A 116,732-nucleotide genomic window follows, 5' to 3' on the forward strand; every position below is an offset into this window, starting at 1 on the left:
GGTCATAATAATTCTATTTTCATTTGCAACAACACTCTATCGAGACTCACCTAGGTTTACCAGATTTTTTAAAAAGGAGATCTAGAAAGAAATAATATTTTACTTAAGTATTTGATAAGTAATGATAACCAGAAAGACCCTCAAACATTTATCTCCCTATATTTACACTTGATTGCAAAGTGCAAGTGCTCAGCTCCTTAGAGAGCAGTTAGCAGCCACAGCGCCCAATCCTATCCAATTTTCCAGTGCCCATGCAGCCACAATGCAACCCTAAGGTAAGGAAACAAATGTTCCCCTACCTTGAGAAGGAATCCGTGACTGCTCTCCCCTTTAATGAGGCAGAGCCTGCCCCATTGGCACAGCTGCACTATCACTGGAAAGTTGGATAGGTTTGGGCCCACAGTATCTGATTTTTGAACAGCTTCAGGCTTGAGGTGATTAGTTATCTGATCTTTCCATAATCCATTCAAAAATCAGGTTGTGACCCACAGTTTGGGAACCACTGGTTTAGGGTTTTTTAATAAGGACAACACGTGTCTTAAGAACATAAGAGCCCTGCTGGATCAGGCCAAAGGCCCATCTAGTCCAGCTTCCTGTATCTCACAGTAGCCCATCAAAAGCTTCAGGGAACACACTAGACAAGAGACATAACCTGTGTCCTGGTGCCCTCCCTTGCACCTGGTGATCAGAGGCAGCCCAGCTCTACCTTGCACATACCTACCATAACTTGTAACCCGTGATGAACTTTTCCTCCAGAAATTTGTCCAATCCCCTCTTAAAGGCACCCAGGCAAGATGCCGCCACTACCTGCTGTGGCAAGGAGTTCCACAGACTAATCACACGCTGGGTAAAGAAATATTTTCTTTGGTTGTCTTGTGTGTTCCCTGAAGCACTTGGTGGGCCACTGTGAGATACGGGAAGCTGGACTGGATGGGCCTTCTGCCTGATCCAGCGGGGCTCTTAACCTTATTGGAAACTGGTGCTTCTCCGGCATGAAATGCTGTCTGTTCCGCCCTCTCCAGAGTGCGAAGCCTCCCAGACTCCATCTGGTCCCAGTGATCCTCTCTCGGAACACGCACGCCTCGGGAATTCCCCGATGGACTCTGGGGCTGGCTGCCATGTGGAGTCCCCCGCAGCCTTCCCTGGGCAGGAGGAGCCCTCCAGGCCTGGCCTCCTCCCTCCCCCCCTGCCCAGGTGCCTGCGGGGCTGGGGCCAGGCTTCAGCCCCTTCCCTCCGAGCCTGGGGCCAGCCCTGTGACTCGACCTCCCCGGCAGAGCCCCAGCCCGGGGCTGCGAGCGAGGGGAGCCCCGGCACTTGACCAGCGAGGACGGCCTCTTCCTGAGAGCCCCGCGCAGCCAGGCACAGGAAGTCCCCGCGCCAGAGGCGCAGGCTGCGGGCCGGGGCAGTCCGCTCTCCTCCTCCTCCTGCCGCCCCCGCCGGGCCGGGCATGCCTGGGGCCAGGGCTGCCCTCTGGCGCTCCGCAGCTGCCGGAGCTTTCCCCGGGGGATGTCCAGCGAGAAACTTTCTTCGCCAGCAGCGCGCCTGAGCCGAGCAGCCCCCTCGCCGCCCGGGGAGGATGGAAGCAGCCGGGTGAGCCCCCGCAAGTGCCCTCGCCTCCGCTGGCTGCCTGGCTGGTGGGGCGATCAGCTGGGCAGCCGCAGGGAGTCCCCTTGGCAGCCTCTCCTGCCTTGAGCGCTACTCAGTGCCTCTGAAAAGCAACAGGGGCTTGACGGGGGGTATGGAGAGGGAGGGGAGGCTCTCTCATGGTGTGGGGCTGCCTGGCAGAAGGAGCTGCTTCCCAGCTACCCTTGTGTGTCTGGAGCCAAAGCCAAGCCTTCCCATGCTACCGCAGGGCAGGCGGGCTTTGATCTTTGCCAGCTGTGCCGCATGGACGGCAAAGAAGGGGCTGCCTCCTTCTGCTTCTCCGCCTTCCACTCCAAGTGTTGGGAGAGTTAGGGCAGACCAAAGAAAATGCGTCTTGACCCAGAGTGTCATTCGTCTGTGGAACTCCCTGCCACAGGATGTGGGGTGGCGTCGGGCCTGGATGCCTTTCCAAGGGGATTGGACAGATTTCCAGAGGAAAGGTCCAGCACATGATGGGTATGTGCAACCTCCTGGTTTTAGGAGTAGGCTACTCCAGAACACCAGGTGCAAGGGAGTGGCACCAGGATGCTGGTCTCTTGTTGTTGTGTTGTATGCTCCCTGAGGCATCTGGTGGGCCACTGTGAGATACAGGAAGCTGATGGGCTTTTGGCCTGATCCAACAGGGCTCCTCTTATGTTCTTATGACATTTTGTTTCTGCTCCTTGAGTGCATTTAGTGGCATGCACACATTAAGAACATGTGCGTTTGTGGCAAGCATCAGTTTGATCACAGGTATCTCCCCCCCCCCCCCATCATTTTCGCTCCATACCAGAAAAGCATCACCTGTTGATTTCTGCACAGGAGGCTGGCAAGTCAGCATTTGTCAAACAAAAATATTGGCAACCCTAAAGATGACTGGATACAGCATGAAGCTGGAGCATTCAGGCAGAGCCTGACAGCGTGTGTTGGTTGTTATGGTCAGGATGCAGGCAGATGTAATGTTTGAAGAGTGGTCGATTTGGAAGCTAATGGACATTTCTGTCTTCTGGGATGAGATGTGGAAAAACCAGTTCTGCAAGTTTTGGAGTGGTTTCATATGAATGGGGAAAAGATAACTGTTATGGTGCCTATGGGCTAGCGCTAGTGTCATCACCAACCCACATGCAATTCTGCAGGGCTGTTTTGCAACTCTATAAATATTTGTGAGGTTTGTATGTACGGTGAATGATCAACAGATATATGTGCCTCTGTAAGTAAGGACAAAAAAGCAGGCAGCCTATTGGATGCATCATATACATCATATAATATAGACAGGGCTGGCCCATCAGTGAGGCCAACTGAAGAGGTCACCTCAGGCAGCAGGCTGGTGACAGTTGCCCATCTCTCTCTTGTCTCTACTGCTTGTTCACCTGCTCCCACTGCCTGTATTGGAAAAGAAAGAGAGGAACAAAGAGGAAGGTGCAATGGGGAGGTTAGGGGAGTAGTAAGCTAGAACTCTGGAGAGTGGGAGGAACACCACTGCATGCAGGAGGCAGCATTTCAGGTATCTGGAAGCCTTGGGACAGCCCTACATATAGGCAAAGAATCTGTTGTTGCTGTTCTCAAAATCTTATGCCTCTTTTCACCTCCTCTGAGTAGCTTGGCTTCCACCAAATTTTGGTTGCCAGCTAAAATTGCCTCTGTTTCTATCGGCTGATCCAGCAGGCTTTCAGAGAATGCTGTGTTGCCCTATTGGCACATAAGCTGCCTGGCCTGTGCAGTACCTGGCTAGTTTTCTGTGCGTATCAAAGGAAAGACCTTTAACGGGAGCACTTCCCACATAGAGCAACACTGCCAAGCCAGCAGCACAGGAAGCCACTGTCTACTACATATGTCTGACAATAGGAGGGATCCAGAGACTTCAGTATTCTGTATAACTCACCCGTTTCTAAGAAGCCACACAATCCGGTCCTCAAGCTTCTGGAGAAAGTTTTGAGACATGAGCTGGTTGTATAGACAGGGTTGGAAAGGAGCCGTAGCTCATAGCATGCAGAAGATGTCAGGGTTAACCCCCAGAATTTCCAGCAAAAAGGATCAGGAAGCTGGTGCTGGGACCAGTACCAGAAAGTGAACCTTTCACTGAGATCCTGAGAGATGTTGCCAGCCAGAAGAGGCAGCACTGGCTTAGGAAGACCAATGGTTAGTATCGGGCAGCTTTATATGTTTATATCAGTACCAAACCCTCAAGGTCTCCCAACATAGTTTCAAGCAGTACCTACAACAATTGCACTCATGAGCCATGGTACTGCTGTTTGTTGACAATATTTTTTTCAAAGCCCTGGACAGCAGCTAACTTTAAAAGCCATTTCTGCTCAATGTTGCATATACGCAACAGGGACCAAATGTGTATACCTGTGGGCTGGGCAAAAATGAGTTAACAAAAAACCAGAGGTGGAAGAGATTATTGGAGAAAGGTGAGGGCCAAGCTGATGATGGGCAGCCAGTGATCTTCTTCCAAGAGATCCCTCAGACTGGATCCTGATGGCAGGTTTTCTCACTGCATGGAGATGCATTAGCAAGCATTGCAATCTGGGGTCTATATAATGGGTGGCTGCAAAAAGGTAATTCAATACACAGTCAGGCAACTCAGAAACCACAGTGTGGGCTCACACAACTGGCAAGGGAATGTGAAAGGAAAGAGAAAACTGCAATTCAGTGTGTTATAACTAAAAGACCCAAATCGTAAGCAGCCTTTTCAAAATCTTTTATACGTACATTTGTAAGTTGATTGTGTGATTAGTCTTGGCCATAATATGACTCCAGTGAGATTCATGTGGAACTTGAAAATACTTAAACAAATTGCTTGGGTATTATTATCATTTACGTTCCACCTGCATCCAAAGAGCTTAGGGTGATATACATGCTTGAATCATCTCTCCCATAGATTACTAATCTGACCACTGCACCACCATGGCCCTGACCAGCAAAATGCTTGGTTTCTTGTTTGCAGAGCTAGGTGGGAAGGAACTGCTCATGCAAAGGAAGGGCTTTGTGATGATATCAAATGTCGGTCCAGATTTAGGCCTATCAAAACCCCTGCCATGAAATGGAAACATCTTTTTAGAAGGAAGCAAACACAATTGGAGGAAGATGACATCACAATTGAAAACTTTAAATCAATCAAGTGGAAAAACAGTGTGTCAGCCACAAGGATCTCTTATCTGATTTACACACTCTGAGACATCCAGATAAAGCAGGGAAGCTCAGGGGAGAAAAACATGGATTGACTGGGAAGGAAGGGAAATGCAGGCAAGCTGGAGATAACAATATAACTAATCCACCTAGGGCACTTCTAGATGGACTCCTTCTGGCACCGGCTAGGTACTGTTTTTCCACCCCGGTTTCTGTTGTGGTCTGTTGTATCTGGACATGCTTCTGTAAAAAAAAGAAAAAAGAAGAACAGTTGCACTAACAGTCACATCAGGGATGACATGCCTGGGGCCTTAAGAAAATCCCCTTACCATGGTGCATCAGGTGGTTTTTGCAAAAGTGTGAGACTTCTGTTATTATTTAAAGCACTACATGAACAAATTCATGCAGTCCTTTAAAGCTGGAAGTTCCAGTGTGGGAAAACAGTGTGACAGGACAGGGTAAGGAAGAGGATAGTCCACTTTCTGCTATGTGAGCAGGAAGCAGATCAGTGTGGCTCACGTCTGCGGCAGGCTGGAGGCAGGTGGCACATCCAGATGTGGGGTGAAAGACACTCCAAATCTGCCGCCTCTTGTCCCCACACCATCTGACACATCACATCATGTCATGGTTGGGCCAGCCATGAGTTACATGTATGGTCAGGGCAGTGCTACATAAGAACAGCCCCGCTGAATCAGGCCATAGGCCCATCTCGTCCAGCTTCCTGTATCTCACGGTGGCCCACCAAATGCCCCAGGGAGCACACAAGATAACAAGAGACCTGCATCCTGGTGCCCTCCCTTGCATTGGTATTCTGGCATAGCCCATTTCTAAAATCAGGAGGTTGCATATACGCATCATGTCTTGTAACCCGTAATGGATTTTTCCTCCAGAAATTTGTCCAATCCCCTTTTAAAGGTGACTAGGCCAGATGCCATCACCACATCCTGTGGCAAGGAGTTCCACAGACCAACCACATGCTGAGTAAAGAAATATTTTCTTTTGTCTGTCCTAACTCTCCCAACACTCAATTTTAGTGGCTGTCCCCTGGTTCTGGTGTTATGTAAGCGTGTAAAGAGCATCTCCCTATCCACTGTATCCTTCCTGTGCATAATTTTGTATGTCTCAATCATGTCCCCCCTCAGGCGTCTCTTTTCTAGGCTGAAGAGGCCCAAACAACGTAGCCTTTCCTCATAAGGAAGGTGCCCCAGCCCAGTAATCATCTTAGTCGCTCTCTTTTGCACCTTTTCCATTTTCACTATGTCCTTTTTGAGATGTGGTGACCAGAACCAGACACAGTACTCCAGGTGTGGCCTTACCATCAATTTGTACAGTGGCATTATAACATTAGCCGTTTTGTTCTCAATACCTTTTCTCATGATCCCAAGCATAGAATTGGCCTTCTTCACTGGCACCGCACATTGGGTCGACGCTTTCATCGACCTGTCCACCACCACCCCAAGATCTTTCTCCTGATCTGTCACAGACAGCTCAGAACCCATCAGCCTATATGTGAAGTTTTGATTTTTTGCCCTAATGCGCATGACTTTACACTTACTTATATTGAAATGCATCTGCCATTTTGCTGCCCATTCTGCCAGTTTGGAGAGATCCTTCTCGAGCTCCTCACAATCACTTCTGGTCTTCACCACTCGGAAAAGTTTCGTGTCGCCTGCAAACTTGACTTGCTATAGCAGTGTCCTCAAAAAAGTTGAACTGCATTTGGTGGGCCACTGAGATACAGGAAGCTGGACTAGATGGGCATTTTGCCTGATCCAGCGGGGCTCTTCTTATGTTCTTATGAACTTTCTCTGCTAATAAATGTGATAATTAAATACAATGGATGGATGACAACATTGTGTGAACTCCACATGAAGTATGGTTGATCAAAGAGTGATAATCCCAGGCTAAGGATGTAGTCCTTACCTGGAAATAAGTCCCATTTAACCCCTCTGGCAGTTCAAACCACAAAGGGTTAGAACCTTTAGTGAGCTACTTCTGAGTCAGGGGGAGGGGGGAAGAGGATTACAAGAAAGAGGGAACTAAAATGGCACCAAAGTTACTAGGTCAGAGTGACCTTTTTCTGCAAGGGATCATTATAACAACAGTGATATCTTCTGCAGTCCTGCTCAAGATTAGGTTACCCGTTTGTCTTCACAGAGTATTAAACAGCCTAACTACAAGCCTGATTGCACCCTCAGCGTAAAGTCCGCAGTGTCGTGCCAAAGATACAGCTACAACCTCACCTTTCCCTTGCACATAGGCATGCAGGACAGCCACACAAAACTACTGGAGACAGAGAACTGCTTTTTGAGAGAGCGGCATGATAGTTGCATCCTTGCTGGTGACGGTACACGCTCATTTCACGGTGTCTCCACAGGGTTTTTGTGGTTTTGGTAGGGTTTCAAAATTTGCAAGTTTCATCAGCAGTGATAGTGAGATGAGTATATGTTGGCAACCTTCAGTCTCGAAATTCTATGGTATCATGCTCTGAATGGTGGTTCTGGAACAGCGTCTAGTGTGGCTGAAAAGGCCATTTCGGGAGTAACAATCCCTTCCATGCTGGGAGCAAGTGCAGTCTGTCCCTGGTCTGTCTCCCTGGCTCTGGGCCTTCCTTCTTTGCCTCTTTGCTTCAGTCTGTTGGCCAAGTGTCTCTTCAAACTGGGAAAGGCCATGCTGCACAGCCTGCCTCCAAGCGGACCGCTCAGAGGCCAGGGTTTCCCACCTGTTGAGGTCCACTCCTAAGGCCTTCAGATCCCTCTTGCAGATGTCCTTGTATCGCAGCTGTGGTCTACCTGTAGGGCGCTTTCCTTGCACGAGTTCTCCATAGAGGAGATCCTTTGGGATCTGGCCATCATCCATTCTCACGACATGACCGAGCCAACGCAGGCGTCTCTGTTTCAGCAGTGCATACATGCTAGGGATTCCAGCACGTTCCAGGACTGAGGGATGAGTATATACTTTGAGGGAAATGAACTATTTCCTGTCTCCAAGCCTTAAAGAAAGCTGAGAATGGTGTGACAGAGCCACTGTTGTTCATGGTGTACATGCCTAGGGTGCTTCAGGCTGGCCAATGGTCAAAGGTTTACGTCCATCAGAGGGCTAATCTGCTAGGCCAATCCCTGAACTGTCAAAGTTGATGCCAGTGGTCCATGAGCCATCAGGGAGGGGACAGGAGACACCATGGGGGGCCTAGTGCAGGGCTTGAATACTAAGGTCCCCAACAACACAGTGCCTGCACTGTACATGCCCTGACTGTTGTCTCTGTCACTTAATTTCAGGAACACTTAATTTCAGGGAGGGAATGGGGGAAGATATGCTGGAACTCAAGCATAAGAATTTAAGAAGAGCCCCACTGGATCAGGCCAAAGGCCCATCTAGTCCAGCTTCCTGTATCTCAGAGTGGCCCACCAAATACCCCAGGGAGCACACAAGACAACAGGCACAACCTGCATCCTGGTGCCCTCCCCTGCATCTGGCAATGATTTGTAATGCAATGATTTGTAACCTGTAATGAACTTTTCCTCCAGAAATTTGTCCAATCCCCTCTTAAAGGCATCCAGGCAAGATGCCATAACTACTCCTTGTGGCAAAGTGTTCCACAAAATAATTACCACCACTCTCTGATCTGGAAACTCATCTTCCTGGTCACCAATTGTTTCTGTCTACACAGCAATGAGGGAAATGCACTCTGCACATGCTCAAGATCACTTTCAGCAGTTTTAACTGCTGAAAACAGTTCAAGAGATTAGCTCCAGCACTGAAGTCAAATGATGAGCACCCAGTGAGCCTTGGTACAAAGCCTTTCTGGCTCTGCAAAATATGTTCACTAGAGGTGAAAAGGGAACAGATAAACAGAACATGTACATCAGGCGGTAACTCTAGCTCTGTCATTTAAATTGCTTATTACATTTTCATTCTGCCCTTTCTTGTAGTTGAGGAGCTGAGGGTAGGATTCAAATCAACTCTGGCCAAGTTTGGATGACACTTGATTCCCTGAACCAGCCCCACATGATAAAGACTGGCTCATACTGCCTGCTTGCTGAATCTCTCCTCTCCCCCCTCCCTGATTAGCTTTTCTAATCATGTGAGAGGCACCTTGAAAGCTCCCTAGAGATAGCCCCCTTCAAACGCTGCTGAACTCTTTGAGCCAGATGCTAGAAAAGGAGGCATTTTTCAGTGTAAGTGAAAAAGGAAATGAATTTGAAAAAACAATTTTAGTTCAGTCTTATCCAAAACCAGCCTTATTTGCTGAAGCTGGAGGTCATGGATCTCACCTTTGCCATAGGGAAGGATTTCATTAATTCAGATGCTGTGTGTAGGGTATGCAGAAGGTTCACCATTATTCTTGTTCTAGTCACAGAGCAAGTTATGATTTGTTCTTTACCTTGCTGTTTTGCAGCTTGGTGGAAAGAAGCCACATGTTAGCAAATCAACAGTTCTGATCTCAGTCTGGCGTTTTTCAAACCTGCTATAAATTGTGGGGATATTAAAGTTGACTGAGACACTGCAAACGTCAGGAATTCCACCAAGTATGTTTGCCTAATGTAAGTCACGCCTGTCTGAAAAATGTGCAGTACAGTGAAAAATGTATAGAAAAATGTTCTCGAACCTATGCATAAGGCTTGTCTGCTCTAAGCTGAGCAGTGGGACTTGGAAACCAGTCATAAAGACAACAGGGTACTTGAGTATGGTAGAGTACCTTCCCTTTCCAACAAGTTACTACAGCCAATCCATAAATATTTCTGGGGGATGGATTCAAGGAGGATTGTAGCACCAACATTTATGCCAGGGATGTCAAACTCATTTCATACAGAGGGCCACATAGCATTCATGATGCCTGCTAAGGGCCGGAAGTGATGTCATTAGGCAAGAAGTGATGTCATTAAACAGGTCATAACCAAAAATAAACACTTTTTTCTCACTTAGGAACTCATTAGCTGCAAATAACAAAAGAGAAAAATACAAATCTTGATCATATTTCAAGATATGGGAGAGCTCAATTTTCATGTGGGCTGCCCTTTCAACAGTAACACCTTACCACTACTCAGCAGCTGAAAGCCTGAGGGCCGTATAAAAAGCTTCCAAGGGCCGTATCCGGCCCCCGGGCCTTATGTTTAACACCCCTGATTTATGCTTTTACCAACTAACAGCTGCCCTCCCACCCCATTCCATTTACAGTTATCAGCCTGGAAGTCACATTTTTCAATAATAAGGAAAGATTCAGAGTGATTAGGGACATAAAAGACAATTGTTTAAGAGAAGAGCTGTAATTGTTTATGAGAAGTGCATACAAATTCTCAGTGATGAGTAAGGACTGCAGATCCTTACTGAACTCTCATAAGGGCAGATACAAAGTGGACACTGGTATTTAGTTTTGTAAAAGGATGTCTTTTGAGTTACCCAGAATTTACTTAGTTTTCAGGGTAGTTCAAATGTATCTGTCCACCATTTGATAAAGAATCAGGGAGATGGGGGTAGTGGATGGGCAGACTGGGCCCGGGAGGAGGGTGGGTTCAGAGGCAGCACCTACTGAACCCAAAGCCCCTTCCCAGGCCTGATCCACCTGCATAAGTCAATGTAGACTTGCACCAGTGATATCACTGGCCCAAGTTGACCCATAGCAGCTGCCAGGACTTATCCCAGGGCAAAGGAATAAATGTCCCCTTATGCCAAGGAGACCTCCAGCAACCAAAACTGCCCCTTGTGGGATGCTGCAGAGGCCTCACCAGCACCGCTACATCACTGCATATGGTTTTAGGTAGGTTTGGGCTGTAAATGTGCACTTTGTTATATAAATGCAGGTACACTTTTAAATAGAAATGTAAAGGCAATGATGAATTGGCCTTGAGAGTTGCATTTGGCAGAAGTGAAAAGCAAATGTGGCTCACAGACTCATACACTCTGAAAAATCCATTTGCTTGGATCAGTAGCTATGCCACTGAAAAAAAATGAACTGTGTGTTCATTTTTAGCAAAGAATTCTAGCCACAAATCTGTTTTGAAGTTTTAATATTTACATTTGTTTCTCACACTTCCTCCAAGGTAGTTGCTTGCCTTCCGATTTTATCCTTACCACAATGGTAGACTGTGAGATGGTAACTGAACCAAAGTCACCCAGGGAATTTCATGACGGGAGCTGTGATTTGAAATAAGGTCTTCCTAGTGCTAGTATCACTTTAACCCCTATACTTCACAAGTTTTTGAACATTCACAGGGACACCTTGCTGTCACCACTGGGCAAATTCACCATTTTCACTGATGGTACAAGAATGACATCTGAGCCCTGGTACTAAGAACAGGTCGTCCTCACAGAAAGCCAGTCTGCAAAAGTTACAGATGATAGTTTTGAGTACCTGACATGATATGCCCCTAATGCAGTGGTTCCCACACATTTAGCACCGGGACCCACTTTTTAGAATGAAAATCTGTCAGGACCCACCGGGAGTGATGTCATGACGGGAAGTGACATCATCAAGCAGGAAAATTTTTAACTATCCTAGGCTGCAATCCTACCCACACTTACCCAAGAATAAGTCCCATTGACTGTCATTGTTAAAAGAATATACATAGTAGCTTGTTAAAAGTACAGGTCTGTAACATTTCCCCAAATGCAGTCACATGCCATGGGAGCATCGAGTCTAATATATTTTTAAAAAATATTGAAATGAATGGGGACCCACCTGAAATTGGCTCGCAACCCACCTAGTGGGTCCCGACCAAGAGTTTGAAAAACACTGCCCTAATGAAACCAAGGGACCTAGTTGTAATTTCCCATAAGCCTTGAAGCAGCCAAATGTTTGTGCACATGCCTGCATCATGTGCTGAATTAGAACCAGCTGCCAATGCAATCTGAAAGTAACTCAGCAAAACACAGTGGACTTGCTCCGCTCTAGGCAAGCTCAGGACCTGGTGCATCATATGTAAGATTTTTCAAAGCAAACATACTTGGCTATTTTTTTTTTCCGCTGTGAAATAAAAATGTGGCTTTCTTGTGCCTAACAACAGAGAAAGGGAAGCCACTGTGGTGAAACAGAGCGCATGCCTGAGTTCTGCCTGTGTAGCAACAAACTTCCTCCACTTGCAGCCACAGCTGCAAGTATGTTTCCTTTGTCCATCTTTTGTAAAACCTATAAACTCTTTGTGTTAAGAGATGTGATGAATATATTTCATCAGATTCAAAGTTGCAGCAAAGTTCAGCCTCTGAATCAGTGACCATGTTTTAAGAATGTTACAGATGATCAGTTGGAGCCTTCATTGACCATGGAGTAAACACTAATTTCTTCTGTTCCATTGTCACAGTCACAAAGTTTGTCCAGGTTTTTCTAAGCTCTAAAAGGTCTTTTGAACAAAAGCTTTTTTAAGCTCTACAGAAACCTGCACAATGTGTGAATTTTGTTATCAGAATCAGTACAACCTACTTTGCGGAGGGGGGGATGTTTAAGAGAGGGGTGGAGGCATCTGCTACTTAACAACGGTTCGCTTAATGACAGATTGCAGATATGATGGTGGTCAAAGCACAATAAAGATGCTCTTAATGAGGCAATCATACCTCCCATAACCTGCATCAGAGTGTCTGTTTACACAACAGAGAGGCTTTTAATGCAAAGAAGAGGCAATCTATCTCCAGTATTCTGTGCAGCCAGCTAATGTCTGACAGGGAGTGTCTGTTTACACAAAAAAGGCAATAGATTGGACTGAGTGTTCACTTAATGACCTAACTGCATAACAACGGGAATCAGGGAACATATGCCCATTGTTAAGTGGTGCACACCTGCACTGTTGTAATTTCCTAAAGGAAGAAGTGGAATGCCATTGGACTCCACGTAGGAATTTGCCCATGACCTCCTTTGGTGCGAGATCCTGGAGAAGAGAGACTAAGGCTGTATAGCAGCCCACTTCTCTGTACTGTACTTTACCCTCTCATAGACAGGAGCCAGGCAAGGAGCCTATAAAATCCATTCTCAGCTTCAGCCCCCACCCCCCATTTCTTCTCCTTGCCAGGAGAAGAGACTTGTTTGTTCTTTCACCTTTGCTGTGGAAGATTCTTCCTCAGGAAGTTCACAAGGTAAGCTCCTGCTTAGCTCATTTCTAGGAAACAAAGCAAACCTCCTCTAACTCTCTCAGGTGTTTTTGGTGTGATCTTCTTAATTAGTTTTTCTATTAAGCAGACTTCCAGAATGTGTAGGAGTTTGATAACTGTATCATTTTTAATGATGTATTTGATTGTTATAAATCAGCTGGAGGGCCTTTGGGTGGCAGGGTGGGAAGAAAATAAGGCTGCAATCCTAACCACACTTTCCCGAGAGTAAGCCCCATTGAACAAAATAGGACTTACTTCTGAGTAGACCTGGTTAGGATTGTGCCCTAAGACAACTAAACATGCAATGCTATACATGTCTACTCAGAAGTAAGTCTCATTGAGTTCAGTGGGACTTAACACTCCCAGGTAAGTGTGTGTAGGATTGGAGCCTAAGTGTTGTCCATCAGTGACAGCCAAAGGAGATGAGATGGAGGCTTTGATGTCTAGCTTGAGGGGTGAAGAGGCAATGCCATCCTGCCAGTTGCTCTTATTTCACAGGTTTTGCAATGTGAATGTAAAACCCACATGGACCAGAATTCTAATTTGCATTACAAATAAGCATCCTGCATTCCCTTTCACATAAACAACAATCAAATCTCAGCTGTAAAAGGGGGAGAGAGGCTATAAGGGAGTGGTATGATTTGGACAATACATACCCATCCAACTGGCTTTATGCAGGAAAAGATGCACACTCACAATGCACACACATCATGGTCCCTTCTTGTGCTATAAACTTAACCGCTCCTCTATGCGCACTGATAAACCTAGCAGGTTTCAACAATTGCCATTCCCCCCCACCCCCCCATGTGATTACAGAAAAATGCCCCAGATTCTCCTGGGTGCAAGGGGAGAGAACAGGATGTGCAATGTTTTTTATCACAGTGAGTCAGTTGGATAGGTAGGTATCATCCAAAGTGGCTCACTGAACACTTCATGCATGAATACTGAAAATGCTTATAGGCCCTGTTCAGACATCCGTCCAAACCATGGTTTAATTCGAGTCATGCGTGAATCATGAATCCTAGGCTTGGGTAAAGAGGATGTTTTCGATTTCAGTTCTTTAGATTAGAAGAAGCTGGGATTTGCTGCGATGCTCAAATCCAGCACATCTGAATACGTTTCTGAATGAATAAGATAATGTTTCATTTCCCTAGTTTATTCTAATAGTGGCTTATTGGTTTGTGGAGTGAGGAAGAGCATGTGTGTTGTGTGCAAAAGGTCCTAGAGTCCATCTCTTTTCCCCAAGTAGAGTTGGAAAAGACTAGTGGCTGGAACCTTGGGGAATCGGTGTAAACACAACTGTCAATACTGCTTTTCAGCAAAGCTCTCAGAAGTGGTTTGCATAGGAAAAGAAATGAAAAGCTACTGCTCTATTCAAAAAAGTCTCCCAATCTAAAAACAACATGAAAGACACCAGCAAACAGCCACTGGAAAAAGATATTACGCAGGGGTTAATAGGGACAGCCAGTCGTCTTTAAATATAAGAGAAACACAATTTAAAAAGTGCCTCTTTGTCCAATTAGCAGGAGATCACTAGATGATCTTACTCAGTAGAGGGTAGTTTCTTATGTTCATTTGCTCTAAAAAAAGCCTTTCCTGTATTGAGTTAAAAAGGAAGAAGGTTTCTGTCGCTTTGGTTAGAAATGCTAAAATATTCTGCAGTATACAATTTACTTGTCCAATTATCCCTTAACAGTATTTCAGAATGAACAGCCTTAAATTTTCTTTGAAAACCCTTGCAGACTGACACCACATAGAGTTGTCAGGGTTATACCCTATATTGCACTATTTGGTGTGCATTTTTTCCTCAAAAATAGCAGCTATGTAACCCCCCCCCCCATCTGAATCAGGGGTATGGTAGATAGACAGTAGCTTTAAAGCCCCCTAGCCCCTCCATTGTCCTGAGCTGCTAGGGATATAATCCAGCTGCTACATTTAAAAAGAAAAGTCAATTTTTTCAGCATTAATAACAAGCTTCGTATGCCCTTAGGAGGTGTTCATGAGCATGCATTGGCAGGGATAGCAACAGGAGTCAGCCAGGTGGGGCACTGGTGGGGTGCCATCAGGGGGCCCACCTGACTAGGTGACTCCTGATCCATCAGTATTGGTGGCCAGTGATTGTGCTAAATGTGCCATTACACCAGGGGTGCTCACACTTTTTTGGCTCGAGAGCTACTTTGAAACCCAGCAAGGCCCGGATATCTACCATAGTTTTTTTTACAATGTTCACGCCATCATAACATATAACATTTATGCGTACAATGTATGTTGGTGTACCTTGCATAACCGCATGAGCCAATATTGCACAACACAACATAATTAACTATAAACATTTTTTGTAATTACTTGAGTTTACTTTGATGACTTGCACTGAAGTGAATCAGCCAAGGCTGCATAGTCCAGACAGTAGCTGCTGACAGCCAGCCTCAAGCACACTTCATCAGTCATGGTGGAACGGTACTTGCACTTAATGATCTTCATGTAGGAAAAGGCTGACTCACATAAATAAGTGCAGCCCTTCCTGCCTCAGGTGCTCTTATATCCCTGAGGGCCCTATTGCCTTCAAGCGGCTGCAGATGTGCAGCACACTATGCTGGATGCCCAGGCCTTACCCTTAAAGGGGCCACTGCTGACACCACATCTACCTCCTCACCAGATCTTCCTTGATTCCAATACAAGTGGGGGGGGGGGAGCAGATCTCTATACAGACCAGTGCAAAAACAGGGGAAAGGTGTGGGGGAGGGAAGATCTCTGTATAGACATCACAGCAAGACCAGTGCAAAACCCCTTGCACACAGAACCAACAGATGGAAGTTGGGGGGGCAGATCTCCATACATACCAGTGCAAAAACAGGGGAAAGGTGTGGGGGGAGGGAAGATCTCTGTATAGACATCACAGCAAGACCAGTGCAAAACCCCTTGCACACAGAACCAACAGATGGAAGTTGGGGGGGGGGGCAGATCTCCATACATACCAGTGCAAAAACAGGGAAAAGGTAAGTCAACCCCAGTAGAGTCAACGGGGCTCACTCCCAGGGATGCGTGGACAGGAGAGGCCTGCCAGCGGCTCCTCTCCCAGGGAGGAGCCTGCCAGGGGCTCACTCCCTGGGCTCACTCCCTGGGCTCACAAGCCTGCCAGGGGCTCACTCCCAGGGATGCGTGAATGGGTGAGAAGCCTGCGATTGACTCATTTTGCCTCGCGATCGACTGGTAGATCGCGATCGACGTATTGAGCACCCCTGCAGTACACGGGGGCACCATTTGCTCCATCCATACTCAGAAGTTGAGCTTTTAGAGACTCAGGGAAAGGGTCTCAAACCTGGAGCCTATCAGCTCCATAAGCTCATACAAACTACATTTTGAATGCACATCCTCACAATCTCTGCAAAAGGTGAAATAGGGACAAAACAGGGATGATGGTTTAGCAAGGGAAGGTAGCAGAAAATCAGGACTGTTCCTGGTAAATAGGGATAGCTGGGGTGTATGCTGTAGGAATTCAGGGAGCTAGAATGAGTGCCCTAGAAGCAGGACCCTATACTGGTTCAGTTATTTTTCAAGTCGTAGACTGCCTTGGGTTCAGTATGTGGTGTGATGTTGTCTTCAGTATCACACCACACCCATTTGGCTAATTCCAAGCCTGAGAGCTGGCCAAGCCTTACACTCCACCGGTTGGCAATAAACCTAAACTATTTCCCATCTGTTAAGTCAATGCAATCCAATGAGCAGTTTCTGTTTTCCTTGACTGCAAGGGACACATTCTTGAGAGCTGACTACAATGGTCCTTGCTAAAGGAAAACAGAAACTGCTCACCACGTTACATTTACTGTACTTGCAAATGGGAATTTGTTTTTGTTTGGGCTGCTTTTAAAATTTTGCCTAGAAACTGCTCACGGAAAGAAAATATGAAAGTGTTCCACAGAACAGCAGAGTAGAAATTCTTCAAATGAGTAAGTGTGGGAAACTAGAAAGTCAGACCGTTAACAATTGGAGCTCAGTTCTGGTTCAGGTTCATTAATATTTTTTAATTATCTAGTTTAGACTCTTAACTTTTAAAAGTGGCTGAGTGGCCAGTTCAGACACTTTGAGTCTGTTTAGATTCATTTCAAGCAGAATCATATCAAACTTTTTTGCCCACAGTGTCATGCCACAGAACAAATACAATAACTGTTTAACTTGAGGAAAAAGTTTTTTTTGAACTGCTTATTTCTGAATTTTTAAAACAAAATGCCTCAAACTTAATCAAAAATAGGAACATAAAATACCATACTACTGGGAGCTGAGCACCTGATGACTGCAGGTCTGGTTCCGGTTCAGTTTCAAGGCAGCCAAGAGATTTCGGTTTGGGCTCAGGCCCTTTTAACTGAAGGGAAAAAAGCCTAACTGAATTCATTTTTGGTTTGGGTTTAATTCAGTTCCCTGGATAAAACAATATGTGGTGACTGCAGTTTACAAAACCTTGCAAGTGAACTGCAGTTTGCTCCAGTCACTTTTTCAGTGGGACACGTAACTTGCTTTGTGCATGAATCATTTCTCCCCCAACATTTCCCCTTTGCACCAGACCATTAATGATGATGAGGGGAGCCCCAAGTCCTTCATGGTCCCCTGCTTTACTAATTGTCTTATGCTATCTGCACATACTTAATCTATTACTGTTTAATAAAGTGCTGACCACTCCTTGTCATGAAGCATAATATCCCGGCATCCTTCCAAAGGGATAGAGACAATGAGTAATATTTACACAGCACTTTTGAAATCATTAGAATTCCATTTTCAGGTATTCTGTGATGACTGGGAAACACTGCCAAAGACAGAGAGTGCTATCAAAAGAGAAAGAGAGAGACTGAGAGAGAGCACCCACACATGCAGGCACACCACATTCTAAAATGCAGTTGGTAATGGCTTCAAAGGCAGGATGTGCTATCCACACATTCCTGGGAGTAAGCCCCATTGAACACACTTCTTACGCCTCCTGAAAACACACGCAGAGAATTGTGCTGTTAGTCTCATTTACAGAATAAAAGCAGCTGTATATTTAAATAGCACTAAAACAGTCATTTAAGACAGCAAAAAATAATTTCTGAAAGACTGGGAGAATAAAAAGGACTTCATTTGGCACCTAAAGGACAATAAGGTACGTTTCAGGTTAGCCTCCCTGGGGAGATTACTTGACCAGTTGGGCACAAGCACCATGAAGGCCCTCTCTTCAGCTGCCACCCACTTTTTCTTCCTCAAAGGCAGGGGTGTCCAGAGAAAGGACTCAGTGTGGGAGAAGGCACTTCTTCAGGTACCCAAGGCACAATTTGGGGTTTTGAGGTCATCACCAGCGTTTTGAACTGTGGTTGGAAATGGACCAGTAGACAGTGCTGCTGTTTAAGCACTGGTTAAAAATGTGTCATGCGCAGACAGAAGCGCTGACAAAATATGTTTTTTGACAGATGGTCCCAGTAAGCAGCCTAGCATCTATATTCTGAACTATCTGCAATTTCTGAGCAGTCTTCAAAGACAGCTGCACATACCAGTTGTCGATTCTAGAGGCCAATAGAACATGGATAACTGTGACCAGGTCAGGACACACAAGGGCTGCAGTTGCATTGTGTCAAAAGAGGAGAGTTAGGATAATATTGTCACTGTTCTGCCAAAAACTATCCTGTCCCAAAGCTGCTTTTCACTTTTGCATTCACAAGTTTGCATGCAGTAGTTTGGCCTTGGCCTTCCAGCCAGCTCCAGTCCCTTTGGGTTCTGTAAAAATTTCGTATCTTGCAGCCAGCAGTTACAGTATGTACATCTGCAGATGTTTATCATTTACTCTTAGAATTTGGGTTTCTTTGATGGATTGTGTCATACAGGCTGATTTGTTGCAGAATGGTTGAAAGATGTTTCTGCTTGGTAGCCTGGGTCCAAGCACATCATTTTTTAATTCCTTCCACTTGTGTGAAACTTCTGCATATTACCTGTTTGCAGATGAAGTGGGAGCTCTGTGGCAGCTCTGTAACCTGCTCTGTGCCCTTGGTGGTATGTCTGGAAGTAGAACGTGCTTGGGGTGAGGGGGGCTTCGTGAACTGATTCTGGAACAGGAGCTGTTGCTTCACCTGGTTTAATGTTACACCAGACACATAGCAAGAGGACATGCAAGTCATTCAAACTTTCTGTTCTTCTCCAGGCAGGTAAGATGCTAAATTATAAGAGTGAGAGACAGAAAGTACTCATAACCCTGCTAATCCATTCTGATACATTTTAGCACAATCCAACCTAAATCCCAGTGTGGTAGTGCAACAGCAACAGCATGGCTTCTACTACATCCTGCAAGAGATTTTGGCTGCTGGAGGTCTCTTCAGGGTAAGGGGACATTTGTTCCCTTGCCCTGGGGTAAATCCCAGCTGCAATGGGTCAACACAGACCTGTACCAGCAATATTACTGGCATCATAAGTCCACATGGATCTGTACAGGCAGATCAGGGCCAGGAAGGGGGGTCGGGATTCAACATGCACTGCCGCTGAACCCATCTCCCTTTCATGCCTGACCCACCCTCCTCCCTGCTCCATCACCTCCTGGTTCTGCCCACCCTTCCCCCATTCCACTCTAAAGTGGTGAGTCAATCCTCTTGCACAGGGCTGGTCAAATCCCGGCCCAAGGAACGTATCTGGGTTTTGGCTGAATCCTTCCCTCCCGTGACTAGCACTCACAGTTCCAGAGCACTGCAGTTCTTGATCCCAGATCAGGACGATGCGGTACTCTGGCCAGTCGTATCTTTGAGGAAGTCCACGCACAATTGCACAATAGACTCAGCTGGCCAGACAATTGCATCGTCCTGATCTGGGAACAAGAAGAACTGCAGTACTGCAGTGCTGGTTGCGCCAGGGAATGCATTCCCAGTGCGCAGTAGTTGTGACTTTGAGCTGTTTTTGCCGCTGTTTTTGCACAGCACATCGTACTAATTTCTAGGTCTGCAGCAGAGAAAATGCAGTTGCTTCAAATGCATTCTTCAAAATGTCTGGACCCCTCCATTTTCAAGAATTACTATTATTATTATTATTATTATTACTATTATTGTTGTTGTTGTTGTTGTTGTTGTTGACTATTTATATACCACTTTTTAACAAAAGTAGTTCACAAAGTGGTTTATGTAGCAAAATAAATCAATAAATGTTCCCTGTCCCCAAAAGGTTCACAATCTAAAAAAAAATCACTGCAAAAGAGATACCAGGAGTAGCCACTGGAAAAGATGCCACTCTGGGGTGGGAATGAACAGTTACTCTCCCCTTCTAATATAAGAGAACATCACTTTAATAGTTGTCTCTTTGCCCAGTTAGCAAATAATTCTTTGCACTAACAAATGACACAAAACACTTCAACTCCCTGCCTGCTTGTTTAGATGCCATGTGTTTATTGCAGAAATGTTTGTGATTACTAGCATTTTCCACTTAATTCTAGAAGGGCTGTAGTTTTGGCTCCAGAAGATGTTATCTCTTGCTTAGATCAAACAGTCTTCACACGAGGCCATCAGAGATCTCATGCTGATACATGTGGGTTTTTTTGGCACAAACACGCCTGTCCTAGATTATGTCTGTCTGGGACTCATGAGTCTGAAGGTTAATCCGTCATTCTCGTTCTTAAGAGTCACCAGTGACAGCTGTTGCCCTTTGCCATCTCAGACGGGCACAGAGTGGCAATCTCTGCAGAGCCACAGATTTTGACCTGGCCTTAAATGGATGCCTGATAAATCTTGCCTCAGGGTATTTTTTTCTCCGTGGGATGCTGACATCATAATGACATTTGTATACCTGTGGTTCAAATCAAGGTACATATTCAAATACAGCACCCATGAAACAAATGCAAATATCAGAGACAATAATAGCAATAATTGGAACAGAAAGAAAATGAAAGTGTAGTTTCTTAAAAAAAAATCCTTTTATGTCAGTCCCTGCATAGAGAGTAGTTTTTGATTTGCATGGTCATGCCATTTCCCCCTTTCAGTAGCTCAGGGGGCCTTTCTGCATACTTTTTGATCATTTTGTGTCCTAGGAATATATTATGTAACAAGAACAGAAAAATAAATAGGATGAGATGATCAACTTCTAGTTTGATTTAAGGGATTCCAGCTGTGCCACACAGCTGTTGTACGGGGGGCTGCTGACAGGTTTGACTAAGAGTAGAGGGGATGGGTGGGAGGAGTCAAAGCTGCTTTATCTTCTTCTGCAGCAAGAGGTTGAAAGGTACCTGTTTGAATGGCAAGGTGACAACCTTAGCCACACTTGCGTAGTTAAGGATGGCAGGAGGTCTGGTCTAGAGGGTAGAGCCTCCGTTAGCCCGAAGATAACATCAGAAGGTCGCCAGTTCGAGGACACCGGCAGCTCCCTGAATGGCTGAGAATGGTGAGACCTTGAAGCAGCTGAGAAGCCGAGCTGAGTGATTCCACCTGCTCTTGGTGTGAGCAAGAAGTGTCTTGGCTGCCCTCCATGTGAGAGATGGAGCTGCTTGTCAGCCTGCGTGGGAGAACTGGAGGCCAGAAGTGAGACCAAACCAGGAAGATCCATTCTGAAATGTTGTTGGTTCTTGAAAGAGAGAATCCCCTTGAGGGATTTAGAAACACTTGCCTATGTAAACCGCCTTGAATAAAGTCAGAGGAGTAATCCAATGACCAGAAAGGCGGTATATAAATACCTAGTTGTTGTTGTTGTTATTATTATTAAGCTGGACTGGTCCACAGCTTGTGCAGACCTATTTCAAGGCCAGCCAGTTACACAGTCACCTGAGAACTGGATACAAGGTCATTTTACAAGGATAGCATCATGAGGTTCAGATATGAGGTACCTCTCATAGGTTTCTGTGATGTTCATTTAGTGATGACAGCTGGATGGACCCCCCTTGAGTCAATGCAACCATCTCCAAGCATATGGGCTACTTGTACCATTGGCAATCTGCTTGTGAATGAAAAAAGCTCTCCTTCAGTGAGCATCATGTCCAGGGGAAAAGGGCTTATCCTTGCTGGTTCACAGCACACAGCAGTCCTTTGGACCCAGCAAGGCTATAAAGATTGCAAATCACTGTGTAATTTGACTGCTTATTCCAAGGGAACTATATTATGGCAGTGATGCGACTAATTGATTTGATACCCACAAGACCCTGAAGGCAAATTATCATACAATTTTTTTTCTTGTTTCCAATTGAGCTATCCTGTAATTCATGTCCAATGAAATACAGTTGTAATTTTTTGTAATTACCATGCAATTAATTAAGTCATATCTCCAGTTAACTCTGCTAAACTCAGACTGCACTGCAAAATGCCTCACAAGTTCTGGGAATCAGAAAGTGACTCTTTGGTTGGAAAGGGAGCAGCTCTAAGCATCCTGTAGCCAAGTCCTTGTGGTGATAGTGGCTTGCTGGGTGCTAATGGTTACTCTGAACTGTAGTGGTTGACCAGCCATATTTGGTGACCATTTTGTTTTTGAGGCACATCTTTCTGTAGATCAGATTTTTAACTGATAGATGATGTGTTGTTTTCAGGTGACACACAGACAGACAGACTCCTGCTTGGCTCACAGAGCAACTGAAGTCTGGATTGGTTTGATTCTTACTGAGCAGCTCATTGGATTATTGACAATTTTTTGTGCTCTTTTTCTCATCACTTTGCAAATACAAAGTGGACTACAAAACTTTTCAAAGATGAAATCTGAAGATTCAAATTAGGAGGCGCTAGGAGTATATCTTAGGGGAGCAACCCCATACATACAGCAACCTTCCTACTGTCCGCTGAATGTACAACCTTGACTCTAAGACTGCTTCATCTGTTATTAAGCACACACACCCAGGTTCTTCTTATTTGATCAGGGGTGAGAAATTCAGCCTGCTGCCTGGCTGGAGCTGTCAGCCTGGGGTGCTATTCAAGACACAGCATAGATATAAATCATTAGGTGCCCATAGAGTACAATAGCAGTGACCTGTTTCTCCCTGTAAATCCTGCATGTTGGCAGAGCTGAGGAGACTCAAAAGCTGTCCCATTTTTCTCCTCTCCTTTCTCTCTGGAGCTACCTGTGGTGTTTGCTGTGGAGTCACTGTCAGATTAAATAGCTGATTGAGCTTTTTCACAGGCTGGCCTCTGGATGTCCTGCCTGCTGGGAGCAATTGAAAGATTAAACGTTGCTTCCACTGGCTCCATCAAACAATATGACTCAGGACTTGCACATTTCAGGATGGGGAAATATCCACTGGGAGCACCAATTACACTTTAAATTGCCTTCCAGTTTGCAGCATCTATGAGCTTCATTCTCTTCTTACATCTGTCCAGAGGGTTATGTTCTAACAAACTTTTATAGGTAGCCTTGTTGTTGTTGTTGTTTTTCAACATTACCCGGCTTTCCACGCAAGACCTGCCAAAGTAGCTCATGTAAATGAACATGAAACAATTCACAATTAAAACACTAAAAACAAAAACAAAGGGGCAGCCCGATCCGAACTAAATACCCATGCAGAAATATAGTTCCACCTACATAGGCTACACTGCCTATTCCCACTGGGATATTTCAGCTGCAGGAGTCCCCTTGGTAAGGGGACATTTGTCCCCTTGCCCTGGGTATGTCCCAGCAGCCACAGTGGGTCAATCTGGACCTGCGCTAGTGATATTACTGGTGGATTAGACCCAGGAAGCATATGTGCACGCCAGACCTGCCCCTCCTAGACCCAGTCGGACAGTCTCTGCCCCCATCACCGCCCTTCAGTGTCTAGACTTTTCAGGGCAATGTACAAGTTAAACAAATGAAGCACAGTAAAAGACCAAAGCATAAAAATTGCAAAAATCACAGAGACAGCCATACAATCAGGGCAACAGATAAGAATCAGCAGAACAGATAAAGCACAGATTGAAATCAGCCACACGACATACTGGAGAGCCAGGACAAGTTTAAAAACAGTTAGTTGGCAACCTTCAGTCTCGAAAGACTATGGTATCACGCTCTGAATGGTGGTTCTGGAACAGCATCTAGTGTGGCTGAAAAGGCCGATTCGGGAGTGACAATCCCTTCCACACTGGGAGCAAGTGCAGTCTGTCCCTGGTCTGTCTCCCTGGCTATGGGCCTTCCTTCTTTGCCTCAGTCTGTTGGCCAAGTGTCTCTTCAAACTGGAAGAGGCCATGCTGCACAGCCTGCCTCCAAGCTGGCTGCTCAGAGGCCAGGGTTTCCCACCTGTTGAGGTCCACTCCTAAGGCCTTCAGATCCCTCTTGCAGATGTTCTTGTATCGCAGCTGTGGTCTACCTGTAGGGCGCTTTCCCTGCACGAGTTCACCATAGAGGAGATCCTTTGGGATCTGGCCATCGTCCATTCTCACGACATGACCGAGCCAACGCAGGTGTCTCTGTTTCAGCAGTGCATACATGCTAGGGATTCCAGCTCGTTCCAGGACTGTGTTGTTTGGAACTTTGTCCTGCCAGGTGATGCCGAGAATGCTGAGGAGTTTAAAAACAACAACAACAAAAATTCACTTGCAGCTAAAGGCATCAGCCTTTGGTGCCTTACTGCCCTGGGGAGGAACTGTGCTGGCTAATCCTCTCCTCTCTGTGTCTTGTGCTAATTTCAGATTGAATCTAGGACATTTACACATCTGCATGTAAGTTTCAATTGCTTTCTGCCATTTTGTCAGTAATTACAGAAGCAGGGACAACAATGTCTGATTTAAATCAAGGCAGTTTCCAGTAAGGTTTAAATCACTAAGAAGAAACACTAATTTAAATCCACTTTTCCCTTTATTATCTCACTACTTCCTAAATAAAAGTGCATCCCAATTGGTTGTTATAACCATTAAAACCAGTGTAATGGTGCCTCTTTCTGACAGCCAAGCTTGCATTTCTTTCTTGCACTATTGATTCTTACCACGGTTCCCACTGGAAAGCCAGGCTTGAGGGTGGATTCCATCAACAGCCCAATCCTAAGCTATGCTGGTGCAGGCAGGCTGCATGACCTGAGCTGCATCCAAAGCAGTTTAGGAGGCAACTGGAGGTCAACTTGGGGCAAAGGGATATTTTTCTCCTTACCCCAAGTAAAGCCCCAGCCAACCCAATGGGGCTTCTCAGATCTAAGTCAGCTATGCAGCCGATAAAAATCTGGGAAGCCCATGTAGGGTTGCCAGGGATGCGGGTTAGGATACAGTGTGCACTGCCACCTGGGTCTAATTCGCCTTCTGTTTTGCCCTTCCCACCCAAAAACATCCCTCCGCACCTCAGTTCCAACCGCCTGTCACCCTCCCCCAGCCTCCATGTTGCCCAGCACACACTTACGTCAGGGATCAGATCCAGCACAGACCTCTGTGCCAGCCCAGCGTGCTCCTAGGTAGGTACAAACATGCCTTATGGCATGTTTGCAACACTTGCAACCAGTGCAGGGATGGCTGCGCCCAATTATAGTACCATTTGGACTGTGCTGTTAGCAAATATAAGCATGTTCTTTCCCTTTCAGCCATTTCTTGCTTTACAAAAAGCATTTTGTTGTTTTCAGCAGTGTCTTGGAGATCACCTAAGAGTGCACTGCAGACCACTGATGGTCCCAGATCCCAGGTTAAGAATAACTGCGGAGAAACATTAAATACACATTACATTCAATCACATGTATTATTAGAGTCTCCGTGCCCATTTTTAAAAAGCTATCACTACAATACGTAAAAGAACATCGTTTTCACCACATTTTTATAAGCAGCTGGGAGTGGAATTTTGAATGGGGAAGCGTTAGGTGCTAAATCCTGTCTCTGCTGTCCATTTCCCTGTTCTAAAGTGCCCTCCCCCATACACACACAGCAGATCCCCCAGGAGTTTAAGACATGCTTGTGCCTGCATTTTGAACCCTTGAGAGGTAAAAGCAACTTAGATTATAATTTGGAACAGGGAAATGGCAGCTGGGGAAAGAGTTCTCCACCTGCATCCCCACTGCTTCTCTGCCCCAATCCCCCCCTCTTGACCCCCCCCCGAGGAATCAGGGTTGAAATATCTTCGTTTGCAGTTCTCTATTGCTAGCCCCACTGCGAGCTGTTCCTATTGTGATAACATGCAGGGGTGGGATTTAAAATGTCACTCTTCACAAACGCCATTCCACCTGCTCCTTGCATCTGTGAATAAATCTAACTTTAGATAGAAAACAATTTGAGTGTTTATTTTTAAAGTGCTAATGATCTTCTTGCGGAGCCTCTGCGGGGAGCTCAATAACACATTTGTTTGGTTCTGTTCTGGCCTGTCATAACCTGCCCTCCATGATATATGTCGAAACTACAGTTAGAGAGGAAGGTGGATGCATTTTTTCAGGAGTCTGCATTGTTCACTGGGATGGGTTTTCATTGCCGGGAGCTATATGTTTCAGACAATAGATCTGCAGTATCACAAAATGAAAATTGAGTCCATGACAGCCTGAAGTATGCTGGGGAAGCTAGGGGGAGCTAGATGCGTTCTTCAACAAAAAGTCTATCGTTCCCAAGGATGAGTCACAGCCCAACTCATCCTCCTGGGTGTAGCTGTTCCCATCATCTTCCATCACTGCCATGTAGGGGGAGTGATGGCAGTGGTAGTCTATTACACAGCAGACGCTGACCTAATGCACTGGTGAGTCATAGTACTGTGAACGTATCTACACAGTGGTTCCCAAATGTTTTAACACCGGGAACCATTTTTTAAACCCACACTGTATCAGGACCTACCTAGCTTTCCAAGACTTTAAAAAAAAAAAAATCACTTTACCAGCTGCTCAAGCCTCTGTTTTATCCTTTTTGCTGTAGTGAGGGCCTGCCTTGTTCACATTCATCAGACCAGGACCATTCTGGTGGCCTTGTGTTCCCTTTCACCTGGCCATCTATAAAAGCTGAGGCACAGCCACCTCCTTGGGAGTAAATATACACATGTGCTCAGTTTCACTTTCCATAGGACTCAGGAATACCTCAAGCTCTCAGGAATACCTCCCTTCCAAGCTGACAAGAAAAATGTATTATTTTTCTTGTCAGCTTGGAAGGGAGGTATTCTTGAGAGCTTTTCTGAGCCTGCGTTCATCGGATTGGGACCATTCTGGTGGTGTTGTATTTCTCACATCCTGCTCTTCGAAGCAGTCTGAGGCATGCTCACCTACTTGTGAATAAGCATGCACAGGCAGCTCCATTTTGGTTGCTGTAGAACTCAATACATTTTCCTTGTCAGCTATCAACTTGTCAGTTTCACGACCTGCCGAACATTGGTCCGGATCCACTGGTGGGTCACGACCCACAGTTTGAGGAGTGCTGCATCTACATTAGAAGAGTGTTATAATTACCTCCTATAGCACTGTTTCACACAGCGCTCAGTTTTCCAGGAACATATTCACAACATTATAGGAGGTACTATGGTATCTAGGTGCACATGTATATATTGTTTTCAAAGTGTGACTGCAGTGCTCTCAAATCCCAGCATTAATTTAGGTTATAAGGACAGGAGGCAGTAGTCCATGTTGTGTAGAATTGGGCAATGGAAGCACCTCTCCTGAGCCCATAAATCTCTTTGTCTGAACTCGGATTTCATGCACTCCCCAGTGTGCATAGCCTCTTATTGAAAACTGGTTCCCAAATGAAGTCCTGCTTTCCCCTCAAGGCTCCCTTGCATTAATTCAGACCTTCATTTTGCTGCTCAAATCACTTTCCCAAACTGGCCTTCCATGCAAAAATTATTGCTTTGTATTTTGACTGCCTTGAAAGCTTGTATGGATTGGAGGCATATCTATGTATTAAAATAAAAAAGAGGGTGTAGTGATTATGCATGCTTATGGAATGGTTATGGAGTCTTGCTTGCTTCCCACGTCATTGCTACAAGAGGGTATTGAAGACCCCTTTTCATAACTTCTCCTTCCCTTCCTCTTGTTCGCTCACATGGCTTCTACTTCACTCAACTCTCAAGCAGGAAAGGTGGCACATTAATTGAGAGAGACAGCAAAGGAGCATTTCAATAAGGAACTTGTTCTTGGTTTGACCTTTTGTTCACAGTTTGTTACAACTTCCTCTGTAGCCAAGGTAGGAGGGGGAATTACAGCCATTACTAGTGAATTGATGACTAAACCATGATTACTCATTCAGATTCCACACAGGTATGGGTAAGGCAGTGGGGTTATGAAGCAGAATTATTAAGAGTTTCTCTTAACCTAAGGGAAGAGAGGGCAGGGGAGTCTGTGATGTGCTGTATTTAAGGAAACAGTGCATAGTTGATTCATTCTGCCAGCTACAAACTTGTACCAACTGATTTGTATCTATTGAAATGCCCAATAGGTAATAGGGCCTCTTCAGCCTAGAAAAGAGACACCTGAGGGGGACATGATTCAGACATACAAAATTATGCATGGAAAGGAAAAAGTGGATAGAGAGATGCTCTATCTTAACACCAGAACCAGGGGACATCCACTAAAATTGAGTGTTGGGAGGGTTAGGACAGACAAAAGAAAGTATTTCTTTACTCAGCATGTGGTCGGTCTGTGGAACTCCTTGCCACAGGATGTGGTGACGGCATCTGGCCTGGACGCCTTTAAAAGGGGATTGGACAAGTTCTGGAGGAAAAATCCATAATGGGCTATAAGCCATGATGTGTATGTGCAACCTCCTGATTTTAGAAATGGGCTATGTCAGATGCAAGGGAGGGCACCAGGATGCAGGTCTCTTGTTATCAGGTGTGCTCCCTGGGGCATTTGGTGGGACTGCTGTGAGATACAGGAAGCTGGACTAGATGGGCCTATTGCCTGATCCAGTGGGGCTGTTCTTATGTTCTTATGTAAGATCAGGTACAGGATGGAAGCTAGAACTGGGAGCTTCCTTTATGCTACTCTGTACATTCAAGTTCATGACTGAGGGGTCTGAGATAGGCAGATCTGAAATTAATACCAACCACAGAACCCTTCTATTTGGTTCACATTCCTTTGCTCAGTGTAAGCTTTTGGCAGCTGCCTCATAGCAGTTCACTTGTTCTTCTAGGCCTTCCTCAGATAATGGTGACGTTGAACAAGATAAGACCCAGCTGGGCCAGCCTGCAATTCTGAGGAATTGCTTTTCCCGTCCAGGCATGAGTGTCCTCGAGAAGCTCATCAAAACATGCCCGGCTTGGCTTCAGCTGTGCATCAGTCAGGAAAGGGCTGCTGAAGTGCTCTGCAAGGAACCAGCAGGGGTAAGTCTACACCTTTAGGTAACACTCCATTTTCTCCTCCTCAAGGGACACTATTTCTAGGGTGGATTCTTTTTTCTTGAGTCTGGCTGTGATACTGAGTCAAATGCTTCATCTGCCTGATGCATAGACTGCTTCATCTGCCTGATGCATAGAGTGCTAGGAGAGTTTTGTTTTCTTCCTAGTGTTACTGAGTGTGCTGTTAAATGCATGTTAGCATGTGCACACAGGGGAAAACTATCTCATGTGTTGGAATCCGGCGTAGGGGCGAATGGCACAGCGAAATGGTTCGCTGGGGAATGAAGAGCAAGGCAAGAACTCAAGGCAAGAGCAAGGCAAGGTCTGTGGAACTCCTTGCCACAGGATGTGATGCTGGCGTCTAGCCTAGACGCCTTTAAAAGGGGATTGGACAAGTTTCTGGAGGAAAAATCCATTATGGGGTACAAGCCATGATGTGTATGCGCAACCTCCCGATTTTAGAAATGGGTTATGTCAGAATGCCAGATGCAAGGGAGGGCACCAGGATGAGGTCTCTTGTTATCTGGTGTGCTCCCTGGGGCATTTGGTGGGGCCGCTGTGAGATACAGGAAGCTGGACTAGATGGGCCTATGGCCTGATCCAGTGGGGCTGTTCTTATGTTCTTAAGTTCTTAAGAACGAAGGGCGAAACAAAGGAACTTTTATTGTGGGGCTAGTTTAACAATAATAGGGAACAGGAATCAAAATTAAAAGCATTAGACGAAAATAAACTCTCACTCAAAGAAAGAAAATGATAGAAGCAGTAAGCATGTCATGAATTTGATGGCACACATGAAAAACACGGAAAGATAGAAGGGAGATTATGAGCTGATGACAGGGACCAAACTTATTGCTCTTTCTCTGCTGGGTGGGACAGACACATTGTAAGAATTGTGGGGGAAATGTGCCGAGACAGGACAACTCTTCTGTTTTAAAGGGGTGTTTAAAAGGCTGAAAGAGGGCTCTGAAGCAAGTCCAGGAGCTAGGCAGTTGCCTTAGCTGGCCTGAGGAGGGGAAGCAAGACAAAGCAGGACCATCCAGCCTGCGCACAGCAGCTTCGGTTGCACTCAAGGGGAGAAGCACAGAGAAAGGTTGGAAGGAAGAATGAAATAGAGGGTTATTGATCCAACGGCCAGCTTGGTGGGATGTTCCTTGGATCTTGGCTGGAATTGAGGTGGCTTAACACAGCATCAGCAAGTCAACAAACGAGAAAATCACAGCAAGGCAGCAAAGGAGGAATGACGGAAAGACACATGGAATCATCCAACCCACTTTTTAATATCTTTTTTCCCCATAGGATTCTATGGGATATTGTGCCATATTGGGGATTTTTATTTCCCATGAAGAATCTTTGTTTCATTGCAGATGAATGAACAAAACTTTTTGGACGACTTAAAAAAATGACTATCAGGATCCACCTACCTTTACGAGAAAAAAAATAGTTTCACTTTACCAGCTACTCAAGCCCCTGTTTTTATCCTTTTTACTATGGTGGGGGGGGGGGGGGCGGCGGCGCTGATTTCTGGAGCATTTGTTGAGTGCCACATTCATCAGATAAGGACCATTCTGGCGGCCTTGCATTCTCCTTTGTGTAGCCTTCAATGCTGAGCATAAATGTGCATGTGCTGCTCCGTTTCAGTTTCCATAGGGCGCAATACATTTGGCTATCAGCTTGTCAGTTTCGCAACCCACCAAAAATTGAACCGTGACCCCACTGGTGAGTCCCAACCTCCAGTTTGGGAACCACTGGTCTATAGAATTCTCAACTTCTACTTCCTGGCTCTTGTTTTGATGATGTCACTCTGCTGTCCAAATTTCTCAAGCTTTAGTCTTTGCACCCATTCAGCTGTAGTCACTGAGACCACAAGGGGCAGAGCTTTGACGTGTCATGAAATACAATAAAAGGAGAACTGAATAGTAGTATAGTACAAGTGGCTATATATTGGATGGTGTTGAGCACTTTGGCTATATATCATATTTATTTATTTACAGTATTTTTACCCTGCCCTTCTCTCCAAGGGGACCCAAGGTGGCATGTTGGATAAAAATGTACTCTTTGTTTAAAAAAAAATGAAATAAATCCCCTTTCTCTTGGTTTTTGTATAGCTTAGTCTAGGGTCCGCATTGACAGGGATGTGCAAATCCACTGTGGCTACACTTGAGCTGAGTCCCAAGTCCTTGCGCCCTTTGGCTCGACTCGTGCATAAGTCTTAATGGGTGGCCATGGGGACTGTTTCAGAACATTTCCAGAATTCTGTTTGACTCTGTTTGTCTAGCCTTTTCTATACACTTATCAGGCATGGTCCCACAGAAAAAACGGCGCTCCTGGCATGGTGCGAGTGTCAGAAACACTCCCCTCAAGTCTTTGACCAACCCATCTGTAAAGCTGTACTTTTCTCTGAGTGAGGGCAACAGTGCAGAATGCGCCGATCGGTTCCTGATGAATCCTAGCTATGCATAAACTCACCCTATTGTATCACGAGTCTGAATTCTGCCCTCAGAAGGGACACTGAGCATGGATGGACCTGCAGGGAGGGGAGGGGATGAACAGCAGGAGAGGACAGAAGCAAGTGGGGGAAGGGTTGTGTGGCAGCAGCTGGGAGGCTTATGTTACAAGTACAACCCAAACCTTTGCAGCTCTACTTAGAAGTAGAGGAACAGCTTCCTGATTTCCCCACCTCCTTTTCCCCCCTCCCTAAGGGAAAAAATCCTAAGGCAAGAACCCCCTTGGGTTCCTCCTTCCACCTTCCCTCAACAAGAGAAAAAGAAAAGACCACCCATCCTTCATCCTATGATCATTGGTTCCTTCAGAGATGGACAAGAGATTCTGCTCTTGCCTCCCTCCTCACCCCACCTCCTACTTGATGCAAAACATTAACTCTTCCCTACCTCCTGCCTGGCACTTTCTTGCTGCAGCTTGCTTGTCTGAATTACGGTCCCATGAGGTGTTTCACATGCCGAAAAAAATAAGCAAGCACACCCAGACACAGACAGACTCGAGTGCACACATGGGGACTCATTTCTGAGTCAGTGGCCTCAGACTCGTGTCAGTACCCAAGTCCGTGACCCGCCTGACTGTATATGAGTCAGTGAAATATACATGTTTTTGCAACTTGGACTCAAGTCATATGCTCATTGGTGGCCGTTGATGGCTACTGGTCAATCCAAGCTGCTGGAATTTTTGTCATACCCTACCTGCCTAGGGGTAGAGAGGAAGGAGTCTGTGATTTTTTGTAGGCTTCTTGAACTTAGAGAACGGGGAAAGTGGTATGAGCACTGGAGCTAGTTGGAAAAGATTGCTTTATAGTAACAAAAGCAACATCTGGGACACTGGGTTGCTTTGAGTGCAGTCAGTGTCAGCATCAGGCTACTCAGACCAGGCTGGGGCTAAGCCTTGCATTGGGACCCCATGACACCCCCAGTGGTGCATTTGACACTATTGCTGAACCTGTGGTGGAGGCTGAACCTGGTAGTATGCCAACTCTAGCGACTCGCCCTGAACATTTTAACAAGCATAAAGGCAAAACTGTGGACAAAATAGGGATGGTATCTTGCAGATTTAGGTCCCCAAAGGAGGAGGATGTCCCTGGAGTGATGACTCAGAAGATATCTTCTTTTAAACAGAACTGCCTTATGGTGAAATCTGGCCAATTAATTTGTACATCTCTGTTCCCATAACTGTGCTCAGGAAGAAGACCTCCAACCCCAACTTTGTTTCCTTTCCCATTCTATGTGTCATGCTAAAATCATGCCCACTCTCATTCATCCCCTCTTTTCTATTCTTAGTTCAATTGGCAAATCGTTCTCCTTGCCACAAAAGGAGAATCAATTCCTTAAAGTTTTGACACAGTGATTTATCAAGGACAGGGCTGGCAAAGAAGGAGCAGTTGGCGTGCAAATGGAATAGGGTTGCTGGTGTTAGAAGTACCCCCAAACCTAAGGCATAGGAGGTGAAACTTGATGATGTCACAAGGTGGGGCTTGGTGGTGTCACATTATTCCATACTGTTGAATGACCAAAAGCTAATATAGTGCCAGGATGAAGTCTGCACCAAACAAATGGGGAAAAGAGGGTGTAGAGATTATTTTAGAATAGGAATTTTCCTAGCAATTCCAGTAGTAAAATATCAATATTTTCTACCTTGGACTGAGTGAAACACTTTTAAAAGCTGTGTTTTAAAATAATTGTGGTACAGTCAAGGACAGGGTGATCCGAAAGTCCCATTACTTCCATGCCAAATGCATGCAAACTGTTATCAAACTTTTTAGCACCAGGCCCTACTTAATATGACAGTCTCTGTCAGGACAGAGCTTTATGAGATTTTTTTTTTAAGTTTTACTTTATCAGCTGCTCAAGCCTCTGTGTTTATCCTTTTTACTATGGTGGGAGGAGACCACCTTCAGGAGCATTTGTTGAGCTCCAGGTTCATCGGATCAGCACCATTCTGGTGACCTTACATTCGCCTTTGATGTGAAGCACATCACCTACATGCAAGTAAACATGCACATATGACAGTTTTCCTTTCTATAGACCTCGGTATGCTTTCCTTCTCACTAATCAGCTTGTTGATTTCGTGATCCACTGGTGGGTTCCAACTCACAGTTTGGGAACCATTATATTACTGTATTAATCTCATATGAACAGAGAAGACAAAAATCTAGTGACAATTCATTCCAGTCAGTACACTTTGTAATTGGAAAAAATAATTAGCAATGATTAGTAATTATTTCTGTAATTCATGGAGGGATAACTTTTGGATCACCCTATAGAATAGACCTGCCTATACACTGTATAGGGCCTATACACTAAAATTCCTGCAGCCACATCCACTGGCAGTCCTGGCCCCTGTGCCACCCTGAGCCATGATCACAGAATGCTTCCCCCATGGGGCCCTCTGAGGTCTCTGGAAAGCCTAAAACCCCACTTCTGGTTTTCATCTGAAAGCACGCGGCCTCACCAGCCCTCTCAAGGCCTGTGTACAGGGGCTGAGAAAGGCAGCAGGGGGGAGGGGAAGGAAGGGGGCACTGCCTTGGCAGGTGTGGTGCCCTGGGCCATTTGCCCCCCTTGTACCCCCCCAGGTACGCCAGTGACCACATCTCTCCACCATCTCTACCTCCTGTCCTTCTAGGCAGAGATTGAAGAAGTTAAAGTGGCATATCAACAGCATACACTAAATTTTGAATGGAAGGAAGGGGGGAAGAAGCAAAGATGGCCCTCCAAACCCTCCACCTCAAGTCAAAAGCCTGAAATCTGGTAACCATAAAACGTAGGTACCTTGAAAGCCAGGCAGGTTTCTCTCACAAGCTTTCTTTTCTTCCCCTAGAGAAAGAGTAGAATTCTGTCCAATGTGTAGCGGCAGTCTACCCTATATTTTTCATTTCATTTCTTTTTAACATCAGCAACTAGAAAAATCAGTCTTGTTTCACCAAAAAGAATTTATCAGCAGTTGTACTTGTAGGGAGAATATGGTCTTGTTGCAATGGTATTTTTGGTGAAAGTGTTGTTGTATGATGTTGACCCAGTTCAGATATTATGAAGAATGAATCGGTTACATGTGACCTTTTATAATTCTGATACTATGTCCTGCACCCTCTTTTCTTTCTTTAGATATTCATGGTTAGGAAAGATGAGAACCTGAAAAACCTCTTTCTCTCAGTTCACTTCCCAGCTCAGGCGGAGGCTTCTGAAGTATTGGAGTACAAAATTAAAGAAGAAAAATCATGTAAGTTTAGCTCCAGTTTTGAAACTTATTTTTGGTTGTTTTTCTACTCCCAGTATGGATGTATCTGTGTCTATCAATCAGAATTTTTGTTTCCCTGTCCATTGTGACCTTAAAATGGAGCTGTTCCCTTAGTATCTACTTTGCCATAATTTAGACTGGTATTTGTCAGAAGCATGGCCTTTTCAGCATTGGATCTTGCTCTTGGATTGCCCTCATTCCCAAAGCCTGCATAGCCAGTTCCTTACTGGCTATTTTTTGAAAGCAAGCAAAGACTTAGGTTCCAATCCTATCCAACTTCCGAGTGCTGATACAGCCACAGTGCAGCCCTGAGGTAAGAGAACAAATGTTGCCTTACCTTGAGGAGACCTCCAGTGGTTGCCTCACCCCCACTGCAGGGCACAGCATATGCCCCATTGGTTCATCTGCATCAGTGCTGGAAAGTTGGATAGGACTGAGTTCTTAGATGCCTTCAAAAATGAATTTTAGACAGATTCATGGCAGATAGGTCCATGTGATTAGCCCAATAGCAAAATGGAACCTGGTCTGTTACCTTTATGCCTAGCATGTAGGATTTCTAAGTTTACATCCAGTGAGCCACTGATGGAAACCAGATGTTTCAACTCTTGCAAGAGCTTTAGGGGATCAACTCTAGGTCAACTCTTGCAAGAGCTTTGGATCAGTTCCAATTATTTAATTCTGCTGGGCATGGTTGGGTGTCTATTGTCCTTCAGCAACAATGGGTTTATCCAGATGGGGGAACCTACTTCCATTGCAGTGGTGCTGTAGTGGGCTAGGGCTGCAGTAGCACTAGCTAACTGTAGGGTATGGCCATCCCCACGATTTCAAAGGGGTTGATCTAGCCTTTAGCCTCAAGACAATTGCTGTGGTTGGGGAACTGCATTAATTATAGAAGTCATGGCTCCAGGATAGCAGTGAGTGAGTTCATGGTGTCTGAAGGGTAAAAATATAGGGAAATATCGAGATGGGGTTATGCTGATTCACCATTGCTTGAGGGCTATTGATGTTGCATGTGATTGTATTATTCATCAGGTGCCCATGAGAGTAATAGGACCACCCTCCACTCACTTGAGGAAGTACTGTTTGTTGGGGTGAGAACTGCATTTCACAGCTGGTTAACAGTGTTTCCTTTACAGTGAGAAGGAAACATTTGCTGGAATGACCTCATTTGTCTGGTTCAGCCAGTGCCCCACAGTCTTTCCTCTGAACACAGAGAAGTGTGTGGCAAATGGCAGGAATATAATGACAGTCCATGCTATGTAGTGGGACAGCCCTGGTCACAAAGCCACCATCAAGCCCACCCTTAACATTTCTGAGGGGGCCTTCTCATCCCAGACCAAACAAACAGAACCAGCATTGGTAATCCCATTCCTCACAGCTTAACTGGGCAGCTAGATTCTTCCTGAATCCAGAAATATGCATTCTTTAAGTAGGTGGGATTGTTTAAAAAAAAACACCTGAAGGCAAGTGGTGTCATTTTAGATGTAAGCTCTAAAACTTACATGGTTCAGTGACCATGTAAACATGTGATTCAGTGCAAGATCCATCTTGTCTAGTATGCTTTTTCCAGTTGCAGCCAGCCAGAAGCCTCGGTATTCAAATTTAGGAGATTTTAATTGTCAATTTATTAACAAAATCATTATTCAAATCCAGCGAGAACAAATAATAGATACTAATTCTCTGTGTCTTTTATATTATGCATTAGAATTGAATTTTGCTTTTGTACTTTTGTTCTTAAATCAGATTGTACTTTTCATGTTGTTGGAGATTTTTTTTGGGGGGGGGGGAATAATTAAAATAACAATAATAATTCCTATTCAGCATCTTCCATCACCAAGGGTCCTTCAAGTGTCTCATAGTCTTACGAAACAATTCAAACAATCATTTTGGAATATACATAAATCCATCACAGCAACAGCATATAGCAGGAAAAACCAGAAGCAGCAAGATTTAGGCTAGCCCAGTGAGAGCCCAATTCTGAGCACTTTCGCTCTGGTGATACAAGTGCACTGCCAGCACTGGATATTGCAAATATAGTGTAAGGCACATCTGCAACACCCTGTGCCGAATCAGTGCCAGCACCAGTACAACTATTTTCGGTAGCATAAGGCCCTTTACAGCTGTCACAACACACTGTTCAGTGTGGTCTGTCCTCTGCTGCAAGTGGCATGCTGCTGGGTCCATACAACAGCAGCCAGAGGACCCCTACTGGCGCTGGTAAGGCTGGTAAGGGGTGGAACAGAGGTGAGAGGCATATGGAGGGGTGGAACGGGGTGGGGATAAGGAGCAACGGGGTGGAGATGGGAATGGGGAGGAAGATGAATGGAAGCTGGGAAGGGGGCAGTTATTGCAGTGGCATTGCTGATGTCCTATCCCCTTCCCAGCCTCAGGGCACAATCCTGCACTTAACTTGGACCAGCACAAGTCCCTTGCGCCAGCCCAGGAGGGTCACAAATGTGCCATAAAGCATGTTTTTGCCTCCTCAGGGGGAAGTCAGGCCAGCGCTCACAGAAGCACCGGCCTGCAGCGGCCGACACAAGCCTCTGCACCGGCTTCCTCCCCACGGGTTGTGTTGGCCCCACTAGGCCAACGCAAGGAGGAAAAGTATGGGCCCCCACTGGGCCAACTGGGCCCCACTGGGCCGACGCAAGGAGGAAAAGTATGCAGGGGCAGGAGAGAGGTGTTCCTGACCAGGGGGAGGGCGGGAGGTGGGCGGCCCTGAGGGCGGGTGAGCGGGAGGTGGGGCTGGGATCTGGCACTTATGCCAGATTCCAACCCCCATTTCAGGGGAGAACAGAGTGGCTTCAAGCTGCTCCGCTCTCCTTGGACTTGTGCACCTCAAGAGGTGGCACAAGTCCGAGGAGACCCATAGGGACCAGTGGCCCTTATCCAGAGGTAAGGGGAAATGTTTCCCCTTGCCTCTGGCTGAGCCACTTTTGGCCCCTATCCTTTACTGGATACAGCACAAGCCTCTTGGCTTGCCTGTTCCAGCGCAGGATAGGATTGCGCCCACAATCCCCTGTTCTGGTTCATGCGGACTTGCACAGGTGAAATTGCTGGCATGGGCTTACTCCAGGAGGCCTCCAAAGACTGAAAACCCCCTGCGGGATGCAGCACACACCTCATTGCCACATGGTGACTTGCGTAGGATTGGGCTTTAAGGATAGCCCAATGAAGAGTTAATAAAGGAGGCTAGAATTCATGTACTAGATCAGCTAGGCTAACTTGCTGATTTGGGGAGGGGAGTCATTTCCCCACTCCATTTTTGAAGTGGAATGTTTGCCCCCCTTTAATTACACTTATGGCAATTTTCTGGGGTGATTTTTGTTATATACACATTGCTGCATGCCAGAGTTCGCGCTTCCTGCTGGCAAGGTGGTTAAGTGAATTCAAATGATAATGTCTAACACAGAGTGGCACAGAATGCAATTCTGTACAATATCCTGTGCTCTGCGCAGCCTGGCACACAAAGGCCCTCTTGCAGATGAAATTTCATCTACAGAGTATTTTCAGAAATTGCATTCACAAGGGAAATGAATTGTGCCAAAAACAGGTCAAACCTCTTAAATGCATATATACTCTTCTCAGTAGTTAACAATCCAAACTTCATCCTTCCCCCCCCCCCCCAAAAAATAAAAATAAAATCAGGATTACATTTTATTCTGCTGCACCCTGGAGTGCTTGATCTCATTTTCTGATAACCGACATTGTAAGCAGTCACATTTACATCACTGCTGCTTTTTGAAAGGTTAAAAAAAACGTGCATACATTTCTTTGAATATTGGGTGTTGCAGGCGGCTTGAACCTGGTACGGTGTAAGCACCCTGGAATATTCATGGGCTTTGTGGCATATCATGATTCAGAGTGTTAAATTAGCTTGAACAATTGAGGAGTTATGAAACTAACAGTACTCTCATCAATGCATTATTCATATGAAAGCTAATGAGGGAGTCAAAGAGGTTTGCTATGCAGAAGTTGAGGGGAAAAAGCTTTATTTTTGCTGCTGATCAGAGACTTTTTCTACATTGGTTCAGAAATTCTTGATAATTTTATGTTAGTCTTGACTACCTTTGGAAGCCTACAGGTATTGCTGCACTTTAAAATATTTTGTTCCTTAACGGTTTAACGAAACATTGCACAAACTGCCTGCAACTGGGTGCTAGTGAGAGACTTGCCCCTTGAGATGAGTTATTACATTTGTGGTCTGTCTTTCCTCACAGTGTAGCAAAAGTAATACTTAGCATGTGCACACCACTGTGAGTGTGCAAAGCACGTCATGTGTGTTGACTTGGTGGTGTCATTCTTACAACAAACCTGCAAGGTAGGTATTATCTCCATACTGCAGCTGAGTCCGAGAGGGAGTGGCTTGCATTGAGACCACTTTGTGAGTTCATGAGATTCACAACAGACAGCTCAATCCTATCTTGCGCTGGAAGAGGCAGGCCAGGAGCCCTGAGCTATATCCAGCGCAAGACAGGGCCCAAAGTGGCTCAGCCGGAGGTAAGGGGAAACTCTTCCCCTTACTCCTGGGTAATCTACTGCAGCCCCAGTAGGTCTCCTTGGACTTGCACCACCTCAGGAGGTGACATGTCTGAGGAGAGACATGCTGCTTGGGAACGGAGGCCAGGATCCTACATAAGAGTCGGGTCTCAGCGCCGCCTCCTGCTCCCCGCCCACCCGCCCCCGGGACCGCCCTCTACCCATCCTCCCCCTGCCCTGGAACACCTCCCTCCTGTCTCCTCCTCATCCCTTCCCCGCCCACCCCAGACCCTTGTGTCCACTGAACTCAGCCGATGCAAGTCTCCCTGCCTGAGTCGGCGTGGAGGCTGGATTCAGCCTCCGTGGACCGGCACACATCCCTGCACTGGCCCAGCCGACTCCAGAGGAGGTGCAAAAGTGCTTTGTGGCAGGTTTGTGGCAGGTTTGTGAGCCAAAGAACAGTTGTTGCAGCCAGGCCCCCTCTAAGCCTCACTGTTGAGCTGTTCCCTTGGAGGCAGCCAGGTGGACTGGCCATGGCTGGAGACAGGTCTGGGAGGAAAGGAGACAAATAGCAGTGGTCAGCAGAAGATGATGTCTTCAGCAGCTTCTAGGCAGTAAGAGAGAGTAATGTCCGTTGCAGCTCTTGCCCTACTGCTCCATGACTTTTGCTGACCCTTCGCTTCCCCTGTTGTGGGATAAAACTAAGGTGCCCATTGCTAGCACAGACAAGGAGGCCAAGTGGATGAGGGGCTGTGGAGGCAGAAAAGTAAGGCAGAAAACAGAGGAGCAGTCATCGCTGGCACAGCCTCGGAGGTGGAACTATATCAGACCTTTCCCTGGAGGCACACGGTCTTTAAGTGAGTGCGATTCATCTAAGGCCGTGATTTTCAACCTTTTTCATTTGATGGCATATTTGACAAGGCACTAAAATTGTCAAGGCACACCATTGGTTTTTTGACAATTGACAAGGCACACCACATCACAGGTGGGGGGCTCACATCCCCCAAATGGCCCTGTTAATAAATGACCCCCCCAAATCCCGTGGCATACCTAAGGATCACTTGTGGTGCACCAGTATTCCATGGCACACTGGTTGCAAATTGCTGATCCAAGGCATTGGCGTAATTAGAGCAGAATTAATGCTTGATTATTATAATGTCAGGTTGTTAGGATATGAATAGGCTGAAGTAGTATAGCACAGCTGCAGAATCAAAGCTTGCTGATAAGGTGTAAAAGGATCAGGACATTAGGAATGGCCCGGAACACAAAGTCCGGGCCACACAGCAAAGAGTAACCATATTCCCTGCAGGAACAGAGTGAAGTGCGGAGGACTTTGTACAGCTGGGGTCAAAATCAGTTATTCTAGTCAGAACTGGGATCTAGGGGTGTTCAATGGCTGATATACAGAGCAGAAGTACAGCACAGAGTAGAGGATCAGAACACATAACTAGAATATAATACCTGGAAAATTAGACGGTTAGCCCTGTTTCGAAAGAGGCAGATCATGAAGGGAATAGCTGTCTCTTCCTTGTCTGTCGCCTGCTGTTGTTAATCAGAGTGCACTGCCTTGGATCATGGAAGCTGCATTTAACTATCATTTAGCCAACAGAATTTGATGGACTTTTCTACTAGAGTGGGACCTTGGTATCCACAAGGGATCTGTTCCCCAAGCTCCCATTGATACTGATTTCTGTGGATAATGAAATCCGCAGAGAGGGCCCCAAGGACCTCCCAGACGCAACCAGAAGTACTTTCAGTCGCATTTGGGAGGTCCTTGAGGCCCTTTAGACATGGGGTCAGCACATACATTGAGTCAAATCCATGGGTTCCGAACCAGAGAATGAGAAGGGGCCACTATAGTTTATCTAAGCCTCTTTTAAAAGTCATCTAAGCCAATGGTCCTCACCGCATCTTGTGGCAATAAAGTTTATAAGTGTAATTATGCTGTGAAAAAAACTGTGAAGAAAATGACTAGCTAAAAAGGTTAGAATATCTGTAGCGTATCCTGGACCAGGATGGCACTGGGGATGGACTACCTAAGGACACCAATCTGAACACAGCAGGTTGAATGAAGTTGTCTTATAAGTTCCGTTCTTGCCGTTCTGTGATTACAAACACAGACTGAGAAATGCATAGAAATATCATCTCCTGCCACTGATGGCAAAGAGTTAAGCACCATGCAGAAGTGGTACAAAGGCAAGAAAGGCTTTCCAAGGTTGTTCCTACTTCGTGTACAGGGCAGGGCACCAGGAACATGCCAAGTAATCTTCAGAGTTGTGGAGATGTGGCATTCCAGTCTTGGTGGCTCATTTTATTTTTAGCTCATACACTGTGCCAGAGATCGCTTTGTCAGTTCTCCTTATTTAGTAAGTTTGACCGCAGCACACCGAGCAAGCTGAGGGTCGTACTTCTGGCTCCCTTCCTTATTTAGGGTAAGTTGACCACTTAACTGTCTCTACTAGAGGAGAGTGCCAGGGCAACTGAATAGTTTTGTGTTTTGAAGGTTAAGTAATTTCTCCCAGAGTAGGTTTACTATAGCAAGATCATTGTTTTCACAATATTCTGCATGGGGATTAACTTGCAAGACAAACCGTGGAAGACAAAAGGTTTAGTTGTTGTTCTTTAAGTGCATGTCAGTTGACCTTAGTTTTCTCTGACAAAAATCAAGGTTGAGGTTAGAACTATTCATCAGTTTAAACATGGAGAGTTAAACAAGGAGTGTCAAGTGAAATTATGAATTGGGAGTAGTTTTTACAACTTCAGAATATTTCAACAGAGTCATGTGTGGTCTGTTTTGCTGTATGTTTACTGGATGGACTGGGCATACCTGGGCTTAAATCACCTCCAATCATCCTCCTTCACAGAGTTTCCTAGGTCAGTGGTTCTCACATATTTAGCACCAGGACCCACTTTTTAGAATGAGAATTTCTCAGGACCCACTAGAAGTGATGTCATGACCGGAAGTGACATCATCAAGCAGGAAAATTCTTAACAATTCTAGTCTGCAATCCTTCCCACACTTACCCAGGAGTAAGTCCCATTGACTATCATTGTTAAAAGATTATACATAATAGCTTGTTAAAAGTACAGGTCTGTGAATTTCCCCAAATACAGTCACATTCCATGGTAGCATCAAGTCTAATATATTAAAAATAGATTTAGAGACCTTTATTGGCATTAATATTAAAAATAAAATATTGAAATGAATGGGGACCCACCTGAATTTTTTTTGTGACCCACCTAGTGGGTCCCAACCCACAGTTTGAGAAACACTTCCTAGGTAAGTGTTTGAGTTTGGGCACATCCTAACCCACTTTCCAGCACCAACATAAGGGCAACGCAGCTCTGAGATATGGGAACAAACATTCCCTTACTCTGAGAAAGCCTCCATGAGTGCCACCCAGCTGCAGGATGCAGTACACGTTCTATTGGCACCACGATGCCAGTGTTGGAAAGTTGGTTAGGATTTGGGCCTTTGTCACCATTTCTTACTCTAACAGCCCAGTCCTATTCCCACCCCCTTTTCCACTGGTGTAATGCGCATTCTGTTGGTGGAAGTGAGAGGATGCCAACAGAACTGGCATCCGGAAGCCGGGAAATATAATGACTGGTGGCTGTGTGCATGGACCAGGAGAGAGGTCTCTGTCTGCCAGTGCTGGTGAGTTAGTGGTGGGGGGAGTGCTGGCAGAACAGGGCAGGGAGGGGGCGGGACAGGGGAGTTTCTGGGCAGGTGAGGGGCGGGGAGGGTTGTGTTGAGGGTAGAAAAGAGCAGTCATCAGTGGCAGAAGCTCCACCAATATCCTGTCCCCCTTCCTATTCTTAATCCTCCTCCGTAGGTCCACTTGGACTTGTGCCAGAACAATGGCTGGTGCAGATCTGAGGAGACCCATTGGACAGTGGGCATAAGAGAAGAAATATTCCCTTACCTCTAGAACGGCTCAGGGACTGGCCTCCCATGGGATGTAGAGCACGCTCTGTTGGGACGGCTGCATCAACACAAGGCACTTAGGTTGGACTGAGCTGTAACTGACCTCACAGGGTTGTTGCACATGTGGGAGAAACCCCCTTTACTAAGGGAAATGGTGCCCCACTCCACAGGGTCTGCCTCAACATGGTTAATATAAGTTTAAAAGTAATAAAAGAGTCATCAAATCAATATGAAGCAAGCAGCACCAGGCGGAACTTACAGAAAGATAAAATGTTGTATAACCCTCCCCTCATAAGATCTTATAGGTCTCTTGTTATCTGGTGTGCTCCCTGGGGCATTTGGTGGGCCGCTGTGAGATACAGGAAGCTGGACTAGATGGGCCTATGGCCTGATCCAGTGGGGCTGTTCTTATGTTCTTAAACTACAATTCCCAGGAGGCCTTGCAGGTCTTCTTGTTATCTGGTGTGCTCCCTGGGGCATTTGGTGGGCCGCTGTGAGATACAGGAAGCTGGACTAGATGGGCCTATGGCCTGATCCAGTGGGGCTGTTCTTATGTTCTTAAGTTCTCATATCAAATAGAAAGACTGTTATTTATGGGCCAATGAAAAGGTGGCACTTCAGCTGGCACTAAAAAATATCAGGGGTGGTGCCAGGTGAGCGTCACTCCCTGTGCCAGGGTGCCATGACTGAGAAAAGCCTTGTCCCAGATCACCATCCATTTCACCTCCAAAGGTGAGGGGACCCACAACAGGGCCTTTCAGGCAGCTATTCGTAGCTGGCATGTGCCTTGAAGTGTTTGGATCTCAAGCCATTTAGGCTTTAAATATTAACACCAGCACCTTGAATTGGGCTCAGAAATGTTTCAGTAACATGAACTCTTCAGAGATCTAGAAAACAAGCGTAAACCTGTGAATTTTTTTCCCTGGAGAGTGGAAAAGAGAAGCAATGCCAGAGGATGAGGTTTTTCTTCCTTTACCCCCCCTCCCCATCTCCAACCCCCCCTCCCCCGACTCACACATTTAAATTCCACAGGAAGGATGTGACTCTGGGGACAGTCCCTGCAACCACAGAGGGCTAAGGGGGCTATGGCCCACAGAGCTCTGTGGGGCTTATGTGCAATTCACACCCCACCCAAATTCATTTCACGCCCCACCCCAGGGTGAAAATCCTATGGGGCAGGAATTAAGCTCAGATCAGAGCATGCAGTGGTGGTGGGGGGAAGCATTTCTCTGCCAGTTTTTCCCCTATTAGTACGTAATACAGACTTGGGGGGAGCATTTTGTTTCCTGAGGTAGTTTATTTACTGTGTTGTTTAGGAAATGCAGGGTATTTCCACTTCTGGAGAAGAATTTAGTTTCTGATATAAGATAAGGTAGGGATTTTCCAAACAGTCCTGACAAATGTCAGAGTTGATGACAGCCTTGGACCTAGAGCTTTGAAACAGGACTTGAAGCACCTACTGAGGTAGCTGGCAAGCACAAAGGGTTTCCATCCCTTCCTCTAAAGGCTGAACTTCCTGAAAAAATTCTGTCTCTAGCTACTAGACAGTTTCCTCTTTTCTGTTCTCTTTTCTGTGGAACAAAACACCTTCCCCCCCCCCCCCAATGTGGGTAGGTGCATTGCAGAACTCACATCATGTTAATCAGAAAATGCATGGAAAAAAAAACAGTACCAGTCACCGTTGGTTAGAACCAAGAAAAAAGTCACCAACTAGTGAGTTCATCAGAACTCTTCCTCAGGCTGGACATTAAGCAAAAGCAGAAGTAAAAAAAATGACAAATGACTGAGATAATGAAAGACTTCAAGGTTGTGGTTCATACCAGTCTTAAGGTGAAGCAAAGGTGAAGCTGCTCGGCGGGGTAAAAATAAAATTATTATTATTTTTTATTTTATTTCACAGACCTCAGGTCAAAATACATTCACATTAAACATGACATTGGGGATGATGTGATTAACTTTTCTATGGTAAATAGCACCTGCAAGGTACATGATTGGGAACAGGATATGTGGGGAGGAGGGCTTTGACTGCGCTGGAGCCCCTGTCTGGATTTGGGCATGCAAAGCTGCCTTGGGCAAATAGCATCTGTGGGGGCAGTTGATCCAGATTGGGATGATGACAGGGGCAAAAGGTTAAAGCCTCCCACCATGCCATCATCCCAATTTGGAATGGGATGTTGGTTCCAACCGGAGCTGTTGGTTAGAAAAGAAAAGTTTAAATGCGTTGTTCTCAACAGTGCAGCAGTTCCCAAAGTGGTGGGTTGTGACCCACTGGGGTACCGGAAACGGACCATTCCCCCTCAAGGGAAGTGGCCCAGGAATGGGTACCCCAACTGTGCCATAGCAATTGCGGCGCTGTAGGGACCCAGGGACATTTTAATGTACTCCTGTACTCATTTTAACATGAGTTAAACATGAATTTAACATGGGGGAGGCTCCTGAAGCCTCTGTGAGGGTCCTGAAGGCTCACAGCCCCCTCTGCGAGCCTCCATGTGGCTGCACTAAGCACCGATAGCTGATTTGCGTTCACTTCCAGTTTGTGATTGTGTAAACCAGAGGGAGCTCTGATCAGCAATCAGAGCTCAGGGCAGCCACACAGAGGCTCTCAGAGGGGACGGAGACCCTTCAGGACCCTCATGGAGGCTTCAGGAGCCCCCCCCCAGGTACGTTAAAATGTCCCTGAGTCCCCCACAGTGCCTTGATCACTGTGGCACTGTCAGCACCCCCCTACTCCTGTCTCTGCACTACTTAACAGGTTCCCAACCGTGAACCGTTCACAGCACACCAATGTGCCATGGCACACTGGTTGAAAATCACTGGGCTAGAGCATCAGCTCCACATTTCTACTCTATTCCTCAGCTTTCTGTTCCAATCCATGGAATTGGGAGAAGCAGTGGAACTGAGAAGACAGAAAGAGGTGGGCACTGCCTGCCTGTCTACTGCCTGAGGCAATCAAAGCCCAATCCTGACTGCCCAGTGTGCGGGGCTGCAGTGGCGCCGAAAATGGCTGCCTCTGCATCCAGTGTGCTCCAGGCAGCCGCCAGCAGCTCCTCAGGAGAAGGCGACTTTTGTCCCCTTCCCCCGGGTAAAGCAAGTAGCCCTGCAGTGGGGCTGCTCAATTTTTCGGCGAACCAAAGGTCAGTATAGAATCAAGAGCCTCTGTGTCAGGTGGTGAGTCCAACAAAGAGGCTCTGGATCCAGTGGAGCAAAGCTCCACCAGTCCCGCCTCCATCTCGCCCCACTCCCTCCCCCGGAATGCCTCCTCCCCGCTCTCTCCCCACCCGCCCTCCCCCCTCCCTGGAACTCCTCCCCCACGCCTCCACCTATCTCTCTGCTGCTCAGCGGTCCGCTAGCACTGGTGGCTAGCACTGGTGGAGCACTAGTGCTAGAGCCTGCCAACGTGCTTTATGGCATGTTTACGACAGTGCACGCTGGCGGTGAGCCAGCATGCCAAGCTCAAGATTGGCTCTCAGTCGGTTTCATGGATGGGCCAGCCCTGCTATTGGTATTCAATTTCACGGCTGCCCCTGAATTCTAGCATCTGTTTCAACCGAAAAAGGTCTTCTTCCTCCAGTTCTGGGATCCCCATCATGAATAGTTTAATTAAATGGTATTTCTAAACCTTGTAAATAAGAATCCCTCTGCTGCAATAGGAGTTTTGAGCTGTAAAAGGCAGAATTCTTTGTTCAAGAATCCATCATAATTGAGTCCAAGAGGCCTTCACAGAATAGAAAGCCTGTGGCTTTCCTCACCAAAACCACACAGAGATCAGTATAGGAAGGTAAACAGGAAGAGATCCGGAACTACTGTACTCATTTTCTACAATTAGTTCACTTGGCTTCAGAGAGGACAAATTGCTTCTATAGTAAGAAACACTGAGAGATGCTGCTGTGAGGTGTAATATGTAGTCACAAAAATCACTGAGTGGAATGTTTATATTCCATACGTTCATAATCAGATGCGAAAACTCTTGGGACTGACCCCAGATATGTGTGTGTTTGTGTGTAATGTGAGCCACCTCTCTAAATGTGGTCCTAAGTGGCTTTAGAAGTGCATGCAGAGGGGGCATTCATTCCAACCACCACCACCTCCACCCCAGTATTTAAGAAAATTGATCTAGACTCACTGGGAAGTGAAGGAAGAGGCCAGAAAGTGTACATTCCATGTTTGTTAGTTTGTTTCACGTGGCTGTCCATATCCAAGGGAGCCATGTTTCTACCCTTGCTCTGCTATGCTCAAAAATGTATTCCTTGGATGTGTATGTTTGTCTGAGTGGGATGTGGGGACTTGAACTTTGCGTGCAGAATTTCATAAGTTCTTTACTTTTGCCTCTTTGCTGCTGATGCCATTGTAACTGTTAGGAGTTGGAGGTGCTGTGGTATCCTTGTGTCATGTTGTGTGTATAATGTCCCTGGGGCATCTTCCCATAGTTGGAGGTGGTGTCTGTTGCTGTGTTGTTCATTCCTAGTGGCTGGCATGGGGGGGATCTCTTCTGAGCACTGGCCACTCATTGGCCCTGCATCTCTCCCCCCCCCCCCCCCCACACACACTCAGTTCACCCTGGTGGCACTTCTCTGGCTGCCAGTTGTGGGACTGCTTGAATGCTGTGATTGGCTCCTTGGGCATCACACCAATGTCACAGCAATGATGCGCTATGATCAGGATGCTGCTCTGTGGATAACAGGCTGTGTTGGGTGCTGAGGATGTTACTGGGAAGGTGCTGCATCAGCATTGCTTTGCCAGTACAGGCTTGGAATTTGGCTGTTCTTGTGTCAGCATCAGTGAGCCATTGGTGGGGTGCTGAGACAGGCTTAGGATATGATAAGCATTGCATCAGCACAGCATCCAAATATGATAGGGCCACTATAGTCCCACTTACCTGCTGAATGTTCAGTTTTATTTATGTTAACTCAGAACCTCCCACTTTAGTACAGACATGAAATAGGATTACAATCCATTTTCAGTGTGTTTGTGGATTTATGCTGGTGGAAAGATGTGATGTGATAAAGATTGAACAAGTGAGTGGCAAGAGAATTGGTTAGGGAAAGCTGCAAACTGGGAATTAAATTGAGGGCCCAATCCTATCCAACATGCCATCTCCAGTAGAGCCACAATGCAGCCCTGTGGTAAGGGAGCACATGTTCCCATACCTTAAGAAGGCTCCAGAGACTGCCCCTTCACCACAAGATGCAGGGCACACCCCACTGGCACAACTGCACCAGCACTGGAAAATTGGATAGGATTGGGCCCTAAGAGCCCAATCCTATGTGTGTCTACTCAGAAGCCCTATAATAGTAAATGGAGCATACTCCTACATTAATGTGGATAGGATTGCAGCCTAAGGAAAACATGATTCTACTGAATTATTATGGCTGCAAAAAAAATTACAAAAAATATCTGGTATTACAAAAAAAAATTGTTGGCTTCTAAAATAGAATCCACAAGCATATGTAAATGCTTTTAATCCAGACCAGAAAAGCAGAATTCAATCTAGGCATGAACTGTGACCCAGGGTTATGTATTCATTTACAGGGCTATTAAACTGAGTCTTTTTTAAAATTAACAGTATCTTGCTAAATTCACTGCTTGGTACTTACAAAGGTTTATAAAAGTGAGATTGAAATTGTGCCGTAGGAAAGGAATTTAACACTACTTTGGAGTGCTTCCTATTTAAAACCTGAAACATTTGTGGAAGTATATTTTTGGCTGCGTCAGCTTGCCTGATGGCTTTCACATGCGTTTGGGGGAACATTCTGTTGCTTACCAGACTATTATATTTTTAATTAAGATTTAATGTAGAACCTAGGTTTAAGATTCTCCACACCAAAGTCAGTAGTGGGTTCTAGTGTGGAAGTGTCTGATGGGACTGCACTGCCTCACATGATGATAACAACATCCACAAATCCACTTGGTAAAAGCAGAAGAAGTTTATCAGGCTGATGAGCAAGTATGAGCATGTATTGGACCAAACAGAAATGAAGCAAGATCGAAATTGTCTCATTTATTCAGCTTTTTTAAAGGCCCCCCTGAAATGAACCAGGCAAAACATAGTTGTTTCCACATCGCACTGCAGAATGAGTAAGCACCACACCCCATTTGTCGTTCTCTCTTATTTAGTGACAAAAGTCCTTGAATGCTTTTCTTGTCTCTCATCAGTACTGTACCTGGAAGGATCTCTTCTAGTGTTTGAAGATATCTTCAAACTGGTTGCATTCTACTGTGTCAGTAGGTAAGTTGGATTTATGTGTTCATTAATGGCATGGGTTCATATATGGTGGTAAGGAAAAGATTCTAGGGTAGCATGGAACATAACAGTATGATTCTTAGCAAAGGAAAACTAAACTTTTCCCACTAACTTGTTCATCACAGTAATCAGTGCTTCCAAAACTAGCTGACTTGAAAAAAAATATTGGTCCATGTTCTTTTCTGAAGTGCTTAATGACCCCCTAGGTAGTCATAGCAAGCCTAAAAACCAGTTCAGTCAAAAGCAAATGGTTTAATGATCAGGCAGCTTTCAATTTCAATATATTGTCATCTTTTTTTTTTTTTTTTAAATTCTGTTGTATATATTTTGCTAGTAAAACCTTTCCAAAATTCAAAGATAAAGAATTTTTAGAATCTTTTTCCCCCACATCAAAGAATTATAATGTATTCATTTGTTGCACGTAAAATATATTCTTATGTATGACATGTCCAGTTCGAAACTGGTTCAAATTGTATTTTTTAAAATAACCCTCTGAACTGGACAGTAAAGAAGTACTGAACCATTCAATCACATAGATTTGTAATGGTTCGAGTCCCTTATAATAAGAGTAGATTGGTGGTGGGGGTACTGCATGAATTGTTCTCTGAGATATTCTGTTTCATACATTATAGCCAAATTATAAACACTAAATGGTTTGGTGAACCATTCCCTCCAATGTATGTTTTGATTTCTCCTTTTACCTTTTGTTTCAAGCAAACAATAGTCAGCCATCACATCCAAACTGAGAAAACTATGGTTGAACCAAACCAGAATTGGTAACCACAGTTTAAAGTAAAACACAATAGTCTAAATAAGCTAGTAATAAGAGCTGTGGAGAAGCGTAATCCTGATCAGAAAAGTCAAGCACATAAAGGTTGAATGACATACAGTGGCATCCCTTGGGAGGGTGCAGCACTTACCTTCAGAAGCTCATGCTCCAGAAATTTGGGAGTGATGTAATGATGTAATCACATTGCCCCCGATATTCGGGGATATTGCATTGCTTTAAATGTAACAATCCCCTCTCCAGACAGACAGCAGCAATCTTCAGCTCACTCCAGGCCCAGCCACTTTGTGTTCTTACTGACACGCGGTAAAAACATGATTGTTGGTGAGAGTGCGAGGTGGCTGGACATGGAGCAGGCCAAAGATCACAAGCTCAGGTGGTGTGGTATCACCTGGGGGTAGCCTGCATCACCCGCACCTCTGTAGTGATGATACTGATGACATGTTTAATGTAGTGTGTAGTTGGGCTCTTAAAACAGAATGAGCAGAAGCAAGGTTGTGATTTACTAGTAGTTCATTGGCCAGTTTCCAGGAAGACACCAATTGCCTTCTGGTTGCTAGGATTCCTGCAAAAATAATGCTAGACTAAGAGCATCTTGGTTTGATCCATCCAAGCACTAGTTATATTCTTAATCAATGGTTCATATTCATAAGCAACACAGATAATTGCTGCAGTAACTCTAAAGTGATTCTGAGTATGCATTTTGGCTTTGCCAATTTAAAATATATCATGGACCAGAGGGATTCTGGTTTTAAAAAAAGATTAAAAGAAGACACAAAACTGAAGTTAGTCCACCCTTTGACTTAGAACAGGGGTGTCAAACTCATTTCATACCAAGGGCCGAATAGCATTCATGATGCTTGCTGAGGGCCAGAAATGATGTCATTAGGCAGGAAGTGATGTCATTAAACAGGTCATAACGAAAAAAAATCACTTTGTCTCACTTAGGAATTCATTAGCTGCAAATGACAGAAGAGAAACTATGCAAATCTTGATCATATTTCAAGATACGGGAGAGCCCAATTTTCATGTGGGTTGCCCTTACAGCAGTAACACCTCAGCACTGCTCAGTAGCTGAGAGCCTGAGGGCAGGATGAAAAGCTTCCGCGGGCCGCATACAGCCCCTGGGCCTTATGTTTGACACCCCTGACTTAACATTAGGTACAATTTTTCACACAAGCCCACTTAAATCCCACTAAATGATTGAAATCAGTTTTATTAAACAGACTATTTTGCTGGATATTAGCTTTGGAGCCGATGATATGTTGATTACAATAAATGTAGTTTATATCTGTAATGTAATGCATCTGATCTGTAAACACAGTCTTCCTTGTCTTTGAAGTTATGCTAAATCTGCTCTTTAAAAGACATCCAAGTAGACACCCAAACTTTTGTCCATTGGCACCCCTGAAGGAAATGCTACCAGGTAAAGGGTGATCTGTCGCTGCTTCTAAACGTTCCTGTTGCCACTGACAACCACCCTAGCCTAATATTTTTACTTGGTCTGGAAGAACTTTCTGATATTCCCTCCTCTAGTGACCATGAGTAGGTATGGTCAGGTAGCAATGTCCCAGTTTGCACTCTGTATCTAGATTTCACACTCCCAGAACTTAGAGTAGCAATAAGCTAGTCAGATAACCAAAGGGATATGCTTCTCTCACTGGTCCCTGGGTTCACACTCAAGGTATAGCATCACAGTAAAGTTTTACCAAGAACTCAAGAGACAAAGTAAACAACTAGTTTATTTTCTCTCTATACAAAAGCAGCACATACAGTTATGTGCTTCTTACATGGAAGAAGAATGATAATGCAACACACAAATAATTAGACAGCATATTCAAGATCACTGTTGAGGCAGTTCTAAGGAGGGTTTTTTACAACCAAATCCTAAGCTGCCTGGCACCAAAGTAGCTACCACTGCATCTTGTGCATGCTGCAACTGCTGCCGGAGTCTCCTTGGGGGAAGGGGACATTCCCCTGGGTAAAGGCATAGGCCCCGCAATGGATCTCCTTCAGTCTGTACTGGCTATTTCGCTGGCACAGACTGGAGGAGCTCTGTGTTGGGCTTTTCAGCACAACATGGAGCATTGTATCCAACAGAGCAGGCCTCCGCCGGTCCTACGCCCTCCCACCTGGTTCCTCCCCTGCCCCACACCACCCACCCCTGCCCTCTCCCCACCCTGGAATGCCTCCCGCCACTCCGACAAACCTTACTGCCATCCAGAGCTCTTCCCTTGCAACATGGCACCCATCCAGTGCTTGGCTGGCGCTGGTGGTCCCTACACGAAGGGTGCCATAAACATGCTTTTACAGCATGTTTACAACTAAAGCTAAAGAGCTCAGGGTTGGGCTCTAAGTCTCATCACAGACTTTAGTACAATGGTTAGAATTTATGGAGCCTGAGACCAGAGAGGGGGTGGTTTCCTGCAGAGCTTCTGTGAGAAGGAGTGAGAGATCCCATTTCAACCTATCCACTGAGGGCACAACATCTTATTTATAGCAATATTTCCCAAGAGCAGTGAAAATTACAATATGTCCCAGCACATTCCAACACTCTGAACTTCCCAGAACCAAGGATGAGCTCACAGGTTTGCTGTTGACCTCTTTGATCTTTCAAGTGTTCCATCCACTGCCTTCAAACTATTCTTCTCCAGAATGACTTGAATAGCAAACCACCCTTCTTCCAAACAGTGCTTAATCCTGTTCATTTCCAGTAAGATACAGAGAAACAAATTAGCATGTTTTGCTATGGAATAAATTTAGGATTTGGTTTTCTCTAGCAGGGAGAGACCCTTAAGATGGAAAAGTGAATCAAAAGCAAAAGCTGATCAAATTCATTTCTTCGTAATCAGAGCTATTTTTCTCTCCAGCTCCATGACAGTGAATGTTTTTATATGAGCAGTGACATGCAAGTTCTTCCTTGAACTGTGAACTATTTACATTACAATATAGCAAAGCAAAACACCAGTCCCTGCAGAAGTGCACTTATGGTCTTCTCTGCCATCTAACTCTTGGAAGGAAGCCCCTGGGTCTTACCTATTTGTTTCTCTGTTTGTTATAGTTTTATCCACCTCTTCTTCCAAAGGCACTTTTTATTTTATTTTTTTATTGTATCACATTGCTTCATATTAGGAGCTTTAAATCACAAGGCCGTAAATGGGACTAAATATTTTCTTTTTTTTCCTGCTTACTATACTTGGCTAAGTGGGCAGGGGGCTGGGAGGAAGGAAGAGAAAGGGGATTACTGAGCAGCAATGAAGCCAGTGCAAGCTTCCATCCAGAACCCCCTGATTTTGAAAACTTAATTTTTAGAACCAACTCCTCACCAAATCTTCTTTTGCCAGAAAAGTAAGTGAAAGGTACAGCAGATATCTCATATTAGTTTGTGTTTCCCTGACATGTTAGAAAATGGCCACCAGTGGTAATAAAGTGAGTGGTTCCTCCATAGCCCATAGCAAACAGAAACCTATAAGAAAAAACACTGCTGCAATCTCTCCACTTAGAGTAATTCAAGCATTTTGTAATTGCCTCAGTGTGTGGTTGGTCTGTGGAACTCCTGGACACAGCATGTGGTGATGGCATCTGGCCTAGATGCCTTTAAAAAGGGATTAGACAAGTTTCTGGAGGAAAAATCCATTACGGGTTACAAGCCATGATGTGTATGTGCAACCTCCTGATTTTAGAAATGGGCTATGTCAGATGCAAGGGAGGGCACCAGGATGCAGGTCTCTTGTTATCTGGTGTGCTCCCTGGGACATTTGGTGGGCCGCTGTGAGATACAGGAAGCTGGACTAGATGGGCCTATGGCCTGATCCAGTGGGGCTGTTCTTATGTTCTTATGTACCTGGTTTGAAATACTTGGCATCAGTAAAACAGCATCTGCAGTTCAGCAGGTGCCTCAGGTTAACCTAAGAGTCCTGCTGAATCAGGCCAAAGGCCCATCTAGTCCAGCTTCCTGTATCTCACAGTGGCCTACCAAATGCTTCAGGAAACACACTAGACAACAGACACAACCTGTGACCTGGTGCCCTCCCCTGCATCTGGCAATCAGAGGCAGCCAACCTCTACCTTGCACATACCTACCATGACTTGTAACCCAAGGTTGTTCATCAGGAAGACTACGTAGCTTGAGCTTCAAGGGTAATTTTAAATTTATTGTACTTAAAAAGTGCTGCTATGTTTTGAAAACAAACAAAATAAAACACCCCCCAAGCTGTCATCCGAAATCCACTCTCTTGTGCCTATCAAAATGAGAAGGATAAAATATTGCTTTTCAGTTGGGCCCAAATAGCAAGTTGTCAGGAAATCAAGGTTTCCTCTCTGCATCTTTCTGCAATATTGGTGTCATTGCACTTAGAGTTTCCCCTCCACTTTATTGGCCACTGTTTGAGGGGGCAGGAAAACTTTCAGCAGGATTACATCACCTCACACTTGGCAAAAAGGAGGTCCAAATTTATTTATAGATTTTAAAGCACCTAAATCCTGCAAATAACAAGGTGTCTATTCAAATCAAGAACTCTGGCCAGCCCTTAGGAGCTTGTGGTAATTGCCTGGGAAGAGTTGCCTTTGAAGGAATTCTCCTGACTAAAGAAAACATAGACTGTGAGTGTTTTTGGTTAATGTATGACAAAACGTTAGTGGGGGGGGGGGAAGGCTACAGTGAGTTCATCACTTAGCCATTCTGAGATCTGCCAAGGCATGCAGTTTGCTTCAACACTCATGCCAGTCATGTGAGTGATTTCCTGCAGAGTAGGAAAAGATCCAGCCAAGCTTTTTTTAATGTCTTGCTAACTGAAACTTGCCTCTTCCTAGCTGTTTTTAGAACATTTACAATAATTGACTTTTTAAAGGACTTTGGTCAGCAATAAAGGGAGACAGTGATGCTACCTCAGTGGCTCTCAAAATGATTGAGCCATATATCCCTTGACGATACAGGCGTGTCCAGGTATCTGTGGGGGTTCCGTTCCGGAAACCCCCATGGTTAACTGAAACTATGGTTAACTGAAACGGTGAACAACCCCCCACCCCCCAGAGGCAAGGGGAAATCTGCTCTGCTCCTCTCACCTATGGAGGGTCCTCTGAGCCCAGCAGAAGCTGTGGATGGACAAGCTCAAACCGAGCCCGAGAAGTTAAAAAATGGAGTATAAAAATGAGGGCTTCCATGGGCCTCCTAATGCATTGAAAACATCACTTCTGGTTTTATGAAAAAAATGGAAGTGGTGTTTTTAATGCATTTTAGGAGGTCCACGGAAGCCCTCATTTTAATTTTTTTGCTTTCCTGGCTCAGTCTGAGCATGGCGGAGGCTGCGGACAGATGTCTGCAAACTCTACTGGGCTCGGAGGATCCTACAGAGGTGAGGGGAGCAGACCTCCCTTCACCTCTGCAGGGGGCACATGCCAGGGCGCACACCGGGAGCCTTGCAGACCCAATCTGTGGATGTGAATCCACAGATACAGGATCTGTGGATACAGGGGCCCCTGTAGTCTAATCAAATCAAACTTGTGCTCCCAATTCCCTGAAAATACATGAATGCAGTGCTAAGTTACTCATGATTCCCACTCATTTTTTTTTTAATTTCACCCTTTCTCAGGACATGGAATTTCCCTCCCTGTCCTCACAACATAACAGTAAGGTGCGTTGAACTGATTGACCCAGGGTTACCCAGTGTGCTTAATGTTTGAGCAGGGATTTGGACCCAGAATTCCACAGTCTTAGGGCGCAATCCTAACCAACTTTCCAGCACTGACCTAGCTGAAATGCAGCCCCAAGGTGAGGTAACAAACATGCCCTTACCTTGAGGACGACCCCTTCACTGCCTTCCCACTACAGGATGCAGTGCACGCCACATTGGCACAGCTATGTCAGTGCTGGAAAGTTGGTTAGGATTGTGCCCTAAGTTCCCAACCGCTCTGCCGCTCTGACATCATTGTATATGCTACCAGTTTGGCCCTGATATTGAAAATGTATTCTGGCACTTGGTCCTGGTGAGACTTGAAGACCAAGGCATGGGGCTTTCGTTGATTTGTATCCTGCTCTTCCCCCAAGAAATTTAGGGTGGCGTATATGAGGATTAATTCCTTATAGCCTCACAGCAGCAACAAACCTATGAGATAGTTTAATTTGAGAGTATGCTACAAGCATAAGTCAGCAGCCGTGAACTCAGTGGCTGCCTGAAGATCTGAACCCATTTATCCCCAGTCCAAGTGCAGGATTTTACTGACTACTCTCCACAGGAATATGCTCTTTAAAATGTTGAAGTCCAGGGATCTACTTTCTTGGAAGCATGTTCTGCTATCATCACTATGACGTAGCTTGAAATACCATATATAGACAAGAGAGGAAGCAGTAGCTTCATTTTTTTCCAAACTGAAACTCTTTTCTGCCACCCCTCACGCATGTGTATTTCTGTTTCTTTTCTCCCCTCCCCCCAGAGATTTGCTTCCCTTCACGCTAAGACTACCGCAGGCAATATTGGAAGCTAATACCATTACAGACCTAGAAACCATCTCTAGTCTGGGAATAGGTAAGTTGTGCAGGAAACATCTTGACGTCTCATGGCAAAAGTCTTTCCTAAAGAGTGACTTGATTATTTGTCTCACTTTTTGCCAGCTCAAATATGTTCCTGGCTGCCACTGCAAATCCATTTTCCCCTCAATCCCAGGCTGTTTCAGCTTGTGTAAAGGAGGAATTCCACAGCTCAAGATTGTGTCATGTTCCTCAACTGTTCGAGAAGCCCAAATGTTAGATTGCATGCCTGTATCCTGAGCTAATTTACTTACTGTAGAATTCATATACCACTTTTCAACATGCATTCCCAAATCAGACCATTTCATTAAAATGGTAAAATATCAACATTTGGAGAACCTAAAATGAAAACACCAGAAATTAACATTAGAAACATCTGCAAAGAAAACTAGATTCCCACCCCCTCAAAGAAAAAACCAGAGCAAAACAACATTGCTTTCACTTGTTTGGCCTGCCTTAAGCTTCTGGAAGCGTACTCAATAAATGACACCAAAGAGGTGGATAAAGAACATTCCTGAGCTCCAGGGCGACAACTGAGAAGATACTGCTGGTTGCAGAAGCCAGTCTAGCATCCAAAAAAGTTGGGACTTGAAGCTGGGCTTTACTGGATGATCACAAACTATGTGGAAGTACACATGGTGGGAGGTGCTCCCTGGGATAATGTAACAGTGCAATCCTACGCATGTGTACCCAGAAGTAAGATTCACTGTATTCATTGGGCCTCACTCCCAGGTAAGTATGTAATTGCAGCCTAATGCTTCAATCCTATCCTCGACCGTTTTGTGGTGTGCAGCGGTGCCAGCTCTGCTGCATCCTACGGACTGGCCAGTGACCATAATGCAGTGAAGAGGTCTGTAAAAGAAATTTATACTTGCCCACTCTGCCATGCCATGGTCCCCAATGTGTCTACTCAGTTCTGTGCCAGTCCAGGAGGGCCGAAAATGGAGCATGGTATATCAGTGGCACTGCCACCACCAATATCCATACCCCGCCCTGCTCTGACATCCCTCCCAGCTGGTACCAATCCCTGCCCCGATCCTCCCCTTTTCTACCCACTGCCCCTTTTCTCCCCACCACAAACTTACCAGTACTAGTGGTAGCTGGGCACTCTGGTGATATTTGTAGTCACCAGCCATTCGTGCTGGTGGCCCCATATCACACACCATTGCTGTGAGTGCCATGCCAGAAACCCAGGCCTTCTATTGACTCAAGTTTCATCATCAGAATGCCTGGATGGAAGTGAACTGTAAATCATGTAGAGTCTTCCTTTTAAAAAAAAAATCTGCGTAAACATGCTAGATTATTTTTGCTTTGTTTTGATTAACAGAATCTAATCAGCTCAAGGAGCAGGTAATGCACTCAAGTGTTCTTTTTCAAAAGGAAAGATTTCATAATTCACAATGTTTATTGATTGTCAATTTCCACTTCCTCCAGAATCATGCAGCTTTTAAGGAGAGGAGTTCCCCATTTAGCAATGACACTTCCAAAGAATATATGCTTGTTCCTAGTAACAAATCCTTTTTCCACTGCCTTCTGCACTGCATTTGTTTGATTTATAAAACAAAACAAATTTTACAAACATAGTTTCTAATTTTTTTGGCTGTCTGACTGCCGGACGGACCGCTTGAAGCTTTTCTCTATCAGTCTTTATTGGGACTTGAATGTGGCCGTACTGGCAAAGCTGTGGGATCTGGAAAACGTTCATGGCACTAAAGTCACCAGCATAGCCGATATCTGCAGAAAGAAGCAGCAGAGGGACCTTGATGTGATTGCCCCACTTCTGTGACTGAATTACTGTGTGTGGCTCTGCACCAGTTCAAGCAGCAGATCTGCTTGGACTGGCTCAGTTATTAAAATTATGCAAAAGATGGTTACGCTCAAATAGGTAAATTTTGTTTGGTAGGGCACAGCCAGGCAGGGGTCATGTGCCCTGGGTGCCAATTGAAGTGGGCACCACTGAGGAGCAGCTTCCTGGCTGACCCTTGGCTTCTGCCAAGCCTCTGCAAACTTCCAAGCACAGCACTGTGCTTGGGGGCCTGCAGCGGTTCAGCAAAATTCAAAAGTCAACCAGGAAGCTGCTGGAGAAGGAATTGAGGGGGGAGGGGGTGACAGACACATTGTGAAGCTGCCGCCACTGCCACCCTCCTATGAACACAAGTGATGTCACAGCGTCACATGATGTCATAATGTTGCGTGACATCACTGCCCCAGGTGACACTGTCCCTGGCTATGCCGCTGAGACCAACTAAAGCTGTTGCATCAGGCACCAGAGTGAGAGGGGCACTCTTTTCTGTCCACCTTCATGGTTTCACTGCGCCTCCTTCTCCTTCTACTCCCCGGGTTGGGAAAAGGAGAGGGGGACAAAGAGGAAGATGATATCTGGAAGGGAGAAGAGTGCTGCGCTATGACATTGGAGAGTGGGAGAAGCTGAGGCTGGCACATCTTTGAGTAAGAAGTCGTACTCAAGTCTTACTCAAGGAGTAAGGAGTCTGCATCTTTGGCATGCAGGAAGTCTTGGGCTGGCCCTGAGCACAGCACAAGTTCCTTCTCTGATTAAGCATATTCCTGAACTTGTACAAAATATCTGGTGTGTACTCATTATTATGTGCTAGCAGGTGCACCTCTGGTTGTGCTTTCCACACACTCCAGTACTGATGTAGCGTAGTAGGACTCTGTCCTATATTCCTTTTTTTATTGGTCCTTACTGTAGCTCAGCCCCGGTTCTCTCTTTACAAATAGTCCTAACTAACAAGATATTCACTGATATGTGTTCCAGGTATGGCAGGCACTGGGGTCCCATTCTGTAACCCTGTCACTGAACTGTGTTACAGCTCTCTAGCACAGACTGCTGTATTGTCCCCAGTGGCATAGCTAACAGGGGTGCATGGGTAGCAATTGCACTGGGCAACAACCTGAGCTTAACACTAGTGGCCAAAATTGTGAAACCCTTGGTAAGGATGAAAAATATCATCATATTGTATATATCATTGGAAAGGTAATTTAATGTAGAATGCAATGAAACAAACTGTGCTGAAACTTCTGTAATGTATCAAAAGTTAAGGCTGATTAACCAGAAAATGAAAACACAGTTGCCTTATGGAACAAAAAGTAGATTTACTTAACTCAGAACTGACCAATGAGTGACCAGAAGTGACCAATGAGACTGATTGTTTTGAGAACCAATCAGATGTTGTTATGATACAGAATGGAACCAATAAACTGTTAATATGAGTCAGCTCTGATTTCCGTGTATCATAATACAGTTACCCCTGCTAACTGGGTAAAGAGGCACTTTTTCAAGTGGTGCTCCTCTTATAATTAGCAGGGGGAGAGTAACTATCCTTCTTTACAGTGTCTCTAACCAATATAGGGCACACTTTTTATTAATTAATTAATTAAATTTGATTTCATCATAGGGGAGCTACAAAATTTTCTTTAACCCCAGGCAGATGCCTTAGCTACGCCACTGATTGCCCCATTGCTTCCTACGAATAGGAAGGTGTTCCAACACGTAAAATAACTTCCTCCATCTTTGACCAACATCCTCCTAGCTCAGGTCTCCTCCTGGCATTACATTTCACTAGTCATGCTTAGAAAAAATGCACAGATCAGGTGTTTGAGAAAGGGTTAGGTCATTTCTTTTGAATAATAATAATAATAATAATAATAATAATAATAATAATAATAATAATACAGGTATTTATATACCGCCTTTCGTGGTCGTAGGGATTTTTACAATTGAAAGAAGGTTCTATCTTTCAAGAAACCACAACATTCAGATGTTTCTTTCTGATCTGGTCGCAACATTCTGGCCTCCATCCTCCCACTCTCAGAGCAGATAGAATAACTCGGCTCAGCTTGTCAGCTGCTTCAAGGTCGCATGGTGCTGGTGGCCTCGAACTGGTGACCTGCAGATGTTATCTTCAGGCAAACAAAGGCTCTACCCTCTAGACCAGACCTCCTTCCCTTGAAGGAGAATTCTTTCTTTGAAGAAAGAATTAGACTTTAAAAGGAAAGACACCCACTATTTCAGTTGCTTCAGTTCCATTGCCAAGTCAGCAATTGAGATAATAAGCAGTCTTGGGCAAAATAAGTGTTTAATTAGAAAAATTTATTAGCAAATTATTTTCTTATTTATGTTTTGGGGCATTGGTTTTCACTCTTGCTGGGATCTCAGTGTACCTGAATTTAGCTGCTCATCTCTCCCTCCTACAGACAGATCCTGCTAGGAAATTCCAGCCAAAAACAGGGAAACCTGGGACTAGTCGTTCGTGAGAGAACATGTTGCATAGAATGTCATGCATTCTCTGTCTTACAAATGAGTCCTAGAATTTCCTGTAGGTTCTCAATCACTGTGGTCATTTTTCAAGCTGTTGCAATCACACACATTCTGCAACAACCTGGTTGGCAACTTTCAGTCTCGAAAGACTATGGTATAGCCCTACAGCACCCAGTATTCCCAGGCAGTTTCCCATCCAAGTACTAATTAGGCCTGATGCTGCTTAGGTTCTGAGATCAGATCAGATCCGGCATGTGCAGGGTAACAGTTGCTGCAGCAACCTGGTCACCCCAAATGAAAGCAACATTTTGCACAATATGTTCTTCCATGTGAAACTTTGCTGGATCATGAACTCATTGGCAGCCCTGTACAATCCTTTTCACCTGTGGTGTGAACTTGGACCCACATGTTGCCTTGCATGCATACCCATATGCTAGTTAACACCAGATCAGCTCTTTATTTCACCCTAACCCCTGCTCTAGGTAGTATGTCCACTGCTTGAAAATACATTTAAAGTAGCAAATACAGTTCCAGCCTATTTATACACAGATTTTTTATACAGGGATTTGACTCAACACGATTGGCCCCTGCAAATGAGAAAGAATGTGCTGATCCCTGGAGAATGGGGAAAAATGCATCCCTTTAAAATCAGTTTTAAAAACTGAACAGTCCTTTAACAGCCTCCTTAAAGAGAGAGAGAGAGAGAGAGAGAGAGAGAGAGGGCAGCAGACTAACAATCCATCAATCCTTCTTTCTCCTGCTGACGCCTCCCTTCACGTGAAAGAAAGTCCATCATTTTCCATTGGTGAAGGGAGGGCTTTCACGCTGTAGCAACAGGGAGGGTGAATGTTTTGGCTTTCACGCTGTAGCAAGGCCCAGATAGGTTTAGGCCATAAAATGTACTTGCATTTTTTAAGAACAGTTGCACCTGTAATCTTCCATCCAGCCTCATTCTTAATAGTACTAAGTAGAATGGTAGTATATGGCAATACCATCTTATGGAATTTGTATACCGTCTCTGATTTTGTCAAGTCTAAGGTGAATTGACAAGGTCAATTCATGTTCTCTTGCAATGGAAGTTTTAAAACTCTGTTGTGCAAGTCCTGTAAACATTCAGTTATCTGAGGATAAAGCATTTGCAGCCTTTTTCTTTTCTGATGCTCAGTTACTTTATTATTTTGGGCAGGTTTCTGGGACTCCTCTTTAAATCAAAGGCGAAGTTTTCCCCACTCCGTGAAAGGTCCTGCTTTCACTGCAGCCCAGGCAAAAAAAGGAAAAAAACCAAGCCAGTGTTTTGCAAGCAGCACAAACAATTGTTCATGTGAAATTGAGCTGTCATTAGGAAATGACAGGCTGTGGTTTGTAAATCCTATTTTTATAGAGGAGAGAAGCAATCCATTTCCCGTGGATGTTCCTCCTCCAGCAAGCTGCAGGGAGAGCCCTCCTTCTAGAGACACTGTGACAAAGTCACTTAAGAAATCACCCAGTCGTCCCGCTCCACCACCACCACCTCCTCCGCTTCCGCATGCTGTGAAACAGCTTAAGACATCTTCTGTTTGCCTAGTCTCCTCTGGAGAGGGTCAAGTTCAAGATCTGGCGAAAAACAAAAAAGAAATGAGAGCTGAGATCAGCAAAGAGAAAGAAAATGGTGGCCAAGATTCCACTCTTCCAGGTGACACTTCATCTACAAACTCAAAGAAAAGTGTCCCTCCTTTAATTCCTCCAAGAAGGTGCGTCTCTGAAAGAACACCACGAAAAGACTGTTTGGATAAATCTCAGAAGTGTTCATTGCCTGGAAGGGAACTGGCAGAAAGAACAAGTGCTGAGACTGAAAGCTCTAGTAATGATTTTGAACATATTAAGCCTCCAGAGATGATTGAAGGAATTACAAAGGACAAGCTCTCACAATGTCCAGAAATAAAGCCTGATAATGAGAAGAAAGTGACTGAGCTGGAGAAGAAACCCACCATGAAGCCAGGGAAGGAGCCTCCTATCCCACCTCCAAGGAAGAAGAGGCTCTCACGACAGCCATCATCAGCTAGCTCTTGCCATTCGAAAGAGAAAAGTATTGATGAGTCGGAAGAGTGGAGTCTAAAAAAACAAGACACCCCACTGGCAAAAACATGCTCCAATGTGAAAAGGGAATCAACATTTGGACATAAGCCCGTCAGCTTAGCAGTTCGCCAGAGTTCTCGTGACTCACTAGATTGCCCAGTAAGCAACACAGGGGCGCAAACGCCTGCCTCCGAACCAGACTCCTATTCCACCAGCAGCACTGAGGACGAGTTAGAGCACGTGATGAGCCCTTCGGTGAAGAAGACTCGTTCCATGATCTTAGGCCGGGCCAAGAACCGTCTGTCCATGGTCAGCCTGAGCAACGTCTTCATGGCTTTCCTGTCCGCGGACAGAAAGTTGCAGAAGAAGATTGTGGAGCTGGCACAGGACAAGGACTCTTACTTTGGCAATTTGGTGCAGGACTATAAAGTGTACAGTCTGGAGATGATGGCCAGGCAGAGCTCCAGCACCGAGATGCTTCAGGAGATCCGCTTAATGATGACGCAGCTGAAGAGCTACTTGATACAAAGCACAGAGCTGAAATCTTTTGTGGACCAGGCTGTTCACACCGAAGAGCAACTAGGTAAGCCTTCTACTCTTCTTTGGGTTCCTAGAATGGTGGGTATGAGATGCAAAGCTGAGAAAGGTGCAGGTTAAATGATTCGAAGATTCGTAATACTAGGGTTCCTGTTTTTGTTGACTGCTAGCATCTGCTGAGACTTCTGTGTCTGCAAAATGGGGTCATAATTTACTCTCATAAGGACAGTGTGGAAGAGCAGACCACACAAAAAAGCTTCTCTGCCTCCATTCTTTGCTTGTGTAGTTTGTTTTTAAGTTTTTCAAATGCACCTGCATCCCATTCTTCTTACAAATTGCTCAGGCTTGGATATGTGAGGTTACCCTATGTTACAATCACTAGAGAGCCATGAGGTGGGCAACACTGAGAAAAAGGATCAAACTAGGTCTTACATTCAACATGTAATTGAACCTCTTGCACTTGCTTTTCTTTAGAAATAGTCACCACGGGGTCTCGAATTAAAATTGGAACAGCAACATGTAAGGACGAGGGCCCCACCCTTTCTCCCACATCATTTTCCTGTTGAAAATCCTTCTGCTGAAGCTGTCATTGGCTGCAGTGGTGTCTTTGGGGTACACAGTTTTGGGAGGCTGTTTTCAGTGGGCAAATGCATGGGGATAAAGGTCAGACATCCCCGTCTGTTGTTGCAGTCCATATCTAGACAGGCAGCGTATTCTAAAGAGAAAAACAAGTGCAGGAGAGACAGTAACAGGTTAAATGTACTTTGACCCATATATAGCACAAAAGCCACAAAATGAGTTTAAGGGCCCAGTCCTAACTCTTCTCTTGTGCAGGCCTAGGAGAGTTACAAATGTGCCATAAAGCATGTTTGCGCCTCCTCTAGAATCAGCTGGGCCAGCGCAGGGCCTTGCACCGGACCACGGAGACTGAATTCAGCCTCCGCACTGATCTTGACAGTGAGCCTTGTGTCAAACAAGCTCGGCCGAAGGTTTGGAGTGGGCGGGGAGGAGGTGAGAGGGAGGTGTTCCGGGGTGGGTGGAGGGTGGATGGAGGGAGATCCCGGGGGTGGGCAGGAGGCAGGGCTGGGACCTAGCAGATATGCTGGATCCTAGTCCATGTTCCCAAACAGTGCAGAGCAGCTACAAGCCGCTTCAGTCTCCTCAAACTTATGCCACTTCCCGAGGTGATACAAGACCAAGGAGACCCATTGGGGCTGCAGTGGCTTACCCAGGGGTAAGGGGAAGAGTTTCCCCATACTTCCAACTGAACCGGTTTGGGTCCCTATCTTGCGCTGGATACAGCACAGACCTCCTGGCCTGCCTGTTCCAGCACAAGATAGGATTGCACTGTAAATCTCATAACACTCTGGCCATTGCATAGAAAACATGGGCATTTACACGAGAATGTTTACTGGTTCCCAGAATTTTGATCCAACTCTTCCCTTCCCAATCAGTTTTAAGAAATCAGTTTGGGATAATTGTCGGCTACTAGCATGTGTTGAGCCCCAGACTTCTCTAGCTAGTTTTTACTAGCATGTGAGGAAGAATACAAAAAAAAAAAAAAAAATCAGAGGGCAGGCTAAAGTATTGATCAAGGATACCTCATTTCTTAAACTGTAGATCTTTTTCTCATGAACCTTCCCCTTCTTTTATTTACTTGAATCTGTAATGAGGCCTGACCCAAGGGGAAATGGCATTTGAAGCACTATGGAAATTCTGACACCTCCATCTTTGCTGCAACTGCTTGACTACTCCTTCTTAATCTATTTCAAGTTAGAAGCGAGGGAGGACAGGCAGTGACCCATTACCACCAGCAGCTCCTCCTCCATGTCAGTTCAGAAGTGGAGTACAAAAGGAGGAGGTAGCCACAGCAATTCCCCCTCCCTGCGCCACCACCCTGTTTATTTTAAAATAGAGCAGCAAAGCAGAACTGGAACAAGGAAGCCTGGAGAAACAGAAATGGGGCAGTGCTTCTCCTGGCTTCATTTTTCTGCCCTGCGCTGTTCAAAACACTGAGCCACAAAGCAGAAGGAAGAGGTAAGACAGCAAGAGGAAGTGAGGTGAGGAGGCCACAGAGGTGACCAGTGGGCACAGGGTGCAGACCGCACCCATCCACCACCCAAGGCAGCCCGTCTCACCTGGCCTCACGGCTGGACCAGCCCTGACTGTGATGACTTATGACACTTCGATAATAAATACACATCAGAAGATCATGTCTGTACAGGCAGTGCAACCGGATTGGGTGGTGAGTAGAATAGTTGGGTAAAAAGCAAGAAAGTGACATTTCAGCAAAGTTGGGATATTCCTTCCCCCTTTGTCTCCGACCCCTTGTTGCTCACTTATGTTGACTAATCAGACATAAGACGTAGTCTTTCATCAAGTCCATCCAGTTGCCTCTAACTTCTAGGAGATTTCAAATTTCCACTTATTAAGTGGAATCTTTCCCAGCCCCATAACCTATCTGAAAAACCGAGACCAAACTTGGTGTTTCAAATGCTATTGCAAAGCCTGGTTGTGCCTTTCTTAGAATTAGGATTGTCAGCTCTATTTACTAACCTGAGCCTATGCAGTCTGGCACGTGGAACTTCACCAGATGAAATGTTTTCTAGCTTGGATCTAAACTGATGGACAAAGTTTCTTCAGATAAATTTTGGCATATCAGGCTGCTATTGAAGGCATAGAGCAGGGCCAGTAAAGAAAGTTGGTAAGTAGAGTTTTCACTGTCCTCACTTCCAGCAACTAGTAATTTGCTTCTAATGTCTGAGGGTTAGATACAGGCTGCACAAACATCAATGATTGTACTGTATTATTTACACACACACAGAGAGAATTTTTTTTAAAGTTCAGCTATATTTCATTTCCCTTTTTAGAATGACTTCATTTAAAATGAAGTATTAATTTATTGGCCCACTCCTATGGGCTGTTTATGACAGCAGATAATTCGATCCACTATCATAAATGGCCCTGTGACAGCACAAACGTTGTGCTGCCATTGCGCATGATGGAGCTGCTGCAAAAACTGCCAGTGGCCCTGCAGTGCGCTATCCAGATGCTTTGCTGGTCCAGGTAAGATGGTGGAGGGGGTGATTTGTGGGTGGTTCATGGGAGGTTTGCCAGAGAGGGGGAGGACAGGGGCATGGGAGCAGCTGGGTGTGGATCTTGGCAGCAAAAGGGCATGCCAGATCCTATCCTCCATTTAACAACCCACCCGCCCCTTCGATCCCTCGGACCTATGCCAACAAAATAGCTGGCATCTGTCTGAGGAGACCCATAGGCACTCAGGTAGCCTACTTGGGGGGGGAATGTTTTTCACTTACCTCTTGCTGGATGTCTGATTCCCCCCCCCCCCCCCATTGCAACAGTTGCAGTGATATGCAGTCTGGGTAGGCAGGGTAAGCAGAGAGCCTCCCCTGACCTAGCAAGAAAAAAACACACACCTTTAGCCTTTCCCAAGCTGCTTCTCTTTGCTGCAGCACAGTCTGTTTCTAAAGCAACACGCGCGCACGTGCGTGCGCACACACACACACACAGGGAACAAGGACAGCTGCCAATCAGCTCAATTGCTATGGTGGCTTGCAAGGGACAATACAGGCTGAGATGCCTGTGCAACCAGGCAGATCCACTTTGATTTACCCAATTATTAAAAAGACTGTGCTTGTGTCACCAGTCTCTGGAGAGGCATCAGGAAGAGTTGCCTCCAGCAGCTTAGGCTGCATTCATAGCTAGCTACCAAAACAACAACAAAGAGCAAGATGACCAGCTAGCCAATCAAAAAATAGCAGGACACCTGTATCAGCAATCTCTGGGGAGGCAGCTGGAAGAGTTGCCTCTCTTCTGTTTTTTTTTTTTAAAAAAACCATGAAAAAAGCAGACAGGAGCCTACACAACAGACTAGCTCTCTAAAGCGCCAAGAGCAGCCATTTTCTAATTGCTCCAGGAGGCTTTTGCTGAGCTCTCCCCAGCTCCGAGTGGAGGAAGAAGAGGTGAGTTAAAAAAAAATTATTGAGAGGGTAGGAGAAAGAGAGTGTTTCAGAGACTCAGCTTTATTTATTTCCAGAGGAGAGGGGTGTGATGCAGAGACTTAGCTTAAGGGGGAGGCAGGGGGAGAGTGTTGCCTCCCCTGGCCTGGATCTCACTGCACGTCACTGCTCCATTGGCATGGCTGCAATGGCAGGACATAGGATTGGGCTGTAATGCTAACATTAAAACGGAGCTTATGAACCCCTCACACAAGTCTGTGTCGAAGAAAAAACTTGGAGAAAGGGTGCAGCTTAGAGGAATGTGTGCTGTTTGCATGCAGAAGTTCCCAGGTTGAATCAATGCTATCTAAAGGGTATGGCTGGGAAAAGATCCTTGGCAGATGGACCAATGGTGTGACACAGGATAAGACACCTTCCTATGTACATACAGCTGTGGGGACAGCTGTTTCTCATATAGCACAATTGTTCATTCTCATATATGAACAATATGTTCTTCATATATGATGAGCAACTCATCATAAATGAACAGCTGTATATTCCAGACCATATGCAGCTGTTTCTCATGTAGCTCAATAGTTCATGTACTTCTGTTATGATTTCATACTGGAGGACAAGGACTGGCAAGTCACTTATCCGTCTGGGTGACCTTTTACTCTTATTTTATGCCCTGTAACTTCAACAGGCTCAGAATTGTATTCTGCTTATAAATATTTATGATTACTTACTAAAGTTACCAGCCCTCCAGAACTGGCCTGGAGTCTCCACATTAATCTCCAGGTTGAAGGGCTAAAAGCAGCCCTTGATATTTGAACAGGATCACCTTGGTTTAATGACATAATGGGCACAATCCTAACTGCATCGTGGGCCAGTGCAAGTCCCTGCGCTGCTGGGGAGCAGTTATGCTGGATCCTAACCCCATTCCTGGGTGACATGGAGCGGCTCCTAGCTACTCCGTTCTGCTTGAATCTGCGCCACCTTGTCAGGTGGCACAGATCCAAGTAGACCCATTGGGCTGCTAAAGCTCTCCCCAGGGTAAGGGAATTTTTTCCTCTTGCCTCGGACCAAGCCTTAGACAGTCCTAAACTTGCACTGGATATAGCACAGCCCTGCTGCCCTGTCTGTTTCAGCACAAGTTAGAATTGTACTGAATGTTGTGTTGGGTAGAAAAACATCCAAAAATAGTGGAGTCAAGATACTGTGTACCTATTATCTACCAATCAACGTGCTTCAAAGCACTGATCTGCTCAATAGTTACTACCAAATCTTACTTCTATCTGAATTTTTTTTTTTTCACTCATGGAGTGAGATTGGAGGTGGGGTGGGTAAGAGCAGACAATGGCTGCAATCCTATGCACTCTTTCTAGGGAGTAAGCCCCATTGAACTCAATATATATATACATACATACATACATGTATTTATATACTGCCTTTCTTTGGTCGTCAGATTTCTCCTCAGACTTTAATCCAAGGCAGTTTACATAGACAGGCTGTTCTAAACCCCCGTAGGGATTTTTACAATTGAATAGTTCTAGCCTTTCATAGAACTCCTCGTTCCAGCTGGATTCCTTCCCAGTCTGGTCTCTCTCTGGCCCTTCGCCTCCCACACTCCACTTGACGGCAACTCCTCTCTGCCACCGAGGGTCAGCTCATCAGTATATCAGCGTGTCCTCAGTTCTCGGGTACTTCTGGTTGTTTCAAACTGACAGCCTCAGATCTCCGGGCATACAAGGCGGCAGCTCTACCAACTGAGCCAGACCTCCTGCATTGGAGGATTATTATATTATAATAATCATTATATACAATATCCAGGTCTACAGAGCTTGTGTCCTGAGTACACTTCTGTACTGCAGCGAGTCATGGACTCTTCGCTCACAACAGGAGAGGAAACTGAGCGCTTTCCACATGCGCTGCCTCCGACGCATCCTCAGCATCACCTGGCAGGACAAAGTTCCAAACAACACAGTCCTGGAACGTGCTGGAATCCCTAGCATGTATTCACTGCTGAAACAGAGACGCCTGCGTTGGCTTGGTCATGTCGTGAGAATGGATGATGGCTGGATCCCAAAGGATCTCCTCTATGGAGAACTCGTGCAAGGAAAGCGCCCTACAGGTAGACCACAGCTGCGATACAAGGACATCTGCAAGAGGGATCTGAAGGCCTTAGGGATGGACCTCAACAAGTGGGAAACCCTGGCCTCTGAGCGGCCCGCTTGGAGGCAGGCTGTGCAGCATGGCCTTTCCCAGTTTGAAGAGACACTTTGCCAACAGTCTGAGGCTAAGAGGCAAAGAAGGAAGGCCCACAGCCAGGGAGACAGACCAGGGACAGATTGCACTTGCTCCCGGTGTGGAAGGGATTGTCACTCCCGGATTGGCCTTTTCAGCCACACTAGACGCTGTGCCAGAACCACCTTTCAGAGCGCGATACCATAGTCTTTCGAGACTGAAGGGTGCCAGTACTGAATGTACTTTTGAGTAGAAATGCATAGGATTGGGCTGAATGGAGAATGGGAAGACTAGGAATATTCTATTCAATTTTGAAGCAATTTAAGTTTATGCTAATCGCAACTAACTAGTATTCACTTGTATTTAAAAGAAATACAATAAATGGCAGTTTTTGATTTAAATCAATTATTTTATGTGGAATTTTTTATGATGATTTTAAAATCATGATGGAAATCAATTCACCTGATTAGAGTAAGGTCCATAAATGTTCAGGGATGTGCTTATGCCTTCAGTCCTATGCATGCCCACACATACATGCTTAGAAATAAAACTGGCTGGCCTGGGATTTGCTTCTGAATAAGCATGCATAGAATTTTGTTGCAACTGTCCTAACATGGCCCCCTTTGTACATTACAAAAATGAAATACAATGGACCCCCACTTTACAATGGTCAACCATTCCCAAACTATGGATTGGGAGCCACCATTGAGTTGCAACCTGGGTTGCAAAACTGATACAGTAAAGCTGAGTGTTGGGAGGGTTAGGACAGACAGAACAAAATATTTCTTTACCCATCATGTAATTAGTCTGTAGAACTCTTTGCCACAGGAAGTAGTGATGGCATCTTGCCTGGATGCCTTTAAAAGGGGATTGGACAAATTTCTGGAGGAAAAGTTCATTACAGGTTACAAGTCATAGTAGGTATGTGCAAGATCTTGGTTTTAGAGGCAGGGTGCCTTGGATTGCCAGCTGCAGAGAAGGGCACCAGGACGCAGGTTGTGTGTGCTCCCTGGGGCATTTGGTGGGCCACTGTAAGATACAGGAAGCTGGACTAGATGGGCCTTTGGCCTGATCCAGCGGGGCTCTTCTTATGTTCTTATCTGACAAGGAAAATGTATTGAGCCCCATGGAAACCAAAACAGATCAGAATGTGCGCATTTACTTGTGAGTAGGTGAATGTGCCTTGATCCTCTTCGTAGGGCAAGCCTAGGGGAACACATTGCCACCAAAATTGTCCTGATAAATGAACTTAGGCCCCAACAAACTCTCCAGAAGTAAGTGTCCCCCTCACCCTAAGCTAACTAGAAAAATATATTGAGCCCTAAACAGGTTATTTACCTTATGCAGAAGTAAGCCCATTGTGTTCAATAAGACGTAGGGTGTAAACCTATCTTACTCACTGGAAACAAACACGTCAACCTTTGGAAAGTGAAACTGAGCCACTCAAGTGTGTTTACTCACACTCACAAGACGAGTGTGCCTCAGCTCTTATTGAAGGCTAGATAAAGGGGGCCAAAGGGGGCCACCAGAATGATCCAATGAACATGGAGCTCAACAAATGCTGCAGAAGTTGGTTCCCCCATCATAATAAAAAGGATAAAAACAGAAACATGAGTGGTTGGTAAAGTGAAACTTCTTTTTTTAGTCTCATAAAACTAGGTAGGTCCTGATTGAGTGTTGTTTTAAAAAATGGATCCCAGTGCTAAAAGGTTTGGGAATGACTTCAATAACTGATTGGTTTTTGCTAATTTGCTCCAAGACCTTGGAAGCTGACGTTTCTGCCGTAGATCAATCCCCCCCCCCCCCTGCAAAAGATGATTTTAAAAGTGCCTACTGTGCTCTTTAGGGGCCATGGTTATCAATTTACACAATGTTGTATTAAAAACACCAATTAAAGGCTATATCCTTCCGTCAATACACATAGCCACAAGGTAAGCCTAGAAGGCTTGCATTTGTATCAGCTATATTCTTCCTTCCATATACAGCCATGATGTTGAAAATACTGCTGTTGGCTGAGATGCTACCAAATATTTACATTCACATCACTGATTGGTTTATTTATCACCCATGAGGTCCTCTGGCTGCAGTCATGAGCCCATTGTAAATTAAATAACTTGCCATATAGTGAACCGTGTTTTACTACAGCAAGTCCATTGTAAAGTGATTTGATAGTAAAGCGCACCCATTGAAAAGTGGGAGCTACTTGTATAGGAGATACCCTGGCCACAGTCCATCACAGAGATAAGTACTGGATTGTGTGAGCTTAGCAGAGTTGACAACAGGAGAGTCATGATGCAATCTGCAGTCCTTTTGCAAGTTTGATGGAAGGGCAATTTTTGTTTCCTTGCGGGCTGTTAAGCAAGTGTTGGGCAATAGCTGCAGTAGACCATAAACAGGAGTGACTTGAACGGCAAAAGATGCATTTTGATGTTCCTGAATGTAGAGAATCATAGAAGGTGGCTCTATAGAAGAGACTCCATGAAGGGACCATTCATCAGACTCTTCGTCCATCTCTAAGTCACTATTGTCAGCACAGACCAGTGACGGTTCTCCATGATCTGCCCTACCTGGGAATTGATCATATGACCTTCTCAAGGCAGGCACTCTACAACTGAGTCACGGCCCCAGGCTGCATGGCAAAACTAGCTCTTTAGAGAATTACAGGAGTCAGAAAAGCTGTAGGAACCAAAGCAAGTAAGAGCCATGTGGGGAAATGAAAGTTCTAAAGCAGGGGTCAACAACCTACGGCCCATATGCCAGATCTGGCCTGCCACCTCACGTTCATCCAGTTTGTGTGGAGCGTGGCTTGGGAGGCAAAGCCTCCCATCCAGTTTGCTGTGTGCTGGATGGAGAACAGCAGGCTCATGGATTCTCTGTGCTGCTGCAAGCCTGGATACCGAGCTAAACAAACGCATCGGTAAAGCAGCTACTACGTTTTCCAGACTCACAAAGAGAGTCTGGTCCAACAAGAAGCTGACGGAACATACCAAGATCCAGGTCTACAGAGCTTGCGTCCTGAGTACACTTCTGTACTGCAGCGAGTCATGGACTCTTCACTCACAACAGGAGAGGAAACTGAATGCTTTCCACATGCATTGCCTCCGACGTATTCTCGGCATCACCTGGCAGGACAAAGTTCCAAACAACACAGTCCTGGAATGTGCTGGAATCCCTAGCATGTATGCACTACTGAAACAGAGACGCCTGCGTTGGCTCGGTCATGTCGTGAGAATGGATGATGGCCGGATCCCAAAGGATCTCCTCTATGGAGAACTCGTGCAAGGAAAGCGCCCTACAGGTAGACCACAGCTGCGATACAAGGACATCTGCAAGAGGGATCTGAAGGCCTTAGGAGTGGACCTCAACAAGTGGGAAACCCTGGCCTCTGAGCGGCCCGCTTGGAGGCAGGCTGTGCAACATGGCCTTTCCCAGTTTGAAGAGACACTTGGCCAACAGACTGAGGCAAAGAGGAAGGCCCATAGCCAGGGAGACAGGCCAGGGACAGACTGCACTTGCTCCCAGTGTGGAAGGGATTGTCACTCCCGAATCGGCCTTTTCAGCCACACTAGACGCTGTTCCAGAACCACCTTTCAGAGCGCGATACCATAGTCTTTCGAGACTGAAGGTTGCCAACTAGATGCAAGCCTGGGACTCTGCAAGCCTGGGCAGGTGGCTTTGCTGTTCCCTGGTGCTTAGCAAACTGGGCAAGAAGCTCGCAACCCAAGCTGAGTTCCATGCAGCCAATTCAGGAGCTTGTCACCCCAGAAGATTGGTGTGACATCATCACTGAACATCTAGTCCCTTTGCCAGAATGGTTGCCAACCCCAAAGGGTTGCTTCACTTTACAACAGTTCTGGGGGGTGGGGGGGGTTGTCATTATACATGGTTGTGTTGTCAACATTTCCTCTGGAATGTTCTACTGTCCTCTCAAACTGAAATGGCAGGCACTGAGGAACTCCTATTTTTATCGAAACCCTCCAGTTCTTCCGAATGTGCTACTTTTGGACATATTGCTTGTCTCCTTTTCCAAGTATGAGGTCTTCAGATTGCCGTCAACCTGGCTTTCCCCCTCGCATCCAAACCAAATTCCATTGCTTTTACTTCCCAAATTCCCAGCATTTCCAAAATCCATGATTTCATCGGCTTCTATTGCTTAAGCCCTTGTCCAGGCTGTAAAAAACTGTCTCCCCAATTGCAGAAACTTGCTCCTCACTGGCCTACTTTCCTGTCATTCCTCTGCTTTTCAGATTTAATTTGCTATATTGCTACTAAAATCACTTTTGACTCCTGTCACTAGGCATGCCAGCATGAAACTTGCTGGAAATATTTCTGATTTATTCCACTCAGCAGTCTGGGGGCCAGATTTCTGTGCCATTATTTGTTTTCCATTTGGCTTCTGCTCAGAATGGAGCAGGGGGTCAAAACCATAGAGACAGGGCTGCTTCCAAGGTCTCTCCCATTGCACTAGGTCTAGCCCAAGGTTTCTGTGTACCAGATTATCATAAAATAACTATATTTCATGGGTATTCTGTTCCTTTTTCTGGGGAGTTTTGCTTGTTTCCCTGTGTGATTCTGTGGGCACAATCCTAATCAGGCCTACTCAGAAGTAAGTCCTATTTTGTTCAATGGGGCTTACTCTCAGGAAAGTGTGGTTAGGATTGCAGCCTGTGTTTCCTAATGGTGGGCAATTAGTCCCTGCATTCTGCTTGTTTTACTTCTATATGGCTTAACAAAAACTCATTTGCTTGTATTTTATTCTAAATCTTGAAAGGAATTTTTTAGTGGAACATGGGAAAGGAACTTTCTTCCTTCTCTCCTAAGGTAAAATCTTATTAACACAGCCTAATCTAGTCTCCAGGAATATTTTCATAACTTTTGACGGATTGGTCCTTGATTTACAGCCCAGTCCTGTCCAAGGCTTGCACCAATGGGACGTTGCACCAATTGCACCAATGCAGGATGCTGCAAAAGCATCATAAAGTGCTTTGAAGCAGTGCAGGGAGCTGGTGTTCCAGCAAGAATGCCGCAGTCTTCCTGTGCATATTGACAGAGCATCAGAGGCCCACTGGAGCATATATTCCTGACACAGGGGGTGGGGGCGATGAGGGGTTGACTGGGCCAGGGGTGAGTGGATCGGGCCCAGGAGGGGGCAGGTTCCTTAGTTGCGCAGACTGAATCCTAACCCCCCCCCCAGTCCGCCTGCATGGATCAACTTGAACTTGCGCCAGTGATACTGCTGGTGCAGGTCCAAGTTGACCCATAGTGGCTGCTGGGGTTTACCCTGGGGAAAGGGGACAAATGTTCCCTTACCCTGAAGAGCCATCCAGCAGCTGACAATCCCCTGCGGGATGCAGCCGGGCGCTGCTGCATTGCCACACATGGATTTAGATAGAATTGGGCTGTGGGTAAATTAGAAGACAAATTGGTGTGGTTGAAGGGTATGAATATACTTCTAGTCTGGCTCCGAGGTGGGTGAATCTATATGGCATGTTTGTATCTATCACAGATTCCCATTTTGTCTTATTCTCCTTCTTCCAGAGGTCATCATTGAGTCAGCTTTGCACAAATGTGTCTTGAAGCCTTTAAAAGAGGCCATTGATACGTACTTACGAGAAATCCACACCAAAGATGGATCTTTCCAGCTCTTGAAGGAAAACCAGCAAGTCATTCAAAATACAACTACCACTGACCTGGGAGTCACCACCAGTGTGCCTGAAACTGCGCTGCTAGAGAAGATCCTACACAAATTCACCAACATGCACAAAGCCTATTCACCCGAGAAAAAGATTAGCATCCTCCTGAAGTCCTGCAAGCTCATCTATGACTCCATGTCTCATGGACAGCCAGGTATTGTAGAACCATTTTGAAATCTCCTGCAGTGGCTTTTTTATGTCTTCTGGGTTACAAAGGACCTGACTAGTTATGAAATGCCTGAGGTCATTATACTGTTGACCATTATGCTAAGTGTGGTGCATTCACTCTGGAGCCAATGCATCTGTAGGCTGTTGTTCTCATGGAGAGACCAGCAGCCATAAAGTGATCCTCCAACATATGCAGGAAATAGTTTTATAGCGCATAGTAAAGGAGTTGCTGGCATCATCCTACGTGCTGCAAGAGCTTCACGCTGTTGCAACCCCTGTTCTGAGCCCACAGAATAATGTTACTGCAGGATCTAGGCTGGTAGTGGTTCCTTTTGGAGTCAGTTAAAGAGGCATTCTAAAATAGTGTTCCATTTTATTGGAACATTTTGGGGTTGTGTTGCGTTTAATGAAAATATTAATGTTTCCTGTACCTACTTTTCAGTGTATCGTCTTGTACCTGCAATATGTTCTACATCAGGCAAAAAGGACACTGTACTGAATCTGTTTTTCTGAGTTTAAATGGATTAGACCCCAATCCTAATCAATTTTTCCAGTACCGTTACCACCGCAATGTAGTCCCAAAGTAAGGGAACAAAGCCTCAGTTCCTCTGTAAGAGAACAAATGTTACCTTACCTTGAGGAGGCCTCCGTGACTGCCGCTCCACCTCAGAACGCAGCACATGCCCTGATGGCATGGCTGCATCAGTGCTGGAAAGTTGGATAGGATTCGGCCCAAAGTCAGAGTTGGTTGCTGGTTTCTGTGTAAAGGAAAAAAGCTTATGATTTGGTGAACACTGTTCCTGAGTAGGGTGATGTCGGAATGGTTTGTTAGGTGAGGTTGTAAGGTGTTCTGAGAGCCTTGCACAGGGATGAGATCTACTCCATTAGGAATTGATTATTTTCCCTGCTGAGCCAAGGGAGAAGCATATCTGCGCATATGTGGGGACAGAAACGTAATTTCTTTATGGAGGGCTGGGCAGGATTCCAATTCCTTTTAACTCTGCATTCAATTATTAAATTCCAATTTTATTCAGGCACCGTAGCGGAGAGTTTGCCTAGATATGATAATAGCATTGGGGGGTTTGTCGCACAAGAGAGGGCTTATTTTAAGCCTCTTATTGATATTTATGAAACAAATGTTTCATGTCATTGAAAACTCCAAAGGAGGCAAGCAGGATTTGGACAAAGGCAATTCCACCTTGAACAAGGGAGACCATTTCCAGTGTCATTGAAGCAGCCACTGAAGGACTTACTGCTGCTAATGAGTATTTGGGTGAGAAGTTACAGTCAGGTCTGAACCGAATCCTTCTTCCTTCCTTTAGGGCTCAGGGCAATAATTGCAAATAGAGGATAGTGAAGCAATGTATGTATCTAAGCCGATGGCATATAAAATATTTATAGTAACATTTAGGATTTTTATTGAAATGTATCTATAAACCTTATTTCCTAAAGGATACTTCGAAACTGAACCCATGATTTATTCTTCAGTGCAAAATACTTGAGCAAGTCAAAAGTATGCACTTTGCCAATCTCTCCCCCACCCTTTGTAATGAGCCTTCCAAAGATAAATTGATTTGCCAAGGTCACAAGTCAATCTGAGCACACATTCCAAGACCGCAGAGCCCAGATTTTGGTTCATTCTAGAACTGGAGCAGCTTTCTACATGCATGCTTCTTGTGACTTGCTCCTGACCCCATCTGCTCATGCTGTTTGACCATCTCATTTTGCATTGAGTGTTCCTGATCTGCTGGATCTTTATCACAATGAAAAGAATGGATATAAACCAGCTTTCACCAGCAGTTAATTTAATTATTTTCCTTTTGTCTCTTACATTTTCCCTGGCAGATGAAGAGACTTCTTTATGCATATGTTTTCATATGCAAGATTTTAATAGCCTTTGAGCCTCACTCTGTTTAATGCAAATGAGGCTTCTGGCCAATGTAGATTTTGTGGCTAGAAGCAAAAATCGCATTAAACCTCATGTGCTAAGGGGTATGGATTGTAATAGGAGGACAACATTTTCAGTGCATCAGGACAGGGGTTCCTCATTTTATGGGAGCAAAATGTAAATGCTGGGTCTGCAAAGCACTATGAACAAGGTTGCCAACTCTGTCTGAATCTGTTCTTGGAGACTGTAACATAATGTAATTTTGGGAATTCCTGTCGTCCCTGTTAATATCTTCAGGATTGCTTTCAGTAGTTCTCTGGAGATTGATGCTGATTTGTGGAGACTCCAGGCCAGTACTGGAGAATTGACAACCCTGGCAAGATAAATTTTGATGCAGTTGATGTTTAAGGATTCCAATTTCTTTCCTCCCTACTGCCAAAAGTACTCTGTTTTTGGTGGCTCAGCATATCTAAATTTCAGGTTTCCATACAAGAAACTTATACAGGAATGGAAGTGCTGCAGTTTCCAAAAAAGAACACAAACAGCTGGACCTGGCCCACACATGTGACAGAATGAGAGACTTGAATAAGATTGCTGAGATGGTAGAATAAACTACCATTTCAGACAGCAGGTGGTTGATCATATTTTAAATGCTTTCCAACCTTAAAAACTCATAAGAACATAAGAACAGCCCCACTGGATCAGGCCATAAGGCCCAACTAGTCCAGCTTCCTGTATCTCACAGCGCCCACCAAATGCCCCAGGGAGCACACCAGATAACAAGAGACCTGCATCCTGGTGTCCTCCCTTGCACTGGCATTCTGACACAGCCCATTTCTAAAATCAGGAGGTTGCACATACACATCATGGCTTGTAACCCGTAATGGATTTTTTCCTCCAAAAATTTGTCCAGTCCCCTTTTAAAGGCATCTAGGCAATGTTATCACTACTGGTGACTTATTATAAAAATCCTGCTTTACCAGCTACAAATTTACATGACATTAGAACCCTTGTAGTAGTTTGCTTAAAAAACAAACTCCCTGCAAAGAGAACATCAGCCTAGGAGGGAATCGCTTGGATAGAGCCTTTTTGCTCCACTAGGCTAGCTTTCTGTTTTCAGGAAGATTTATTTTTTTCACGAAGAGGAACACTCAAAGTTGGAGACTTCCCCCTGCAGCTAGTAGTGGTGCAGGCCATTCTGTTACAATGACTACATCATTGTCTTGCATTGTCTGAGCTCATTAATCCCATGATAATGTAGGTATGCCAAAATCTAAACTTTAAGATGAGAAAATGGCAGCATAAGAGCCCCCTCGTCCTTAAGCAAGGGAAATGTAATAAGGAGAGTTGCTGGGGAGATTTATACTGCTGTACATTGTGCCTTTTGTTTGCATGGATAAATTTTTAGATCTAATAAGTTGAATGTGTCCCTTTGAATTCTACCGGCACTTGACTTCTTGAAAACAGTAAATTAATGCCCATTCATACCCACACTGTCTTGTCAAGGCATGTAACTGGTAGCATAAGAACAGCCCTGCTGGATCAGGCCAATGGCCCATCTAGTCCAGCTTCCTGTATCTCACAGTGGCCCACCAAACGCCCCAGGGAGCACACAAGGCAACAGACACAATCTGCGCCCCAGTGCCCTCCCCTGCATCTGGCAATCAGAGGCAGCCTGCCTCTAAAACCAAGAGCTTGCACATACCTGCTGTGACTTATAACCTGTAATGAACTTTTCCTCCAGAAATTTGTCCAATTCCCTCTTAAAGGCATCCAGGCAAGATGCCATCACTACTTCTTGTGGCAAAGAGTTACACAAACTAATTACACACTGGATAAAGAAATATTTTCTTCTGTCTGTCACAATTCTCCCAACACTAAACTTTTGTGGATGTCCCCTGGTTCTGGTGTCATGTGAGAGAGAAAAGAGCATCTCTCTATCCACTCTGTCCATCCCCTGCATGATTTTGTATGTCTCAATCATGTCCCCCCTCAGGCGCCTCTTTTCTTGGCTGAAGAGGCCCAAATGCCTTTCCTCATAAGGAAGGTGCCCCAGCCCAGTAATAATCTTAGTCACTCTCTTTTGCACTTTTTCCATCTCCACTATCTTTTTGAGATGTGGCAACCAGAACTGGACACAATACTCCAGGTGTGACCTTACCATCGATTTGTACAGCGGCATTACAATATTTGCTGCCTTATTCTCAATTACTTTCCGAATGATCCCAAGCATGGAATTGGCCCTCTTCACTGCCACCACGCATTAATAATAATAAAAAATAAAACTTTATTTTTATCCCGCCCTTCTCCCTAACGGGACCCAGGGCGGCTAACAACATATTAAAAAAACAGATTTTAAAAACATTAATACAAGCAGATAAAAACATTTAAAAAACATTGGGTCGACACTTTCATCGAGCTGTCCAAAAGGACCCCAAGATCTCTCTCCTGATCAGTCTCAAACAGTTCAGAACCCATTAGCCTATATGTAAGGTTTTGATTATTTGCCCCAATGTGCATTACTTTACACTTACTTGCATTGAAGCGCATCTGCCATTTTGCTGCCCAACTCCCAGTTTGGAGAGATCCTTCTGGAGCTCCTCACAATCTCTTCTGGTCTTAACCACTCAGAAAAGTTTGGCACTTGCCAATGTAGAAATCATACATTTGCCAAAAGATCATTCTTGGCAATGTTATCACTAATGGTGACTTATTGTAAAAATCCTGCTTTACCAGCTACAAATTTACATGACATTAGAACCCTTGTATAGTTTGTTTAAAAAACAAAACAAAGCAATGAGAGGTTGTGCAAGCCCTTCATAGTCCTCAGCTGCCACTCCCCCTCCCATGCTGGTGTCTGATCTAGAAGACACATTTGCGATGTCACAAAGCACTCATGTTTGGGCCCAATTCAGAGCCCAGGTTGAACAGAACATGTATTTTGAAGGACCGGGCATTTGTGGGCTGAAAAATTCAGAATTCCTTCCTGGAGAACTTAAGGAAATATGTGTGATGTATAATAATAATGGATATTACCATCATAGAAGCCAAGTGCATGTTAATTGTAGATTAGCATTATAGATATTGTTAATCTTAGATATCGCCATTCCTGGTGACTCACAAATTTTGGAGAAAGAACAGGAGAAAATGTCCAAATACCACGACCTATGCATAGAATTGATGCAAATTTGGATGAAGCATGTAAAAGTTCTGCCAATAGTAATCGGCGCACTAGGAACATTATCAATGCAATTTAACGAGTACTTTGCACAACTGGACCCCCTGGCAATAACAACAGCCAAATTACAAAAGACCACCATAATTGGCACAGTGTCCATCCTTCATCTGTACCTCATCTACACCTAGACATAAGGCAGATGTCTGCATGGATGAGGATTTACCAGCTGATAAATGTTGTGGTTTTTGTTTGTACATATAATAATATGTATATTATACATATAATAAGAATATGAATAGTTCTGTGGCAGAAGAAGACCAATGTGATCCCAGCGGTGATTAGTGCCCTCAGTGCTATTCCAAAACACCTTGAAGAGCACCTGAACAGCATTGGGGTCACAGAAATTATCATCAATCAAATGAAAAAAAAAAACAGTGTTACTGGGAACAACCTGCATTTTGCAACAGTATTTATCTGGGTTGGGAACGAGTTAGTGACTCAGACTTGAGTCGTGAAAATGCATGATTTTGGGTGACTCATGAGTCACATGGAAGACTCTGAAAAAGACTCGAGTCAGGGCCCCCCTGACTTGGCACTCATTCCCATACATGCTGACTCAAGTTTGCCTGCATCTGGGGGTGCTTGCTTACTGTTTTCACCACATGGAAAACCTCGGGGGCCAGCATTCCAACAGGTGAGCAGCAGGGAAGTTCCAGCCAGGAGGCAGGAAAGGATTAATGTTAGCAGGACGGGGGAGGTGGGACTGAATTATCTTTTCCCGTCTCTAATAGGAAGGAAGGAATGATCATTGGGCAAAGGATGGGCATTCTCATATTTTCATTGGCTGAGGGAGAGCAGGAGGAGGAGCCCAAGGGGGTTCTTGCCTTATGATTGGCTGGGAAGGGAAGGGAGGCAGGGAACACAGTTTATAGCGATCATGCTTTCCACCATGGCTGGTGGGGAGAGGGAACCCTCATTGAATAACAAGATGAAGTGGGACTATTTCTGAGTAGGGCTGCCAAGGTTTGGGTTGTCCTGGTAAGCCTCCCAGCAGTGCATGACCCTCCTTCCTCTTGCCGCTTCTGTCCCTGCTTTCTTGCAGTCCCTCCTACTGCTTCTGACACCAGGGGAAAGATCAAAGAGAACTCCAACACACACAGAGCCCAGCAGCAGATCTGTTTTTTCCACAGCAGGCTCTTTAAAAGGGGGGATTTGACTTGAGTCTTTTAGGGTCACTAAAGGATGACTCAGAGACTTGGGAAGTGCCCCCGCTATGATTCTTTTTTGAGTTGAGTCGCAGGGGGGGGGGTGATTTGGTGACTTGACTCAAGTCAAGCCGCACTGGATTTTCCCATCCCTGGTATTTATAGGATAAAAGAAACCAGTCAATAACACCTACCTGACTGTGCAAAAATCTCCTAATAATAATAAACCGGTATTTATAATGTCAAAACAGGATAAAAACCAGGCACCCCAGGTCCTTGGGAAGGACTCAATGTCTGGATAAAACAAACCAGTTTTGCACCTACCTGAGTGTGCAAAAATATCACAGTAGTAATAAATACTTGTGTTTGCAGTCAAATCAGGTAGAGCAGCATATGTAATATTTTAAAGTGAAATTACTATGAAATATTTTTGAAATCTGTTTCCTCTGTAAAATTGCTTCACTTTGATAATATTGAGATTAGCAATATTTGCTAATAAACTGTGAGAAAGACAGATGTAAGCACCTCTGGCCAAGCTGGGGACATGCTTAAAGGATTGGCTGTAAAGTAGATGCATGAAATGATCCTCGCAGTTTTGTGCTCCTTCTGCAATAGGCAGAGGTCTGAGGAGTAGTCCGACGTGGAGAATTTCCAAACATGGATTCCTAATAGAAGTCAAGTGTCTGCCCCTGCTTTACAACCCTGAAGTTGATGGAAGCCCTTTAATTGTATCCAGCAAAAAAGTATGTGTCAGGCAAACTCTCAACTACGGTATATGTTGCCATCTTGAATTGAGCCGTATAAAACACTTTTAGGTTTTTCAACTCTATTTTTGGCAGGTGAAATTGATCCTTACGTCTGCAGAGGATCAGGAAGTACTCCAGCCATGTTCACCTATGTAACTCATTGAATGCTTACAACTCTATCTTTTGGTCCCGTGAGACTTCCTGAGTACCGTAAAACACTGTGACTCTGCACAAAGGAAGCATTTCAACAAACACAAATGAACAATGAAGCCCTTCTTCTGTTAGGCAATATGGCTTTGTATTATTATTATTATTTTTGCAACCCAGGAAGCTCAACTCCTGTAACTGTGTTGATAGTAACATGAGATGTGTTTGGAAAGGGAATTTTAACACTTACAAGTTCTGCCACTTTGTTTTAACCGAACTGGCTTTTTGTTTGCTTGTTCTATTCCTTGGTTTATTTTAAAGTTATATTTTTGATGGAGGAACAGAAGACTATTTATTTAAGACTCCCGCTGAACATCGTTCTCACTCTGAAAGAAAATTTCTGTTGACTTTGCCTGACAAATAAGGAAAGCTGGCACATTGGCAAGACTTGGAAGAAGCCAATGGCTACAATCCAATGCACATCTAAGCATGCTCAAGTCCACTGATTTCCGTGGGCTTCAACCCATGTTGGATTGTGGCCAGTGGAAACATTTCAGATAATGATGGCTATCTACCACCATGGGATCACCTTCACTCTTTGTTTAATTTTAGAAGAGCTTCATCATTTGGTCCTTTTAGATAAATGACTGTAGTACATAGTCTATATCAGTGTTTCTCAATGTTTGTCCTCCACCATACCACTTCACATGGCCCACCTATTCAAGGTACCACTGGAATTAACTGGCGATGACATTATTATCAGTTACTTCTGGGTTGGAAGGCCAAATGCAACACGAAAAATACCAGTAAGAGGTTCAGGATGGATTGGAGGGCTTTCCTGAGTGCAGAAAAACATGCTTTGGAGCTTCCTACTACTGTTACTTATGTCACATTCCTGGGCACTGTTGGGCAGCAGCTGTCCAGGGGTCCCGTAAGTAGCACCAAATATCACCTCAAGTTCCACTGGTGGTATCCGTAGCACTGCTTGAGAAACAGTAGTCTGTGTGTATTGCACGTCATATGTACATGCTACGTAGAGATGTCAAAACGTGATTGAGTTACCTGCAGGAGAAAACATTTGTAAACCTTACAGATGCAAAGTGGGGACTACTTTTGATGTTACTATTCAATGTAACATCAAATGTTACTTGTAACTATTTGATGTCCCTACTACTATTCTTGACATAGCTTCTTAAGAGGCTTAAAAGGAAATGGTCCCAAACTTACATCTTTGTCATGTGTTACTGAATGCAAGACTGACTCATATATGTTGGACTTCCACAGGATATGCAATGTTTGCGTGTCTCAGAAATGCAGTGGACCATTCATGTATCACAAGCACTAGATTTATGTGTCTCAGAAATGCAGTGGACCATTCATGTATCACAAGCACTAGATTTATGGCCCAATATCTAACTCCCCTCGCAACAATGCAGTGGTGTCAGTACAACTTCTGTTGCATACTGCAAGGGAGGGTGGTGGTTGGCAACTAGAGGCCTTCTCAGCATAAGGGGACATCTGTTCCCTTGTCCTGGGGTAAGCCCCAGCAACCACTGTAGGTCAACTTGGACCTGCACCAGCTCAATCACTGGTGCAAGTCCATGTTGACTCGGGAAGGCAGATCAGGTCTGGGAAGGAGATTGGGATTCAGTTTGCACTGCTGCCACTGATCCTATCCCCTTCCTGGGCCTTATCCAATCTCTTCCCTGTCCATGTCACCACCTCTCCCCTCCCTACCCCGTTCCATCCCCTGTGCAAGTTTACCTGCTCTGGCAGGTCTCCATCAATCCTCTGGCTCATGTGGGAAGGCTCTGGTCCGTCGGTGCATGAGGGGAGGCTCTGGTCTTGTGGCTCTGGTCTCCCTTCTTGTGTCTACTTTCATACCTGCCATTGAGTATTTGAAAGGGTCAAATGCATGATGGACTCTTCTGACAAAACTTCTAGGATAAGCTGCAAAAAAAACCCTAGCTTGTCCAGTATTATGGAACATCAGTCAATCATGCATCAGACCTCTTCAAACATCCTAGTGGCTGAAAGAAAAATGGTTGTCCAAATTAATCGAAGGCAGTCGCTTTTGGCTGTTCTCTATCTGCTTTTTTATATACGTATTGTGGTGTTGAGCTGTAATGGGGAAAATACTGGTTCAGATCCCTGCTCAGTCATGAAAGCGCACAAGGTGACCCGCAATCAATTGTTTTCTCTCTCTTTCAGCTTGATCTACCTCATAGGGTTGTTGCATGACTACAAAGGAGAAAGCATCAGTACTGTGCTGAGTTGCTTGGAGAAAGGGCAGGATAAAATGTAGCCACACAAATCAATTAAATAGCATGGGAAGAAACTTTGAGAGAATGCCTTTTAAGGAAGGAACCTATTTTGGAAAAAATGCAATGCAGCCTTTCAATCCTCAGTCCGACAATCTGGTGCCAGACTGAAGTTTTCCTTTCGGGCTCCCACAGGGTGGTCATCTGACCAAATGAAAAATTCCAGCTGAAGTTTACTGTTGATTTGGCAGTGAGTTGTAGCAACATATATGTAGAATAAAACATAGCAAATAAATATTACATTAAGTAAGAACCACGTAACTGACTCCAGATGCAAGATCCTCCTGGGCATATTATTCGGACAACATTATCTTATTTTAAAAAATCAGGTCTAAATATGGCAACTACACATACATAAGGTGCTGCGTATAAGCAAATGCCAACTCTTTCCCCCAATTAGAGATTCAGGGCCTGATCGTATTGGCACCAGTGCTCAGAGCCATCATGCTTGCGACACTCACCTCTGGGTTGGTCCAGAGCTAGCTCAGCGCAAGCCCGCACTGGGCAAGCATCAGCATAGGATAGCCAAACACTGCCCAGAGCGCTGGGTGAGAGCCAGGTGGTAGAGCGGTAAATTGGGGTGCGGGGAGGCATTCTGGGGAGGGTGGGGGGAAGGTGGGGCAGGGATGGGAGCAGAGCAGGGCTCCTGGGCTTTTCTCCACCCGGGACTACCTCTGTCTTTGCTGCCCTTTGCCCCTGACCCAGAAGTAATTACTTCCAAGCAGCTGCCTCTTCTGTTCCCTCTTTGAGAAAAAGGGGGAAGGAAGGAGGCAACCCAGGCTCCAGTGGGAGTCCAGAAGGCATGCGCTGCCTGACTCCTGGAAGCAGTGCTCGCCTCTCTCCTGGGTGCCACTTCCATTAGTGTCAAAACGCTCCTGATACAGGTCTCAGTAGCAGGCGCAGATCCGAGGGCACCCATCAGAGCTGCCTGGGTCTTATACAGAGTAGGGCGCATAAGCTCCTTTACCCTGATGAGACCTGGCACTGCTTCCCAGCCCCTCTGGATGTAGCGGTCGCCATTTCAGCACCGCTGCAGCCCTGGTCGCTGGGAAGCTTTGAATTGGGCTGCCCGTCTTTTCTTATACTGAGGAATACTGATTTTGTTTTTAGTAAGTTGATTGTGCTAGTACTGGGGTCGGCAACCTGCCGTTCTGGAGCCGCAAGCGGCTCTTTGAGCCTTCGGCTGCGGCTCTGTGCGGGGCCAACCCGTCCCGGGGGAGGGGCTTGCCCCTCCCACGACGCAGCCGCCGCTCACCAGCCCAAGCTGCGGCTGTGCCCCATAGGAGAGGGCGCAAACGGCTGGTGGAGCAGCTCCTCCTCCGAGAGCGAGCCCCCGCCGCACGTTCCGAGCCACAGCCCGAGCACACGGGCTGCAGCTGCGCCCCATTGGAGAGGGCGCGAACGACTGGCGGAGCGAGCCCCCGCCCCTGCCACCGCACGTTCCCTCCTGCCGGAGCCGCAGCCCAAGCCTGTGCGTGTCTCCTCAGAAGTAAGTCCCATTGAACACCCTGATGATCCCCCCTTCCCACAAGCAGCCCTGACCCCAGGGAGCCAAGGCAAAAGCAAGCAATTGAATGCAGCTGCTCTCTCCTCCTCCCAAGCTCAGAGCACAATCCTGTGCATGTCTCCTCAGAAGTAAGTCCCATTGTGCTTCCTTGTTTCCCTCCATGATCATGGCAAAAGCAAGCAATTGAATACAGCTGCTCTGTCCTCCTCCCAAGCTCAGAGCACAATCCTGTGCGTGTCTCCTCAGAAGTAAGTCCCATTGTGCTTGCTCCCAGGAAAGTGTGCACAGGATTACAGCCTTCAAACTCCCCACTCAGCACCCCTGTCACTCACTCACACTCTCACTGCTCCATTTCCTTCACTTGGAAACTTGAAAGGGGTTTGGAGACCCCTGCACCAGATGGTATTCTGTATATGTTTGTATACTGTATGTGTAACATACTGTATATGTAGCACCAAAGCATATTTCATGGTTGTGAAGTAATCACTGTTAGTATGCCTTTTATTTTATGCAGTTTTGAACTCTTAGGTTGTTTGTTCAGGAGCACTTTTGTGAACAGTGTTAAGTAGTACTAAGTGGTCTTGTTCAGAGGTAGTATTGTGTGGAAAGGCATTTACAGAAGTACAGAAGTAAATGATAGTAAAGAATGACAGTATCCTTCACAAGCAGTTCATCTGTGCATAATCTAAAACTGTTGTTCTCTAACTGTGGGTCTGGACCTGATTTTTAGTGGGACCTCTAAGAGGGGAGTGTATTATATAACTGGGACCTATAAGAGGGGAGCACAAACTATATATGCAGTGTTATCTTCATTTTAGATGTCAAAAGGGTTTTGTGGCTCCCAAGGTTTTCTTTTTTCCGGAAAACGGGTCCAAATGGCTCTTTGCGTGTTTAAGGTTGCCGACCCCTGTGCTAGTAGGGGGTCTTCCTTTAATTCCTTTAATTAAATCTTCCTTTAATTGCGGGCTGTAATGGACATAACTGGCTGAGGGCATGATCTGAGATGCATATGATTCTGTCAGCTGAGCCTAAAGAGGCCTGGGTCTGGTCAAAGCCTGGATGGGTAGGTGACCAGGAAGCTCTTGAACACTGCCCTGAACTATGTGAGATGGAATCAAAATGGGATATAAAAATGAAATGGTCTTGATCCAATATCTTTATTCCCCACGTTCAAAATGACACCTGATTGAAACACCTGATGGTCCCATATAACTGCCAAACACACTGCAGGAGAAACTCTTTACAAGAAAATCAGACTCAAAAGGGGGTTATTTTTACAATAGCAAAGCCACGGGGAGAATCTTGAAATTTGTATTGCTCCCAAATCAATTTGCACATTTACAGCATCGGACCTATTTCTAATCTGTGTTGGCAGCTGTTTCTTGGTTATTTTTATATCCTAGCATTTCCCCATCACGGACTTCAAGGCAGAGAATACATAGAGCTCTCCGACGGAGTGCTGCTATTACATTGGTACCCCACCCTTCTTCCAAGGAGGTTAGGGTGGCATAGTTTAGGCCAGTGCTTCCCAAAGGGAGTTGTGAGCCCTATAAGTGTATGGGGGGGGGGAGCTATGGCTGTAACATGATCTCAAAGATTGCGCTGCTGCCGTGGACTGAAGCAGTTTTTTTTTTACTTACTGGCAGCCAGTGCCAGAGTCCTGGGGGATCTGGGGAATCCAGGGGGTCCAGGGAATCCTCCACAGAGCTCCGCACACCTCCAAACATGTAAACGTAATTAAAAAACAAGAACTTTTGGTTTTGCGACAAGTGGAAGTGCCTGGTTTTGGTTTTGGTTTTCTTTTTTTAGCTGTTGGGAGATGCAAAGAGCCCTGTGGAGGGCTCCCTGGACACCCCAGACACCCCCTCCTGTCCCTGGCAGCAGCACGATCCTGGGGAATTGCATTGCTGCCTCTCCCCTCCCTGCCCTGTAAAAGGGCAAGGACAAGTGCTTCCCGAACTGCTGGGTTGCAACCCACAGTTTGGGAACCACTAGTTTAGGCTGAAAAGTAAGGCCAAGATTACCAGGTCTGAAAACCAAGCCAAGATTACCTTGTATGCATCAGGATTGGTTAGGGATGTGAACCTGGTTCATCCGAGTCCTAGTCCAACATTCTAACCACTGCACTACTTTGGCTCTTGCTAGCTTAGGCCCAGAGGTGCTCAGCTACAGGAAGACAGCTACACTGTGTGCCTTTGCTTGTGTGCCAAGGCTACCGAATCCACAAATTGCTCCACAGGTGTTCTGAAAGGGGTTGGTTGACAGATGAACCAGGCATTTAGATTGCACTCATAGGGAACCAGCTTCTGTTGACAAGCACATGTGCTTTCACTCCTCTTGCCTCAGGTTGGTTTTGCATGTTTGATTGAGTCACTGGTTTGCTGGTGATAGTTTGAACAGGACCCTTCTTGTTTCAGGAAAGCCCTATGGGGCAGATGACTTCCTTCCAGTACTCCTGTATGTTCTGGCCCGCAGTGACTTGCCAGAGATGCTTCTGAACGTGGAGTACATGATGGAGCTCATGGACCCTGCTCTCCAGCTGGGTGAAGGTAAGCAAGAGCTCTGGTGCTTTACTCTAGCAGAGGGATGGCTGAGGTTAGACTTCAAGAAAGTGAAAGAGGCTCATGCTAGTGGAAATGGGTTTGTGCAGTGGCCCTGAAGTCAGTTTTGTGAATGTGTATCCTAGCTTCAGCTGTGCTCTGGGCATTGCACTGAAACAAGTTATGGGGAGAAAGAATGAGGCCTACTAGATTCTTTCATGGCTACCTGCCAAGGTCTAGCCTGTGGAGAGACTGAGCCATAAGTAAAAAGAATCTGGGTTGGAAGACTCCAGATGCTGAAACTATTAGAAAACGTGGAGTGGACTTTTGAACATGCCAGTGTACATAAGACTCTTAACTGCACCTTAACAGTATAGTTTCTGCTTTTGGCTGTGCTTCTCAGTCAGCAGCCACTGGCCACATCCAGATAGCAAAGTCTTTCTGACCAGTAACTATTTTTTTCCTCCCTGCTCTACTTGCCAACTTTTTTCCTCACTTTTTTTCTGGGGGGGGGGGGTTTGCTGATGGAGGAGGCTAACCCTGACTACTGCCTGAATGCCAGTTCCAACATCCACATTATCTACAGGCACTTAGTGATGTCACAAGAAACCTCAACACTTAACACTAGGTCTGAAATGGCCACTTAGGGCTGCCAGGTTCCTATCATGGGTGATGGTCACAGTGTGACGGATCAAGAAGTGGAATTGGCCTACTCAATATTTAATTGCATAACACTGGTTTTGGACTCATAAATTTGGACCATTACATTCAATACACTTAGATTTATTCTTGTGGTATTTGATTATCTGTTGTACACTGTCTTGTGGACATAAGTTGAAAGGTGGTTTATAAAAACTGCTACTTCCTGTTACTGATCATTACACTACTTGTCAGCCTGGATACACCAGATGTGCAAAATGGGGCTGGTTCCCGTATGTATGCTAGTCACATGATAAATGGCCATGCACACATGTGGATGAGCCACCATGCATCAAACAAGATGACAGAACTTTCACATCGCCTCAAATTTTTCAGTGAAATTAGTTCACGCATTCAGCTATTAATCATCAAGCATTGAAAAATCAAGTGATATACATGCATGTGTGACCATCGCCACATGCACGCTGTCATCACATGCAGTTTTCCTACACAGAAGTGTGAAGACCCCTCCCCCTGTTTCTTCCAAATATGTTGAGCTTCCAGTACTCCTAACTGGTGCTGAGATCTGGCCCCTAGCATTGACACAACTGCTCAGACTTTTGAGGAGGAAGGGGAATCCTGACTGTTTCCATAGCAGGTCATGAAAACTTAGGTATACATTGATTGATTGACACTTCACATAATAGTCGGCAATAATCCCTGCAATTCCCTCACCAATTTCTGAGTCACCCAGGGATCCATGTCCAGTGCGATAATGCATCCAGGTCTGACATGGTGAGTTTTCTTATTGCATCCTGGCCTTCTTCCATCCTGGAGCTCAGGGCAGCATGCAGGTATATAAAAATCCTAGGGGTTCTCCCATCCAGGCACTAGCCAAACTCAGACTCCTTATTTGCAGCATTGTGTGCCTTTGGAAAACGCTCTAGGACGGGATGCCCAAACCCCGGCCCAGGGGCCATTTGCGGCCCTTGGGAATGCCCAATCTGGCCCACGGGAAGCCCCCAGTCTCCAATGAGCCTTTGGCCCTCCGGAGACTTGCTGGAGCCTGTGCTGGCTGGACACAACTGCTCTCAGCATGAGGGTGACTGTTTGACCTCTCACGTGAGCTACAGGCCAAGGGCTCCCTGCACGGCTTGCTGTTTCACGTCTATGATGCAGCAGCAGCAGCAAATGAAAGGCCAGCCTTGCATTGTACAAGGCCTTATAGGCCTTGAGCTATTGCAAGACCTTCATTCATTCATATAAGTTCCATCTCTAATCATTTATGTAAATTTATTCAAATTTTAAATGTAAATTAATTTTTTTTTTCCTGGCCCCCAACACGTCAGAGAGATGATGTGGCCCTTCTACCAAAAATTTTGGACACCCCTGCTCTAGGATTACAACATGCACAGTTGTAATCAAACTGCATCATGCACCTTTATACTAATGTACATTATAGCAGGGACATCATAGTGATGCTGAAGTCAGATCTGCTCAGTGGACATTATTACTATCATTGTGCCAGCCTGTTGTGTTCCTGTTTGTTTGTTTGTTTGTTTAAAAGCCTGATTCCTTCAAACCCTTTTTTGGGGAGTGGGCAAGAACATCTTTGACTCAGGACTCTGGCAGTGCTGTAATCATTAGGCTGATAAAATGTGCTGTTCCTTCAGTGACTCGGCACTTGGATCATGTGCCTGAGAAATTCCCCCAGGATGCTTGTGCAAACAGATATGCCCCATTTGACACTGTTGCTGCCTTGGCAATAAATACCTAGCGATGGCCCAAAGGGAACAGAGCCGCATGTGTTTGGAATGAGAGAGATCTCCTGAATAAGGAGCAGGGAATCTGTAAAGAACAAAGGGTTCTGTGGTACCTCAGAACAGTTTACAGAGTGATAGTGGCAGAAGCTTTTGTGCACTAGAGTCCGTAGTGGGCTCAAGAGGCAATGAAATATAAGAGGTGAAAACCTGCTTCAGACATTATAGTAACTGTGGCTATCATCCACAGTTACAGCAGGCAAAGACTGGAGCATGGTGGCAAAGCATCCCCCCCACACCAGTGTGCTCCATAGGTCCACCTGCCTCCTCTTCACAAATGTGTGTCTAAAGAGGCAAATGTTCTCCCCAGGGAGAGTGAGGGTGGAATTACTTTCTGACAGCGCACTGGGCACTGCCCTGAGGGTTCAGACCTGAGGGACCGACTGATGAGTTTAGGTCCCCTGCCAGTATCTGAGCTGACCAATAGTTGATGAACATGGACAGTTTCCACAGTTACTGTGATGTCTGCAGAAGGCAGGGATGGGTAAATCAGGCATGGCTTGACCCAGGTTGAGACACGAGTCTCTGCCCCCCATGACTCAACTCAAAAACAAGTCACAATGGAGAGCCAGAGTGTTTTCGCGACTCAAAAAGACTTGAGTTTTAATTGTTCCCTTTTAAAAAGCCTGCAGTGGGAAAAAAAACAAAAAACCAGGGCTGCTGCCGGTGTGCATGTGTGTGTTGGAGTTGTCTTTAAACAACCCCCCTGATTTCCCCATCCCGCCTGTAAACAAGGCAGAGGGGGTGGGATGGACTGCATGACAATGGGGACAGAAGTGGCGAGTGGGAGGGGGATCACGCACAGTTGCTGCGAGACTTACCAGTATGACCCAATCCTTTGCAGCTCTACTCAGAAGTAGTCCCATTGGTACTGGTCATTCAGTGAGACTTCCTCCTCCCAAGTAACAATAGAGCCATGAGGAGCCATGCAGTGAAAAACATGGTCGCTAAGAACTCCCCCCTCCCCCCGCTTCCCGCTTCCCTGCCTCCCCCCTCCCTGGGCTTCTCTAGCCAGTTCTAAGGCAAGAGCCCCCCTTGGACTCCTCCTTCTGTCCTACCTCAACCAAAGGAAAAAAAATCAGACCTCCCACCCTTCATCCAATGACCATTGGTTCCTTCCGAGATGGTAAAGAGAACCACCTCCCACCTGATGCAGAAGCAAAACATTAACCCTTCCCTGCCTCCTGGCTGGAACTTCCCTGCTGCTCACCCAGTGTGAATGATGGCTCCATGAGGTCTTTCACAGCAGAAAAATGTAAGCAGACACACCCAGACACGAGCATCCGGTGCTCATGCGTGGAGAATCAGTGCAGAGTTAAGTGGCCTCAGATTTCAGTCAATGCCCAAGTCATCAGCTCAGGTAACTTGAGCCTCCATGAGTCAGTGAAAAATACTGATTTTTCATTATCATTATTATTATTCATTTTCATTATCATTTTCCATTACATATGGAAACTTCAAATGTATGTTCGGTAAGCACACTGGCTTCTTGGGACAGGTCACCGAGCTGGAAGATTAAGAACTCATGGAATAAAAAGCAAAAAAGTACTTTGATAGTCCTCCTGATGGGCAGGAGGTCTGCTCTAGAGGGTAGAGCCTCCATTAGCCCGAAGATAACATCAAAAGGTCGCCAGTTTGAGGACACCGGCAGCTCCCTGAACAGCTGAGAATGGCAAGACCTTGAAGCAGCTGACAAGCACAGCTGAATGATTCCACCTGCTCTTGGTGTGAGCAAGAAGCGTCTTGGCTGCCTTCCATGTGAAAGATGGAGCTGCTTGTCAGCCTGCATGGGAGAACTGGAGGCCAGAAGTGAGACCAAACCAGGAAGAACCATTCTGAAATGTTGTTGGCTCTTGAAAGAGAGAAACTCTATGATTGTAAAAATCCCCTTGAGGGATTTAGATATGCCTGCCTATGTAAATGTCCTTGAATAAAGTTTGAGGAGTAATCCGATGACCAGAAAGGTGGTATATAAATACCAAGTTGTTGTTGTTGTTGTTGTTGTTATTAGTCCATGGGAAAACACTCACAGATAAGGAAACCCATGTGGGTTTTCTAAATGTGCAGTTATTCTGTAGAAAATGCTCAGTTCCACATGAATTTTTGCACATCTGGTCCAGGCCTTACCCTGTATCATCCTGCAGCTGTAGAACTTTTAATTTGATAATATGCCCTATATTGTATGTTGCAGAGGTGCCATCTGCTGGCCACTTTAATTAACTGCAGCATTTAGGCAGTGTCTCCCCTATCCCCCCCCCCACCTTTCTTTCTATATTTTTACTGATTGTCCCATTTTAGCTCATGTAATCATATTTATGGTGCTGGTAGTGGCAGGGACCTGCCACTGTTCCTGCCACTTGTATGTCTCCAACTAAGCCACGAATCAAGAACAGTTTGATTCTTTTTCCTAGGTTCTTATTATTTAATCACTACTTATGGGGCAGTAGAGCTTATCAAGAGCTACGACAAGATCACAGTCACCCGGCAGCTGAGCACCGAGGTTCAGGATTCCATCCACCGCTGGGAGAGACGGAGGACACTTAACAAAGCTCGAGCATCCCGCTCATCTGTGCAGGTTAGGAGACAATGGAACAGGGGAGAATGATCTTTCAGTGGGTGACCTTTTTTCTGCCCTCAGTAGTATGGGAAACTGGGGATTGTTATTTGGGTCCATAAAACCTGGTTTGCTGAATTTCTTCCTGTCTACTGCTGTATGAAGGAAAAGTCTATCACAGGTTACAAGTCGTGATGATTATATGCAGTCTCCGGGTTTTAGACTTGCCTTTCTCTGAAAGCCATGCAAGAGATTGGCAACAGAATACAGTATCTGGTTGTCTTGGGTGCTCCCAGGAGCATCTAGTGGGCCACTGTGAACTATAGGAAAATGGACTAGATGGGCCCTTGGCCTTATGTTATGTAAACTGAGTTAACTGTGGGGGACCTGTTCTCACGTAACAGCAAAGAATGACTTTTGCCTTTCTCTTCCCTCCTTCACTCGATTGTTTGAAGGTGATCAGACAATCATTTGTCTCCAAACCATAAGAACGTAAGATCATTGCTGGATCAGGTTAGGCTCCCTGAACCACCTCTTGACCCACTTCACTTTGATGCCTGTGCCATGTTTGGCATGGGACTGACTGTTCTTGTTCACACAATTTCATGATTACAGGCATGTCCCAGTATCCATGGGGGTTCTGTTCCAGAAGCCCCCGCAGTTAACTGAAACCACGGATATTGGCAAACACCCCCCCCACCAGAGGCGAGGGGAGCTCTGCTCCCCTTACCTGCAGGTGGTCCTCTGAGCCCAGCAGTTAAAAAAACAACAACAGAAAACTGGAAGTAGCATTTTTTCTTTTACTGCTGAACTCAAAGGAGGAGGCGAGGGGAACTCTGGAGGGGGTGAGCAGGAAGGGGGTAGGACGGCCCGCAGACCAGATCCTTAGATAAGTGAATTTGTGGATATGGGACCCCCCTGTACTTAGTTTGATAAGGACAGTTCTGCCTGGTACAAGAAAGCAGTAAAAATAAAGCATATGTGTTCCTGTTTGGACATAGTTCATGCTACAACAGAGAAGTTTGTGCATCTCCAGTGCTCTGAGATGCATGAGTTCCACATGGGTTCAGTCAGAGAAGGACAAAAAGCAAAACTCACATACCCACTAACCCCAGTCTTGGAAAATCACTCCTAAGGGCATTTTTGCACAGGAGGTTGAAATATATTCAAATGGGTTGTTAACGCTGCAATTACAGCTCATGTAGGCTGAGGTGTAAATTCTGCTTATATTCCAGGGTCTAGCCCTCCCTAAGCACATTCACATGAGGCCCAAATGGCACAAGAAAGGCTCAGGGCACTTTTCCTTTGCTATGCAGACAGCTTTGAGTTTATAAGCCATTTAAATCATTCTCAGCTTCAACCGCAAGGTGGCAGCAAAGACCATTTTCTGATACTAAAAAAAGCCCTTTTCTTAAAGAAATGTATTGCTGTGTTTTAATTCAAAAGCAGATAACAAGGCAAACTAAAGAGTGCTTCACTACACTGTTTTCACCAGAGCCAAGGCAAGCAGCCTTACAGTCAACTAGATACTGTTAATAATAATAATGTCACTTTGAGCATGTGATTTTTTTTCCAAATTCAATAAATAGCACCAGGATCATGGCCTCTCTGCCAAGCCCTTCCTCTTGTAAGGGTATCTAGATTGTGAATGTGGCAGGGGCAAAATTCAACCCCCAGCACCCACACTGTAGTTCTATTCTGCAAGAGGGACAAACTGGCTGGACAACACCCCAGGTGGTGGGTGTGGTAATGTACCATCACTCCGCCCCCACTGGTTTTTTGGCTGTATCTTTTGATAGAACAAAGACAGAGCACATTCTGCATGAAATTACTCATTGATTGATATATACCGTATTTTTTGCTCCATAAGACGCACCTGAGCATAAGACGCACCTCATTTTTAGAGGAGAAAACAAGGGAAAAAATATTCTGAACCAAATAGTGTAGTAAAATATTTAATAAACTATAACAGAACAACATTTGAACCATGTAAAGTGAACAGCTGTCAACAGTGGCATTAAGAGCCATTATCACTGTCATTAACAAATGGAGAGACTTAAAGGTTTGAGTACTCTAGTTTTCTGGAAACCCCAAGAACTCATCATCGCTAGAGTCAGAATTTATGAAGCTCACAAAAGCAGGTGCACACAAATAGGGGATCACATTATCTTTCTGCTACAATGATGTTCTACTAAATTCCAAACCACTGGGCCTCGTGCCCGCTTAAGGCTGATCAGTCCCCCTTGTGCAACTCACCAGTGCAGCAAGCAAAAGTGAGTCCAGTTCCAGTCCACAGATGCCAGGTAAATCAGTCCCATCAATCAGAGTTACCAAATCAGAGTCCAGAGCCAATAAGCCAAATTACAGTCCAAGGTCAGGTTCCAGGTAGGTCAGTCAAATCCATCAGGGTATCCAAGTCCAGTCACAATCCACAGTCAGATTCCAAATTCAATAAACCCAATCAGTCTCCTCTCCTACCTCCAACCTGCACTCCTTCAAAACCCTTCCTGCCTCAGGTGCTCTTATATCCCTGAGGGCCCTATTGCCTTCCAGTGGCTGCAGCTGTGCAGTACACTCTGCTGGATGCCCAGGCCTTACCCTTAAAGGGGCCACTGCTGACACCACATCTACCTCCTCACCAGTTCTTCCGTGATTCCAATACAAATGAACAAGTGAAAAGTCCAACCACAACTTGAATTCTGAAGACACAACAAACCTCTGGATTTATGGTGAGAACCGAGCCTTACCTGGGGCTTGTGCAATAAGCAAACACTGGCATTCTGACCAAGGAGACAGTTTTTTCTTTGTGATGGGGGGGGGGGGCTTACATTCAGATGCTGGATGAGGTGAGTGAAAGTGCCCCTCCCCTGCTGTGTGAGTGGGGGGGGGCAGAGCATCTGTGTGTGTAAGTGAAGGGGGCAGCCTGTGTGTGTGAGAGAGGGGGAAAGTGTTTGTGTTGCAGAGAAGTTGTGATGCTCCAGGCTTGGGGGGAGGGAAGAGTCTGTGATGCTCTAGGCTTGGGGGGGCGGAAGAGAGAAGCTGTGATGCTCCAGGCTTGGGGGGAGAGAGGATGTGATGCTCCAGGCTTGGGGGGTGGAGAGAGGCTTTCCTGGGAGTAAGCCCCCCTGACTCTAATGGGACTTACTTCAGAGTAGGCATGCACAGGATTGGGCAGCGAGACTGCCACCCCATCCACGCTTTCCTGGGAGTGAGCCCCAGTGACTCTGAGACTTACTTCTGAGTAGACATGCTGGCTTGCTCAGCAAGACTGCCACCCCACCCACGCTTTCCTGGGAGTGAGCCCCAGTGACTCTGAGTCTTACTTCTGAGTAGACACGCAGGCTTGCTCAGCAAGACTGCCACCCCACCCACGCTTTCCTGGGAAGCGGAGACGAGCAGAGCGGGCAGGGGGTGGGGCCAGGGGCGGAGGTTTTTTTTTTTTTTTTTTTTTTGCAGTATTCGCTCCATAAGACGCACGCACTTTTCCCCCCACTTTTTTTGGGGAAAAAAGTGCGTCTTATGGAGCGAAAAATACGGTAACATGATGGTATTATTCTTCCAAATTGTGATTTTAGTGACTTTGGTCACTAGTGGTCTCACACACACCACGTCCCCGGGTGTCAAGTTACTAACAGCTTATTGGAGCAGTTCTCAAACTTTTAGCACTGGGACCCACTTTTTAGAATGACATTCTGTCCAAGACCCACCAGAAGTGATGTCATGGTGGAAGTGACATCATCAGGCAAATTAAAATAAATAAGTATAAATAAAGTAAAACAAATAATTAAATAAGCAGAAGCCAGCCCTGTTCCACCAAGTGAATTTCCTCTGTAGCCTGCCTACAATAACACCCCCCCCCCCCAAAAAAAAAAACCACTAAGGTTTTCAGCCCTGCCCAGTTCAATTGAAGAACTTCTGTTTAAACCAGATCACTGTCAGGATCCACCTGGTTTTGCAAGTCTCAAAGAAGTTCACCTTATCAGTTGAAGTCTCTGTTTTGATCCTTTTTAGTGCGGGGGGGGGGGGGGTGGGGGGTGGGAGGGGGGTTGCCTTCTGGAGCATTTGTTGAGCTCCAGTTCCATCAGATCAGGACCACCAGCCAAGGCACATTTGCTTACTTATGAGTAAACGCAACTGTGAGGCTTAGTTTCGCTTTCCATAGGGCTCAATACATTTGTCTGCTTGGATGGAGGTACTTCCTTCTCAGGTGTTTTTGGAAGCTGCATTCATTGGATCAGGACCATTCTGGTGTCATTGGATTCCTCTCTGCCTGCCCTTTCCAATGGACTAAGGCAAGGTCACCTACTCACGAGTAAACGCACAATATGGCTCAGTTTCACTTTCCATAGGGCTCCATGCATTTTTTGTTTTCTGGTTTTTTGGCCATAACTTTTGATAGAAGGAAGTTATTTCACTCTGGTGTCTTGCATTGCATTCTGCTGGAAATTCCACATCCAACGGTATATAACATGATGGTATTGCTCCTACCCACCGCAATTTTAGCGTGTCACCTTCCTGTGCGCGTCACCCATGCGGCCCGCACCACCTGCACCCCCTAGCAACGCCACTGAACTAGAGTGTCAGAGATACTCTAGCTCACCATTCTCCTCTTCTTTTCTGCTGCACCCCCCTTTCCTTCATTAACCCATCTTTGTCCAACCCACATGTGTACACATTTGGTCCCTGTTGCATATATGCAACATTGGGCAGAAATGGCTTAATCCAAGGAGTGAGAGGAGCAGAGACTGGCACTTCAGGAAAAGGGGGGAGCAACTAGCAACCTCCTGGGAGGTATTGCACTGACCTCACACTTGGTCAGCTGAGGCTCATTGGTCAGTAGATGCTCTCCTCTACCCAATACCAAAAAGGATTACGCTGGTAAGATGGCTAAGAGTCAAGACTAAGTGTGAGTCTTCAGTTCAGTTCTCCTCTCATGCAAGAACACAGTAGGTTATCCTAAGTCAATCCACTATCTCTCGGCTTCAGCCCTCCCATAAAAATTGTATGGTAATAATAAATATTGGCCTACTTTACAGGGTTGTTGTCAAGACCACTGAGGTATCATAGGTGATGTTTTGATCATTGTACTGTTGGCAACCTTCAGTCTCGAAAGACTATGGTATCGCGCTCTGAAAGGTGGTTCTGGAACAGCGTCTAGTGTGGCTGAAAAGGCCAATTCGGGAGTGACAGTCCCTTCCACACTGGGAGCAAGTGCAGTCTGTCCCTGGTCTGTCTCCCTGGCTATGGGCCTTCCTTCTTTGCCTCTCAGCCTCAGACTGTTGGCCAAGTGTCTCTTCAAACTGGGAAAGGCCCTGCTGCACAGCCTGCCTCCAAGCGGGCCGCTCAGAGGCCAGGGTTTCCCACTTGTTGAGGTCCACTCCTAAGGCCTTCAGATCCCTCTTGCAGATGTCCTTGTATCGCAGCTGTGGTCTACCTGTAGAGCACTTTCCTTGCACAAGTTTTCCATAGAGGAGATCCTTTGGGATCCGGCCATTCTGCTTAATTGTTGTTTGTATAGCACCATCAGTGTTGTGGTATTACTTACCTCAGTAACATTAGCAAAAGACAGTTCCCTGCCTCAAATCGCATACAATCTAATGTTTGACAGCAAGGGAAGAAACAGGGGGAGAGAAAATGGATGCTTAGTATTATATACAAGATGGCTTCCTGAAAATGTTCAAATAGCTGAAATATGGTATTATTGTACATTGATAGTGCCATATGTATTACACATCCATTATATATAACGCTTGCTCCTTTTTTCCAGGATTTCATCACAATCTCCTTTATGGATGCTGATAGCCAAACAAGGACACTGGCCTACCGGACTGACTCCACAACACAGACACTGAGTCAGCAGTGTGCTGAGAAGTTTGATGTCTCAGAGCCTCAGGACTTTGGACTCTTCATCCTTGTTGACGACAAGAGCCTGCGGCTTGATAACGAGGCCCTCCCATACCTTATCAAATCACACTTCTTGAACAAAGACCCCAAGCCAACTTTCCAGTTTATTTATAAGCAGATAGGTGATGAAGAATCATCTCTTCCCATTATCAAGGAGGCTGACGTTGTGTAATTAGTCAAGTTGTTCTCTTGCAGCTATCTGTGTGTACTTTCTTCTTGCCAAATGTCTTGATCCCAGCAGTAGAAGCACAATGGAACTCAACTTCTGAGCTGAATGCTGGCAGGACAACATATGCAGGGCATTTTATCACTTACAACATAAGTGAAATATTCCAAGCAAAGGTCAGTCTTGGAAAAACTTGAATCTTTTCAAACCTCAAAACAGTGAGCGAACGATGTAGTCTCCGTGCTAGTGGCCCTGATACAAACATGTCCAGTTAGAACTTATGGACAGCATGGCAACTTCTCAGGCTGTACAGTATCAAAGCCATGATATCTTCATAGGTAACCCAAGACACATTGGAGCCTGAGTCAGGAAATTCAAATGGCACTTTCCATGGTTGTAAAAGGATCACAGGAATATAGAATATTTGAGATTTGCAGCCTCTTGAAGATATCTCCAAATATCCCTCTGAGGTGTCATAACTCATCCTGCCAAATAGGAAGGCCCACACTGGGTATTAAAGAAGTTATTTGTGTCTGCATGCAATTTAGAGTCTAACTCTATGCTAAGAGACACACTGCATATTTTTGGGCCGCTCTGGTGATGGCACAGAATTAGAGGGAGTTTTTTCTGTTACTTAAAGTGATGTGCATCTCCCAATGATGCATTTTTTTTCCATATGACATTTAAAAAATAAGTCACCCTCACCTTAGACAATGTTTTATCAAATCTGTGTTGCAGGGATGCCTCTTTGAATGTAAATGTATTTATTTCCTTGCATTATAGTATGTATTTGAATACCATGCCTGGTTCATGGAGGCAACATAAACAAAGACTTTGAGGGGCACAAGTGCCCACCTCCACAGTGTCAGTTTGGCCTTCTTGAATAGCTCAAATAAATGAACTCAAGGTCACGGGATGGCCTTTCAACCACCAACCTTTCCTGTCCTGGCAGTGCTTTCTCTGATTGTCTCCACCTCCTAATGATAGTGTAATTTTGTGACAAACAACATCTAAGACAGCTTGATTTTATCTGTAGTCAACATTCCTCCCACAAAATCTGCTTCTCTTCTGAACAACTCAACCTTGGCATTCAAATCCCACACAAAAGGCTTACATGTCACCAGTTTCCTCTCTGAAAAAGCATCTATGCCATGTTAGAGCTTGTCAACGCCTCCTGCCAGCACTGCTTCATCTGGGCAGAAAGTAAGCGCTGTATAGCTCATTGAAGATGAAGGGTGGGGAACTGGCGAGTGGATAACCAAACAGGAATCACAGTGGGCTGCCCTCAGTCTGCCACCACCTTGAGTCAGGGTTCAAGACACAGTATTTCTATTGGGAAAACCTTGCACCTGAGCCTCTAAACAGAACTCTTTATAAGAACATTAAATGTAGAAAAATGATAGTGATTGCTTATCAGAGTGGAGCTTCTAACTGGTAATGCTACATAGTCTGAGAACACTAGTTTCTGTAGCTATGGCTCATGGCTGGAGTTTCAACTAGGACTAGGTAGGGGTTTAAACCCATGCATGTCAGGCAGAAGATCCCTTCTTTCTCCTTCCAGGAGCGAGTCCAACTTTAGGAGCGAGTCCAGCTTTACCCTGAGACAGGTTCAAGAACTCACCTACAAGTCATCAACTGGGGTACAATTTTAAGGAACAGAAAAGTTGAACAGCTACCCAAAATTGATTGATCCTTAATCTAACCAGTTGTTCCTAAAAGAGAGGCGAAGAGGCAACCAAGAAGAAAAGCTGGGCCATGTCACTGCACCTGTACAGCGGCCTTGGTGACAAGTGCAAGCCAATAACTGCAGGGCTTTGCAGCCTGCCCCTTGCATGAGCCTCTGGGGGAAGACAATTACCACTGGTCTTGGATTCAGGTTGTGATACGTATGGTTAACAAACAGCGCAATCCTATCCTGTACTGGAACAAGCAGGCCAACTGGATTGGGGATTTATTCCCCTTACCCCAATAGGGCTACTCAGATCTGCACCAGTGCAATTGCTGCCACAGAGCCAAACAGCCCAGTGTAATGCTGAACAGCTCAGAAGGGGGATAGGATACAGCCCAGGTCACCCAGGCCAGTCCCACCCGCTCCTGAGCCTGGTCTGCCCACTGGTGTCCACTCTGGTCTTGCCCCCAAACAGCCCCATAATGCCATCCACCATCCTCCCCAATTCCCTGCACCAGCTGCCCTCGGTTACCCCCTCCATGATGGAATCTAGTGCAGGGATCCAGTGCAGCCTGCTCTGCTCGGTCAGAGGCACAAACGTGCCTTACGGCACATTTGCAACACTCCTGGACTGACGTAAGGGACTTATGCCAGCTGAGTGCACCATTAGGATGATGTTCCTAGTGTTCCTGTCAAACAACACGTCTCACCCGCCCACCACTTGGCATCTTTTGAGTTCTTTTGGGAAATGTGCCACAGATCCTGCCAAGATGGTAATTGAATGAAGACCACCAGTCGGGCACACAAGCTAGGCTAACATCTGAGAGATATGTTTCCAAGCACTGCTAACTAAATTAACAGTGAATGAGATCCTATATGGCCCTGATGTGGCGACAGCCAAATGCTTCTCCTAATTAGAACTGCTGCATATCGTGCTCCAGGAAATAGTGACACCATTTCCTTAGGTAATATGTTTGCTTCAGGTGGGGCTTTGCCACTCACTACATTCCGTACACACAAACTATCCCCATTTGCTATCCTCAGGAATTGTCTTGGTTTTCTTCTGCCTGTTCCTGAAACTTAATGGTTTCTATTTTATCCGTTTTATATTTGGAAGTGATTGTGCAGATGCCTTTTCAAAATTGTGCCCATGTACACTACCAAAGTGAACATTCTTCAGGTTTCAGACCCCTGGCTGGAGTCTCTAGAACTGAATTTCTCAAAGTATGCTCCACATACCCCGGGGTTCCCCGAGACCCTTCAGGGGTTCCACAAGCACACTATGTTTCCATCTGTTTGGCGCTGTGCACCTGAGCTGCACTCTGGGGTCCCCAAAATTCAATGTATGCACCAGTGGGGCTCCCCAAGGCACCGTTTAGGACTGCAAAGGCTCTGGAACTGAAATGTTTGAGAACTACTGCCCTAGAACAGGGGTGGGCAAATATTTTGGCAGGAGGACCACAAAATCTCTGACTCTGGGTCAGGGGGAACAGAAAAAAAGAATTCACATTCAAATTTGAATAAATTTACATAGATGAATATATTAAAGACATATGAATGAATGATTTTTACTCGGCTTATTTATAATACACATGAGAACTATAATACAGGTGTGTAGAACCACATCAGAACTATGAACTGTTTGCACACACCTCTTGCACATGCATACAAATGAAGCCAGAAACACAAGGAGACATAAATTGTTCAGAAACAATGGGGGACGGGGTTTAAAATAATGCCCAGGGAAAAGCAGAAAATACATGGAGCAAAAGGCCTTGCATAGAGCAAAAGGCCTTGCATAGAGCAAAAGGCCTTGCTCTAACTCAGGGGTCTTCAAACCCCAGCCCGGGGGCCAGATGCAGCCCGCAGCGAGCCTCTGTCCGGCCCGCTGCCAGCCTCTTGTCCCCTGAAAGCCTCTGGCCCACTTGACTGAACATGACCAGAGGTGTGCTCCGATTGCATCTGGAGGGTGTTCTGAGGGCCGGAGAGGCTGCGTGAATGAGCCCACTCATTCATTTATTCACTCATCTAAGTTCCATCTCTAATTTAAGAACATAAGAACAGCCCCACTGGATCAGGCCATAGACTCATCTAGTCCAGCTTCCTGTATCTCACAGCGGCCCACCAAATGCCCCAGGGAGCACACCAGATAACAAGAGACCTCATTCTGGTGCCCTCCCCTGCATCTGGCATTCTGACGTAACCCATTTCTAAATCAGGAGGTTGCGCATACACATCATGGCTTGTACCCCGTAATGGATTTTTCCTACAGAAACTTGTCCAATCCCCTTTTAAAGGCGTCCAGGCCAGTCGCCATCACCACATCCTGTGGCAAAGAGTTCCACAGACCAACCACACGCTGAGTAAAGAAATATTTTCTTTTGTCTGTTCTAACTCTCCCAACACTCAATTTTAGTGGATGTCCCCTGGTTCTGGTGTTATGTGAGAGTGTAAAGAGCATCTCCCTATCCACTCTGTCCATCCCCTGCATAATTTTGTGTGTCTCAATCATGTCCCCCCTCAGGCATCTCTTTTCTAGGCTGAAGAGGCCCAAACACCATAGCCTTTCCTCATAAATTTTATATTTAAATTTTTCTCCAGCCCTCAGCACTGCGCCAGATATTTCATGCAGCCCTCTGGCCTAAACGCTTGGAGACACCTGCTCTAACTCAACCCACAGCTCACGTCTGGTGATCACAGCCAGTAGTTGTGGGCTGTCCTGATCAAACTATTCTGTCTCCCTTCCAGTGCCCACTTTTTGGCTAATTAACACCTCCCCTTCTCCAGAAACAGCAGCTACAGTATGCACACTCTTATCAGTTTGAGTGCAATTAACAGAATTTGTATTGGCAACCTTCAGTCTCGAAAGACTATGGTATCGCGCTCTGAAAGGTGGTTCTGGCACAGCGTCTAGTGTGGCTGAAAAGGCCAATCCGGGAGTGACAATCCCTTCCACACCGGGAGCAAGTGCAGTCTGTCCCTGGTCTGTCTCCCTGGCTATGGGCCTTCCTTCTTTGCCTCTTAGCCTCAGACTGTTGGCAAAGTGTCTCTTCAAACTGGGAAAGGCCATGCTGCACAGCCTGCCTCCAAGCGGGCCGCTCAGAGGCCAGGGTTTCCCACTTGTTGAGGTCCATCCCTAAGGCCTTCAGATCCCTCTTGCAGATGTCCTTGTATCGCAGCTGTGGTCTACCTGTAGGGCGCTTTCCTTGCACGAGTTCTCCATAGAGGAGATCCTTTGGGATCCAGCCATCATCCATTCTCACGACATGACCAAGCCAACGCAGGCGTCTCTGTTTCAGCAGTGAATACATGCTAGGGATTCCAGCACGTTCCAGGACTGTGTTGTTTGGAACTTTGTCCTGCCAGGTGATGCCGAGGATGCGTCGGAGGCAGCGCATGTGGAAAGCGCTCAGTTTCCTCTCCTGTTGTGAGCGAAGAGTCCATGACTCGCTGCAGTACAGAAGTGTACTCAGGACGCAAGCTCTGTAGACCTGGATCTTGGTATGTTCTGTCAGCTTCTTGTTGGACCAGACTCTCTTTGTGAGTCTGGAAAACGTGGTAGCTGCTTTACCGATGCGCTTGTTTAGCTCGGTATCGAGAGAAAGAGTGTCGGAGATCGTTGAGCCAAGGTACACAAAGTCATGGACAACCTCCAGTTCATGCTCAGAGATTGTAATGCAGGGAGGTGAGTCCACATCCTGAACCATGACCTGTGTTTTCTTCAGGCTGATTGTCAGTCCAAAATCTTGGCAGGCCTTGCTAAAACGATCCATGAGCTGCTGGAGATCTTTGGCAGAGTGGGTAGTGACAGCTGCATCGTCGGCAAAGAGGAAGTCACGCAGACATTTCAGCTGGACTTTGGATTTTGCTCTCAGTCTGGAGAGGTTGAAGAGCTTTCCGTCTGATCTGGTCCGGAGATAGATGCCTTCTGTTGCAGTTCCAAAGGCCTGCTTCAGCAGGACAGCGAAGAAAATCCCAAACAAGGTTGGTGCAAGAACACAGCCCTGCTTCACTCCGCTTCGGATGTCAAAAGGGTCTGATGTGGAGCCATCGAAGACAACAGTGCCCTTCATGTCCTTGTGGAAAGATCTGATGATGCTGAGGAGCCTGGGTGGACATCTAATCTTGGGGAGAATCTTGAAGAGGCCGTCTCTGCTGACCAGGTCGAAAGCCTTTGTGAGATCTATGAAGGCTATAAAGAGTGGCTGTCGTTGTTCCCTGCATTTCTCCTGCAGTTGTCTAAGGGAGAATACCATATCAGTGGTGGACCTGTTGGCTCGGAATCCACACTGCGATTCTGGATAGACGCTCTCTGCAAGTACCTGGAGCCTCTTTAGTACAACTCGGGCAAGCAGCTTTCCTACAACGCTAAGGAGAGAGATGCCGCGGTAGTTGTTGCAGTCACCCCTGTCACCTTTGTTCTTGTACAGCGTGATGATGTTTGCATCCCTCATGTCTTGAGGTACTCCACCTTCTCTCCAGCAGAGACAGAGGATTTCATGCAGCTCAGTGACGATGATCTCTTTGCAGCATTTTAGGACTTCAGCAGGGATGCTGTCTTTTCCAGGTGCCTTGCCAAAGGCAAGGGAGTCCAGGGCCACGTGAAGTTCTTCTAGGGTTGGTTCACTGTCAAGCTCTTCCAGCACAGGCAGGCACTCAATGTTGTTCAGTGCTTCTTCGGTGGCTACATTTTCTCTGGAATATAGCTCAGAGTAGTGCTGCACCCAGCGTTCCATCTGCTGCGCCCGATCCTGGATGACCTCGCCTGTGGCAGACTTCAGAGGGGCAATTTTCTTCTGTGTTGGACCTAGGGCCTGCTTGATACCATCATACATCCCCTTGATGTTGCCCGTGTCAGCTGCTATCTGTATCTCGGAACAGAGCTGGAGCCAGTAGTCGTTAGCACATCTCCTGGCAGTCTGTTGGACTTTGCTGCGAGCAGTTCGGAGGACCTGCAGGTTGCGCTCACTGGGACAGGCCTTGTATGCTGCTTGAGCTCTCCTCTTTTCCTCAATGACTGGTGTCAACTCCTCAGAGTGGGCTTCAAACCAGTCTGCCGCCTTGTTGGTCTTCTTGCCGAATATGGACAAGGCGGTGTTGTAAACGGTATTCTTGAAATGTTCCCATCTGTTGGATGCGTTTGCGTCGGCTGGGCCTGGAAGAGATTCCTCAAGCGCTTGTGCAAATTCCTCCACTTTTCTCTGATCCTGGGTCTTGCTGGTATCAATGTGAGGTCTTCCTTCCTTTTTCGTGTGATACAGTCACTTTGTTTGCAGTTTCACTCTGCTGCACACCAGGGAGTGGTCAGTGTCGCAGGCAGCACCATGATAACTGCGTGTGATCTTGATGCTGGGAAGGCTGGAGCGTCTGGTGAGGATCAGGTCGAGCTGGTGCCAGTGCTTTGATCTTGGATGTCTCCAAGAGACTCTATGTTGGGGCTTTGTGTTGAAGAACGTGTTGCTGACACAGAGACCGTGATGACAGCAAAACTCTAGCAGGCGTTGGCCATTTTCGTTCATCCTTCCAGTGCCAAACTGACCTAAGCAAGTGGGCCATGAACTGTTATCAGCACCAACTCTAGCATTGAAATCGCCGAGGATGAACAATGGCTCTTTTACAGGGATTTTCTTGACAGTGGTGGCCAGGTCATCATAGAATTTGTCTTTGGCTTCTGCTGGAGACAACAGAGTCGGTGCATAAGCACTGATGAGAGTGATAGGTCCTGCTGATGACTGGAGCTGCAGGGACAAAATTCTTTCACTTCCCACAGTAGGTGGGATGATGGATTTCAGCAGGGTATTTCTGACCGCAAAGCCAACGCCATGTTCCCTGGTTTGGTTTGGTGGTTTTCCCTGCCAGAAAAATGAGAAATTTCTCTCCTTGACAGATCCGGAATCTGGCAGCCTAGTCTCTTGAAGGGCGACGATGTCCATCTGCAGTCTGCTCAGCTCCATGTTGATGACAGCTGTTTTGCGTGCGTCGTCTATTTCTTGCAGGTCATCAGAGAAGCCAGGTGTCATTGTCCTAACGTTCCAGGTGCCCAGCTTTAGGGCAGTAGTTTTCTGTTTTCTGTTGCATGGTGCAGAGTTGTCGATCCGCTTGTCGGTTTTCACCCTAAACCCCACGCACCCCATGAGGTTAACGGACCGTGGCGAGGCAACACCTTACTGGCTGGGGACTGCCCAGCTTAAGGCGGGCGGTAGCTGCCCAATGAGATGCAATGATCTCTCCCACCGTCGGAAGCAGCCCCTGGCGTCATGCTCTACGCCAATCGAGCAAAGACTTATAACTGGTAAACTGCTGCTTCCCGTGTTGTGCCGACGCCGTATGGCGAAGTTGGAGTGTCCTCTCCAGTGCGCGAAGCCTGGGTAAAGAAGGTATGGAGGATAGGCTGTTACCCATGCAGCAAATCCCCCCTCTCCACGTCGCTGGAATGGTCCAATGGAAAGGCAGAAGCCAATACGGTTGGTTCCAGCGGCGTCGCAGGAGTTGCCAGAACATGACTGTGTTCAGCCATGAACTGCCTAAGGGACTCCGGCTCCTGATTTTGCCTCGAGGTTGACTCCTGAAGCCTTTTCCAGAACTGGATGTAGCCACAAGGCAGTGGAGGTTTGAGGTCAGAGTTTCCTTCTCTTAGATGAGCTGCCTTCCTAGGCTGACGAGTCCCATCTACCCGGTTAATAATAATAATAATAATAATAATAATAATAATAATAATAGACTATGTGTCATGCACATGGTGGGAGCAAAATAAACCACAGAAGAAGAAAAAGCAGCAGCAGCAGCTGTGTGTTTATTTCAGAATACAGTACACAGATTCCTGTCTGGAACTCCCAGCTATTAAGTCTATTACTTGGTTGACAGTTCCTGTGCCAAACCTCCCAGCACTGGCACCACTTCCACAGTTCTGCCAACAGCTGAGCAGCACCCTGTTCTTAAAACCCTTTTGCACAGTTGTGATTGACTCTACTACAAATATCACACCAACATAAGAAAGTTACTGTTTCTTGAAAGTGATTGTTTCCTGAATCCTGCCCCAATAATACCTGCCCCCCCAACCAGTCCCACACATCTTCCGCCACAATTTTACAAATGTATGTACTTAAGGCATCCCAGTATTTCAAAAGCAAATAAACCTGTTATTTGCTTACTAGCTGCATTTCTATCGTCTTTCTCCCCCTGAGGGGATCCAAAGCAAACTCTTTGTATTCATTCATTTGTTCGCCACAATTCTGCCAGGGCAATTGAATGTGAGGATTTTATTTATTTGTTAAAAAGCAGAGTTTTTGTCAGTCCATTGGTGGTTTTGGGCTAATTTTCCAGGGCTAATTTTCTCCTTTTCTTCCTCCCTCTTTAAGTAGCCCCTGAGAATGTGGGAGAGGGCTGGCCCCAACTAGACCCTCTCAGGCCCTTACTGGTCTCTTCAGGAGCCAGAAACACGAGCTCACTTGTCTGAAAGTCGTTCCCAACTCTAATGTTCTGATAAACATAACCTGAGGGAAATTCTGCTATTTTTAGAAACATATTGAAAAAGGAACAAAATGAATTGTCTGACAGGAAAAAAATAACTTTTAAGGAAACTGATATTCTGCCATATATTGTTTGATTGCTGGGGGAACAAGTAGGGGAAAAGTGTACCACTTCCGGTCTGTTAAGAACTTTCTGGCTAAAAGGAAAACAGCATTCATGATTGGTAGCGGCAGGATAGATGCAAACAGTATATCCAGTATATGTGCCTATTGGGATCATGCCAAGAGGTATGCCCTACTTTAGCTCTATATGTTGAAACAGAGTTGTTTCTCTTCATTTCCAATGGTTCCTGAACCACCTGGTGGATCTTGGGTGGCTCTGAGCATTTCAGGAGTGTCTTGAGCCACCTGGTAGGTCTCAGGAGGGTTCTAAGCATTTTTGGTGGTTCCCAGCCCACATAGTGTGTCTTGGGTATGTCCTGAGACTTTCTGGTAGGTCTCGGTGCACCTGGTGGGCCTCAGGCATGTTAAGATTGTTACTGGTGGGTCCTGACCCACCTGGTGTGTCTTGGGTGGGTCGTGAGCATTTCTGGTAGGTCCTGGACTGTCTGATGGGTCTCGGGCATGTCCTGAGCCTTTATGGTGGGTCCCGGCCAACTGGTGGGTTTCGGGCATGTCCTGACCATTACTGGTGGATCCTGTCCCACCTGGTTGGTCTTGGGCAGGTCCAAAGCATTTTTGATGGGACTTGGCCCAACTGGTGGGTCTTGTATGGGTCCTGAGCATTTCTGGTAGGTCAGGACCAATCTGGTGAGTCTCGGACAGGCCCTGAGCATTTCTGGTGGGTTCTGACCCACCTGGTGTGTCTTGGGCATGTCCTGTGTCTTTCTTGTGGGTCTGGGCCCACAGGTGGGACTCAGGCGTGTCCTAAGCCTTTCTGGTGGGTCCCAGCCCACCTGGTTGGTCTTGGGCAGATCCTGAGCATTTCTGGTGGTTCCTGGCCCACCTGGTGGATCTCAGGCATGTCCTGATCCTTTCTGGTGGGTCCCGGCCGATCTGGTAGGTGTCTGGCGGGTCCTGATCATTATTTGTGGGTGCCAACCCACCTATTGTGTCTCAAACGGGTTCTAAGCATTTCTGGTGGGCCCTGGCCCACCTGGTGGGTCTCCAGCTGTTCCTGAGCATTTCTTGTAGGTGCTGACCCACCTTCTGGTTCTCGGCTGGGTCCTGAGCACTTCCAGTGGGTCCCAGCCCACCTGGTGTGCCTCAGGTGGGCCCTTAGGCTTTCTGGTGGATCCCGGACCACCTAATGGTTTTCGGGCAGGCCCTGAGCATTTCTGGTGGGTCCCAGGCTGATCCTAAGCATTTCTGATGGTTCCAGCCCACCTGGTGTGTCTCTGATGGGTCCTGAGATTTTCTGGTATTTCCTGAACCCACCTGATGGGTCTTGGGGAGGCCTTGAGCATATATGGTGGCTCATGGCCCACCTGGTGAGTTTTGGGTGGGTCTGAAGTATTTTTGGTGGATCCCGGCCCACCTGGTGGGGCTTGGGCATGTCCTGAGCGATTCATGTGGGTCCCGACCCACCTGATGGATCTTGGGCATGTCCTGAGTACTTCCTTTTTTTTTTTTTTAACACACACAAACATACAACATACATTTAGGAGTGCTAAATACCATATGCCATTACTAATTACCGTATTTTTTGCTCCATAAGATGCACTTTTCCCACCAAAAAAGTGGGGGGAAAAGTGTGTGCGTCTTATGGAGCGAATACTGGGGCAAGGTCCGCACCGGGGGCAAGGTCCTCATTTGCACAGGCGCCACAGGGGGAGGGCAGGCTTACTTTAAAAGTAAATTTTCCTCCTCTAAAAACTAGGTGCATCTTGTGGTCAGGTGCGTCTTATGGAGCGAAAAATACTGTAATCTACTTACTCATCTATTTCTACCTCTTATTGATTTATCCATTTATTTATATAATATACAATAAACTTTCCCTAATGCCCTATACTATATTTTTTAAATATTCACTTTCTACCATGCGTAAACTAGCTTCAATTGCTCATTAATATTAAAACAAAATAAATTACCAAAATTATCACCTCAGCTATTTCAACTCCAATCTAATTCTCCAATCTAATTACACTTTTTTCTTTGACATAATAACCACATATAAAACAGTTCTTCCACATGTTTACATTTTCAGCTATATTTTTTAATACATTCTAATTCATATTTATCAATTTCATATGTACTCTTTTTTTCTTTAAGTAAATTTGGACCATTGTTATTAGCTGAATAAATCCTCCAATTTTCTTTAACCCTCAGATTACCTCTCAGGGTTCTTTTTCTTTCTTACTTTCCATTTTTTCTCCTGTAATATCTTTAATAATTTATCTCTATAACAGAATCTGATAAATCCACACTTTATTATATAAGGTGTGTTCTTTCTTGCAGTTAACTGGGATATATTTTCTCCTTCTTGTTCCAACAAATTTTGTGATTTGTGCACTCCTGTTACTCTGTCCATCTTATCTTTCTTGATCTCCATCAGAGCCTCTTCTTCGTCCTGTTGATCATCCTGTTGATTTTCCTCCTTGTCTGCTTTTTCACTCCCTTGTTTATCTTCTGCTTGTTTCTTCACATCTTCCACCCTTACAGACATCTATCTGTTGGGAAAGAGTCTCCAGACTGGCTTGAATCTGCGAAGACCAATTCAGCTGTTGTCGCTCCATAACAAGCAATCTCTCCATATTAATCAAGATGTCTGTATCCACATTTCTGGAACAGAGTCCACTTTGCAATTTCTCTCTAGTCCACTAGATGTCCACAACATCACCATTATTCTCCTCACTTCCACAAGGTCATTACTACTCTGCTATCCGCATTCCTTACATACCTCTTGCAGATAGCAGTCCAGTGCGGTTAACGGAGAGAAAAACAAAACGAAAGAAAGCGGTCTCACCGTCTCTGGTGCAGAGAAAACAAAGCTCTTGCAAATCTAATGAGAATTATATTTAGAACCAATTATGTCCAAGAATAATATTGGATTTTAGTTCACACCCAAGTTATAGTTGTAATTATAATCCACCACCAATTTATTCCACGACAGAGAAAAAGAGCACTTTCAACCTCCTTAAAAAGTCTCTCGTTAACGCCTCCAATATATCCAGGGCTTTTAGCCAAATAAGTCAATCAGAGCTGAGGACAATATTAACACTTGCTTATCTTAAATTTCCAGCTTAAACTTTACACCTCATGCTTTCCCCCCCCCCTCCATATGGCATCTCAGCACGGAGCCAGCAGCTTGATTGCAGATCACTGCACCTTCCCCAATACTGTCACAAATGGTTAGATTCCTCTGAGAAGAAAGCCCCCCCCCCCAGTTGGGCTTTCAGTTTCCCAGATACCTGCACCGATGAAGATCTTGTCTCTCCTAACAAAGATCTTCAGGTCCTCTTCAGACCTGCAGTATTTGGGGGAAAACAAATTGTCTTCCAGGAGCTCCTGGGGACATGTCTGTTCGTCCACTGTTGACTTCTCCTCCTCATGTCCTGAGCACTTCCGATGGGTTCCGGCCCACCTGGTGGGTCTTGTGTGGATCCAGAGCATTTCTGGCGGGTTCCAGCCCACCTGGTGGCTCTCAGGGGAGCCATGAGCATTTGTGGTGGTTCCTGATTCACCTGGTGGGTCTCTTCCTTATCTATTTTTAGAGTCCAAGCCTGTGGTAAGGACCAGCCGTTTTGTACAGTAATTCATAGAATAAGTAACATCTGACCAGGCTCCTGTTGCTGTGGCTGGATCAGGGCCTAGATGTTTTCATCCTGTTGCTGGATAGCAGGACAATTCAAACTGGTTTTTGAAGCACAATGTTCATTATGAGTGCTTCTAATTCAACATAACAGAATTTATTGCTACACAAACACCCCTGGCAATTCCTTTTGTCCAGAAGCTTTCCCTTCCCCCAAAACTTAACTTATTGCAAGTCTAAAACAGCTTCAAAGCCCCACCCAATCTTTCCAGTCCAGCAGCATCCTCTGTTCTATTCTTCCCTATTCCTTTCCAGCAGGGTCCTAGCACTCCCCAGCTCTGTGCATGCTATACTCCTTCCAGGGCTGCTTTTTATTCTTGCAGCGCCTTGTTATCCAAATTAGGCTCAAGTGTGAGCCATCTTCTTCAGACCATGCAAAATCCCATCAGCTGTGAGTTACCCCATCAGTCCATGTCCATCAAAGTCTCCATTTGCCTTAATTAATCACATCATCTACCCAGTGATCTCCTGATCTTTCATTACCTGGGCCAGTGTGGGCTCCAACAGTCTTTGATGGGCCAGAGGCTCATTGGAGGGCTGCAAATGGCCCCTGGGCAGGGGTTTGCCCACCCCTGACCTAGAATGTCAGTCTCTGAAAGTGAAGCAAAATTTTCATGTCTCAGGTGGCCATGCCCGTACATGAACCCTACAGTGCACGCCTGCCCCTTTTTTGTCCTGTACCTTGTGAGGATCATGTGGAACTTGAGAAATGCTGTGATGGGGAAATTATACTTTTTCTAGGCAAAGCTACAAGCACTGTGGGTTTTTTAAACCAGTGGCCAGCTCAGTACAGAGGAAATGAATACAGCTTCCAGAGAAGAGCCTTCCACACAATGTGTAATAGGGGGAGACTGAGGGCTCACATCCCTCGTGTGAGACCAGGGTTCTAGAGGGAATAGTATTGCAAGGGTGCAAGAGGGTTTTTAGCTGTGAAATGTAAATGTAAGAGCCTATTTCCCTATTGTTCTCCCAGACAGTCAAACCTGATGGTGGTGGTTTTAATCTCCAGCTTGTTGCAGTGTTTTTGCTCCATTGCAATCATGTGATGGGTTGAGTGACCCATTTACTGAGTGACTCAGATGCTGCACGTGATTTGGGAGCAGACTTGCTAGAACTTACTCAGCTTCAGCAAACTTTGCTCTCTGAACTAGCCACCTTGCACAATCCAGACTGACAATAATTAACAAAACGATTTTATAGTTTTTGGAAAACTCGGTGGGGAAGGTGAAAGAGTATCAGTTTTTGGAATTCGGTGGGGAAGGTGAAAAGGTATCAGCTACAGCAGGCTAGCCTTCCTACAACACCACCACTGCAGCCAGGAGTGTATGAATAGGCCAGGTTGTTATGTAGGAATATACAAAGATTCATTTGGACATGGACAATCAACATTCAAACCCTTGTCTAGCCATGAACATACTGGGTGGCCCCAGCCACTTCCTTTTAAGTGGCAGAGTTTTGTATTATGCATACTGCTTTTTTAAAGAGCCAAAGGCAGCATCATGAGAAGGGCAACAGAATGGTATTGGGGGGGATGTTTCAGTTTTGCAGGAGAAGCCTGGCTGAATGGTTGGCCCTGTGCAGTCATCTCAAGGCCTCCAACAGACCTCGTCCCAGACAAACTAGAAACTTGAAACAATCATCCAACCACTTTTGCTTGTGGGTGTTGTGTTGGGACTTTTTTCATATGCTAAATAGAACAAAACTGGACTTTCCCAGGGAACTGTGAGCAACAAACAGTTGAATGATTAGACCCAATCTGCCAGGTGCTGCTGTACTCACATCTCTAATAGTTGTGAAGACAAAACAAGAGAAGGCTTTTGTTAGCCAGTAGGGTTAAGCAAGAAATTTACCTAGGGTGCAGCTTGGAGGCTGAGCTGTATGAAAGGAGACAATGTACAGGTATCCCCTGCTTTCTGATGGTTCGTTTTTTAACCAATCTGCTCTTTCAACACATTTCAGTTATACCAGGAAGTCATTCATTCAGTGCATACTCCACTCTTTCACTCTGCTGAAATTGCTCTCCTCCATGTTGATTTGCATATTGACAAACTGTTGAAACTGTTTTGGGGTGTGTGTGTGTGTGTGTGTGTGTGTGTGTGTATGCGCGAGAGAGAAAGAGCTCCAACTTTAGTCCTGGGTCTATTCCCATTCCCAAAGGCATTAATGAGTCTGGAACGTGATGGAATCCCTAGCATGTATGCACTGCTGAAACAGAGACACCTGCGTTGGCTCGGTCATGTCGTGAGAATGGATGATAGCCGGATCCCAAAGGATCTCCTCTATGGAGAACTTGTGCAAGGAAAGCGCCCTACAGGTAGACCACAGCTGCGATACAAGGACATCTGCAAGAGGGATCTGAAGGCCTTAGGAGTGGACCTCAACAGGTGGGAAACCCTGGCCTCTGAGCGGCCCGCTTGGAGGCAGGCTGTGCAGCATGGCCTCTCCCAGTTTGAAGAGACACTTAGCCAACAGACTGAGGCAAAGAGGCAAAGAAGAAAGGCCCATAGCCAGGGAGACAGACCAGGGACTGCACATGCTCCCGGTGTGGAAGGGATTGTCACTCCCGTATTGGCCTTTTCAGCCACACTAGACGCTGTTCCAGAACCACCTTTCAGAGCGTGATACCATAGTCTTTTGAGACTGAAGGTTGCCAATACAATATGTGTGTGCGAGAGAGAGAGAGAGAGAGAGAGAGAGAGAGAGAGCGAGAGAGCGCTCCAACTTTAGTTCTGGGTCTATTCCCATTCCCAAAGGCATTAATGAGTCCATTTGCAGAAATCTTTGTGTGACAACAGGAATTTGCAAGATAAAAAAGGCATTCGCAATTTACTAGCTAAAAAAGCACTGGAAGCAGCATTTGTAAACCAACAAAAAGACTGGATTCCACTTTCCAACTGTTTCTGCTTTTCACCACTGCTCCAGCCCCTAACCTGTCAAATGAGTGAGGGACACCTGTTCAGTGAATTCACCATACTAAACTACAACACAACATTCCTTCTCTGTTAAGCTGCAAAATGGCTGTCTGTTGCTGACGTCAGTGGTGTAGCTAAGGAGGTGCAGGGGGCAGCAACTGCACAGGGCAACAAGCTTTAGGGGGCGACAACCTGAACTTGACACTAGTGGCCAAAATTGTGAAAACCTTGGTATTTTTGCATAATGCCATCATGTTATGCACCATTTGATGCAGAATTCAATGCAAAATGCAATGAAACAAACCGTGTCAATATATCTCTATTAAAACACCAGAAAATAAAAACACAACTGCATCATGTAACAAGAACTTGATTTTTTAAAATCAAAACCGACCAATGAGACTGATATTTCCAAGAGCCAGTTAGTTGTTTTTATGATACAGCAGGGAATCAATAAGGTGTTAACATGAGAGGACCCTGAGGGGAGGCAGCAGAGCAAGTGGGCGGCAAGCTGCTGGGGGGGAGGAGGTAGATTTCCCCCCATTTTCACTTTTTTAAAAGCCGGGCAGCCGGGCATTATGTCACTACTGGGGCATCATTTTAAGCTTGGCATCAGGCTACACAATCATTAG

The 116,732-nt window shown here is 45.7% G+C and overlaps 1 protein-coding gene across 1 annotated transcript; it reads left to right on the top strand.

Annotated features, from left to right (window-relative positions):
* Positions 1-1,188: 1,188 nt before the first annotated feature.
* Positions 1,189-100,939, top strand: RIN3 (Ras and Rab interactor 3). Its single transcript, XM_066628579.1, has 10 exons — positions 1,189-1,590; positions 28,785-28,974; positions 34,596-34,710; positions 49,289-49,361; positions 56,596-56,687; positions 62,155-63,606; positions 75,302-75,610; positions 89,034-89,165; positions 94,027-94,190; positions 99,937-100,939. The coding sequence occupies exons 1-10, from the start codon at positions 1,577-1,579 to the stop codon at positions 100,243-100,245; spliced, it is 2,850 nt and encodes a 949-aa protein (XP_066484676.1). The 5' UTR covers positions 1,189-1,576; the 3' UTR covers positions 100,246-100,939.
* The last annotated feature ends 15,793 nt before the right edge of the window (positions 100,940-116,732 follow it).

The sequence above is a fragment of the Tiliqua scincoides genome, chromosome 1 (assembly GCF_035046505.1).
Source record: "Tiliqua scincoides isolate rTilSci1 chromosome 1, rTilSci1.hap2, whole genome shotgun sequence".
NCBI classification, from domain to species: domain Eukaryota; kingdom Metazoa; phylum Chordata; class Lepidosauria; order Squamata; family Scincidae; genus Tiliqua; species Tiliqua scincoides.

What these genes read in the sequence shown, in the direction of transcription:
- RIN3 (XM_066628579.1), top strand. An exon ending in CATCTCTAGTCTGGGAATAG is followed by an intron (nt 56,688 to 62,154) that starts GTAAGTTGTGCA and finishes TATTTTGGGCAG; the next exon opens with GTTTCTGGGACTCCTCTTTA. An exon ending in TGCTCTCCAGCTGGGTGAAG is followed by an intron (nt 89,166 to 94,026) that starts GTAAGCAAGAGC and finishes TCTTTTTCCTAG; the next exon opens with GTTCTTATTATTTAATCACT.